At 41.0% G+C, this 132993-nt stretch overlaps 1 protein-coding gene across 2 annotated transcripts; it reads right to left on the reverse strand.

Annotated features, from left to right (window-relative positions):
* Nucleotides 1-34421: 34421 nt before the first annotated feature.
* Nucleotides 34422-121552, reverse strand: LOC121318640 (gamma-aminobutyric acid receptor subunit beta-4-like). Of its 2 annotated transcripts, XM_041255535.1 has the most exons (10): nt 121444-121552; nt 119161-119249; nt 63503-63570; nt 60858-61078; nt 52370-52452; nt 48461-48598; nt 40108-40260; nt 37911-38167; nt 35966-36055; nt 34422-34889 (listed from the first exon to the last, which is right to left on the reverse strand). In XM_041255535.1, exons 1-10 carry the CDS (start codon nt 121524-121526, stop codon nt 34536-34538), a joined length of 1536 nt encoding a protein of 511 aa, XP_041111469.1. In that variant the 5' UTR covers nt 121527-121552; the 3' UTR covers nt 34422-34535. The 2 variants fall into 2 exon arrangements, with proteins under 2 accessions (XP_041111469.1, XP_041111470.1); XM_041255536.1 differs by lacking the exon at nt 35966-36055.
* Between the last annotated feature and the right edge of the window lie 11441 nt (nt 121553-132993).

The following is a 132993-nucleotide window of genomic DNA, read 5'->3' on the forward strand; positions in this document are numbered from 1 at the left end:
CCATTTAAACGGGGGAGGGGATGTGCGTCTGATTCTTATTCGATGTGTTGTTGTGTCAATTATGGCAGAGTCAATTTGACAAAACACTGTTTCTTTATGTAAAATTAAAATAATAAAAACCACCTAAAAATGGACAGTCCACCTACTATCATTCTCTCCTGGAATGGACTGCTCTCCCCGTCTCCCTGTCTGTCTATGAATAGAATGCGTAGATGTCAAATGCTGAAATGGGTGGGGACTCTTTTGCATGTTAGCGGAACACCTGGTAAATATTTGTGTTTTTTTTTACAATTGGCACCCCACATGGGGGGGGGGTGGGGGTCGTATCTGTGGTCAGCTGTGCTTGAAGTGATATTATAGCTGCATGACTGTATTCATCCAACCTTTATGTAGCGCCACTGATGCAAATAATCAAGCAGTTCATTTACCACAAGAGCTCAGACACACAGTTCCTATGTTTGAGAATGCGATGCCGATGGTTTGCACTGGCAGTTATCAGATATAAGTCATAGGGGGGCAGGCGCACTCAGCAGCCAAAGATTTGAAAGCAAACTAATGAGGAGTTGCAGCTCTTCTGGGAGTATGCATTACAGGATTTATCACTATATGAAGTGCATGGAATGAAAATTACTTTCACAAAATGTCACCATTAGTCACCGTTAATGGAACTTGCATTATACATTGCAGTGTACAAAACACTACATGCAGCCTACAAGCATCCCAAGAGATGTGCCTGATACAATAACCTATGCATTCAGCATATTTGAAGTTTTTAAAAAATGACAATGCAGGGATAAAAACAGGCATCCAGCAGTTTATAAAATGAAATCTTATACAGTATTGATCATTTTCACAGTGTGTATACTTTTTAAAGGACTCTAGCTCCTAGTGTACACATCTGGTCGTCTAACCTTCCTTCAGGTATTAATCAGTGTATTATGTAATGATGCCTAAGTAAGATTTGAGCACCGCTGATCTAAAGCATTTTCAGTGTGGTTCTACCATCCCATATAAAAGCTTCCCATATGAAAGCATGGTAAAGCATTGTAAAGAATAGTGAGGTACGGTAAAACATATACAGTAAATAAACAAGGTAAACTATAGCAAATGCATTGCATAACCATTGGAAAAACTGCCAAAAGAATGTGCAAAAGCACAGTGGTAAACCTTTATAAGGGATGTTGGGCACAAGGGTGTAAGAGTGTAGAGTTAAGTGATAACTACAGGAAGCAGCAAGTATACAAGGAGGTGACCATCATCTGAAAGGACAAGATGTTATAGTGAGGGGGACTGTTCATTTCAGGCACCCTACTGTACATGCACCCTGTAGCTATAGCTACAGTATGATAGGACCTGAAGAGATGCATGAGCAATGCATCCAGGTGTCTACTCACCTGCCTAACCGAGGATCTTTGTAAACTGAGCCCTAATGGAAGCAGTAATGGGTGCAGCAGTCAGACATCTCTGTGACCCTGTGAGGATCTAGGATTGGTTCTAGTCACCTGAAGGGACTTCCATCATCTGCAGTTTTACAATATGTGTATATTTCTGCAATAATTTAAAATATGGACTCTGTCTCACCAAGCTCCCTGGTTATCATCTTAGAGATCTGAATGTTTCAAACAGCACCTAACTTAGTCCAATTGCTGGACTCTGTTCTAATGACCGAGATGGGTCTTCCTTTCTCATTAATTCCACTGATGAGTGTGGCGGAGTGTCCCGCCCCTTTGATTATTTTGTTGTTGTCTTATTTACTGTTTGAGACCGGCGAAAAAGCAAGTCTTTCTAATGTGTAGTCGGTGGGGATCGGGATAAAACCCCTTCCCTAATACCCTCAGGAGAATGTGGCTGGAGCCTTAAGGTAATTATTGTATCAAATTAGGTAATTAAGGCTCCAGCCACAGACTATAAAAAGACACACTCCAGGCTCATTAGAGGAGAGGATTGTCAGTGGAGAGACGTAAGACTGTGAAAGAGGTAGTAAAAGGAATATAACAATTGCTAGCATGCTGGTTTAAACACCAGCACAATATTTGTTTTCTTGCTGTTTATTATTTGTTTATTTGTTTGGCCAATGTGCCTTTTGGTTTGTGTCCCCACTGCAAGAAATTCTGTTCACAATGAGCCATTAGCCTCCGAATCACAGGCTCGTTAAGATTGGATCGAAGGGTTGCTGTGATTTATTTTCAACAGTTTTCAATTAAGGACATTAATTTGACAGATGGCTGCGTGATCTAAACCTCCATGGACTCCAGATTTCAGAGGCTGTTTGTGCAGCTGAGCCATGGCAGATTGTGCAGTGTCCCTTCACATGCTGTCTGAGCCTTGGCCCACCAAGCCTCTGCACTGCTGTTTCTGCTATAAGCTTCATTCCTGGATTGCCAACTTCCTTGTGGCTCCAACAGATCCAAAAGGGGATTGAAAAAGAGGGACACCTAACCAGTAATTATACAGTGCCTATAGAAAGTCTACACCTCCTTGAACCTTTTTCACATTTAGTTGTGTCAGTGCCTCAGAGTTTCATGTATTTAAAGGAGGATTTTTTTCTACTTATCTACACACCATACTCCACACTGTTAAAGGGAAAAAAGTTTTTATTGAGAAAAAAATTATATATTAAAAATATAACACTGAAAGATCATAATTGGATAAGTCTCCACCCCCCTGCTTTCTTACTTGGTGGAAGCAAATTTGGCAGCAATTACAGCTGTGAGTCTGTTGGGATAGGTCTCTACCAAATTTGCACACCTAGATTTGGTAATATTTGACCATTCTTCTTGACAAAACTGTCCAAACTCTGTCAAGTTCCTTGGGGAGAGTTGATGGACAGTAATCTTCAGGTCATGCCACAAATTTTCGATTGGATTTAGGTCAGGGCTCTGACTGGGCCACTCAAGGACATTTACCTTTTTGTTCCTATGCCACTTCAGTGTAGCTTTGGCTGTCCCAATTTCAGCTTTCTTGCAGCAGGTTTTCCTCAAGGACTTCTCTGTACTTTGCGCCATTCATTTTCCCTTCTATCCTGATAAGTGCTCCAGTCCCTGCCGATGAGAAACATTCCCATAACATGATGCTGCCACCACCATGCTTCACATTAGGGATGGTGTTCTTTGGGTGATGCGCTGTGTTGGGTTTGCGCCAAACACGACACTTTGCGTTTAGGCCAAAAAGTTGCATTTTAGTTTCGTCAGACCACAAAACTTTTTGCCACATGGCTACAGAATCTCCTGAGCTTTTTTTTGCATACTTCAAATGGGATTCAAGGTGGGCTTTCTTGAGTAAAATACATGGCAGATTTGTGGAGTATTTAGAATATTATTGTCACATGCACATTTTGACAAGTCTTGAACATACAAGTTTGTAGCTCCGGCAAAGTTGCCATTGGCCTCTTGGTAGCCTCTCTGATCAATCTCCTTCTTGCTCGGTCATCCAGTTTGGATGGACGGCCTGATCTAGGCAGGGTCTTGGTGGTGTCATACACCTTTTGCATCTTAATAATCATCTTGATCATGCTACAAGGGATATTCAAGACCTTTGATATTTTTTTTATACCCATCCCCTGATCTGTGCCTTTCAACAACTTTGTTCCTGAGTTCTTTTGAAAGCTCCTTGGTGCTCTTGGTTGAGTCTTTGCTTTGAAATGCACTACCCAGCAGAAGGAACCTACAGGAACTGCTGAATTTAGTCTGAAATCATGTGAGTCACTACAATTTAACACCGGTGGAGGCCACTTAACTTGGTGTGTGATTTTGAAGGCGACTGGTTAGCCCTGAGCTAATTTAGGATTGCTATTAGAAGGGGCGGGGGGGGAACACTTATCCAACTAAGCTATTTCAATTTTTATTTTTAATTAATTTTCTAGAATATTTCTTTCACTTGGAAGTTGTGGGGTAGGATGAGTAGATAAGTGAAAAAAACATATTTTAACGCATTTTAATTCCAGGATATAAGGCAACAAAAGGTGAATATTTTGAAAGAGGGTGTAGACTTTCTATAGGCACTGTGTGTGTGTGTATATATATATATATATATATATATATATATATATATATATATATATATATATATATATATATATATATATATATAAAATAAAATTGTAATATCTTAATTAATTATTAAGCAGGTTTGACTGACTGTAAATGTATTTCCAAAAATGGTAGAGAATGTCCAAAAATATAACACTTGAGATGCCTAAAATAATGTAAACAGGGAGTCTGTTGATAAATGAAATGACAGAGCTGTTTAAAACAGTTTTTAATACACTGCTACTAAGAATGCCCTGGTTTTCATTTACATTTCCACATACCCTGTATTTATACAAAGAGGCATTTCCAGTAATAGTGTTCCATATTTCAGTTCGTCTGTCTTACTGTCTAATCTACCACCTCCATCACGTGACTCCAGCAATACATTTTTTACTTTTCAACAATAATTAGTTTATTATCAGATGCACACAAGCAAATGAAGAATGTTGATTTATAAAAAAAAAACAACAAAAAAAAAAAACATTTTATAGAAGCACACAGCACAAGACGTTCTATAAAAAAGTCTAATTTCCAGTAATAGTGTGTCAGTCCCTGTGGCAAAGTGGCTAGTGGAGGGGAACAGGTATAGCGGTGATGCGATGCAGGAGTGACAGGCAGACAACAGTTTCCAGTGAAAAGGTGCTTTTATTTATAATCCAGGTCTGGTGACCGTTAAATAATAAATCCCCGGCTATACACAACAATGTGTAAAGCACGGGGATAGCAATAATAGGGCACAGTCCCGAACAAAACGAACACACGGTCACCAGTCCTTGGTGAGTGCAGACGTGCTTGTGGTGGGTGAAGACACTGTATTTTGTGACGGTTCCGTGCAGTGGTGATCCGGATTGTGCTGACCCTGGTCGACAGCTCCGGATAGGTGAGTTAACTGTCTGATGGTGCAAAACGCAGACAATTACAAACAAACACAACACGTAATTCTCTGTAACAACGAGAGCTCCTCTCTCGCTCCTTCTCTCTCCGAACATTTACCCAAACGAAGGAGAAGATCAGCGTTACCCTGGCCCCTATATGTAATCCCGCATGATATCGAGATAAACGATTGCAGCTGCCTTATTACTTGCAGCTGCCTCTCATTTACCTTTCAAATCAATACGGTCTTACAACAGAGTCGCGCTTCCCTCCAGGCTGACCCACTTCCCTGACCCGGAAATGAATTGTCAGGCCAGCCCTTCCAGATACTTCTCCTCCCGTTGTTTAGCGCCCTCACAGGTCGGGAGGAAGATTCATCACCAGAACTCATCTTTCTGTCACATATCCCACCACTCAGAGTGGAGCCGAAGGAACACTCGGCTAAATCTACCTTCCCCATTACTCCCCCCTCCCGGGAAAAATAATCCGCATTTTGGTGGTCTTTCCCCGCACGGTGTACCATGTGGTACATGAAGGGCTGCAATGCCAGATACCACCGAGTTATCCGGGCATTGCTGTCCTTCATTGTGCTTAACCACTTGAGTGGGGCGTGGTCTGTGACCAGATCGAATGAGTGTCCCAGCAGGTAGTATCGTAAAGAGTGAGTAGCCCATTTAATGGCCAAACACTCTTTTTCGACTACGGAGTAGTTGCGTTCCCGAGGTAACATTTTTTTACTGAGGTATAATATCGGGTGTTCTACTCCAGCTACTTTTTGGGACAAGACTGCACCCAAACCTACATCCGATGCGTCGGTGTGGAGGATGAATCTCTTGGTGAAATCCGGTGTGATAAGAGTGGGGGCCTGGCAAAGTGTACGCTTAATAGTATCAAACGCTCCCTGACACTCAGCTGACCATTTAATTAAATTTGGAGCACTCTTTTTGGTGAGGTCGACTAACGGGTTAACCACTGTGGCGTACTCGGGGATGAAGCGGCGGTAATAACCGGCTAAGCCCAGTAGTGACCTCACCTGAGTCTTGGTTTTGGGGATCGCTGCATCAACCAAAGCCTGGATTTTGGTGACTACAGGTCTCACCCTTCCATTCCCCATTAAAAATCCCAAATATTGAGTCTCTGTTTTGGCAAACGCACATTTCCTCAAGTTAGCTGTCAGCCGGGCTGCCCTTAGAGACTGAAGAACGGCTGCAACCCTAGCCAAATGCTCTCGCCAGGTGGAGCTGTAAATCACCAGGTCATCAATATACGCTGCTGCATATTCATGATGTGGGCGTAAAATCTGGTCCATCAATCTCTGAAAGGCAGCGGGCGCACCATGTAGCCCAAACGGCATGGTTTTAAAGTGGAACAGCCCTTCTGGTGTTGAAAATGCGGTTTTCTCTCTGGAGCTGCGGGTTAAAGGGATTTGCCAGTATCCCTTTGTCAGGTCCAGAGTGGAAATAAACCTCGCTTTTCCCAGTCTGTCTAAAAGTTCGTCGACCCGAGGCATGGGATATGCATCGAACTTAGCAATAGCGTTCACCTTTCTGAAATCCACACAGAAGCGGTTGGTGCCGTCTTTCTTAGCCACTATGACGATCGGACTGCACCACTCGCTCCTGGAAGGCTCAATCACCCCAAGCTCGAGCATATCCCATACCTCTTTGCGAACGCCACTTCGTTGACTTTCCGGGATCCGGTACGGTCTCTCTCGCACTGTGACACCTGGTGGAGATAATGTCATATTCAACTAAGTTTGTCCTGCCGGGCACGTCAGAAAAAACATCGCTGAACTCCTCAATAAGCTTACGCAGCTCTCTTTGCTGATCCGGAACCAATTGTTCCCCCATAGAAATCGCTCTTGTGCTCGGGGTCTCTGGACAGGGGCCTAAATCATCCTCCATATTGCCTGGGGCTATAAATAAGACCTCCCTTGCCTGCCAGGGCTTTAACAAATTGACATGATAAATTTCACGTTCATTTCGGCGATCGGGCTGTCTAATTTCATAATTTACTTTCCCTATAGCCCGAATCACCTCATACGGCCCCTGCCATTTAGCACACAGTTTCGATTCAGATGAGGGAAGTAGCAGCATTACCTTGTCCCCTGGTCGAAAGGTTCGAATCCGTGCATTTTTGTTGTAATGCTGCTGTTGTCAGTGCTGAGCCGATCTGAGGTTGTCTTGGGCCAAACGACCGACCAAATCCAGGCGATCTCGTAGTAGGAGCACATACTTCACTACATTTTTAGATGAGCCTTTGTGCTCCTCCCACCCCTCTCTCAGCAGGTCGAGAATGCCGCGAGGCTGCCGGCCGTACAGGAGCTCAAAGGGGGAGAACCCCGTTGAACTCTGCGGCACTTCTCTCACCGCAAAAAGGAGGTAGGGAAGAAGCGATGCCCAATGTTTCTGCTCCTGTGTTACAAATCGCCTCAGCATCGACTTTAAGGTCTGATTAAAACGTTCAACCAAACCGTCCGATTGTGGATGATAAACGGACGTCCTGATGGGACGTATTTTTAATATTTTGTACACCTGCTGTAACGTATTGGACAAAAAATTGGTTCCGTGATCAGTCAAAATCTCCTTGGGGATCCCTACTCTAGCCATAATCTGCGCTAACTCGGTGGCTATTGCAGCTGCACTAGTGGACCTCAATGGAACTGCCTCTGGGTATCGCGTTGCATAATCCACCACTACTAATATATGCGTATACCCAGAGTCAGAAGGTAGCAACGGGCCCATTATGTCCATTGCAATGCGCTCGAACGGAGTGGAAATAATCGGCAGTGGGACCAAAGGAGCGGGGCGCACTCGACCTGGCGCTACTCGCTGGCAGTCTGGGCATGTGGCTACATATTTCGACACATCAGTATGAAGACCGAGCCAATAGAATCGAGCCAATATTCGCTCCCTCGTCTTCTCGGCTCCGAGGTGCCCCGCAAAAGGGATATCATGCGCCAGCCTCATGACCTCGGTCCGACAAGACGGGGGAACCAATAATTGTGTTACAGGCTGTCCTGTGCCCGCGGCTAGGTTTACCCTATATAGTAATTGCCCCTTTATACTGAAATGTGGATATACTAGCGGCCCAGCGCCATCAACATCCTTACCTTCAATGGACCGGACCTGCCCCCAAGCGTGCACCAGTGACGGGTCGTTCTTTTGGCCCCACACTAGGTCCGCGCTTGAGTACCACGGGTCCGGTATATTGAGAGGGGCTGGAATAACCTCTGCCCTAGTCGGCCCAGTAACCTCGCTCTCTCGGTCACACTGCGTTCCCACTCCCTTCGACTGGCGTTTGTTACCATTACAGCACTCTCCCACCAGACCCCAGCCTTGTCTCAAAGACGCTCCCTCCCATTTCGCGGTCCGTCTCTCCTTATTTGTTTTTCTAGGACGGAACAGAGGGGAAAACATTTCAGTATGAAAAGGAAACACATCACCAATCCGTTCCTTTTTCCCTTTTTCTGCCACGTTTACGTGTGTGGCTGAGACTGCCATTATTTGCACCAATTCTTTGAATTTTGGCCAGTCTCGGCCCAGAATAACTGGGTGCGGCAACCTTTCCGCCACCCCGACTACAAGGTGACGTTTTATCGGTCCTACCGATAAATATACTTTTAGGGTGGGGTATGCCGCCGTGTCTCCATGGATACAGGAGATGGCCACCTGACCTTGTGGCCGCCACGACATACCGCCCAAGAGAGCTGTCCTGATCAAGGTTTGCTCACACCCTGTGTCCACTAACGCGTGGGTTTTCACATTCCCTAAAACCACGTCAATCAGACAGGGCCCCTCCCAACCGTTTTCCCCCTGCTTACCCGTTCCAGGTGTCCAGTTGCATGCAGCCACGTCACACTCCATAGCAGCGGGGCATGACCTGGCCCTATGTCCTGGCTGGTTACACCTAAAACAGAGTGGAGGGACAGAGGGGGCATAGGTTAAATATCTGTCCCGCTGCTGGTAGGGCAACGGGGCAGGGGCAACACCTCTACCCCAGCTGGGGGCCATCCTCGGTCTCCATGGGGGGGAGGCAAGGGGGCCCAACGGGGTCGGCGGTCTGGGAGGTCTGGGTGCCGGGACCGAGGGTGATGGTGGTGGTGTTGGAGGAGAGGGAGGGAGAGGTTGGTTCCTGAGCAGGGCAGGGGCTGACAGGATCCCGACCCGGGCTGACGTCAAAGAGTCTTCAAAATCTTCGGCCAATTTGACCGCCTCCTCCAGGGTGTCAGGGTTGTGGCGCCGTACCCACGCCTGAGTTTCGGCGCCGACCACATGGCAGAATTGTTCCACCACAATGGCTTCCCCCATTTGTTGAGCGGTCTTCTTCTCTGGGGTCAGCCAATGGACCATGTGGTCGCACAACCGCTGTGCCACCACCCTGGGGCGTGTCTCCGGGGCTCTCCGGTACTCGCAGAACCGCGTCCGGTGGGTCTCCGCGGTGATGTTGAGACGACGGAGGATAGCCTGCTTGACTAGGTCATAGTCAGTGGCGTACTGGTCGCTCAGGGCTTGGTAAGCTGCCTGCGCTTCCCCGATCAGGCAAGGTCCTAGCTGGCTTGCCCAGAACTCCCGAGGCCATCCCGCCGCGGTTGCCAGCCGCTCGAACGCCACCAAAAATGCCTCCGGATCATCCTCCGCCATCATTTTCATGGCCCGTGCCTTCGGGGCCGACATCAATGATGTTCCGGTAGGGGTCGCTCCTGCAGCAACGATCAGCCCTACCCGTTCAATGAGCGCTGTATAGCGCTCCTCCCTCCGTCTCTCCTCTGCATCCCGTCTGGTCTCCAGTGCCTGCAGCAGCTCCGCCAGCGCGTTGCGGTCCATAGTCCCGTGTTCTGACACCACATGTGGCAAAGTGGCTAGTGGAGGGGAACAGGTATAGCGGTGATGCGATGCAGGAGTGACAGGCAGACAACAGTTTTCAGTGAAAAGGTGCTTTTATTTATAATCCAGGTCTGGTGACCGTTAAATAATAAATCCCCGGCTATACACAACAATGTGTAAAGCACGGGGATAGCAATAATAGGGCACAGTCCCGAACAAAACGAACACACGGTCACCAGTCCTGGGTGAGTGCAGACGTGCTCGTGGTGGGTGAAGACACTATATTTTGTGACGGTTCCGTGCAGTGGTGATCCGGATTGTGCTGACCCTGGTCGACAGCTCCGGATAGGTGAGTTAACTGTCTGGTGGTGCAAAACGCAGACAATTACAAACAAACACAACACGTAATTCTCTGTAACAACGAGAGCTCCTCTCTCGCTCCTTCTCTCTCCAAACATTTACCCAAATGAAGGAGAAGATCAGCGTTACCCTGGCCCCTATATGTAATCCTGCATGATATCGAGATAAACGGTTGCAGCTGCCTTATTACTTGCAGCTGCCTCTCGTTTACCTTTCAAATCAATACGGTCTTACAACAGAGTCGCGCTTCCCTCCAGGCTGACCCACTTCCCTGACCCGGAAACGAACTGTCAGGCCAGCCCTTCCAGATACTTCTCCTCCCGTTGTTTAGCGCCCTCACAGGTCGGGAGGAAGATTCATCACCAGAACTCATCTTTCCGTCACAGTCCCGTTTACATATTTCAGCAGTTCCGCTGCATACATGTGACATCGTAATACTAGGAGAATATTTAACACAAAAAAACAACAATAAAACGTGCTCTTTAAAAGATCAGATTTGTACAAAGAATGTGCTTAAATATGTGAAATACAAGCTTGACTCCAACATCATTATTAATACTAAAAGCTACATAAGTGCATTTTCTGGAGTACCAGTTTTCAAACTTTTTAGGTCCCATACCCCTTCTCAAAAAATCTAGTATACTGCACTCCCCCATTTGAGGCAGTGTCATAACATACCTATGAAAACAGATTTTTTTTTTCTTTTTTTTTTTTTTTTAATTACTAGATTAGTACTTGTAAAACCTCTTAACTCTTTGACACCAGAAGCTGCTATAATGGCTTGTTAGATTGAGGACAATTAATTCATAAGCCAATACTGTATTTCGGTTTCAAATTTGTCATGTGTTGCTGGGCAGATTTCAGTAAAACTAAGCCCTGGTTACTAAACAATGCAGCCATACACAGCGGGTATGTAATTGTGTATTAAAAAAAAAAAAAAAAAAAAAAAAAGCTGTATCTATTTCATGCTCAGAAGGCACATAGGGAAGGAGGAGGGGCTAGATTTCAACCAAGTACTGTAAGTACTCTAAATAAAATAAAACGAGTTAACGATAGAGTTGCCACCTGCATACTTGCCAACATTTGGAAACTTCAGTTCAGCGGGACGCTCGTCTCCGGGGTGGGGGGGAGGAGGTGGGCTTTATTGGCGGTTTGGATGTCCAATAATACTTCCTCCAGTCAGAGTGTGGCATACAGTGTGCGATCCTGCCCTCTGACAGAGTGGTGTTGTACAGCACTGGTAAAAAAAAACGCGCGCTGGACGAGAGAAAGAATGTGCAGTACCTACAAAAATACCACGAAATGTTACTATCAATAGAGGAAGTCAGCACCGGTCACTTTTTTTTTTTTTAAAGTAACAATGGTGTTGATAGAGGATTATTCATTGTTTTATTAACAATAATATGATAACCAAATCCGAGTGCAGTTTCCTGACAGGAACATTTGGTGGTACCTTTGCATGGACAGCAAAGAGCATGTGGGATATCAAAGTTAATATACAAGAATGTTAGGTTACCTACCGTAACCCTGGTTCCCTGAAAGAGAAGATGACCACCATCAGATAGGTATAGGATTTTACTGCCCTTCAGGTAGCTATCACTGAGCTTCCAGAGCTGCCGAAAGGCCCCTTCCAGTGATCACACATTCGGTCTCGCCTCCTTAGGGAATAAAACCGTCACTCACAGGAAGATCCTCCTCTTTTTCCATCGAAACCGTGAGGGTGACTGAAGCAACCTCGCGGGTGGTGGACGTCTTCTCTTTCAGGGAACCAGGGTTACGGTAGGTAACCTAACATTCCCTTTCAATTCGAAGACAATCACCACCAGATAGGTATGGGATAACCTATACCAAAGCCATCGCGAAGTTGAAGGAACAGCAGCAACTGAGGACGCACAACACTGTCTAACCCAGGGGATAGCGGTGTGAACTTACACCTTCAAGGACCCTTGTGCCTACAGAAGGCAATGCATGGTCTACCACATTGATACGGTAGAATCTGACAACAGTATGTGGCGTAGCCTTGCTAGCTGAAGTACAAATATCAGACATCAAGGCACCCTTGAAAAGGGCTCAAGATGTAGCCAACCCTCTAGTGGAGTGTGCGGCTACCCTACCCGGAGGGAGCAATCCAGCATCATCATACGCAGTCAAGACTGTGTCCACAATCCAGTGTGACAGACATTGCTTAGGGGCTGTCCTAAGGTCCATGTCCCATGACAGAGAAAGAGCTGGTAAGATTGACGCAGAGCTCTTGTCTTATGCACGTAGCATCTCAATTCCCGCACTTGGCAGAGGAAATTTAATCTCTCATCTTCTGTTGAAGCAAACAGAGGGGGATGAAAAGACTCCAGTTCCACCGATTGGTTGATGTGGAAGCGTCAAAAAGATGGCTGCAGTGGGTGACATCAAACCAGAACCAGGAAGCATGAAATAAACAACAGAGAGGTGGGGTTTGCTGCAGCTGAGTGATTGTTCTCGCTCAGTATTTAATAATGAAACAGACAGAAAATAAAAGGTTGAAAGACAAACAAGACACAGGACACAGTACTCGTAGCCAAAACAAAAAGACAAACAAAACATGGTGAGCTTGTCTTTTAACTATTAACTATTCTTATTACCTCCGTCTCCACTCACCAAACACACAACCCCAAGTGAGTGAAAACATGCTGCTTTTATGCAGCTGTACCGATAACTGTACTCGGTACAACTGCACATGAATTAATAAAAGTGAAATTCCCTGCGCTCACATTATTACATTTTACCTGTGCGTGAAGTGCTGTGCAATCCTTGTGCCTAAATACAAATATATATTTTAAACACTTGTGTTACACAGACCCATTTATATTCCATGTACCAATAACTATACACCAACATTAACACACTACGCGTAATATACAACACAAATAAATAGCCCAGGGGCGGGGAACTTTGCCACATATACCCCCCTGTGGCAGGCTGGCGAGTGGAAAGAGGCCCAGAGACAGACTGCAGTTCAAAAAAATAACTATTTTATTATAAATAAACACAAAAATGAAAGGGCACAGGGGCCAAAACAAAGCAATTTAAACACAAAGAAAGACAAAAAGCAAAACTTACAAAAATAACAATTTACAGGCTGGGCAATGCCTTCACTGGATTCAAACTTTCCAAACAACCAAAAAACCAACCTGCTTCCTCAGCTCCCTCTCCCAAATGAGAAGCAGAGGCCTCCTTTTATGTCAGGTGGCTGGGCGCTGATTGATCGTTAATTAACCTAATCAACTAATCAACCCCAGCCACCTGAACATAATAAAACCAGGCAGGTAAGGAAAGTTAACCCCATCCCTGCCAATTTAAAAAGGGCAGAGCTTTGCTCTGCCACACACCTCCCCCCATGTACAACGTACACCGGCCGCAATCGGCCAACTCCCCCCTTCCCCACACCCTCCCCACCCCCCCCCCCAAGAGTCCAGTTATGTCCCTTGGGTGGGCTGTTATGGTGGGTGGTGGTGGGCGGGGTTGATGTCGGAGCCCCCAAGTCTTCTATGGTTGAGGGGGCCCCGGATCTTCAAGGTAGTACGGCGACGGCGGCCCGGCTCGGTGGCGGACGGCGACGGCGGCCCGGCTTCCTGTGGTGGCGGAGGCGGCGACGGCCCGGCTCCCTGTGGTGGCGGAGGCGGCGACGGCGGCCCGGCTCCCTCTAGTGGCGGAGGCCCGGCTCCCTCTAGTGGCGGAGGGGGCCCGGCTCCCTCTAGTGGAACTCCCTCGGCAAACAAAAAACAAAAAGGAGACAACAGCAGTCCCAAGCGATGCGAAGCAGCAGGCAACCCCAGGCGATCCAAATGTGTCATCCCTGAGCGGAGCAGGCGTGGCTTCCCTGGGCGGTGCAAGGCAGGCATCCTTGGGCCATAGCTCCTCCCCTCTGGGCTCTGGGAGCGGCGGCTCCTCCCTCTCGGGCTCTGGGAGCGGTGGCAGATCCTCCTCCCTCTCTGGGTCTGGGGATGATGGCAGATCCTCCTCCCTCTCGGGCTCTGGGGACGACAACAGATCCTCCTCCCTCTCGGGCTCTGGGGACGACGGCAGATCCTCCTCCCTCTCGGGCTCTGGGGACGATGGCAGATCCTCCTCCCTCTCAGGCTCTGGGGACAGCAGCTCCTCCTCCCTCTCTGGCTCTGGGGACGGCAGCTCCTCACCCCTCTCTGGCTCTGGGGACGACGGCAGCTCCTCACCCCTCTCTGGCTTGGGAGCGACGGCAGCTCCTCACCCCTCTCTGGCTCTGGGAGCGACGGCAGCTCCTCACCCCTCTCTGGCTCTGGGAGCGACGGCAGCTCCTCACCCCTCTCTGGCTCTGGGAGCGACGGCAGATCCTCCTCCCTCTCTGTCTCTGGGGACGACGGCAGCTCCTCCTCCCTCTCTGGCTCTGGGAGCGACGGCAGCTCCTCCTCCCTCTCTGGCTCTCGGGAGCAGCGGCTCCTCCCTCTCTGGCTCTGGGGAAAGCGGGCTCCTCACCCCTCTCTGGCTCTGGGAGCGACGGCAGCTCCTCACCCCTCTCTGGCTCTGGGAGCGACGGCAGCTCCTCACCCCTCTCTGGCTCTGGGGACGACGGCAGCTCCTCGTCCCTCTCTGGCTCTGGGAGCGACGGCAGCTCCTCACCCCTCTCTGGCTCTGGGAGCGACAGCAGCTCCTCGTCCCTCTCTGGCTCTGGGAGCGACGGCTCACCCCTCTTTATTGGAGTGACCGGGGCATCTCCCATGTCTACCGCCAGGTAATTAACCACCATGAGGGCAACCTCTGGGAAGGACGCCGGGTGGTGTTGTTCCTTCCATTGTTCCCACCTCTCCCCATCTCGACGCCACAGTGTGTTGATAACTATGGGGAGATCGTGGACGAGGTCTGCCTCAGGGTGCATCAACCAGTCCCAGATCTCCTGGGACGGTGGTGAAGGTGGTGGTGCTGGAGGTAGTGGGGTAGCCCCTGATGCCCGGGGTGAACACTGCACCTCCTCCTGGGCCTGGTTGTAGGGGCATCCTGCCCAGTTGTGGCCGTCCTCCTCACACCGGCCACACCAGTTTGCCAGTGGCACATCTGGGCAGGACCGCCAACGATGGTCCTCCTTCCCGCACCAGGAACACCAGGGGAAGAGGCTGGCCGGGTCCTCCAGCGGTGGCTGCAGCAGCTTACATTTCTTCAGCTGCTGCTTGTCCTGCCTTTGCCGCTGTCTGCTCTTCTTTCCCATGTTAAAAAAAAAAAAAATCCCAAAAATTAAAAAAATAAATAAATAAAAATACTGCTCTGAGCCTCTAGGTGGCGCTATCCCACCTCTAACACCAAATGTGGCAGGCTGGCGAGTGGAAAGAGGCCCAGAGACAGACTGCAGTTCAAAAAAATAACTATTTTATTATAAATAAACATAAAAATGAAAGGGCACCTTGGCCAAAACAAAGCAATTTAAACAAAAAGACAAAAAGCAAAACTTACAAAAATAATAATTTCCAGGCTGGGCAATGCCTTCACTGGATTCAAACTTTCCAAACAACCAAAAAAACCAACCTGCTTCCTCAGCTCCCTCTCCCAAATGAGAAGCAGAGGCCTCCTTTTATGTCAGGTGGCTGGGCGCTGATTGATCGTTAATTAACCTAATCAACTAATCAACCCCAGCCACCTGAACATAATAAACCCAGGCAGGTAGGGAAAGTTAACCCCATCCCTGCCAATTTAAAAAGGGTAGAGCTTTGCTCTGCCACACCCCCCTTTTGCAAAGCACACCTGGCCTCAATGGACACCTCCCCCCTTACAAACCCAGCATTCCAGGTCAAAGAGTTGGGCCAGGAAGGGAGGCTTCACTGTGCCCATGGCTGAAAATGCTGTCAGCTCCCCTGCTGATAGTGGCACGGCTGACAGCATGGTGGTCCACTCCTGCAGTGGAAAAGCTGCTCTGTCCCATTGCACCTCTGGCAAGGGCAATGCTGTCAGCAGACGAAGCAGAGCCAGCAGCCCCAGGCGAAGGAAGCAGCAAACCCTCAGGAGAAGAACTCGGGAAGGGAGCCCCTGGCCATAGAGGCGGCAGCAGGAGCTCTGCTTCTCCCTCGTACCCTGCCACTGGTGGCTCCATAGGCAATGTGGAGACAGAGGCAGCCCCTGGCGATGCGGAGCAGCAGGCAACCCAAGGCGAAGCCAGGCAGGCATCCTTGGCCGAAGCGCGGCAGGCATTCTTGGGCGAAGCGAGGCTGGCATCCTTGGACGAAGCGAGGCAGGCATCCTTGGGCAAAGCAAGGCAGGCATCCTTTGGTGAAGCGAGGCAGGCATCCTTGGGCGAAGACGTGAAGGAAGTCAGGACAAACTGGGGTGTGGGTTTTGGAGGTGGTGGCGGAGGCAATGGCAGCTTCTACTGCTCCTCTCTCGGCGGTGGAGGTGGCGGAGACAGAGGCAGCTCCTGCTGCTCTGCTCCTGCCGGTGGAGGTGGTGGAGGCAGAGGCAGCTCCTGCTGCTCTGCTCCTGCCGTGGAGGTGCGGAGGCAGAGGCAGCTCCTGCTGCTCTGCTCCTGCCGGTGGAGGTGGTGGAGGCAGAGGCAGCTCCTGCTGCTCTGCTCCTGCTGGTGGAGGTGGCGGAGGCAGAGGCAGCTCCTGCTGCTCTGCTCCTGCCGGTGGAGGTGGTGGAGGCATATGGTCTCCTGGCGACGGAGGTGGGAGCGGCGTGTAGTCTACCCTTGTTACAGGTGACTGGTGCTGCTCTCCCTCACTTGCAGGGGACTGGTGTGGCCCTCCCTTTTGCTCTGGAGACAGCGTTGGGACCTTTCCCTCTGACGCAGGAGACGGCAGCAACAGCTCCTCTTCCTCCGGCTCTGGAGATGGCTCCTCTCCCTCTGGCTCTGGAGGAGAAAACCAACAGGCATTCTTCCTCTGCTGGTGGAGATGGGAGATGCAAGTAGTCTCCCTTCAGCCCAATGAGGATGCAGATAAGCGTTTCTCATCCCACTTGGAATGCAACCTGCTGGGGCAGTCCCATATCGGCAGCCAAGTAGTTGATCACCACAGCTGCCAGGTTCATGAAGGGCACTGGGTAGTAATGTTGTTCCCAGCGTTCCCAACTTTCCCCATCTCTGGCCCACAGCAGGTCAACAACCAGTGGGAGGTCCTCCCCGCTCCACTACGGGTCTGACACCCAGTCCAGCATCTCCTCAGAGGACGGGAAAGGCTGTCTCCTCCCTCCTGGGCTCTAGTTCCTCTTCTTCATAACTTTGGAAGGGACAGCTTGAAAAGCGATGCCCTTGTTCACAGAGGGGACATACCGGTGATGGCTGATTGTGTTCTACACTGGGTTCCTAGCCTTCAGGCGCAACTCCTCTGTGTCCTCCTCCTGCAGCCGCTGCTGCCGCTTTCTTCTCCTGCTTCTTCTCCCCATTTCTTTATTATTATTATTATTATTTTTTGTAATCCAAAAACACACACAAAAAAACCCAACCGTCTTTTTTTTTTCCCCCAAAAAAACTGCGGTCCCTACTCTGGTCTGCGTCTAGGAGGCGCTGGTAATCCCGGTTCTGACACCACATGTCACAAAGACGGCTGGAGTGGGTGACGTCAGATCAGAACCAGGAACCAGGAAATAAACAACAGAGAGGTGGGGTTTGGTGCAGCTGAGCCATTGTTCTCACTCAGTATTTAATAACGAAACAGACAGAAAATAAAAGGTTGAAAGACAAACAAGACACAGGACACGGCACTCGTAGCCAAACAGAACTGACTATACAGACAAAACACGATGACCTTGTATTTTAACTACTAACTATGCTTATTATCTCCGTCTACTATCCTGTTCTCCACTCACCGAACACACAACCCCAAGTGAGTAAAAACATGCTGCTTTTATGAAGGTGTACCGAGACTCGATTGCTAATCAATCATTCAATTGGAGACTCGGTACAACTGCTTGTGAATTAATAAAAGTACAGTTCCCTGTGCTCGCATATTATTACATTTTACCTGCACGTGAAGTGCTGTGCAATCCTTGTGCCTAAATACAAATATCAATTTTAAACACTCGTCTTACACAGACCCGTTTATATCCTGTGTACCAATGACTATACACCAACATTAACACACTAAACGTAACATTCAACACAAATAAATACCCCAGGGGTGGGGCACTTTGCCACAGGATGGCTGTAATCATCTTGGGGAGGAAAGCGGGGTTGCAGGAGTTGTGTACAGACAGTGCCTGCAGTTCACTGATCCACTTAGGGGAGGTAATAGCCAAGAGGAAAGCTGTCTTCATAGACAGATACTTCAGCTCTATGGAGTGTAAGGGCTCAAACAGGGCCTTTGTGATAGCCTCTAGTACAACATTAAGGCTCCATTCGGGGAGAACGGTCCTCCTAGGACGGCGTAATCGCTGTGCACCTTTGAGGAAACGGTAGCCAAAAAATGTGCACCCAGAGACATAGAATCTACGGGTGCATGGCAAGCAGAGATAGCCGCTAAATACATCTTCAAGGTGGAAGGCAATCTTCCAGCATCGAGCAGTTTTTGCAGAAAATGCAAAATAACTGGCATAGGGCAAGTAATGGGGTCATGGTTCCCAGCCAGACACCAAGTTTGAAAATACTTCCACTTGCAGGTATATAATGACCTAGTGGAGTCTGCCCTAGCACTGTGCATCATTTCCACAACCGTGTTTGATAGCCCTAGGGCTATCCAGCGGTCCTTCAGAGGCCAGACCCATAACTGGAACCTGCCTGGTTCCGGGTGCCAAAGAACATTTTGCTTGACTGAGGAGATCCAAATGAAATGAAATCTCCCAAGCATGGCCGTGCAACAGCTGGCACAGGATCCAAAAACCATATTCTCCTGGGCCATTTGGGAGCCATTAGAAGAACTGATGCCCTCTCCAACTGGACTTTTTCTAGAAAAGCCAGGAGCAGCGGTATGGGCGGTGGAGGGAATACCACAGGAGGCAATGTGTCGTCTCTGCCGAAGCAAAGAGATTGACATGCGCCTTCCCAAACCTTTCCCAAATGTGCTCCACCACCTGAGGGTAGAGTCGCCACTCCAACAGATATGGGCCTCCCCTGGAGAGGACGTCCGCTGCCCAATTCACTGTGCCAGGAATGTGTGTCGCCCGTAGGGACTGCAGATTCTTTTGAGCCAATATCAGTAGCTGGAAAGCTATGCGATGCAATCCCAGGGACCGTAGACCATCTTGGTGGTTGACATACGCCACCACTGTTGTGCTGTCCGCCTAGATCAGCACATGTGTGCCGCTCAGCACTGGAAGAAAGTGGTGGAGAGCAAGGGACACCGCTTGCAGCTCCAGCATGTTTATGTGCAGGGATGTCCAACGATCCGACCAGGATCTGGGTACTCCTCTGCCTTCCCATTAGACCCAGTAGTTTCTGGCACAATCTGAGGGTGACCTGCGATCCCTGTTGAAACACGGAGAGGCAACCCTGGATAGCTGCAACTCTGTCGTTGAATGTGCAGCTACCTGCCCAGGCAGGGGTAAGCCAGCACCATCTCATGCAGTCGACATTGTGTCCGCACCTCAATGCGACAGTCGCTGCTTCTAAAGGGACTGTCCCAGGGTCCTTGTTCCATGGCAGACCAAGAGCTGGTCAGACTGATGCAGCGCTCTAATCCTATTCACATAACATCTCAATGCCTGAACTCGGCAGAGAAGGTTCAACTTCCTATCCTCCGCCGAAACATTGATTTACTACAGCGTACTCATCACCAGCTACTTGTCTCAGGTAAGATTAGCCTCTAACCTACCATGATATAGCTAATATTTTTTCTGGCTTGCAAGTTCGATTGCTAGAAATATCAAGAGCACAATACAGTGTACAGGCATGATTATTGATTCTGGTGGTATTGTGTTATACTGTATTACAGTATACTGCAGTTTCGATAGAGCAAGACTGATCGAATAATATGTCCACGTTTGGTCTGTGGAAAATGTGGCAACCCTAGTTAACAACGATGCAAATGCACCAACTGAAAATGCACAATATAAACAATTATTTCAAAACTCAGATTCCAGGTATGTTGACACAAGTCCAAAACAAAACTAAAGTTCCAATTTAAAACAAAATCAGAAAGCAATTCTCACCAAAAGTTATGCATTTCTTCCAAGAAATGCAGCAATGTGAGAGAAAATAGATGGGGCATAAAAACAAGTTAAAAAGTTACAAATACAGGCATTATATTATTATTATTATTATTATTATTATTATTATTATTATTATTATTGTTTTTTTATTAACACATTTTATCATTAAACACTTGAGAAGGGACATTATGAAATGTTATGTGTGTCTTGTACCATAAGCTTTTATTTTAAGTTTAAAAAAAGTCTAAAATTGTGTGTTTTGACAGCTTCCGGAAGAAATTTGGGAGAGAGAGAGAGAGAGAGAGAGAGAGAGAGAGAGAGAGAGAGAGAGAGAGAGAGAGAGAGCTGTGAAGCAGTAAAAATAATCCAAAATTGAGTCTGAGGAACAGAGAAGAAAGTGTCTGTGAAGAAAAAGAGTGTATGTGAAGAAAGAAGATAACAGTGAAAGAGGGAGAGTGAGACAACGACTGTTGAGTGAGAGAATGGGAAACTTTCATTATGTTGGCGTGAACCCTGGCACAAACAGGGATTCATTGTGTTCAATCAGTTTACTTAAAAATAAACTGGTCAAATCTGGAATCACACCTGGTCTCCTGAGTTCTGCTTCACTCAAAAATGTATCATGTATCATGTATCATACAACGAGTGCTCATCAACACGCTTCCGTACAGCTCATTAACATGACTACTGCACTAAACACTTTTGTAAGCATTTTGCTAAAAGTCATTTTTGACTATATGCTATAAATAGCCTCTTTTTATTTTCAACAAATGAGCTTTTGGAAATATTCAGTTCAAAATGTCCTTATCCTGGCTAGATTTGATACTTATTTCGGAAAGAATTTTAAAAGTGATTAAAATATAAATATACCCATTTTATTTATTTTACATTGTGAATTTACCTCCTATATATCATGCAATGGTAAAAGGAAAATGCATTTTTTTTTTTTTTTTATAAATACTTTTTTCCAAAACCTACATATACTTTTTTCATTAACTTTGCCATTATACACTGGAGAAAAAAAAAAAAAAATACAATTACATATACACTTTTTTTTTAAGGACACATTTGTTGATAGTAGGTCTCAAGACAAGCCAATTACAATTGAGATACAGATTGAGGTTCTCAAAGTACACACAAAGTACCCCATGGAACTAAAGCCTTACCTCCCGAGACTGAAGTTTTCCATTAACAGCTAACACCATCAATTTCGTATGGAAGGCATGTCTTGCTAGAAAAATAAAATAACTCCACTACAAAAATCCACGACCCATTTCCAGTTCTTCTGTGGTAGGCAATTCTGTACTTTTCACCTTTCTGAAGAGTTGTTTTTGGGTTTGGAAAAGGTGCCATTTAACAGCAACAGAACAACAGAACTTTTAAGAACATAAGAACATAAGAAAGTTTACAAACTAGAGGAGGCCATTTGGCTCATCTTGCTCGTTTGGTTGTTAGTAGCTTATTGATCCTAAAATCTCATCAAGCAGCTTCTTGAAGGATCCCAGGGTGTCAGCTTCAACAACATTACTGGGGAGTTGATTCCAGACCCTCACAATTCTCTGTGTAAAAAAGTGCCTCCTATTTTCTGTTCTGAATGCCCCTTTGTCTAAACTCCATTTGTGACCCCTGGTCCTTGTTTCTTTTTTCAGGCTGAAAAAGTCCCTAGGGTCGACACTGTCAATACCTTTTAGAATTTTGAATACTTGAATTAGGTCGCCACGTAGTCTTCTTTGTTCAAGACTGAACAGATTCAATTCTTTTAGCCTGTCTGCATATGACATGCCTTTTAAGCCCGGAATAATTCTGGTCGCTCTTCTTTGCACTCTTTCTAGAGCAGCAATATCTTTTTTTATAGCGAGGTGACCAGAACTGCACACAATATTCAAGATGAGGTCTTACTAGTGCATTGTACAGTTTTAACATTACTTCCCTTGATTTAAATTCAACACTTTTCACAATGTATCCGAGCATCTTGTTAGCCTTTTTTATAGCTTCCCCACATTGTCTAGATGAAGACATTTCTGAGTCAACAAAAACTCCTAGGTCTTTTTCATAGATTCCTTCTCCAATTCCAGTATCTCCCATATGATATTTATAATATACATTTTTATTTCCTGCGTGCAGTACCTTACACTTTTCTCTGTTAAATGTCATTTGCCATGTGTCTGCCCAGTTCTGGATCTTGTCACCGTTGTTCTCCCTGGCAAAGTTGGATATGTCTGATGAAATTCCTTTTTTCTAGGAGTATTTTTGAACATTGGATGCAGTGAAAATGAGACGTTTGCCTGTAAGGTAACTGACACTTACAGATTGTATATTCTGAAAAGTCAGGGGGCGAGAACAGAAAATTAATATCATTAACAGTTAACTTATTCAGCTTGGATAAAGGTCATAATTTTGTTATTTCAAACAGATAATAATGTAAATATATAGTAGGCTCCCTTCATTCAATGTAATTAGTTTTAGCTAACGCAATGCAAGTGTACATTTAGTATTTGTTGCATAAATAACTTAACAAGAAATTTCTCAGCATTGGATTTTGAAAAGACATTAGTCCTAAATAATTAAATATTTATCTAAAAAACTAGTTCAAATTAATTCACGATTCACACCCTGTGAATTAAAATGCAGTTATTTTTTTTTACTTTGGGGGGATTAAATCAACATTTACACCCAACCACTAAAACCAAATTAGAAGTATGTACTTAATAGCAGTTTGATTTGTCATAAGTGGACACTTTCTTCTAATAGATACAACCACCATTAAATTCTGACTTTGCAATCAGCTGGTGGGTCAAGTTTTAATTTAATTCCCTCATTTCATATACACTAAATAAAGGGTGTGAATAATTATGGAGCCTACTGTATTTACAAGTGAGTATTCCTGAGCATTCTCTATAAACATTTCAATAAACAATATTGCAATAAGTATAACAATAGTAAACAATAAGTATTAATGACTTTATGCACAATATTTTACTTGAAATCCATATCGTTCACTAAATATATTAAACAACCTTCAACAATGTTACATGTAAAAACCATTAAATAACAAACCATCCAACTGCACTGCACCCTTTAGATGGAAAACCAAGTGCTTTTTCAAATGGTGGTGTTTATTATGTTTATATTTTCTTGGCTGGCACAATGGGCACTGGTACAAATTGCAGCATTGGGTACATTGGTTCATCTCAGTCAACACTCCTCCTTTGACTGCTGTTATATGTAACTGAAATACAAAGAGCAAATTACAAGATGATTAGTAATCTACAATTAATATACATCAGTGTATCTACATTGAGAATGAATGATCTGTAGCTAATGTGAAATTTAAAAAACACTGATGTATATTGGTAAAGTGAGGTATATTGAAGAACTATTGACAATGGCCTCTATAGTCAAAGCATTTTTTGCAAATTTTGTATTAGCATTATTTTTATTTTTTAGAGCTGTAAATGTTGACATAAAATGCACGATTTCCTCATACACAACATCCATACATATTAAGCATATGTGCTGTGACTTCTTATATTTTATTCCTTTTAGAAAAAGTGTCAATAATAGCAAATGTGTGTAAAATCTTTTAAAAAATTTTCATGCCAAAAGATTCCTGTGGATTCATCAAGGTCAGTAGTAATTATGTCTGAAGTTCATCTTTTCGGATCTTCATAGCTTCGCAAAATTTCTTTACACCTTCTGACTCAGCCTGTCTTAAATGTTCATTGGTGTTGGACTGACATATGGCACATCTGGACCAATCCTTGGTGAAACAGTTGCTTTCTGGCTGGAAGAAGCTTCAAGGGACTAACTTCCATAGTTTAGTGTTGCTTTTCCATTAGCTCTCAAGAACACAATACATCTACAACTAACACTCTGCTGCTCACAAAATTCTCACAGTTCAAATACAACATTCCATAGCTGCTGATTCCCAGAATACAGAAATTATTTTTTGTATACATATCTATCAATTTCATTTTGAAAAGACAATTTAATACAATGTCTATCACATGCATTGGCAACCTTAAAACTGACCATTTTTAAAACATTTTCAAAAACAGAACATATAATTAATTACAAACAAAATAATGTATGATTTATGAATTTCTGGCAAGTAGTATTCACAGACCACTGGCAAATATGGTTCTACTCACGCTATTGAATAAGCGGAATTTTGGAAGAAATGTAGGAAGTACTTGTTTCTATTCCTCTCAAGGGCAAAAAAAAATTAAAGTCTTGATATGGGCCCCAGCCTCTCATCACCTGAAACACAACTAAAATGCCACGACAAACTACTTTTCAATGTCTTCAAATCTAGCTTGCTTGCCACTGAATTTGTGTTTCGTTTAGTATTGCCAAGCCTTGGACAGCTAATTAAAAGTTGGCAAGTGTAGAACAGAATGATGAAATAATAAAATTTGAACCATCCCACTGCTCTACACTGAGGGTAATAAACCCTGTGGGATCGAATGACCCATGGTACAAGAACAATCGAACTGGTACAAGCAGTACTTGTAACACATGAAGATGTGTTACAAACTCGAAACACATCACCAGGACAAATGACTAAAATGTGGAATGTGCGGTGGCTTCTTAATAAACAAATGTACCACTTCAGGGTTTGTAGTAGGTTGCTTATACAGTACGACACATCATCCAGTTACTGTGCTTCGCATATTACTTCAATTTCTTATTTCGTATAGAATAATTCAAGGTGTATAGACTTTTCAAACTTCAGAAACTTCAGTTTTTTACTTACTCTACATCCATGGCAGTCAAACGAGTGGAAAATCCTTCCATTGTTGTACAGCAATATGTTCATTAGCAATAACATACAGCTTCGTATGTTGTATTTTTCACAACCAAACCACAACGTTGTGTATTAGTTGATACATAATGTTTCTACAACGTTATCAAGTGTCGTTTTAGCAACGTTGCCACGACATTGTGTGTTAGCTGAGAAGCGACTTACAGACATTAGGAGGTGAACTAAGTGCATCACCAACTGCTTCTGCAGAGTCACTTACAATAAGGTTTCACTAGCATTGGTGGTGGGTGGGGCTACAGGTATCTATGACTTACAATAAGCTGTGTTTGACTTTTTAGCCTTTGTAGTACATTTATTTGTGTATTTTTACCTTTACAGGGAAAAAGGTGTGCAGTCAGTGATAAAGTACATTTACACATAGCTCACACCAATGGTTTAGACAGGCAGAAGACTGGTTTACAGTGGCTTCCTGTCATGCAGGGGAGATACAGGCGAGAAGAGAAGAGAAATATGTGGATCAGATTGTGATGTGATAATTTCAAAATGTTTATTTCCATTACCTGTGTTGTACAAAAATCCATTAGTGAAGTTACTTTTAGCTATCTTCATTTATATAAACATTCTTAGGAAGTACTGCTCTGAAATGCAATACAGTATCAAATTATACAAATTAAATATTTATGCTATTTAAAGATTGTTTGTGGTACATTTTATGGTTACTTTGGAGTAACTGTGGTAATTTGTGGTTACTTTGTGGTCATTTGTGGCAATTAGTAGGACCCTTCAGTTTAACTACGACTTATATCTTCTTAAATTCTTATGCAGTTACAACTCTCCTATTTTTTATGTTGGTCTGTATTTCTTACTCTATGCATAATTTTAAAGCATATCTGTATGGTATATATGGTCGAAAAACTGTACTTACTCTAGCTACAAACTAACTGCGCCATCTCTGTCCTTTTTTCTTTCCAACTCGAATTTAAAGAGTACTTCCTGAACCAGTATTGTTAAATACCAGAATGCCATATTACAAAAAATACATTCTGTCTGCATTAATAAAATAACAGAGGAGGATGAGCCCTCATTGAATATGAGACTTTTTCCTTAGTGCATCTCGGATATCTGTTGCATCTTGTCTAAATCTCCTCCACCGTTATTTTAATAATGTCTTAACTCTAAGAAGTAAAGGCTCTTGTTAGAACCTTGCTTTGCCACTATGTGGAGACCTTTTTAGGTGCTTCTAATGGATTCTATAATCTCTATGTTATCTCTTTGTTATGTATGCTAGGAAAGGTGTATTGAAAATTGGAGTTTGCAAAACAATACACTATTATAAACCACAATTTACAATCTGATTTGATCAGAAGGGTTAAAAAATGAGCTATTTGCAAAATATTATTAAATGTTTCTTTGTCCTCCTTCTTGCTGCAGAGAAGTCTCCCACATCACCTTGCCTTGTATATAGCCTACTGACTGACTGTGGCAAATTAACACATGCTTTTCAGAGTTCTTAAAATAATCAAGCAAATACGAGGCCCATAAATTAGACTGAATATTTAACAGACCTCATTTGCAAAATCCCCTCCCAATTTTAGCAGTGTTGTTCAGTAACACCCCAGAATTACATATGCATATATAGAATTACATATGCATCAAGGGCTAAAGCGCACAGAGACATTGCCCCTGCAAACCACGTCTTAATTGTGCGTTTATGCCATTGCATGTGTTTTATGAATCCCATCCAAGAATTCAGAACCATCAGTGCCTGTTTTATGGTGGTAAAACATGCGCTTTTATAAATTTTATATATCTGGGCCATTGTGTTGAGGCAGGAGAGGAAAGCAAAAAGGTTCAAGAGCAAAACTGGACCAGACTGTTGTCGTTTGAACATAAAGTGTCTTAAAAGCCCCTTTTAAGAGGAAGTATAGTTACTTCAAATGTTATTTTACTTTCTTCATTTTCTTTTTATTTCCCTCACTATTTTATGGTGGTCATAATTCTGAGTGCTTCTAGTTTATATTGCCATGGTTTTGAGACGCCTTGAGTTTGTCTGTAGAATCCTAAATCCCTGCACCGAACAGCCTTCCTCATTTCATTCAGATCATGTGACTGCGTGGCTTTCAAACTCTTCCAGGCACATGTACTTTACCATACATGTTGTATGTAAAGAGTAGCTGGGGCTGGCAGAGTTGAAAAGGGAGGATGGCTGTTTACTCCCAGCACCTAGGATTTTCCAGGCAGGCTCAATTAAGAGATTTAGAGCAACATGTTCATAAAGTTTTGTAGCAACAGAACACAGAACCTCTCAACATAACTGCCAACAGCAGAAACTAAAACAATGTCTCAAGCTACTTTATCTTTGAATATTGTAAAAGAAATACAAAGCCACTGTAAAAGAGACTTTAACTTAACCAGCCAGGGAACATTATGATTCACTTTCCCAGGATTTATTTTGTATATTTATTCAGAGAGAAAATATGAAACAGGGTATTTCCTTCCTCTATGGGAATTTCATAGTTTAAATTAGAAAGCAAATAAAATGGTTTTACTCATGACTAGAACATACTTAAACAAATATCCCCTGGTAATAGCAACAGTTGGATTGTACTTACAGCAGCGAGCAAACCCTGCACTGTGGCTTGAAATGAAAAGATTAAAAAAATGTGTCCCACAGTTTTGTGAAAGACATAGGTATTTACCGTTTGAGGACTAACTAAGTAATTACAATACTAACACAAAGAAGTCCTTCAAATCACTTAAAATATAGGGACAAAAACAGAACGAAACTAATAATTAGTCCACAAAGGGCAAACCAAAGACTGCATTCCCATTTAGTGTGAGCCTTTATTTGTAAAAAGTTTGTTTAATCATAATAACTCTTTCTGTACCACATACATTTTGTAATAGTAAAAAACACAGTTTTGCTTAAACACATAGAAAAGCAGATTTACACATTACATTAATTGGCACTGACATAATTTGTTAACTTTATATAAAAGTTGAATCAATTTCCATGTTCATGAAAAAACAAACAGACAACATAATTGTCTGTTGTATTTTTACTAAAATATAAACTATAAATATCTATAATATATATATATATATATATATATATATATATATATATATATATATATATATATATTCCAGGGGGCCCGTCCTACGTTAACCAATACATCTAAAAAAAAAAGGTTAGTTTTACATTTTGTTTTCTTGTTTGATTAATGTTATAATATCGTTTAATTATTTAATTATTGTGGGGGTATTCAATGACGTTAACTGTTATAAACAAAGATGTACGTTAATACTTTCTACATGTCAATTTAAAATGTTAATTTGTGTAAAGCAAGTTTTTGAATGCAACAGTATATTCATAATACATCAGCACCTGGCAAATGCAATGTATTTATCGGTACACTAATGCTTATAAACTGTCCATAATCACGAATTAGCCACTGGAAAGCAAGGCATCTATGACAAATGCAGACCTGGAACTTGTTGTACATAAATTTGTACATGCTCTAATTAAATGCATATTTATAGTTATATTGTATGCCTTACAATGCTTATCTAATAGGAGGGTGAGCTTCTACCCTGAGTTTGAGCCCACAAAACTGAGTTGAAGTTCATCATAAGACTGCTTGTACAACTCAGTTTATATTGTTGCATATTCTTATTGTTTTTTGCAATGAGCTAAACCCTACACTGTCCTAGCAGGATATATGCAGGAGCTGCTTCATCTATATCAAAGTGAAGGGACTGTAGTGTTACACTAGTGGTGAGATCTCTTTTTCTTTTTGGTTTTTAACTGAGCTTTTGATGTCATTATATTATCGCTATAATAAAATGACCTAACACACATTTGTCTCTTAATTTATTATTCTGCAAAAACAAACACAACGAAAGATTTAAAGTTATGAAAATAAACCTTTTTTTCTAAACTAAAATCATGCAAAAACTGAGCTCTGTTACCAGATTTAATTTGCAGAGATATGCCAGTGCTGCAAAAGCTGTCCATGCCTTAGCAGAAAAGCTAGCTGTCATTACGCACTGCCCTGTTTAATACATGCATTAAGAAATATTAAGTGAAGTTTTCATATTTACAGTACAATTCACATATAGTTACACACATACACAGGAGCCAAGAAAAATCACATTTAAGCAGTTCCACAGCTCTTTGTCATGTGGACATGTCACTGAACAAACATGGTGCAAAGCCAGCCCCACTGCATTCCTGCCTGCAGCCACAGTTCAAAAAACACACTGCTGTCGACTCTATAGCCTGCAGAGGCTGGAGAGGCTGATTTTCTGATATCCTTTTGCTTGAAATATTAATAGCTGTCCGTCATATGTACAGTAGAAGTCAATATACATTAACTTGATTACAAGTCTGGTTTATCTGCATGTAAAAGAAAACATAAATTACAAAGCTTTGAACTGTGCACAATACATGAATCATAAATCACAGCAGAAAAACTCAATAAAAGAGAGGAACAGATACAAGTTTATTACTATGTTTTCATATGGCACACAGGCAAAGCTTCATGTCTTGTGGAGCTGAGAGATGAACTTTTCATCACAACAAATTCCATTTCCAACACAAAGCTTGTTTTTTCATAATTTCACATCACTGGGCATCAGAGTCTTAACGTTACCAATGAGTAACAGGTAAGATGTGATTCCTGAAGTCTTCTCTTATCCCACAAATAGTACAGCACGAATAAAACACAAAACAACAGTAAAAGAATGTGCAGCTTTGGACTAACCCCCTCGTGTCCCATACTGCAGTAGGGTTATACAGTATATCTCTAAACCAATGGCTTGGAGGATTGAGTACTGGGATATTCCTAAAACTGCTGGAATTATATATGTCCAACTGTTTCAATCGGAACGTTAGGAGCAAAGAGTTTGGCTGAGTTTCTGTTTGTTGACATTTCAAAGTGTTTGTTCCATTCACTTTTGCACATAGTAAGAGGATTGACTCTCACATTATAAGACTCCAGGGTCTAGTGCTTTTCATGGATGAGCAAATTGTTTAGCTAAATGCCATACTGCTTTTTTTTATTTAAGGCTGGGTGAACAATTCTTGAATCTGTTAATGGAATACTAACCATTTTAAATATCTTTATTAGTTTTTCCTATTATTACTGTTTGCCACATTTTCACTAGCACCCCTTTTCCTGTGTTCTAGATTTGTATACAATACTTCCTGATATATTAAAAGAAACTGTTTCTTGTGGTTGAACTAAGCTGCATCAAAGGAAGTGATTTCATACCAGGAAGCAGCAAACAAACACACCTCTATAGTGGTATATATATAATCAAAACTGAAGAGGGCAGTGATATAGTAATACCGCTAGTACTAATAAAAGCTACAAAATATACGTAACAAGTGTGGTAAGAACTAATTTAACAGCAGCTTATCTATAAATGTAAACACTTAAGCATTGTTTGTGTGAACTGCAGCTAGAATTAGAATACATTGAGACAAAATATTATATATATATATATATATATATATAATATATATATCATATATATATATAGAAGAGAGGCTATATATTACTATTATATATATCTATAGTTATATAGTGGGGGCAGCTTTGTTGTCATCTGACAACAGTAGACTGAGTCTACTTCTTTTAGGCCGACAGAAGGAAGTCGAGCAAATAATCCACCGAAAAAAAAAAAAAAAAACTTTCAAAGAAATCCTCCTATCCTGCTTCTTCTCAATCTGACAATGCTGCTGTTTGAATCCCTGGTTACCCAGCTGTGCCTGCTGCCATTTCTCTTCGCTGTGCTAAATTGACAAACTTGTGAAAGCCTTTTCAAAAAGGATCGGCCATTGAAGCAGGGTGTGATTGGGTGCGATTTTGTTTCATATGGCAATTCCATATCGGACGATTCTGCCTGTCCTCCTCAAAAGACTCAGCAGAGATCCAAACTAGTCAGTTCATGTGTTGGCCCTGCTACATTGCAAGCTTCTCTCACCTCTGATTCAGCATTTATAACGCCTCGGCTTTCAATTTCATCTGATCCTTCCTTCCATTTGCATTATCAGATTTTTAACGATATCAACTAACTCATTCATCCTCTATCCACCTTCATTCCTATAATATCTGATCACTTGATAACAGGATCTCTTGCTTGGAACCGACAGTCCAGTTTCTCCAAGAAGTCAAGGGGAAACCCCTATTCTGTTACTAAGTCACAAGCACTCTTGTCTTTACTCTAGTAGTCCCTTACGCAGGCCTGGCTCCTGCCTCATATATATATATATATATATATATATATATATATATATATATATATATATATATATATATATATATATATATAACCCACACAAAGCACCAGTTTTAGGGTAGACATTTTATATGGTTTATGCACTTCTACTAAATGTTATCAGTACAAATGCATAGTTACTGTAAAGTTACAATTAAGTTTCTTGATTAGCTGATATAACATATTTAATGAAGAAAGCCAGCAACACTTTTAAATACAGACAAGCAGTTCATCTAATGATACAACCACCATTTTTTAAAAATAAATACTTACTATTATCAAATGCCCATTTTCTTCTTTCTGAATTACCCATTCCTTCTCACACTGAATCTATATTATAATCCCTCTATTGGTAATTATAATCAGAACATGTCTATAACTAGAACATGTCTATCATATTGATTAAATCGTTCTGCACTGTATCCTGGTATTTTAAATGAATAGCTACAGAATGAATGATGCATTCCATCGATGTGTATAAAATCACATGGGCATGCTTCTGTTTGTGTGCAGGTAAACATGCAGATCAACTGCGCCCTTGGGAAATAATTGACAGGAATAAAATAAAACATATTCATTCCTTTCTTAAAGTATTTCTGGTAGTCTGTATTGAGGAATAGTTTTAAGACACTTCACCAAACTCCTCAGAAGAAAAGCTTGTGTTATTTCATCCATGTTGCCTCTTTACACCCTGTAAATATTAACTTTTTTTATTTTTACTTCCTTAATGTAAATCCAGCCTTTTATTTTCAAGTTTTATAAGTCGTTATTCTGATTACAGCTGTAGTTGGCTCCCTGCTTTACTTTAGACAATTGTTTAAAAGTGTTGACCAAACATCCATGGTTATTTTCTATGGGTTTTGCTCAAAATGTTCATCACTCTTCATTTTAACTAATGAACTTCAATTGTATTTAATACGATTCTGGGGAATACCAAGAGCTTCTTGCATCAGTACTTTATATCATTTTTCAAAACAGATACATATTCAGAGAGAGATGAAATTCCTAACTATTTTCATTTTTAGCAATACATTTTTTACCAAAACAAAATATCCAGGATGCATTTGTTCTCAAACCCCCTGCCCTGTAATGGCATGTGGCCATGATGACCAGGGAACCCACACATTCTATGCTGAATTCAGTAGGGAACCCAAGAACCAGGCTGAGGTATTTCCCAGAACATACTATAAAACATGAGAATAAAGAAGCAGACATGATGCAAGAGATTAGTAAGATTTACAGGAAAAATTACAGGACTAAAAACTAACACAATTTACTAAATCCAAATGCAGGGCTCTTTTATTATGCCTGTCTCCATTTTTTTTGGCTTAAACAGAATAGATTAAAGAAAAAAAACTATATTTGCTCAGAGTTTTAAGCTTTGATATTTAGCTTGAAGCTCGGATTCCTGACAGTTCGTGAGAATCACAGTATCCCAAGATTCATAGTCAACACAGTGTTTGAAAATGAAGTCATTGGGGACTCCATCTCCCATTAGCCTTTTAAAGCAATGAACAGTCGCTGTGTCTCCAACAAGCTGTGTGATTACATAATTCCAAAAAACCATATATAAGAGCTGATAGATAATATTCTAAGCTGAAAACACTCATACACTATATATATATATATATATATATATATATATATATATATATATATATATATATATATATATATATATGTGTATGAGTGTTTTCAGCTTAGAATATTACCTTTCAGAGTTTATTTAATGTTTTCTGGAATTATATAATCACACAGCTTGTTGGAGATGTGTACACTCATACACACACACAAATACAGGTTTCCAATGAAGTGGGATTATTTCTTAATTACTGTAATGATTTCATATTTCTAGGAGTTAAGCAAGTACAGTGATATATTGTAATATTATTTAAAGCGACCCTCATGAGTGAGATAAACACAGCAGCTCTCCATGTATGTTCATGGGCTGTTCTGTTCATATAGCAAATAAGTTTCAACCTAAATTAAACAGCTGAATTCTCAGGAAATTCAAGCTCAGCATCATTTTGGCACAGTACAATTCACCCAGCTATTCTGTTGTTGGATTTTAACCAAGGTATATTCTAAAAAGCTGCTCACTATATTTCACCCCTTGTATAATGATATCTCTTTCCCAAATGTAGTTGGTTTAACTCAAATGTTGGTCATGAGTTTCCTCTCCAGTATCTATGAAACAAGATCTACACAGGTGGATTAATCAAAATCACTTCATAATACAGGACTGCACTTGACAAAAAAAAAGAATGAGTTTAGCAATTGAAAGAATATAAATTAGATTTTAAAGTAGTTTTTAGATAAAGCAAGTATGTCTAAATGTGCCACTTTACAAATCCTAGCGCTTGTGAAGGTGACACAAACTCCCAAAACACTGCTTATTTTTAAGGACAAAAGAAAAATACTTCAAGAAGTTGCTCCAACACATTATGATAAGAAAATCAACACATTTAGACTCCTGACACTATTTAACAATAACACACAGTTATTTCTGTTCTTCTGGATTAAATAGAGTCTGACATGTAATAAACTGTTCTAGGATGTGTCTTTGATAACATTCTAGAAAAGTTTGATGCATTCAGAAAACCATGTTATCCAAACAGTAAAACTGACAAGTTCATTCTTGTAATATGGCCTGCTATATCTGGTAGCATTGCTCGAGATGGGTACCAAACGTAGGCCATTCAAAGAGCCACACGTCCAGTGAAGAAAACCAAGGAAAAACACATATTCCAAAAGTTATTACACAGACTAAAAATAGAGGATTCTGTACTTCCATCCATGATAAGAGAAACAATTCATACACTGCTTATCAGACGTATAGCTGATTCCATTGTTTCATGTGCTGCTGCAGATATGCTGACCAGAATATGTAGACATGAGAACCAGTCCAATGAGTTAGCTTGAAATGTCTCTGTTCAAGAACTTTGTATTTCTATTAGCAAAAATACCATGCAGGCTTGTCCAAACTCATCGTAGGATTATTATTATTATTATTATTATTATTATTATTATTATTATTATTATTATTATTTTTTTTTTTTTTTTTTTTTCAACAGAAGAAGGAAAAAATACCAGGCTGGAAATGTTTTCTTTTTTCTTTTTTTCTTCTTTTTTTTTTTAGAGAGAATTCTTTTAAACAATTAAAGTCATTCTTTTTTTAATTTTGTTTTGTTTTGTTTTGTTTTTTTACATCATTGAGGTCTTTACATTTTGTTGTTTTTTTCTTAAATATGTTCAGTAGTCTCAAAGCCAGATTCATGTGCTCTCAAAGTATGGCCCTAGCTTCCTGGGGGAGGCACATCAATTCACATAGTATAACCAATAGACTAAATTGAAAAATCCAAACATTATAGGAAATATGATCCTCGACCACTTGTCAATGGTGCTGACATCGGCCAGGTCGGGGATTTTTAACTTCAGCTTTGACGAGCGTCTTCGCAGACGGCAGTTGGCACGAGTGCGGGCAGCGCTGCGATCAAGGGTGGCCTGTCCAAATCCATCCCGAGCAGCCAGCTGTTTCCTGAACTGGACCCCGGAGCTGTCCACGGACATGACCGAATTCCTGGAGTCACTAACGCTGCTGGCCACTTCGGAGGGCAATGCCTCATTGTTCATTTCCAGGGTAGTAAGAAGAATGTTTCCGTACGGGTCAACCTGAAATACAGACACAGAAAACATCAGCACACTAACCTCTAGTCCAGTGCTGTACTACAGTGTGCTGACTGCTTTAACAATCCAGTGCTGCACTGTGCTGACTGCTTTAACAATCCAGTGCTGCACTGCACTGTGCTGACTGCTTTAACAATCCAGTGCTGCACTGTGCTGACTGCTTTAACAATCCAGTGCTGCATTGCACTGCACTGACTGCTTCAACAATCCAGTGCTGCACTGTGCTGACTGCTTTAACAATCCAGTGCTGCACTGCACTGTACTGACTGCTGTCAACAAAATTATTTCTCTAGTTAAAATAAACTAATATGACCGACCATTTCATTATTAAATAGCTGTTTCGCCATCAAACCTCTTACATAGAGTACTTGTTACTTATAGTTTGTTTTGCAGTTGAGATTCATGACTCATTTTCCCTACAGTGACCCCCCCACCCCCTGCAGTGTTCAGGCCACGGGGGGCCGCATGGGGGCAGAGTCTGCCTGGGCTGTGTAGCGTGATAGAGTCCCTACAGCCCTAAGCAGCTCAGGCATGGGGTGTGGTGAATTAAGCAACATGGGAAATTAAAGCAAGGAGATAATCTTGCCAATTTTATTATAATAGTAGATTTAAAACAAATCTTGTAAGTAACAGGTCCCTGCCCCTAATTAGCTTCAGAACTACTGCCTTCTTAAGAGTTCAACTTTTCATTTCTTTTAAGTTTTCTTTTATCCTCTTTGGATAGTAATAGCCCTAATACTCCCTGACAAGCAGGAAATCTTTACCACAATTTCAGTAGAGCCGGTGCTGTGTAGTGGGCTATTTGTAAAGTAAAACTACAACAAAAAAACACTGGAAAAATGGAAAGTTCAACTATGCAATGATACAGCGAACAACTGAAATGGTACTGAATCTAATAATGGGAAGGGAGATGAATTACACAATGCTGCTTTCAGAACAATATGAAATACATTAAGGACTTATCGACTAACAGACAGGAGCCACTTTTTTACAAGTTGTTGCTGTTTAACTATTTGCTGACTCTCAACCAGAACTACAGAAAGATTTCTTAATGTATATACCCCAACTTTTCTTTGTTCTTCGAGATACAGATTCCTTCGCTGTGAATATGACCTGATGGTGTTGGTTTGATACTGTGCTGAAATGGATTCCTTTCAATTTTGGAAAAAAAAAAAAAATGAAAAAACATCAATATTAATATAAAGAAGCAATGAAAAATGCAATAAAAAATAAGCATACATGAATATCATTACTATTTAAAGATAATTATTACAAGAAATAGTTTCGTAAGCATGTGCACATTTTTTTGTGAAACAGAATCAATAAGAATTAAATACAAAATGCTTGGATTAAACCACAGAACAGGGCTCCCCAAAGCTGTGTCTATGACCACAGGATTGTGCCTGAAAGGGTTCATAAAATAATACAGCAGAATCTCAGAATCACGAACACCAAACTTACGAACCGACCGCTTTACTGAACACCACACACTTAGCAGGAGGTATGCAGTCACTCACCCATGCGTGCAGTGCAAACACAAAGGCAATCCTATAAGTGGTGTGCTGCTCATGGAGAAGACAAAACTACTGTATCCATACAAAGGTGAGGCAGATTTTAAAGCAAGTACAGACAATGTTACTAGAACATTTTAGTTTAAAAAAAAAAAAGTTTTCTTTTTCAAGCCAAAGGAGGCTGAATGAGCAAGCTACATGAATGCATTTTGCTTAAAATAAAATAAAAACAAGCGCTACATTAATGTTTTCATTGACATTTAAATCTGTGTTTTTGCTACAATGATAACTTAAATGTAGCCTTTTTTTCCAGTAATGTTTTAAAGACTTTAGAGCCATAACAATATGTATTGCATTACTATGCTGTATCCTTGTATTAATCTCCAGATAGAGGATGTAGATATAGCAGGTGTACACATTTATTAAAACCACTGAAAACTCATTTCCAGAGTTACGGTCATTTCAGACTTATATTTTTCAGACTTTCAAACAACCTCCATTCCCAAGGGGTTCGTAACTCTGAGGTTCCACTGTACTGCAGTATGTATGTATTAGGAGGGGCACTAAAGTCATTACAATCTACCACTGTACTCTCAATCTCTGCTTCTGTGCCATTTGATATATCTGTAATTTAATTTCCTTTTATTTGAAATAAGCAGTTAGAAGAAGAAAAAAAATCCCCTCAACCTTATGAGAAACACACAAATGTGCCTGTGGTCGAAGAACTGTGAGGATCACTGCTATAGTGATGTCATACAAAATATGACAATAAGGCAAAGCAATGGAGGATGACTTCAAGGGTGCCCATGGTGTGTTAGATATGTACTGCTGGAAACAGATTTAGATCTGCACTTTCACTACCCTTTGCATTAGAACACTGACTAACTCATTTGAAATGACAGATATTATAGATATTTAATATTAAAGCATAGCTAACAAAATAATTCCAATAAACCAGTAAAACGATCTCATCTTTCCTATATGAACCACATTAATAGTAAACTGTTATTGATTTATAACTAACATTTACCAAAGCTCTTGTAAACTTTCACTCTTGCACTTAGAAGTCACGTGATTGGTTATTGAAAGAGTTCTTGTTCTGGGACTGGACCTCAAATGTTGCCGATTTTTCTCAGTTACAAATGACTTCTCTTTCTATGCTTTCAATTTCTCTGTGTTCATTGTAAGTGAATTTACGAGAGCTTTAGGATGATTTTGTTACTGTGAACTCTTTCATATTGGAAAACAAGTTACCAATGAACTGATATTAATTCATATTGGGTTTGAGTTATTGGAGCTATTTTCTATGTTTCATTCAATATGTGGTTTAAACCCCCACAAAATCTGTAAGCTTCACACTTTTTCCTTTTTGAGGGTCCTGCAAAAGTGCAGAATACTTCAGGACAATATTTACTAAGCAGTTCATTTAATCAACACTTAGTGAAAAAATTGAGCTAGTGTAATAAAGCAGCAAACAAAACAGAGGCCTGCAGACCTGCTCTCTCAGGCGCTTCTCTTCATAGCGAGGGCGCTCGTTGTTTGCCTTATTCAGCTTCTCGTTTAGTTTCTTCTGCTGCTGGGGGCCCCGGCCAAAGAAAACGTAGTTGACAAAGGCGTATTCAAGCAGGGCCAGGAATACGAACACGAAGCAGCCCATGAGGTAGACGTCGATGGCTTTCACGTAGGGGATCTTCGGGAGAGTCTCCCGCAGGTGGGTGTTGATGGTTGTCATGGTGAGCACCGTGGTAACACCTGAAATCGTGAATGAAAATGAACTACCCTTTACACATAGCAAAAACACAATCGCTAACACTATAGTTTAACTAAGAATGAAGTCAGAATATTGCTGAAATTCAAGTCATCTATAGAGTATTATATGGACAGTGCTTTGGTCTTTCCAACACTTTAGGGTCTGTTTAATGTTAAAAATCCTGCTGGCGACCTGGCCCTTTACAAATTTTACTCAAGCCCTGTAAGAGACAGCCCTACTGATGATGCACTGTTGGAAAGAGAGAGAGCTTCAAAACAAGGTCCTATTTGTGTATTTCTGGCATTGGACCGTGTCAGGAGAAAGCAGTAAATGAGTGTGTTTTGCAATGTTACTGCTGAGCTGTAAGACAGACCTACCTCAGGGCAGTAAACCAACATTTTCAGACAAAATCTTTACAAAAGAAAAGAAATGGCAACATCGAAGGCACAAGGACCTATTTTCCTATTTGCGTTTGTGGATCAGATGCCTAAGACAAGTCAGCTGTTAAGGTTAGGTTGCCACCTTGCAGGGCTTTTAGCCACAGTAAATAGCTCCATCTTGCACAACATGACCAGGGTGCCCGGGACGAATGTGCTTTTTCCACTTTTTTTCTTTTGCATTTTTCAATTTTTCATTTTTTTGGTTGCTTTTCGTCCCTTTTGTATATATGGCCATAATTCCATTATTTATTATCCAATGTGTTCAATTAGTTCCCCATGTTCCCTACATGCTGAAGTTTCATTGTACACTCAGATTTTAGCTAGTCATGCTAAAAGACATTTTATAAACAATAATAGTTATTTCTAAAAAGTGTGTCTCTTTTTCTGTGATTTTTGTTATCTATACTAAACAGACGGTTTAACTTGTTTTTTTTGTTTTTTTTTTAATGACAGCCTATTGTGTGCACATTCATTTCATGTATGACATGTACTGGTAACCTTTATAGTTAAAGAGTTATAGGCACAAATCTAACAACAGTAAAAAAACAGCTGAAAATAGCTTAGACCCTAAAGTGAGCTATGTGTAGCTTTACCTCTGAGTTTGACCAGCAGAATCTTTCATTTGGTTCGCCAATAGTCTGAGCTTGTCTGGTGTCTGTTTATCCACACACTGTTGTGTTATCACTAAATAACAAGATGTAAAATCTTTAAAGAAAAAAAAGAGATACTTAAATAATCACTACTGTTAAAAATGTTACTTATATTTTACTAGATATGAATTAGGTGGATGGAACTGTAAATATTATACTATTGTAATACAGCAGGGAGGGGGTTAAAATTCTTCCCTGCCTAAAACATGTGAGAATGTATATACGGTTTAATTGTTTAATTATTAGTTATCCCCTGCACTTGGTGTGTATTGTAAATTAGAGCTAGGTGCAGGGTATTTAAAGAGAGAAGCCAGTCTGTTCAGGGCTGTGGTGTGAAGAACCCGGTGTGAGTGTGTGTAACTGTCAAAAGGTACTGTGTAAAAGCCTTTGTTGGTGTGTTTAGTTTTGTTCGTTTTTTAAAACAGGTAAACAGCCTATCTTCCTATATTATTGTTAGGTTCCTGTGTGTTCAGTTAGTATTCGAAAAAGAACTAGGTGTTTTGTTTGTATTTTATTTTGGTGTTTATTAACAATAGTGCGCAAGTGCTGCTTAAAAACTTCCATTTCCGTGTCCTGGTCTACGTTTTTAAAGGGGCAACGAACTGTGTGAGTTGCAGTTCTTTCACACTATTAATTAAATACTTTTACTTATCTGCCATATGTGACATCTTGTTCTACTCTCGGTGTGAAGTTTGAAATATTTGGTTAAACCCTTTATATACAATTTAAGATTTTTTTTAAAGCTGCAAATAAAGAGATTCTGAAGAGATTTATTCATCCATGCCCACTATTCACAGCATGCAGTCCTGAGGTTACAGTGGGCTGTTGAGTGAGATAACCTTTGAGACTCACCCAGGGCCACTCGCGCAGCAGAGGCATCATAGTTTATCCAAAAGGAAACCCAGGACAGGATAGTAATGAGGATAGAAGGCATATATGTCTGCAGAATGAAGTAACCGATATTCCTCTTTATCCTGAAACTAAGAGACAACCTTGGATAGGAACCTGCACCAAGGAGATAAGGCATGGTATTAGCAGGGCAGAGAAACATACAGCATGCACAAGTTTTTCATTTTAATGCTTGCATGTACATTATACAACATGTCACTTAATTATCTTATATCATTTACTGTTGTGTACCTGTGCAAAAGCACAGTATCTATTAAAATAATGAAGGTTTGTAGTTTGTTTAATAAATAAACACTAATGTATACACTTATTGTCAAGTCTTATAGACATTATCTTAAAATAAAAACAATTTGTCATTTTTTTTATTTTTTGTCACAAAAAAAGATGATTCTGTGTCATGAGGGTCCCACTGTAGGTGTGGGTAAATCAACCCTAGCCAGGGCAGTGGTCTGCGATGTGAGTGCATGGGTGTAAGGTTAACTGAGAGCTAACTGCAGACAGCATTGAGTGTACAAGGAGATAACCGGGTTGTGATACGATCCTAGCCATTTTATACCAGTGAAGGAGATTATTGTGTTCAAGTACAGTGCTACCCCATTATAACATGAAAAACTAAGGTTTTCTTGATAAGATTGACTCAAAAAACTGTGTTGTGCTAAAGAGTTAGACAAGCTGCTGTGGGAGTGAAAGACTGTTGTTTTTGGTGTGGCCCAGGCTAACAGGAAATAATCATTCCAATAAAACATGGATTTGAGTACCTGCAAATTGTGTGTGTCTCCTTACTTCATTTTCCACCATACGCTACAATATTAATTTGCCTTGTGGGCATTGTAAATACATTTCGGAAACAAAAATACCAATATTCGTTATCAGGCAAAACACAAATAACTCTGTCTCCTAATTATGGACTCAGACACCAGCATAATAACGGGGTAGCATTGCACGTTCAAAGTGTCCTCTAGTGGTAGCTATTGTCTTGGTCTCTCTGTCTTCTACAGTCCTGTTTAAATGAGTTTAGTGTTGCTTCCACTCTGCATTTCAATCGGATCTGTCTTTCAAATCACTACAGTCTGCTGGTCCTTTGTGATGTTTGTCAATCCACACTGTCCTTGTTTGTCTATCCACAATAGGATTTGGAATCTCATGAGAGACATTCCACTTCGTCCCCCTTGCAACGTTATACAAGAGGAGGACCGTCTGGCAATATTTCCTGTAAAACCATTAAAATAATACAAGCGTATTAAATGAAATATTTGATTCTTATGCCTGTAAATGGTTTATCTTTTGCTTCTTTAAGCTTAAACTGTTCTGGAACACTGACAGTAAAAATCAAACAGACATATACACAATTAGTGAGTCTGTAAGTAATTTTTAATTCTATTTCAAATGTCCATGTGCAGTCTTCAGGAAACCAGAGCTGTCGCTTTACATTTATTTAACTCAAATCTGCCTTCCAAATTACTTTTCCATTCAGGTCCAAAATCTCACATCCTTTTCACAAAGACATACAGGTAGAGAAATTGCTCTAATGCAGGCAGCCTCAGTTCCATTTAAAGTTTGTAAAGATGAAGAGGATATGTCTGTTTTTTATCACTCATAGCAGCTGCTAGTTAAAAAGTTCTGTATGTCTGAACTCAATCAATAGTCACAGTAACTGCTATGATTGGAGAAAAACATTATTAATGAAGTCAACAGACAAATGTGAAATAAGTAAGCGATAACCTGTGACATGGTGTGCAGCAAGACAATTCTTACCACACGCCCTGGTGCCTTGTGAGACACGAGGCTGCAGACCGAGTACGTTCAACCACCCAGGAAGTGCAGTAAGAATTGTCTTGCTGCACACCCTGTTGTGGGTTATTTCGCTTATAAAATGGCTACATTTAAAAAAAAAATAATTACACAAAGTAGCTTTTTTAAGGAAAAAAATAAGACATATATTATGTATCCTTCTACTGAGCATAGATGATAAGTGGACTAAACAACTTCCATGTCAGTTTGCACAGTGCCGCAGTCCTTCCCGTCCGCGGCGAGCACAATAGAATTCTATACTGAACCCAACCTTGTTTAAAAGCCCAACGGTCGTGTCAGCAGAGAGCAAGAGAGATTTTAATTTTGTTTTAAATATATTTCTGAAATTGAAGGGTAGTGATGAGATACTCGCTAGTCAGTTTTATAAGGCGCTATTTAGTTTAACAAGTAGATGCTGCTGCTGCATATACAGTATATTACATGCTAAGTGATTTCTCAGATGGCTTTTGAATAGTGTTACTGCTATTGCTTGCCTCAGGGTTTTCTTTGTTCTGTTCTGTGACTAAATAAATACCACAGTATATTTGCTAATTTTTCTGTAATTCTTAGTGACAGAGATGAAAAAACAGACTGTTGAGTGATTTAAATGCTGTTTCAGTTGTATGTTGACATTTTTACCTACAGAAACACTGTTTAGATCATTGTTTCTATTAAGGCATAGTAATAATAATAATAGATCAGTAATAAGTTGTTCTATGAAGGCACAGTCATGTGATCTTGTTCAGCCAATCACAGCACTTTTATAATCTATAAGACAACACACCAACCATCTCCACTTTGATTAGAGTTTGAAGCAAACAAGATGAGGCACCTGGCTAGTAAGGGTGCGAAGGCCAAGGTGTTTGACTGCAGTGCAGATACAGGGACATTATCAGGCACTGCCCCAAAAAGCGCAATCAAAGGGGTGGGATTAATCGACACTTGTAAAGTCTGAGAGACGGACTCAAACACAGAAGTCCAGAAAGGAGTCGACCTGGGACATGTCTTACTTAACTTTGCACAAGTGGAGACGGAGTAGAATCTTGAATTGAATCAGCGCATGATGAGCACTGACTGTGGAGGAATGCACACGAGACAGAATTTTCTCCCAAATCTTGTTCCCACAAGAATTTTAGCGTGGATGAGAGGGGCAATGTAGAGACAACATAGTATTATTATTTTAGATCTAACTCCTCTACCATCTGGACAGATCTCCAGTATGGAATCAATAGTTGACCCAGGTTGTCGCAGAGGAAATTAAGTCAATTTATTGCAAACAAAGTTACGAATTTGCAAGTAACGAAAAAAGTGTGTTTGTGGTAAATTGAATTTTTGGATGAATTGATAAAATGAAGTTACCAAGGGGGCATCGATGGGTGGCTGTATTGATAGGGAAAAGTTCACTCTTATGTAAATTGAGTTTATAACCCGAAAAACAACGAAATTGCTTGAATATAGCTAATGTCTGGGGGAGAGAGGGCATAGGATCTGAAATATATAAAAGTAGGTCATCTGCATATAGAGATACAGTGGCTCTCAAAAGTATTCACCCTGCTTGGACTTTTCCACATTTTATTGTGTTACAACATGGAATCAAAATGGATTTAATAGGAGTTTTTGCCACTGATCAACACAAAAAAAGTCCATAATGTCACAGTGAAAAATAAAATCTACAAATTGTTCTAAATTAATACCAAATACAAAACAGAAAATAATTGATTGCATAAGTATTCACCCCCTTGAGTCAATATTTGGTAGAGGCACCTTTGGCAGCAATTTCAGCCATGAGTCTATTTGGATAATTCTCTACCAGCTTTGCACATCTGGACACTGCAATTCTTGCCCATTCTTCTTTGCAAAATTGCTCAAACTCTGTCAACTTGGATGGGGATCATTGGTGAACAGCATTTTTCAACTCTTTCCACATATTCTCAATTGGATTGAGGTCCGGGCTTTGACTGGGCCACTCCAGTTTTTTATACAGGTAGCCACCTTCTGCATGGGTTTTTAATGTGGATGGGGCTTCCCATCCACGCTGCAAAACATATACAAAAACAATAACAAAACACATGGCGCTTCGCCGTCATATACAAATATACAACAATACATAAATCATAATTAACAAATCACATGGCTTTCGCCATCAATTAAAAAAAATATATATATATATATATATACAATACTATACAATACTGTGCAAAAGTTTTAGGCAGGTGTGAAAAAATGCTGTAAAGTAAGAATAATTTCAACAATAGACATGTTAATAGATTATATTTATCAATTAACTAAATGCAAAGTGAGTGAACAGAAGAAAAATCTACATCAAATCCATATTTGGTGTGACCACCCTTTGCCTTCAAAACAGCATCTATTCTTCCAGGTACACTTGCACAAAGTCAGGGATTTAGTAGGCATATAGTCAGGTGTATGATTAAACAATTATACCAAACAGGTGCTAATGATCATCAATTCCATAAGTAGATTGAAACACAATCATTAACTGAAACAGAAACAGCTGTGTAGGAGGAATAAAACTGAGTGAGGAACAGCCAAACTCAGCTAACAAGGTGAGGTTGCTGAAGACAGTTAACTGTCAAAAGTCCAACACCATGGCAAGACTGAGCACAGCAACAAGACACAAGGTAGTTATACTGCATCAGCAAGGTCTCTCCCAGGCAGAAATTTCAAGGCAGACAGAGGTTTCCAGATGTGCTGTCCAAGCTCTTTTGAAGAACCACAAAGAAACGGGCAACGCTGAGGACTGTAGACACAGTGGTCGGCCAAGGAAACTTACTGCAGCAGATGAAAGACACATCACGCTTACTTCCCTTCACAATCGGAAGATGTCCAGCAATTCCATCAACTCAGAATTGGCAGAAAACAGTGGGACCCTGGTACACCCATCTACTGTCTGGAGAAGTCTGGTCAGAAGTGGTCTTGCGGCCAAAAAGCCATACCTCCGATGTGGAAAGAAGGCCAAATGACTCAGCTATGCATGAAAACACAGGAACTGGGGTGCAGAAAAATGGCAGCAGGTGCTCTGGACTGATGAGTCAAAATTTGAAATATTTGGCTGCAGCAGAAGGCAGTTTGCTCGCCGAAGGGCTGGAGAGCGGTACATGAATGAGTGTCTGCAGCCAACAGTGAAGCATGGTGGAGGTTCTTTGCAAGTTTGGGGCAGCATTTCTGCAAATGGAGTTGGGGATTTGGTCAGAATGAATGGTCTCCTCAATGCTGAGAAGTACAGGCAGATACTTATCCATCATGCAATACCATCAGGGAGGCATCTGATTGGCCCCAAATTTATTCTGCAGCATGACAACGACCCCAAACATACAGTGAAAGTAATTAAGAACTATCTTCAGTGTAAAGAAGAACAAGGAGTCCTGGAAGTGATGGTGTGGCCCCCACATAGCCCTGATCTCAACATCATCGAGTCTGTCTGGGATTACATGAAGAGAGAGAACATAAGAACATAAGAAAGTTTACAAACGAGAGGAGGCCATTCGGCCCATCTTGCTCGTTTGGTTGTTAGTAGCTTATTGATCCCAAAATCTCATCAAGCAGCTTCTTGAAGGATCCCAGGGTGTCAGCTTCAACAACATTACTGGGGAGTTGATTCCAGACCCTCACAATTCTCTGTGTAAAAAAGTGTCTCCTATTTTCTGTTTTGAATGCCCCTTTTTCTAAACTCCATTTGTGATCCCTGGTCCTTGTTTCTTTTTTCAGGCTGAAAAAGTCCCTTGGGTCGACACTGTCAATACCTTTTAGAATTTTGAATGCTTGAATTAGGTCGCCACGTAGTCTTCTTTGTTCAAGACTGAACAGATTCAATTCTTTTAGCCTGTCTGCATATGACATGCCTTTTAAGCCCGGAATAATTCTGGTCGCTCTTCTTTGCACTCTTTCTAGAGCAGCAATATCTTTTTTATAGCGAGAGAAGCAAGTGAGGCTGCCTAAATCCACAGAAGAACTGTGGTTAGTTCTCCAAGATGTTTGGGCCAACCTACCTGTCGAGTTCCTTCAAAAACTGTGTACCAGAAGAATTGATGCTGTTTTGAAGGCAAAGGGTGGTCACACCAAATATTGATTTGATGTAGATTTTTCTTCTGTTCACTCACTTAGCATTTTGTTAATTGATAAATATAAACTATTAACATGCCTATTTTTTTTCACACCTGCCTAAAACTTTAGCACAGTACTGTATATATATATATATATATATATATATATATATATATATATATATATATATATATATATATATATATATATATATATATAAATAAACAAACACAAAATAACTCAGGGGCAGAGTGGTAGACCCTGTTCTAAAAATAACTGAACAGGGCTGCTTGCCATGTTACAGGGAGGAAATAAACTGGACAAAATTTTGATATGACAGCAGGAAGGGGTTAAACCTTCACGAGCGACAGGGTTTTGCTTGATTGGGAAACATTAACTTCAAAGTCAAGGAGGCATGATTTGAAATTACAATGAAATGGTAAGTACACGAATGGACTGTGGAAAGAACATTTTTGTAGTGCCGAGATGATTGAAAAAGAAAGCGCTATGGGTCAGAGATTCCATAGGTTTCAAGAAATGAATGAATAGTCAAGGCTGACATAGAGGGCGGATTTGGATTTGTGGAAGAGCAATCTAGTCTAGGGTGTAATGCAGAGTTCATATCTCCCAGAGTAAAAGGTGGCATGAGTACATCTCAGGTAGATAAGATAGAAATGTGGTGAAAAACTGTCATCCCAGTTGGGAGCATAAACATTGGCTAAAATTAATGGGTGGTCAAAAAGAGTAACAACAGTATAATGGCCATTTGGGTCTGCAGTCTCGTGTGAGGCCTTAATCCATCCTTGATAACTATAGGCAGGGATGGACATTCTCAGAAATGTTTTAACTTTTTTTTAAAAAACTCTGTTTCTTGCAGACACAGCTGTGTTCAAGTACACCCCCAGTGTCCATAGCTACAGAGCACCACCTACTATCCCCTGATTGGCCTATCTGCCGCGGTTATTTCAAAGTGTTTCAAGAGTGTTGAATAGAGTAAACAAAACAAAAAAAAATAGTACTAACACGTGTACTCTGAACACAAGCAACAAACCCACACAATATACATAATATGCATACTGTACATATCCCCAGCCATAGACATAGAAACGTATATCCTGTATTTCATATCTATATCCCCAGCAATATTCAGAGCATGCAAAACAGTCACCCCAAGATCGCATCCATTCAAGTATCATCCGTACACATACACACACACAATCCATAACAACAGCATTGTAGCATATAGTAATAATAAACCGCTGATATTATGAATAATGGAGTATTCTCAGTGACCGATACAAATTACCACAATAAGTACTGTACTCGAACACTCCCAACAAAACTTTATGAATCCATCTAGGGAAACAACAACAAACCCGATGGAGATAAGATAGAGACAACAACAATAATAATAAAGGCATAATATTGACCCTTAAACTGTAGCTCATTTTGAGAAACAACGATTAAAAAAACAAAACAAAAAACAAACAATGAAATATTTTATATATGTGAAAGTGAAGGATGTAAAAGTCTGCATTTATGTTACATTTTTGTTCAGCCCTTGCAATGTCAAGTGTCTTCTTTGAATAAAAATCTACTGTTGCTTGTTGAGTGTCAAAGATCTTATCAGTGCTGTTGTATGAAACAACGAGCTGGGCCAGATGCAAAAGGCCGTATCTCACCTTCGCATCACGAAGAAGAGACTTAACTTCATTAAATGAGGGTCTGGACCAGCACTCTGGACCAGCACTTATTCTTTATTGTCTGTTCTGCTTTGGCCAACGTACCTTTTGTTTTGTTTGTGTTGTTTTGTTTTGTGCAAACCTTTTATTTAAAATAAACACGTGCATCAGCGGTTCATACCCGTAGTACAGAGTCTGACTATTTCCAGGTCTGATGTCACCACCAAGCCACCCGTGACAATTGCTATTGGTTTCTATAGCACTTTCATGAAAGGGTGGCATGTTATTTTCAGTCAGATTTAAAACCCTTGGAAACTTGTAGTTGAAATAGACAAACTGAGAAACTGGCAGGGAGGCAGTTCAACTGCCAACCCCCCTGGCGAGGCCGAAAGGAAAGAAAGGAAACTCAGAAACAAAAGCATAGATTGCACAATGTGGTAGGTTTAATATGACCTGGCTAGTTGTTGATAACTATTAACTGAGTGAAAGTTTGCAGGTACGTGAGAGTAACCCTTTCTGATATGACATTAGTTAACGGTTGTTAGGATTGAAAAAGTTCCTGAGTTGTTTATGTCTTTACTAACAAATCACCTCACTTATAATGATACATTTAATTCATTATTTTTGTTTTACATATTAAACATGTCCATTGCTATGGGGGGGTCTGAGTTCAAAGGCTGGCAAAGCTTTAGTTCTGACATTGTTACAAGCTGGTCATTGAAATATGAAATATCAGATCTACTTTCAGCAGTTCTTACCTGTGGCAAACACCACTTCTTTGGAGACCAGCCTCAGCTCCATGATTGAGAACTGAGGTAGCTCCAGCCGGTCCACCCCAGTCACAGCACTGTCCCCCCCCTGCCAGAAGAACACAATGTCGTCTGTTGTGTAGCCATCTGCAAGGGGCACAAATGAAAACAAGAGCTTTATCCAAACTCACACTTACATCAAACAAACAGTATATAATGAAAATGCTACCAGCTTTATTTATTTGTACTAATAGCATGGACAAGTCCTATAAACAAATGCAAACATAGTCATTTTTGCACCACATACATTTCAATAAGTGTTTGAATATTTGCCTCATCGCTATGGGTTATAAATCTCCAATTAGAGTAATTAGTGCAAATCCTACCTAACACAAATTGAACTGTAATATATTCATAATTACTTATGTATACCACAGGTGGATTTGTACTTTGTGTTCTATATTTGTTCAATGCAAAAAAAAAAAAAAACAGAAGTAAAATACTAAAGTAACATATTGTGCATCAAAGGGCTGCTCAACAAAAGCCATGCCCTGCTGAGAAGTGCCATAAATACTTCTGACCCGGGGCAAGAAAAACATGTTTGCATTTAAATAAAACTGCCTGTTAGATCTGCAGACTTTACTGTAGACTCATTAACCAATCAGCTAAACACGGGCTATAATCAACAAGCATCTCTGTGAATCTGTCTCTTACTAGACATCATTATCAGAGATCCAATTGATGTTTTCACAGCACCTCTGTCCAGCTGAGGCAGAGCTGACTCATCACAATGCATCTTGTAATGGATGACTGGCTGATTCAATCTCAGGCGCGCATTTGCTAGTCCTATGATGTACTAGTCTCATTATGTTTTTAGGAGTTGTGTCTTCCCTGAATCACTGAAATATTCTTTTGTATAGTTTTATTTTTCATTGAAAGGTGTAGTGCCCTAGATGTTTTTTTACTGTATAAGTTATTATTCCCTATAAAACAATAATATTTTAATAGGTGCTCGCCTATTCGACTCAATCAAGTTTGCATCCCTGCAGAATTGTTGTGTGTAACTTGAATTTATTACGCATTTCCAAACAATATTGAGGCAGCATCTTCGTATTGAGCCCCAGAGAGACCAACAAACTACCGTTGCTGCTAAAAAAGCCTGGTTCTGTTTACGGAGCTGACAGACACACACTCTTCACCTGGAGAGAGTATTACACCCCAAACTTGAACAAAAGTTGTCCCTCTTATCACACACACTTATCAATGCTCCATCCATATGGAAAGACAAAACACAGCACAGGAATCATGCATTAAATTCATTTGCAAGTACTGTAATACCCATCAGGACTAGACCTTCAGTGACTGGACACAACAGCCTGTGAGTAATTCCTGGAGAGGTAAGCCGCCGTCCTTTACACAGCATAGAGCAGTGAGTGAGGATCGAACCCTGCTCACAACAGTGTTATATTAATGAATGCAGTGAAGTAGCATTGCTTGCACTAAACCCAGACATACAGTACATATGAATGACTGGACCAGGGAACTGCTCACAGCTGCTGCCAGCCAGCGAGAGTTACTGTTATGAAAGACCACACAGAACGTGCAGCACAGGAGACACTTCACCCCCCACCCCCCCACCTTCCCCTGCCTTTGGGACACGCCACGCTACAGGAATCCATCATCACCTTCCTCATTGGAAGCACTATTCCAATTTACAGAAGTTCTCTGTTCACCTTGACTTATCTCTTTAGCTAATATTTCTTCTTGTCAGCCTCTGGGGATGGCTTGCTGTGTGGTTTATATTGTACTGTCATGAAAATATGAATCATTTTCCCAAAGCCAGCTGGCTGACTGTACTTACCGGAGGCATTGTGATACACCTGGAAACTCCAGCTACAGCATATTAAAGCCCATTGAAACATCCTGACTCACGTAACCAACAACCCCAACTGGAATTCACTGCAAATATCAGACTGGGTGACAGAGAGAAGGAATCTGATCTGCAGGTCTCCCTCCTGACCAGAAGGGGCACTCTGTTGTAAGGTTGGTGATATGCTTTCCCATAGATGGGGCGAGTTGATGGTAGGTGGGAACCGGAAGTCAGACATTTTGGAGAAAGAGTGTAGCTGTGAGTTTGCTAAACAAGTCAATTTTGATCAGCTGCGGGCAATGGTACTGGAACAATTTTTAAAGTGGGGTTGCTGAAAGCCATTGAGCAAAATAACCCCTGTGCATGATGGAGGCCGCGCACCCCCAGCACCCCTAGTTCCAGCGACCCTGGCTGCGGGGCATGCACGGATGGCCGGAGTGCTGTTTTTTATTGTTTTTGTTTTGCCATGTTTTTGGAGTTGAGCAGGAGCAAGGGAGCTGCAGCCAGACAGCCAGCACTACCATCCCATGCACTGACCGCACTGTACTGCACAGAGAGCACCACATGGACAGCACTACCACCCTGTGCACTGACCGCACTGCACTGCACTGCACAGCGAGCACCACAGAGACAGCACTACCAACCCATGCACCGACCACACTGCACTGCACAGCACAGCACAGCACTACAGGGACTGCACTACCACCGTGCACCACCCACACTGCACTGCACTGCACAGAATGCACCACAGGGACAGCACTACCACCCTGTACACTGCACTGCACTGCACAGCACAGCAAAGTGAGCACCACAGGGACAGCACTACCACCCTGCACCAACTGCACTGCACTACACAACACAGCGAGCACCACAGGGACAGCACTACCACCCCGTGCACCAACCACACTGCACTGCAGTGCACAGCACAACCAGCACCACCGGGACAGCACTACCACCCAGTGCACCGACCACACTGCACAACACAGCACAGCGAGCACCACCGGGACAGCACTACCACCCCGTGCACCGACCACACTACACTGCAGTGCACCGCACAGCGAGCACCACCGGGACAGCACTACCACCCAGTGCACCGACCACACTGCACTGCAGTGCACCACACAGTGAGCACCACCGGGACAGCACTACCACCCAGTGCACCGACCACACTGCACTGCAGTGCACAGCACAGCAAGCACCACCGAGACAGCACTACCACCGTGCACCAACCACACTGCACTGCAGTGCACAGCACAGCAAGCACCACCGGGACAGTACTACCACCCCGTGCACCGACCACACTGCACTGCAGTGCACCGCACAGCGAGCACCACCGGGACAGCACTACCACCGTGCACCAACCACACTGCACTGCAGTGCACAGCACAGCAAGCACCACCGGGACAGTACTACCACCCCGTGCACCGACCACACTGCACTGCAGTGCACCGCACAGCAAGCACCACCGGGACAGCACTACCACCGTGCACCAACCACACTGCACTGCAGTGCACAGCACAGCGAGCACCACCGGGACAGCACTACCACCGTGCACCAACCACACTGCACTGCAGTGCACAGCACAGCAAGCACCACCGAGACAGCACTACCACCGTGCACCAACCACACTGCACTGAAGTGCACCGCACAGCAAGCACCACCGGGACAGCACTACGTTTGCTTCCTGATTCCACATCCTATACTGTCAGTCAGTCACATTCACATACTATGGGCTGCCTATCCCACATTCAATAAAAACATTGAAAAAATACCATATTTGTTGGTATGCTTGCAGTTTTCCCATACTTATCCTGTCATTATATTATGTATTTATCACCATGGTTTCCCATGCTTTTTAATATGCTTTGCCTGACCTCTCCAGGCTTTTCAATGCTTAGCTATGCTTTACCATGCTTTCACTGTACTGATTTAGACATTGCTGTGCTTTTACAATGGTACACTTTTCTAGGTAGACCTGCGTGTTGGTATAGGATGAAAGCAATACACAATGCTCTATCCCCAGGTACCCCAGATGTCTGTCTACCTACAGCTCTCTATTTCAAGGGTGCAGTTCTGCTGATCCAGAGGGTATCTCCGCAGATCCATCATGCAGGCAGCTGTTGTAGTTATTCTGAAAGACAAGAAACAGAAAGAACTGTAGTTACCATGGTAACCTTTGGAGATTGCAGCTTAGCTTTGACAACAACACTTGGCTTTTCATTTATTTATTTATTTATCTTCAGGGTCTACACTGAAATCATTGTTATTTATTTACAGTATGGGAGACACACCTAGTACATTGGGTCACATCAATTTGTGAATTTTTCATTAAGTAATTCAATGTTTATCAAAATAATCAGACTAGACAACATTTCTAGTGAATGCAAAGGAACAGTTTTATTAGAAATAAAACTAAATAAAGGAAAAATTAAAGATGCAACAACTAAACTAAAATAATACAGAAAGAAGAATTAACTAAACTAAACAGTACAGAAAAGAAAGTTTAAACAATGACACCCCACCCCCGCTGGTTGATCAGCGATCAAACACAATCTATGGGAGATTCCCTTAAAGGTTACAACTGCATTCCAGACAGCTATTTAAGATGAAGGTTAGTTTTAACAGCGGTATCGTTAGTAACACAAATATTTACTTTCGTTAATATTTGATCATCAAAGCATCATTAAATCAGTCTCTATGACAGAAAGACAATGACTGTTGGTGGTAAATATCCCTCCCGACTTGTGAGGGCACTAAGTAACGGGAACAGAATACTGACTACTTGACCTGACACTTCGTTCCGAAGGTTAAAAGGAAGTCGGTCATGTGAAAAGGAGACGATCCTGGAGGGCAAATGATGTGGCAGCTGCAGATCATAAAAACAGCTGCTATCGTTTCCCAAGGGGTCATGAGTGACGGCATAAATAGGGGTCAAAGCAATGTATCTGTTCCTTCACTTGGTTTACAAACTACTGAACCATAAGGACTGTGTGAGAGACCCTATGAGAAATAATAAACAGACGTTCATAAGTGTTTTGTTTTGTTTGTCTGTAATTGTCTTGTTGTGTATTACTAGACGGCTAAACACAATTCCGGAGCTGTCGCCAAGGGCCAGCACTAACCTGGAACAGTTATAAATTAACTGTGTCACCCACCACAAGCACTACTGCATGCACCCAGGTCTGGTGACCGTGTTAGTATTATTGTGAAGCGGATATTTGTGTTTATTATTTGGGACTGCAACCCGTTGTTATGCATGCTGCGCAGTACACACTGCTGTGTATTGCTGAAGTCTTATTATTTGGTTGCCAGACCTGGACACAATAAAATACCTTTCCAGCTGGATTATAGACAGCAACATTTGGATTGTAGCTTCTAGTTCAGAATGACAATTGCCTTGTAAAACGCCTATAAATCACATACAAACAAATACTATAGTGTTCATTAACTCAAAGCATGAATTGAAAGCAATAATACTTTTCTTACATTCCACTTGAAACAAAACATTAATTTTACTTTAAGGTCTGCTTATTCCCAAGTTCATAAGAGGATTAAAACACTACTCATTGAATACTTGAGGTTTTTTTCTGTCTTCTGCACACGCTTGATTATTACGAGTACAGCGTACAAACAAGCTGAAAGGTATATGATACTGATGAACTACAGACAAAAGAGAAATTTATTGATTACAATTAATTAAATAACTATTTACACACATCACATAGACAGATACGTTTGTAAGTAGGCTTATTAGCAGTTTATTTACATTGCTATGAAAAGATGTAAACAAATAATTTTTGCTGTAAATAAATATCAAATAAATATTGATTTTTATTTTGTTATAGGGAAAGGTTTTTACTAAAAAAAACAACCGGTAGTCAATAAACAATAAACAACAGGGTGAAACAACCACAAGAACACGTCCTAACAGTGCGAGAGAGATAGAGAGAGAAATAGAGAGAGAGAGAGAGAGAGACATGAATAAATCATATCCGGATAAACAGGTGGTGGGGGCGGAGGGAGTGAGAGTGTCAATAATGCTTCAGCGTATGATACTCCTTGAAGCATGGAGCAACGCACAGAGCTATGTTGCACTCCATACACATAAATCACATGTCCTTCCTTGGGCCTACGAGTAGTGTGGCTACAGATGTGACACCTGCGCTGTGTACGACTGCCCTTTGCTGTTTTGAGTACAGGACGTGGAAAATGACGGCCGGTGATCCTCGTGGGGTTGTCTTAACTTGGGCATCTTCCACTAGATGACTTCAGCAGTGTGTGGTACTTTTTCTACCAGCTGCGAGATGAGGAAGTGCCTGAACTTGCTGAAAGTGACTGTTGTTTTTGATACAGTTTTGTGGAGGATGAAGGTGTTCAACACGGCCATGTCTGAGAGACTTCATTGCACAATTGACAAAACTAATGTACATGTATGATTTGTCCACCGAGCCCGTTTTCTGGTTGTACTCCAGCACGCACTCTGGTTTCACATCGTTATCCCCAGTGGCGTGATCGACTTTGTCTGTCACTTTCATCGCAGGCCTATGCACAGAGGTGAGGATATATACATCTCTTTTGTCATGCCACTTTGCAGCCAGCAACTTGTCCGTGTGTAAAAACTGGACTTTTCTAATTGTGTCTGAACTGAGGCATTTTTTTTCTGTTGGATCACACAGTGTCACACACACACCAGTGTCTTGGCTGTATAGACACTCAAATAGGGCTGGGCTGTTATACCAATTATCAGTGTAGACAATGTGGCCTTTGTCCAGGTAAGGCTTCACAAGGCTAAGGACAACAGAGCCGGACACACCAAGATCTGTGTCATGAAGAATATCAGTATTGCCACCAGTATAAACAATAACATTCAAAATGTACCTTGTCTTCACATCACAGCTGATGAACAATTTGATGCCGAAACGATGCCACTTTGAGGGAATATACTGCTTGAATGAGTCTTTCCTTCCACAGCATAAGCGACTCATCAATGTACACATCTTGGAAAGGGGAAAAAACTCGGGTAAACTTTTCTTGGAGGACACTTACTATTTTTCTAATTTTCCTCAGGGGGTCCGCGATCTCACCGGAGCTGTTATCAGAGAAATGTACAGCCCTCAGGAGCAGAACGAAGCGATCGAGAGAGAAGAGGGTAGAGAAGAAAGGAGTTGCAATAACAGGATCAGTGGACCAGTACTCTTTCAAGGATTTCTTTTTGATCAAGCCCATGAGCAGAATGGTAGCCAGAAAGATGTACATTTCAGGCATAGTCATGTCCACCCACTTACGCAGTTTTGAACTGACTCCTGAGTTTCCCTCAGTTTCCCGGCAAACATATTCATTTTACCTGCAATATGTGACACGATCTCTTCGTCAAAAAACATTTTGAAGAAATCTGCCTTACTTGGGTCATCAGGCAGAGAACAATCTTTGTTCAGGCCCGACTATGACAGATCAAACCTGAATTTCTTCAGAGTGAAGTCCCCAGGATTCCAGGTGCCCTGAGCGTCAATATCTGGCAGAGGGCGCAAGACACAAATAAAAGGTGTTACAATATTATGTAATCAGGGGATTTGTAGGCTCAGTAATTCAAGTTTGAAGTTGCAGAATGTACCGGTACGTTCATACTCCCTGGGGACCAGAGAGCAGTGAATGTACCAGTACGTTTGTACTGCTCAAAGGTTTAACGGAGGTGTGCTGCCTCCTCCGGCTGTTCCATGTCTTCAACAATACAGGCACTCAAAGGCTCTCCTACTGGTAAGGACAGATCTAGGTTCTGGGGTCTGCCTTCCTTGCGTTTCATCTCCACTTCATGGTACGAAAGAAATGTATTTGCAAAGAACTAGAGTCCTTAACTATTTAGGTATTCCACTGAAACAGCAATTCCACCACCAACATGTGCACTCTTTGTCCGGTTATGTCTAGTATATTCCAACGCAAACTCCGGCACTGCTGGCTTAATGAATTGTATATACTTCAATTTATGTTGACTTCAAATGTTCATCCAACTCTTTCTCCGGTGATAAATTGGGGCTAAGTAGAGATTTGATTACAAGTACTTTAAGGATTTCAGACAATTTACGCTGCGGACTCCTACACCGAGGCAAACACTAAAATAGTTATCTCATATTAGATTGTCCAAAAACAGTATCTCTGTTCTGGCTGTTCGCAGGCTGGCTCTCCCGATTGTCACAGTTCAAAGACTGGTTTGTGCATCAGAACCTTAGATTTCATGTTAGGAGCTCTGTTTGAGTGTCGCGCTCATACTTTTGTAATGTTCTCTTTACCCCTGTGATTGGGTAGTTTGGTTATTTTGGGCGATGCCTATGTCCACATGGAGTGTTTTTCATTGGTTGAGGTGCCAATGGAGTCATTCAGCGATCGTGAAGACTAGCCATTTGTTCAGCAGTTTATGACTCTTTTTAAAAAAAACCCTTCGTATATTTAAATTCTGTTACTTTCATACACAGAATAATATTATGACCCACTCTGATGCTACAGCTATATAATAATAATAATAATAATAATAATAATAATAATAATAATAATAATAATAATAATAATAATAATAAACAATCCTGATTATGTACAGGAGACAGAAACTTTAAGTAATCAGCCTATTTAAAACACCACATCAGGTTCTGCAACACTTATGGCTCTATTTAATGATTAATACAGTGGAGGATCTTAATTTATGATGTAAGGGGTTTTGTTTGGGCAAGAAGGCTGTCACTTTAAAAACCTACAGGATTGATTTGGATTCTGTTTTTACCTTGAAAACCCTCATCTGACATGCCTGAAAATACTGTGGTGTTTGCTTAGTAAGAAATAAGACACGACAGGGTGCGGGATATTCTCTAATATCCACACGCCCCTGGTGCATTATAAGTCACAAGGTGAAGTCAAGTGGCTTTAACCAATCGGGGCATGTGGATATTAGAGTATATGCCACACCCTGAAGTGCCTTATTGCGCTTATAATATGGATCAACAAACATTACAAAAATAAATAAATAAATAAATAAAAACATGTTTTAATTAACAAAAAAATGTAATTTTTATTAAATATCCTTCCACCTCTGCCTGAACTTAAAAAATCATTTCAGATGTTGAATTGAACATTACCATTGAAAGTGCAGTTTTGATTCGTTACATTTCTTGTAATTCTTGGTTTATTCATTACATTTTAAAGTAAAATATTACTGCCCACTTTCATCATGACACAGCACGAATGAGTCTGCCTTTAAATCACACAGCACAAATAAGAATCACGCAGACCCTTCCTCACAAGACCTGCAATAGTATCAGGTGAGAGTGTGCTTTTTATTTATTTATTTATTTATTTATTTTTAATGGTCCTTTGTTATCCGGGGTAGTAACAAGAGGTATCCTAACAGATTTGTGCTACAGCTTCAGTGGCGAGAAAGACGTTATTTGCATGGAATACCCGGTTACTTATCAAACTGACTTTGCAATTTACAGCTTGGTAACGTGGAGAACTACTGGGCCAGTGTGAAGAAACAATTTTAAACAATGCAGGGCACAGCAGAAGACATGATACCCCTGTACCTGGACACATTTAAAAGGTATGGCAGGAACTGTCGAGATGAATTTATAAATTTTCAGCTTCATATCACAGAGCTGCACAGGGGGTGGGTCCAGTGGCAGCAGGCAGGCAGACTGAAGAACGGACAGTGGGAGCAACGGCAAAAAAACATCTTTTACCCCAAAGTCTCTTTTAAGAGGGACCCAAACATTTTGTGAAAAGCTGAAAGTTTAAGAGATATTTGTTAAACTATTTATTTTCAAAATGGGATAGGGAAACGCTGTAGTTCAGGGAGTTCAGAATGGCGAGTGTTATTGAGTTATTTGAATACTTAAGTTTGCTTTTTTTCACTACTTTAATTAATGATTGGTGTCGGATTCAGATTCATTCAATATCTCACGTACACTTCGGTTTCCCAAAAGTTCAACATTTACATAAATCTCGTTGGTCATGTTTATAAATTCCAATATGTCTGCCATTTTTGTTTTTAAATTCTAGGTGTATGGATATCTGCCAGTGATTTGCTCGTTTTTTTTTTAAAAAGTGCCGACACATGGTGATAAGCTGTAATATCAACACCCATGTGACCTATTTTGACCAATCAGGATAGAGTATTTAAAATACCCATTTTCTAATATTTAAATAATCTCCTCCATGTTAAACACCTGTTGGCTACCCGTGACTGGGTATAGAGATGTAACTAACAGACGGGCTGCAATAACCACCTAAATAAATTAAATGCTTCTTACAACTGACAAGCTAGATTTATTATTCACTGCAATTATAATACACATCACTGAGATATCTAATTAAAAATCGATTGGATGCAATAAAAGAAAGGACAAGGAATACATCGGCTATCACATGTCGTTCATTTGATGCTTTGTCCTTTCAGTTATAACGAGAGCTCTAGCTCAGCACAGACTTGTTATTGTTGCCAAAAAATATAAATAAAATTTGGGAAAGCTATTCCAATAGGATAAGTCTGCATATAATATTGATCAATCATTCCATTACTGCAATTCAAGAGCCAAAATGTAGAAAAGTGATGAAACCAGTATGATCCCAGGGGCTGAACATGTATTTAACTGTTTTAGAAAACCGTCCTTAACAATTCCCTACTAAAACAATAGGCTATGAGCCCCAGAGCTTTAGTCAGTTATTGAATATTTATATTTATTTATGAACAAATAATGAATTAAGACTCTAGCCATAGGTGTATAAATAGTGAGATCGTGGGTGTCAGATAGAATGATTAATGTTAATGTTGGTGAAGGGATGTGTTCTGTGTTTTTGTGTTCCATTCTGCGTTTACGCTTTTGTGAGTGTTTTGTATAGATCTTTTGTTTTGGTCCTTGTGCCGTTTTATTTTGTTAATGTGTTTTGTCCATTGGTTGTCCATGTATATAAAACAGACTTTGAAAAATAAACATAGGTATTATCATGTCACATGCAAGTTTTCCATAATAATAATAATAATAATAATAATAATAATAATAATAATAATAATAACAACAGGCAGTGTTAGAGATTCTGTCCTGTCCCCTGTCAGTGAGATGAGGCTAAAAGCTCTAAATCCATGGATGCTCTTTTGCATTGTGGTTTAGATACTCACTTATGCTGCAGAGGGTTGCCAGCTCAAGCACAGCATCCACCCCGTTACATATACTTACCCCAGAACCAGGGACTCTACCTCTGAACCACAAAAAACAGCATCCAAACAGGGAGCAAAGAAACTAAATGGGGTTGCTGCTGTTCAAAATCAACTTTAACTGCGTAACATTACTACTGAAAATACATGAATAGTGTGTCTACTACTGATGAGAAACACAGCAGGTTTATCAATTGCTCATATGCTCAGTTCATTGTGTGCAGTTGCACTCAACCCCTTCATACATGCAGCCTCTTCAACTGAAGCCCCTTTCACATCAGCATACTCTACTCGGGTCGGCTACACGATTCACTGCTTTTGAAGAAGCAGGGTCCACCTGGATGACAGAAGCAAGTACACAGCGTGTGTATCAATGCCCCGGGAGCAGCTTGTTATGGATGCTTCCACCCAAGCTTCTCTGGATTGAATTGTATGCCCAAATGCTGAGTAGAGCAAATGTTTCTTCAAGCCTGCTGCAATCTGGCTCGTGGTGTGTCTCAATCAACACACTACTAAACAGAGTAAATAGAAATGTTCCTTGTGGAAGTGAAACCTTCATGCAGACGTGGCTGTTTGTTATTTTTTTGGCTTGCAAAAGCGTCCGTCATGCATTTAGTCTCACTCGACCCAGGTCAAAGCGTGTCGACCCGTATCCTGAGGTGGGTTGCTCCCGACCCAGGTAGGAGTGCCAGTGTGAAAGGAGCTTTAGACAGGGCTATGCAGTGAAATCAAAACAACAACAAAAAAAAAAGTGTGACAGAGAGAAAGGGTCAGCATCCTCTTTTTATTACACCATTCTGGCCACCTGGTGTCGCCAATTATCCATATCAGTGGCAGCATTGTTTCTTCTACGGAAGCAAACTGCTTAAAGTAAAGTTGAATTCCAACCCTTAAGGGCTGATTTGGAATTACCTGAATAGAGGATAGGTCATGAATATCCATGCTGTACGCTATTCCTGTCAGGTGCGGCGAACAGCAATAACAAAAAGTCTGCTATCTGTCCGCCATACACCACCTAAGATAAGAAATACATCATGGCTCTTGTCTATGCCACAAATATTGATATTTTCTATAAGACATTAGAACAAATAGAATGTAGCTACCCCAGCTTGTATGTCTGAAGACTAGAGTTCGTCCCTTCCGACAGGTGAGCTGGGTTTAAAGAAGTGTAATCTTTATACACTGTTTTTTGGAAAGTCTATTTGAAATTTCTCTAAGAATATCCTCATATATGTTCAATGTAAAATATGTGGTGTTTTGCTTCTGTAAACAGTCTGGTATGTCGCAGTGATGCTTCCTAATAGAATGTATGCATTGCAGTGTCACAGTAGATCATGTGATACCTCAGACCATACAGGACAGTTCCATCCGGGTGGAGCCGGATCATGCGGTTCTTCACTGTCACTCCATGGAGGAAGGATTTTTTGTCGTTTAGAAAGTAGGTGTCCGGGAGCCACAGCTGATCAGCCACGCGGTTGTCCAGGGTGAGGTTGAGGGACAGTGCCGTGTACGCTAAACGCTTGTCTCTCCAGCTCTGTTGGAAATACATTGTAATCGTGTAATCCTGGGGGAAGAAGAACAAAGAGAGAATGTTGGGGGGAAGGGGGCAAAGCAAAACCACTTACCATCACACAATTCCCCAAACAGATTTGTTTTAAGATAAATAGTAGCCAGTATTTAAAACAGACCCTAATGGTGTATTTTAATGAAGTTCAAGTATTAGTGATTGGGGGTGGAGGTAGGGAGTGAGCATAATAGTGGATGACAATAAAGTGAGGGAGCGGTGGGGGTCAAAGCTCACATAAGGGTGATAATCACAAATCACAGGGGTGTTGTAGTTTTAATGTTTTGGATCGATGATGTAATGGCAGATGGGGGGTATGTTAGTTTATGAACAGGAGAGTTGCAGGGTCATTCTAGCATCTACGGTATTGTGACTAGATATCTTTTGCACTTGAAGAATAAATAATTAAACTCTGCACATAGTTATTCAGACATTATGATCTAGTTTAAATAGGGGAAACTGCCCTTAAAAATCACAATTCAGAAGATAATTTAACCAAATCAAGACAACAAGATTTAATAAAATAAAAGAACATTGTGTAGCTATTTCACATTTCACGAATAAATTGATAGGAATCATTTATCAAATTAAAACTGAGTAAAAAGTAAATTAGAATAATATACTTCAATGAAACTAATTATATTAGTTTGAAAAATATCCATTTTATCAGCCTACATTTTGAGACAGAATGACTCACTTATATTTCCGGTACTATCTCGACCTGCTATGCTTCAGCTTATGATTCCTCTTGAAGCATGGAGCAACGCACAGAGCTTGGTGCCACTTCTTCGCGGTCACTTGATGTTGATGGTAAATAATCTTTGCTTATGTCTTCACTGACACACTCAATGACATATGATTCAGTGGAAGAATTGTATGTATTTGAATTTAAATTGGAATCTGAATTCAGTATTACTACAATACTTATTTCTCACTGAGTGATTTTCACCGATTTACAAACACTGTTGACATTTTAGTGACTGGGATAATTACATGTAATTCAGTCAATATCTGGCAGACGGTGCAAGGGACCAATAAAAGGTGTTACAGAAACCTAGTGTTAAAATATCATGTGATCAGGGGATTTGTAGGCTTAGTAATTCAAGTTTAAAGTTGCAGAACACACTGGTACATTTGTACTCCTTGGGGACCAGAGAGCAGCGAACGTATCGGTCAGTATGTTCCTACTACTCAAAGGATTAAGCATCATTCACCCAGGTTTTTCAGAAAGGAAAAACACACCTAGTAAAGTTACCAAATCATAAATAAACAATTTATCAGTTTATTTTTGGGGCTTATAAGTCTATTGTCTATTGTTTCTTATTTGGTTTTAAATCAGTGTTTTGTGCTTTGAGAATAAGTACAGTATCTCTTTGAGAATTTAGCTCTCTGTGTTTCTTAGTATAAATAGTATCTTTAGTCTGTTTTTATTAATAAAATACAGTTTGATTATCATGTATTGGACTGTCCTTGAGAAATCTAGAACAGTTGTATGTCTATGAACTGCATCTATTTCTTTAAATGACTTTGAATAACTAGATTATGCATAGCTTTTGCAGGAAAACAAAGAAGACGCACAGTTATTTACACAGCAAAATGTGTTTTTAAAGCTCAAATGAAATGACTGTATTAGTTTGAGAAGGGTATTATTAGAAAATACTGACTCAACTCTAACATCGTTCTTTGTTGGGACCTTAGTGTCATGTCTTTACTATCACTAATGCTATTTGACTTAAACAAGGCATGTCTGACACAAAACAGCTGGCGCAAAGCACAATTGTCTGGGAGCAGCGATTATAAAAAATGAAACTAGCTAATTAATTGTTCTATGCACATTCACAAACGCAGATGTTGCTGAAAAACATCCTGTTTTTTTTTTTTTTTTTACAGCAGCAGTAAATCCGACTGAGGGACTTCTTTATCACTGTGTTAATATAACTTTCATTGCCACTGACTGCACTATCCCTGCTGTGTGGATAGAGAGGAACCATGGTATTATCCCTCACCATGATTGTGGACAGCTCGTGATGTACAACAATGTCTCTGAAACTCATTTGGCTGGCAATGAAAATTAGTTCAGCACGGTTTGGCAATGGTGCCATATACCAAACATGTCTGGTAATGGTTTACCATGGTATATAAAGATGCCTATAGGTTTAAAGCAGTGCTAACAAAGATATAATCAATGTATGACCTTTTAATAGTCTGAGCAACATTATCACTGGTCTCCTATTTACATATGTAACAATTACAACTTCAAGTAAAGTATTGATAAAAAGTGAACACTGGCATTTTGTACGCATGTTAGTACAATATGTGTGTGGAACTTGCTGAACCCAACCATTAACATTTGAAGATAAAAGCAAGCAAGTTTGCAGATTTCAGGAGCCCCATACTCACTGCAGTCATGCCTATTGCACTTACCATGTTAACTTCCGATATTGCATCGATGCTGGCGATGTTAATGCTCATTCCCACAGTTACAGGAGCACCTAATGGAAAAAAAAACAGTGTCCTTTATAAATGACTGGGATTGTTTTAGACATTTCAATACTGTACTCATGACATTGATTTTTTAAATTGAGTTGTCATAAAGATTATTGCTGTCTGCTGACTCTCTGGAAGCTGCACAGAAGAGCCCCTGCATACTACTGTACCTACAGTGCTGTACAGTATCTACATACACTTCCCATGTTACATGACCTGAATATAAAGAACACTCATCAGTAACCACCACTGGTAGGGTTAACTGAACATGGAGTGTCTGTGGTTCTGTATACTAGGCATGGTCTTGCAATGGGTAACCACAGGAAATCATGAGTCCCCATGATCCTTGTATATTAACCTGATACATATATATGGGTATGGAGTCATAGAATCACCTGACATAGATAATGAGGCAATCACTTAAAGGTCCACAGATAACGTTAGCATACTGTACTATAGCTGGAGTAACAGCCATTCACATTGATTACACAGTACTCTCATACAACCTGCAAGCTATAGAAGAGGAAAAAAAAACATTCATATGATCCACAATCAGATAGAATTACGTACCTACAGTAAATACATTTTCTTAGTGAGTGCTTGTCATAAAGACGAATGGAGTGGGGGACGTCAGAACAGAAACAGGAACCAGGAAATAAACAACAGAGAGGTGGAGTTGGGTGGAGCTGAGCGATTAGTACCACTCAGCATTTAATAATTAAACAAGCAGAAAATAAAAGGTTGCAAAGACAAACAAAACACAGCACACGGCAATCGTCACCAAAACAAAAAGACAAACAAAACGGACTACACAGACAAAACACCGTGAGCTTCTATTTAACTATTATTATTATTATTACAACCACCGTCTCCAATCCCGTTCTCCACTCACCGAACACACAACCCAGAGTGAGTGAAAACATGCAGCTTTTATGCAGCTGTACCGAGACTCAATTGTTAATCAATCATTCAATTGGCGTCTCGGTACAACTGCACGTGAATTAATAAAAGTGCAATGAAGTACATGAAGTGCTGTACAATCCTCGTGCTAAATACAAAATATACATTTTAAACACTTGTGCTCGCAACCCATATTTATATCCTGTGTATTTTGTACATAAACACCAACATTAAACACACTACATGCAACAGAAAACACTTACAAACAAAAAGGGGTGGGACACCCTGCCACAGTGCAGTGCTACCCAAATGTGTCCATTTATTGACATAAATCCCATTTGAGAAATCATCCATCACTAGGTCATCCTATCCTGTGTACAGATGTCATCATGTGCATAGGACATAGGGCTCAATATCAACAGTAAAACAGTAGTTCCTAGTATGGTGTATGAACTTATCATAACTTATTATAAAATCTTCCCTAACCCTAATGTAACTCAAACCCAATTTCTAAAGTAAGAGGACATGTGACCCGCACTACAGTGCTGTGCACAGCTCTTCTGGCATGCTTCACATTGCAGGGCAGCCCCACAAGCCTGTGTTCCTCCTTTCTTTTGTAATTTTTGTTGAATAGCCAAGAATAACCCTTCTCCACTTTCTCTCTTTCCTGCTCTCTGTTTTTCTCTCTTTGCCCTTCTTGGCTCATCCTTACTTCTGGAAACACTAACAGTAAGTCTAATTTCTATAATCAGCATTCCACTTCAGAATTCAAAATCCCTTGTCATTGTTTGCCTTGAACCTCTCCACTACTTTTATAGTGGCCGATCACAACCAGGAAACACAGAAAGAAACAGGCAATCAAAATGCGCTTCCTAAAACCCTGGACTAGGTGCACTGGCACTGAAATGCCCAGTTTCCATTGCATGGAGGCTGCTGCAGAAGTCATTCTAATGAAATGTAATGCAGTGTTTAGTGAAGTGAAATGGAAAGGAGAATGCCAGATGGAGTCCGGCAAGGACAGTTTATACATTAGGGGAAAACGTACGAAGTGTAAAGCTTTACACACCCAGAAAAAAAGCTGCTGATGGGCTTGGAAACTGGGTCACCCACATTGAAGGGAAACAATCAAATGCTTGTATTTGCTGCCAGGATCAACAATGACTTCCAGAAAGGTCTCGAATTGCTTTTAGCTGTCATAAAAAAGCTGATTCTGGTTCTGCATCAGCAAATTAAATGAAACAAGTAAACAATGTGGCAAGTGACCTTGAATATGTATGCTGGGAAAAGCATGTGAAGACCTTGCACAAAGCAAACCAAACTAAGGGGGAGATTCAAAGACATAAAACAGCAGTGCCTTATGACCCACATTATTGACCTGTTCTACGGCGCTATTCAATCAAACTGCCAGATTAGGAGGCTAGCCCTATATTTGTAAAACTGCCAAGCTCATCTACTGACATACACAAAACCCATAATTTAAAAGACATATAAGGTGTTGTGCCTTTTAAAAACACTAATGTAACATACAGAACTTTGGCAATTCCCTGTCATCATAGACTGATGGAGATTTGTTGACCAATCAATCATTGCAGCAGTTTTGTTTGCAATATGCTACGACACATCTCAAAGAAACCCATCCATGACACTAACTGTACCATACTGAATTTCTGCTGTGATATGTATGCTCTCAGGCTCGCAAAAGCCAACGTCACCTGCTGTAAGAAAAAATTCAATGGAGCACCTCTTGGTATTCTCTTCAACTGTGAAACCAATTCAACGGGGACATCACAATCAGCCATGTAACTCATCCATCCTTAATAAATAGAGATGTGTTATGCAAACAGGACAGTTGGATTGTTTAACTTGTTTATGAAAAGTAAAGCCCCAACAAAGTTCCAGGACGGCAGGTGTCTGTGTGTGGGTTAGGTTTCTGTGTGTAAGATTCCCTCTTACATAGATGAACAGCATCCTATAACCCTATAGGATTTTACATATTTCTGTTATTTAACCTTGATCCTCCCTGTTATCTTGTTGTGCTTTGTATGTCCCACCTCACAGCTGGCTCTCCTTTCTAGGTGAGTTGCTTCACTCACTCCCAGGCTCAGGCTGCCTCGTAGCGGCTGCAGGCAGTTGCGTGCTGGCCCAGAGCAGAGAGACAATTTCATTTACATTTCTGAAGCACTGCAGGCAGTTCTGAAACCAATAAATCATTTTGAGCCCTTGTGATGGGGTGTACTGGCCACACAGCAAACTAAGGGTTTTTGGACCCTGGGGAACATGAAGGTGGTAAGGGGAATTCTGGCTTCAGGTTGAGGGCAGTTAGAAATTCTGGCTTAGCTAATTAGTTAATTACTTTGGTTTGGTTATTAGCGCTGCCAATCATCTCTGTCTGTCTTCAATAAACCAATTAAGTCAGCTCTATAAAAGAGAGGTGACAACACTTACAGGAAAGACTACCAGGGAATATGAACAGCTGTGCTGTGCTGTGCTGTATCATCTTGATGGTATACAGGTCAGTTACAAGGTTTAAATATGCGTTGGGGGTAAAAGGATGTAGCCTTCCCCCACAATATGTATAAATTGGAGTTGAGGAGAATTTACCTCCTTAGAAGTTTAGATTAGTTCTCTCAGAAGGAGAGTTTTGTTTTGTAAAGGGCTGGAAGCCTGCTGTAAAGTTTTTTTTTTTTTTTTTTTTTTTTTTTTAAATATAATTGCACAGCCAGCATTTGAACTCTGATACAGTATGTGTGTGACTATTTTCCACTTGACCTACAAGGCACTACCTCACAGCCCTATCTTATATTTTTTGCTGATTTTGTTATTTATTTGGATTAGTAAACATTAATTTTAAATCAATTACCAAAACAACCTTCAAAGCTCTGCCACTTGGCTCCAATTGCAGCTTACTGCTCTACTTTATGAGTGCCTAGTTTGTAACTATTAATCCCTCCGGACCCCACTGAGATATTTACTCTGGGTTCTTCTCATGAGGTAAATGGCAATGACATAGGAATAGGCAGATCGGCTTTGAAACGTGAAACTGTTCAGCCTTTGTCAGGTACTTCAGCGGAAAACAAATTGCTAAATCAGTACATTATTAGCGAAACACCTTTATATAAAAGACAAGCACTCAAAGCCCAGGGACTGAGCATTTCCTCTTACTGATATGCTTGATTAAGGTTTACTTCTGCATTTCTAAAAAGCACTGTAGCTGCATCTTGGAAATTGTCAAGAACAATGTACAAAAGATGAACCTGTAATTGGTGAACGCACAACCACTTCATACTGAATTCCAATGACTCTCCCATTGATCCCTTGATAAACTGATCACACCATGCAGACATTAGGTAAACCTTGTCCCACTGCTGATTGGCATTGTTCCAGATCACAAGGTAACTGTGATGTTCAACCAAGGACTGATAATGTAAATCTCTACAGTTTATTACATGGTCTGCAATGGTGAATCATGGCAAAACAGTCCATGTTAATAGTTCATGGTTTAACTGTACAGTACATGTGTTTGCGGGCTCTGTATCATGACAACTCTGCAATAATCCCCCCACCCCAAAAAAACAAAAAAACAATTGTGTTGCCATTGCTGGAGATGTAGATGGATATGTGATTGTACCTGAAATGTTGGCAATGAATTGTCTGACTGTACAACCCCGCCCAGATCCCTTTCCCCCAAATCAATAAGTGTCTAGAACACCAACCCCTCTGCTCAATTGCAAAAGCACAATCCAAGTTGTTCAGGCGTAATCACATGACAAAGAAAGCATTACGTCGAGAAGAAGATTGACACAAGAAAATGACCTTGAAATGCTAGACATAAACAAATGAGAAAGGAGAGGAAAGGTGCTATTGAAGCACAGGCAGCAAACTAAACCATTCAAAGATTAATGAGAACCGGTCATGTAATACAACTATATTTGCAGCATTAATCCTGTGAGTGGACAGGAATTGTGAAGCTTCTGAATGAATGTAACACTTCTATAACCCAGAGTAGCAGAGATCAGTACGGAAACATCTATTTTACTGATTGTGCTCCTGATTAATTAACACAAATACTCAATACAAGATTCATTGTTGATAAGGCACAGAAGCTCACAGTGTAGAAATTATATCTATGTGCACCATAAGGTCAGCAAAGGAAAATAAATCTGTTTAAAAAAACTTCCTAACTGTACAGCTCTGGTTGCATCATCCTCTATATAGAAATGAACTAATTTTGCTTCATAAAGTCAAACGATACCTGTTGGATAATGTTAGGCTAACAAATTGAAAAATGTGACATTTCAAAATCTGCTAGGCAAATGTAACCCCTGAAATGTATTTTGAAATACATACAGTAAAAGCTGTATTTCAGTCATGTTAGGCAAAACAGCTGACCTGACTTTCACATGGGACTGCTAGCAGGTTCAAAACTGAGGAGCCATTCTAAAGACCTTGCTGCAGACCCCCTGCTGGAATCAAAGTCTCTTCACCCTATTGACAGTGTGCACACACCTTGCTGGAATCAGACTCTCTTCCCTATTGACAGTGTGCGCACACCCTACTGGATTCAGAGTCTCTTCGCCCTATTGACAGTGTGCGCACACCCTACTGGAATCAGAGTCTCTTCACCCTATTGACAGTGTGTACACACCTTGCTGGAATCAGAGACTCTTCACCCTATTGACAGTGTGCACACACCCTACTGGAATCAGAGTCTCTTCACCCTATTGACAGTGTGCACACACCCTGCTGGAATCAAAGACTCTTCACCCTATTAACAGTGTGCACACACCCTGCTAGAATCAGACTCTCTTCCCTATTGACAGTGTACGCACACCCTACTGGAGTCAGAGTCTCTTCGCCCTATTGACAGTGTGCGCACACCCTACTGGAATCAGAGTCTCTTCACCCTATTGACAGTGTGCACACACCCTGCTGGAATCAGAGACTCTTCACCATATTGACAGTGTGCACACACCCTGCTGGAATCAGACTCTCTTCCCTATTGACAGTGTGCGCACACCCTACTGGAATCAGAGTCTCTTTGCCCTATTGACAGTGTGCACACACCCTGCTGGAATCAGAGACTCTTCCCTATTGACAGTGTGCGCACACCCTGCTGGAATCAAAGACTCTTCACCCTATTGACAGTGTGCACACACCCTGCTGGAATCAAAGACTCTTCACCCTATTGACAGTGTGCACACACCCTGCTGGAATCAGAGTCTCTTCGCCCTATTGACAGTGTGCACACACCCTGCTGGAATCAGACTCTCTTCCCTATTGACAGTGTGCGCACACCCTACTGGAATCAGAGTCTCTTCACCCTATTGACAGTGTGCACACACCCTGCTGGAATCAGACTCTCTTCCCTATTGACAGTGTGCGCACACCCTACTGGAATCAGACTCTCTTCCCTATTGACAGTGTGCGCACACCCTACTGGAATCAGAGTCTCTTCACCCTATTGACAGTGTGCACACACCCTGCCGGAATCAGAGTCTCTTCCCTATTGACAGTGTGCACACACCCTGCTGGAATCAGAGTCTCTTCACCCTGTCTTCTGACAGCAGTCTCTGTCCAGCCCGCAACATTATAAGGCATACAGTACACACACCAAACATTACAAATCTCATTCCCAGATGTGACCTGACCAAGCATTGTTCAACTGTCTGCGTTGGGTATTATATTGTTCACCAGCCCTTATGTAATGTATTGTGTCCAGAGCGATGCTGAAACACAAATAAATCAAAATGTCTTGATATGGAAAGTTTGCTACAGTACGGCCTCAAAGTGGCTTTTAGCCAAAACACCCGAGAACTGAGTAAAAATCCTGGCAGTGTCAGCATATGAGAAAAACTGCAGCAACAGCAGAGAATAGAAAGTGTGGCCACATGCTGCAGCTGCATACTTAATAGTAGCAGGTGTGTAGGAGAGAAAATGGGCAGTGAAACAAGGACCAGAATTAACAGCACAGGGAACACGCAAGCGAGCATCACGGCTTTCCATGGTAGTACAACGAAGACACCAGCCTGTTTTGCACTGTAAGTTTATAAAAAAATAAAATAAAATAATAATCTTTTAGAAAAAACCAACATACATAAGATACAAAACAAATATATACAGTGTGAATTTTGGATGCACGTGTTTCAAAATGAATTTGATATGTTTGGCACTATGATGTGTTTAATGCTGTAAGTAAGTGCAGTGCAGATCAGATCAGGTTAAAGGCTTCCCTTATAAAGGTTTACCACAGCATAGTACATTATAATAGCACAATACAAGCATGGTAAAGCATTGTAAACTATGTTAAATGCATTGTATAACCATGAGGAAGAACATGGAAAAACTGCAAAATTATTGCAGATTTGATGTGGTAAACTTTTATAAGGAATAATTATAGTCAATCTACTTGATTTATTTCCCTGGTGGGATTGCAACTCCCCAGAGGTGCAGACTAGAGTCACCCAAGAAAGGACATGCTCTCCACTTTGCCATTTCAGCTGCTGACACAGTTACTTTCTGGCACTGGGGAATTCTGTTTCACTTGTTGTTCTGGACTTGTCCTTCAGAGCTGTACTGTGTTAAAACACTGTACCATCACTGACCATGATTGCTTCCTGGTCACTCATGGTATTGGAATGACTGGTTGTGATGTATGACCATGCTGAATCTCCATGGTCTAACAATTAAAATGTATGTAAAAGTGTAGGCTGGCAATGGTTAACCATAGTCAGTGTTAGACTCAAGGGTGGGCATGGGTGGACGCTGTCCACTCACTATTTTGGAAAGGTGGACACAGTCCACCCACTATTTATGGTGAAACGTCATTTTTAACACTCCATCTTCACTGATATGCCAGTTGTCAGAAATCAAGTCTAGCCACACACGCTGTTTATTTCACATGCGCTGTTTATTTTACACACGCTGTTTATTTTACACACGCTGTTTATTTTACACACGCTGTTTAAAATATTTTTTTTCAGAGTAAAACAGGTTTAAAAGGCATTGAATCAAAAAAGGACACTCAGTAGTGTATCTCCAGCCAAGCCCCACCCCTTGTTCACTGTATTTTTCACATACCACTTTAAAGACGTGCATACTGATAAATCCTCTACTGATCACTCATTTTATCGCCAAACTCCTTAGTAATGTGATCCAAGTCATTATTTTATTACTATAACATCTTGAAAAGCTCTGCAAATGTCTGTGATATTCTTTGAGTGCTGGATGCAGAAGCAGTTCAGTTTCATTTCGGTCTCACACGGCCATTGAAAGGTTTTCTCTGCTTTTTCTGAAGAAAAAACAACTAGAGACCTGTGCTTTATGTCTTTTTGATGATGTCGGACAGGGTCCGACATTGGGCAGGAAAGGGAAAATTGTAATTCCTGACCTGGTCCAACATAGGACTGCAAAGGGTTAATCAAGACCGGTTATTACCCTTCGGCCGCTTCAATTCCGCAATTCCCATTATTCCCAAGGAAGAACATTCATGTTGCGCCTTCTCGCTCTCGCCTCAACTGCAAAAAACCTGTCAACTTCAAAAACTTGGATTCTCACATAAATATCTATCAGAAGCAACAAACTCTCCTCCAGAGCTTCCAACGTTCCAGCTTTCCTCCAACACTCGGATCATGGCAGCTGTGGTATGACACTGGAAATCTGTCTTGATTATGAGTTAAGGAGTTCCACTATTAGGAGAATGACCGGAGTTGTGAAACCCAAAACTTTTCCATTCCAAGTAGCCATGATAGTAGCAAACCGCTGATCGATCCTGTATTAACTAACACATAGGATGATCGGCATCTCATCTTTGTAGACATCAGAATGTGGTACACCTTGCTCCAACACTGGAACAATCAACGAATGAAGTTCCAGCAGCTCATCGCCAATACAGATCACCAAGTCGCTTCAGCTGGAACATCAACTGCCACTGCAGTTTTTTTTTAGCATCTGCCCCTCTGTCCCCCTCAAACATTTCAGTCCCCCCCCCCCGCCATAGCAACCCAGCCAGCCCCTGCTTCAACTCCAATTCCAACTGACAACATCCCAGAATTCAACCTCGCTTCAGCTTCTCAGTCTGTAGCAGCTATTCGCCACCACGCTCCTTCCCCTCAATTTCACTGTCAAATAATTGAAGATCACAAAGTTTCCCAGTCTGGTCCCTTCAGCAGCTTTAATCCCTCTTCAGGTTTCCCAGTTCCATCATCATTCAACTAAATGCATCGCTCTCCAATCTAGTCATCTGCAAGAAAATACATGTCATCAGTCCTCTCTCCATCTACCATGTCCTCCTACGCTACAGCAGCAAAAGCCAATCTTAGTCATTACCTTATAAACTAACTAATGGGGGGGGGGGGCCATCCTGCCAGGACCAGCAGAGGTTTCCTCCTAACAGAGGGTTTTTTTCCTTCCCACCGACCGGAGGGTTGCACATGGCCTGTCTTACTAACCATCTCTCTCTTTGTTCTTATTTGTCCTTCTCTGTTTTTTGTTGTGCATTGGCCGGTGGTCCATCCTTTTGGGGGGGGGTAGTGAGTGTCACTTCCCCGGCCTCGAGTCAGTAGCAACTACTCACGCCTTTGTTAAAAAGGGGGGTCCTCGCCTCAGCGAATTTAGAGGGGACCACCGGCCACACTGTTCTTTTGCAGCTCATGTGCTATTTCTTGTCTCACCCAGAGATGCTATCGTTTCTTTAACAGTTCAAAACAAGCACTCCTGGCCCCCAGGCCATCATAACTCCCTTGAGGCTAAGCCTCTAAATCGCGCATTGTTGCTTCACATTGGGTAACCCTATAGAGTCTACTCGCTATTTTCTGTAACTCTGACCATAGTAAATCAATGCTGACCATGTTAATAGTGCATTTACAGAGCTTTTTGAGATGTTATAGTAATAAAATAATGACTTGGATCACATTACTAAGGAGTTTGGCGATAAAACGAGTGATCAGTAGAGGATTTATCAGTATGCACGTCTATAAAGAGGTATGTGAAAAATACAGCAAAAAAGGGGTGGGGCTTGGCTGGAGATACAGTCCCTGCGATTCAATGCCTTTTAAACCTGTTTTACTCTGAAAAAAAAAATTTAAACAGCGTGTGTAAAATAAACAGCACATGTGAAAATAATTTGGACCTGATGCGTCTGACAAGCGCTGAAAAAATAGACTGCAAAGGGTTAAGGTTAATGGTGCACAGCATCAATGCTGAGTCTCTGTCCTATACTTTCCTATGTCTTCACCCGATAAGTTCTAATGCTTATTTTTTTACGCTTAAAAAAAATAATAAAAAAAAATATTGCTCTGTACAGGACAAATTATTTCCCTTGTGTAAAGGTGGAAATTGAAAAAGTAATGAATGTCTTTACTCGTATGCGAATCCCTGCTGCCTTGTCAGGTATTACATATGGCTTATTGTGTGTATACGCACTCTCCTTTATTAAAAAAAAAGAACTTGGCATACAGCCAAAAACAGCACGCTTATTTTCTTCTTCGTAATTTAAATAAAGGGGAAGAAATTGTGCCAAGTATGCACTTTCAGTACTTTATCGATAACTTGAAAACATTAGATATCTAATGAAAAACTATATTCAGGATGGAGAATCTGCAATGTGAATGAATTGAATTGCAATTGAACAGGCAAATTAGTGACGGTGATGAATTTGGCTGGAGACCTTGTCCTTGGGTGCTTGACAGATACCCGCAATGCTGGACGACTAGTGCATACATAAATGATATCATATAGGCTAGAGCTGCAGATTGAAGTAGCACATGGACCACCTCCCCCCAAAAGACAAAGCTGCCAAACCATGACTGGATAATGAATATGATGAATGGTTACGCAAAACCTACAGTGGCACATTGCTACCTACCCCCAAAAGATAGGAAAGGATGATGGCTAGATAAAATAGAAATGATAAATGGTATACACAACAGCTTAACAAGTCCGCTCCCCAGAGCATGACTGCACTGACAGAGAGCCCAACCATCCAGCCTGCCACACACCCTGTGGAAACTAAATACAAACCACTAGGCTAACCCTACTAACTGCTAGGAGGAAACCTTAGAGAATCCATGGCTGAGGGTAGCCCTTCCTCCAAGCCCTAAAGATGTCAGTCTCCCTGTTCAGCCTTGCTGCGCGTGATGGAGAGGGCAAACAAAAGAAACGACATGAACGAACGCCCCACTAAGCCTTTATGTGCTTGGAGATGACATGTTGATTGGTGGGCGAATTCACCTTCCAGAAATACAACTGAGTTTCCCATTAAAAAAGTAGGCAAACTTTCTGCTAGTACCTTGGCTAGTACACCAAACTATCTGAAACATTTGTCTTCTTCACTTAGTTTCTTAGAGTATCTTTTTTTTTTACTTAGTTTACTAAGTATACTTAGTTTTTCATTCAATTTGCTGAAATGCTTCTAGTCACAAAGGGCTGGATTAGCTCAAACAGAAAGGAGGTTTGCATCGATTGTTGCAACTTTGTCTCCTGCACTGGGATTTCTTCAAAGCCTTGTACAATAAGAAAACGCTTGGGCTTTCATATAGCTTTTATCGAGACATTTTTAGAGATGCGTCAGTTACGTTGCTTACAATGTGAAAACTAGAATGTATAGGACATTTATTAAACTATTTAAGTGGCTTCTGTAGCATTTTAATATCTGATTTTATACGACAGATGATCTCAATATTAAAATAATTAAATTTACACCAAAAAAGAAAATGAGCTAAACATTAAAAAGTAAGATCCCATATTAAACCAAACCTTTGGAAACTATGAGACATTAGAAAGAGAACACAAACACGGGGCTTGCTTTTAACCATTAAACAATCTGTTGCTTTCTGACTGCTTTGACACAGACACGCCCTGAGCTCAGGCTTACTGCGATCTCTTATGTGTGGTTATGTTTAGCAGCCTATAAATGAAGGCAAGTTTAGAGCAATGTATGCTGGACATATTGCAAATTACAAATCTATAAGAAACCCCACTGATACTTCTAATTTCTCTTTACCGCATGCTCGCATGCATGCTTCCATGAGCTTGTCATTTTCTTCCAGCCACCTCACTGCTGCATCGACTTCCCTCTGTATTTATTTACTGACCCATCTTTCTAAAAGCAAATTGAAAGCTATTTTCTGAGACACTCAGGAACGCAACAGCAGCGATTTCCCCAGAGAATTCAGAATACATTCGTGGCCTCCTATTGATAGAAGTCACTGCAGATATGTTTTAAAATACTGTTCCTGTGATTCCCAAAAGAAACAATATTAGAAACACCAATAGGTTTCATCGATTGGCTTTTAACGCTTTTATTCAGGTGTGCACCCCTCAAACTGTCTGCGTCTCTATGATACTTACTTTGGGTTCCTTTGGGGCAGTGGTTTGCTCCTCAGGTAAAGCAAACTTCAAATCATCTTTTAATAAACTAGAGCAATAGAGAGAATAAATACATGGCCTTTATAGTACTCATGAAGAACTAGAAGGAGCAGCTTATGAAAGCTGTGAGACGTAAGCTAAATTATCAAGTTAAAAAAAAAAATATTTTTAAAAGCAAATAAAGGACTATTTAACAGCTATATACACACATGGGAATGCTTTATCCCCTCTGAAATCTACCACAACAAATTCCATTGAGGTTCACTTTATTTGGCTGTCAGGTTTTAGTGAAATGCAAGTGGAGAGTAGAGCGGTTAGGGTTTAGTTTAATATAATGTCAATTTGCTTAAACACATCCTTCGTTTCTTCTCTGAAATTAAACTCTGTGGCCTGGATTTTCCACTTGCTCTTATTAAGTTATGTTGAAATGACCCTTCATTTAAGTGAATTATTTGTCATGATATGAAAATAAATGTCATTTAATAGTAACAGAAAAAATATGGAGCAGTTATTAGCATGTTACAAATACTGTACACCCTCACTATAACGCCTTTCATTATAATGAACCTACAGCTATAATGATCCTGGCCTCTGGACCCCAAATAAAAAACTAAAAAACAACAGAAAAAGATAATATAAACACACACTCAACATCCCGGTCTGTATGCGCGGGATGCCACCTCTGCAGTGAAGTAAGCTCTTTTATCTTAATAAAAAGTGTGTGCTGTGTAACTGCCTCCAAAACGAAAATAATTTTATGCTGCAACAAAGTTGGAAACTATATTGACCATTTGAAAAAAGGAGTAATGCAGGCATATCTCTGTTATGAATATAGGTTGTAAAAAAGCATTTTGGCATTTTCAGCAACCATGGGGCAAAGCAAAGTTGATTTAAAGAAAAAACAACGAAAAAACTTGAGATCGGATTAACTTTTCACATCAGGTTGATTTGGAATAAAAACTCAGTTTGGGATACTTACATGTTGGATTAAGATTTGGTGCACCTTGAAACGATTCATGTCAGATTGATTTTGAATAAAAGTTCAGCTTCAATTCGGGATTTGTTAATGAATAGGATAAAGCAAAGGCAGAATACTGCATACATGAGATGAACATGTACATGTAATTCTACTTGTATTCCTAACCTCATCTCATTAATGTACTTTAACAGTTTGTCTTTAATTTTAATTGTCCTTTTGCTACAATGAAACCCTCGATATAACGAACAAAAGGCTTGGACCCCAACAGGTTCATTATAGCGAGGGTGTACTGTATACAATTTACAGCTATGGCCAAAAGTTTTGCATCACCCTGTAGAATTAACTATTTTTTCTTCATAAAGTAGAATTAGACCTGCTGAATAATGTTACATTAACATATTGAATTACGTACCACTTTGTAGTTTTCCATATACTTAGAAAATTAGAAAAATGGGACATTTAGAAATCTAACATGAAATACTGTACTACTATAATGGCTTCGTATCATAGGATGGCTTGAGCGGTGACATCAGACCCGGAAGAACACAAGACACAGACAGGACTGGTGAAACTGCGCTGATGCGCTGGTTTATTGTAAAATAAAAAGGTTTAACAAAACACTGAACAAAACAAACACTGTGGTGGCCAAGACAAATAGATGGACAAACAGACGAAATGACGAAGTACCATGCTGGAGCTTCCAACGCTAATAGCAATTGTTATTTAGTTTATAAATACTCTCCTGTCTCTGTCCCATTCTCCACTCTCGAGCACACAACCCCGAGTGAGTGCTTTGTGCCTCTATATATAAACTTGAGCAGGGATTCAATTACTAATTCATTATTCACTTGAATTCCAGCACGTAAACTAATTTGTGCACTCCCCATGCTCACATATTAATATACATTTTATCTGCGCGTGAAGTGATTGTGTAATCCCTGTGTATAAATACTAAAAAAAACTACTATAAAACTATAAAACTACAGTATATAATTTAAAACACTCGTGCTACATAACCCCACATTATATCCTGTGCACTTATACATACACCAGCAATAACACACTACATACAACAGATAAACATAAAATATACACAGGGGCGGGGCACACTGCCACACTTCCGTTAGACTTTTGCTGTATCATTTTGTAATTTCTTTGATTACATGATGTTAAATAAAATATCTAAATTATGTTCATGTATTTAGTTTTTTAAATTATGTCCAATTCTAAAATTCTGTGATACAATTCTGTCCACACACAGAAATACACATTTCAAAAACTTTTCTGGATGTATTATATGTGTACACAATGGGTTGATAGTCATTCCCCTACACATATATGAACATGTATGTTGGAACCTCCCCTTGTGATGGTATGGGCTCAGGGGCTCTATTAGTGTGCTATGCTCACGTCTCTAACTTGGCGGTGCCCACATACAGTCAGTGGCACTTTATCAGGACGTCTCGGGAGATGTAGAAATATCCTGAGTAAGTGGCTGTTCCAATTAAGTGAGAGGCATTTGAGACGACCTTAGGCACACTTATATTCACAATGTAACGTCGTGGGGGGTGGTTAGGGTTAGGGTTGGGGTGGGGGGCAGTGTTTATAGAGAACCCAACGGGGCTGTTTGGTGCTTGAAACGCTTTGCTGGTTCATTTCAATCAGATCTGTACACATAACTGAACAAGAAGAACAGTCACCATTTTCTTTATTCCCGTTGTCTCTCACATGCATGGCAAGTCAAATGTCACTCACAACTCCCCAAACATTTCCTATAACAATTCTTACAATAATTTACAAGATCAAGTATTTCTATTTTTTTTAAAATTTCTAAATTAAATGCAGAATGAAATCACATCACACTATGAATAAATGTTAAATAAAGCACTTAAAATATGTCAATATTTTTCTTCTGAATCAAAATTAATCAGTTTTTTATTTATAAATTAAATGAATTAAATCATATCATATAGCAATGCGAGACACCTGTGATAACTGACACGCCAACTTTCTATGTCACAGCAGCCTTAGAAAGCACAGGAGACTCCAGCTCCTTCAAGAGTTCAACATGGTTTACGCAAGTCACAGGATAATCACATACTCACATACCACGCACTGCACTACGCAAACCTGTCTTGCTCTGAAAAGTGATCTCTATTCATCATTTGAAAATACTGTATCCAATTAAATGAAGTGACACAAACAGCATTGGGAACAGCTGTCTCCAAGAGTTCTGACCCATTTAAGCAGAAATCCCGATTATCACTATCCCGATTATCACTATCCCGATTAGGCGGCAAACAGTCTCACTTGAGGCAACTTGTTTATTATATTTGAACATTATGATTACTTTTCTTTAATTTGAAAACTGTTATCCCGACAGCAATGTCACTCTCACTGTCTTAAAACTGAATAGCGACAGAACACAATGTCCTTTTTTCCCAACAAGTGTGCAATCACTGATCCAGACTGCTATATCACAAAGATTAAACTTGCATTGTCTTTTACAGGAGACCAAGAACCCGACAACCATCACTCCACCAGGTCAGTGCAATATTTTTATATTCTACATATTTGCATTAGCACATGATATCTGTCTACACAGGTCATGTCAAAGCAGTTTATAATTGGTAATGATGGACTATTCCTCCATCACACCCGCAAAGAACTGGCATTATCCAAACCCAGAGATCAGAGATCAGTGTGGGTTCTTGCACAGCAATGATGAGAGCCATTAAAGGAGGAGCGAGCATGTCTATAATATAGGCTCCACAATTCAGGTTTTTTTCATTAAAAAAATGGGTAATATTTCATTGACCAGCCATTACGTGTTGCTCCACTTTCTGTGCTCTTTTTAAACAATCCTGTGACCTGCTTGTTCGGTAATTGTTTAGCCTGAACTTCAAGTTTGACTTTCTTGTTTTTGTGCACTGCGCTGTTAAGATGCTTGTCAATAGTACCTTTTCTTAGATGATCCAAAGACACTTTACAAGTTGAGCAAAACAGAATCTGCATGCAATACCGCCATTTCTTAGCTCTGAAAACAATCTTCTGTGGAAATGAATTTAGCTTTTTTTGATTTGTCAGCTGTCTGCATTTGTCTAGTAACCAAATGCACGGCATTGACGCCAGACCGTGTACTGCTACTGTAGAGTTGCAGAAGTGAACGGGGTAGGTGAAGAGGAATGTAAAATACTGAAAGAAAATAAAATGCATATTTTTCATGGTAGGCAGTGAAATACACGATTTCTGTGAAATTCGTGATATCGTGAATTTTCTGGGGCCTTATATATAAGGCTAGTATAACCTGTGCTCAGTCTGTATCTAATTATTACCGCCTCCCACACAGCCCAAGTAACATCTGCCTGGTCCGAAATACTCTCTCCCTGACTCTTCTTCTCGCTCTCCTGTGCAGCTCTGCTGGTTCTGTGACACCGTCCTGTTTCAATAAGCGGTACTTTTAACACACACTGAGGCACCTAATTAAGTTAGTGCCCTTAAGTTAATATGGTTTGCATATCAAATGCCTCCCTTGCCGTGTTTTGTTACATGATTTGCATACATTTCCACACATTAACATTGTTCATTATATTGACTCAGATGCAGTACTTTTTCCACACGCTTTTTTCCATGCACTAGGTTACCTGCCACTGGTTAGTGAATACAACAGCTATACAAAGCATGCAGAAAAGGGGCTTACTGTGTGCAAAACACGTTACTGCTGTTTAGTGAATGAGGCCCATAGAGAGGGTCCAGCTCCTGTGAGCTACTGTACATAAGTTGAAAATAAATAAATAAATAAATAAACTGTGCGTGTGTGAAAGAAGCTTAAGGTGCCAATGCATAATTCACATTGGGAATTTCATAGCAGCAATGATTTCACAAATATTAAAAAAGAAATGTGTTTTGTTTACCCAGCTTCTGAGGGATCTTATTAACATGCATTCAGTTTCTCAAGCGTTAAGGCTGAGTCTACTGGCAGTGAGCTACCATGTTACAGATTCCATCTCTTCATGTGATTTACACCAGGCACTGGGAGACAATATCATCCGCGTACATATTTAGAGGTGGAGTCACTAGAGGGCACTCACCACAATGGATGAATGTACCCTGGAGTTTTCTGTTGCACTAGACAGAAAAAGTAGCTAACATTATATCACCCAAATTATTCATTTTTCACATCCAATGATTGTTATTGGCTTCTAGAATAATATCATGAATATATTTATTTTGTTCATAAAAGCAGTATATTCACCATGTCTCCACCACCTAGATGTCTTTAGCCTTCAAATAAATCAATATGTTTTCAGAGTGCAAGGAAGGTAGACGTTTTATCATGTTTAAATCATGATTAAACTATGAGCCAGTAACATGGACAGCCCTGATTTACCCTGGTTAGTCCTTTAGTGCAAGGCCACTACTGGTATACACCAGGGGTGAAATTCTCAACAAAAAAGTGCAACGACTCATATGCACAGCTGGGTGTAAACATTCAGAAATTGAAACAATTTGAGTGCCAATGAATAAATACTTCTAAAATGTATACATATCGGTACATGATACATTTATAAATACAAAATAAGCCTGAAATACCTGATCAATTATAACCAATTCACCATAAACAAGGAAGCTGGAAATAATGAAAGCTTTGTATCCTCTGCATGTATCACTTAGTCATGCACTCTAATATAACACTTAAGCTAAACCTTAAACGACAAGCATTCAGAAATGTTACACTATGCAGTAACTGCAGTAGAGAGGGAGTTTTGTTTCAAGATATCCTAAAAAGGGATGATGTTATAAAAAATGGTATAAAAAAAACAACTGTGCTATGAAAAAAATGATACAAAAAGGTCTAAGTCAAACAATGCGCAATAGCGGCTAAAATACCCCTCTGATTTGTTATGTAACAAGCACTACTACTACTAATGATGTACTTGACTTGGCCATTTTAATCTCCTTAGTACTGTCTGAAATCATCCCCATACTTTCCAGACCCTGGGTACTCACCTGCAACAGGACCTGGGGCCTGTTTCACGAACGTGGTTTAATAAAGCCAGTCTTTATTTAAGTTATCTAGTTTGAGTTAACTCGATATAACTTAACCGGCTAACTTGGTTTCAAGAATGTAGATCGAGTTTAATTTGATCTAGACAACTCAAGCTGGGTTAACTTTCTGTCAATGAACGTGGAACCTACCGTTAACATGCATTCTATTGCAACATCGAGTGTGTTGCCATGGCAATCTTTATTAAATTGTCATCTAAAAATGGAGAAGTTAAGAAGAGCAACTTTCTTTACCTCCACCAAGCAACACGTTTTAATAATGACGTATGATCAAGTAAAAGATGTATTCATTGCAGTCAATGCTTAAGAAGACTATAGTATCCAACAAAGATAGAAATCAGTTTTTTTACTCTTCTGTCAATTAAGTAAGTAAACGCAGTGGCATACATAGACGGTAGTAAAAAAAATAATCTAATATGTTAATTTCACTCATAATATCAATTTACCGGCCCTACTTAATTGCGTTACAGATCAAAACTTATGAAAATACTGTAGCCGTGTCTGCAAGAGTCCCTTAAGTACCGATAGCCTATGAGAAGCTTGGAATTTGTATGTGTGCCAAAATGAAATTGCTGGAAACTTGTTTTGTGAAACCGAATAAGCCTGAATTTCAAATCTAAACCTGATGTTATTGTAATAAAATAATTACTTGGATCGCATTATTGAGGAGTTTGGTGATAAAACAAGTGATCAGGAGAGGATTTATCAGTATGCATGACTACTAAGAGGTACAGTGCCGTGAAAAAGTATTTGCCTTCTGTCTGATTTTTTTGTACATTCAATTTTTCACATTGAATTTGGTCAGATCTTTTTGTGGGTTGTAGTAGTATATAGAGGGAGTCTGAGAGAAAAAATGACACAAAAGTTTGGTGCTTCTTTCATTTGTTTGGTGTGCAAGGTAATCAAACATGCAATCTTCAGGTGTGAAAAAGTTATTGCCCCCCCCTAGTTAACTCAACCCAATTAAAGGGATAATTAGGGTCAGCTGTTTGAATACTTTGGTTAACAATCAGGCCTGATTTGGGTCAACCCTGCCCAATATAAATCTGACTAACTTTGGCCCTTACCATCAGAATGAAGTTGTCAGCACACAGATTCTATTGGCACATCATGCCACGATTAAAAGAAATTCCTGAAAACCTCCAGAAAAAAAAAAATTGTTGATGACTATCAGTCTAGAAAGGGTTACAAAATAATTTCTAAGGCGCTGGAGCTCCACCAAACCACAGTCATATTGTCCAAATGGAGAAAGTTTGGGACAGTAGCGAATCTTCCCAGGAGTGGAAGTCATGCAAAAATCTCTCCAAGAACAAGGCATAAAATCGTCCAGGAAGTCATAAAGTACCCTAGAACAACATCAAGGGATCTGCAGGCCTCTCTCACCTTGGCTAAGGTCAGTGTTCATGACTAAACCATCAGAAAGACACTGTGCAAAAATGGGATTCATGGCAGAGTAGTAAGGCGGAAACCACTGCTCACTAAGAAGAACATGAATGCTCAAAGTTTGCCAAAAAGCACCTGGATGATCCTCAAGAGTTCTGAAACAATGTTGTATGGCCAGATGAGTCAAAAGTGGAACTTTTTGGCCAGCAAGGGCCCCATTGTGCCTGGCAAAAATCTCAAACACTGCATTCCAAAGTAAGAACGGTCAAACATGGTGGTGGTAGTGTCATGACTTGGGGATGCTTTGCTGCATCAGGACATGAACAACTTGCCATCATTGAAGGAACCATGAATTCTGCTCTGTATCCGAGAATTCTACGGGAGAATATCAAGCCATCCGTCCGTGAGCTGAAGTTGAAAAGTAATGTAATTTAGGAAAAACAGAATCCAGCATGCCTAGTTGTGGTACTGCAACAGATTACTGGTGTGTATTGGCTCATATTGTGATCACTGTATTTCACAATATCAATGTGTCACACTGTTGTAGCTGCCTTTGTGCTATCGATGTCCTTTACTACAAAAAAAGTGGATATGCTTCTGACTAGAATGCAAAACAAACAGCAATGTGCTTGGTGGTTGAAACTCTTTCTGCAATAAAGATGCTATGAATAAAAGGCGGGTAATTGAGCAAATTACTTATTAGAGTAAGTCATTATGCAGCCTTGTGCAATGGTACAAAGGAAACTAAATAAGATTATCCCCGTCCAATAAATACAGATTGGGAGTGTTTCCTCGACAGCAGAAGACTGTGTTATTGATTAAATGGTGGAGGAGGTTAGGGAGCAAGCAAAGACACTGAAGGAGAGTATCCAAGGACATGACCCACCCCGCCCCCCGAAACAACCATCACAAACAAGATGTGAGATTTAATGGATTCTGTGGCTTGTTCTGGGACCATCAGTCTTGCATGCTATTTATTACATTTTACAGGTTTTATTCACTTAACATTTCAGTACCCGCATCCTCTCCTTGCTAGTTATCACATCCCTCATTTTCAAGGACGTCTTTTTTTTTTTTTTTTTTTTTTTGGATTTTGATAGACATAAATTGCAGCCCAGTGTTTTAATACAATTATACGATTAACATCATTGACTCCTCACATCCATTCTGAGTGAAAAACTGGATTACTGCCTGCACACAATGGATTTGCTCATGGCCTATGCTATACCTTGTTCTATATTTCCATTTCTTGCTGTGCTAGTATTTTATTTGATCCCATTTTCCATCACCAGTAATTTAAAGCCACTGGGCTGCATTTATTAGGTGTATTTTTATATCTAATAAGTGTATGTATAACATTCACTTACTTAAGCCTTTGGTTATTTTTTTTAACCCATATTCATAAATTGTCATCCAATATACAATGGAATATATTGAGTGGGGGCAGGGCTAAGTTTTTCAGCTCTTCCAATCACACGGATGCACTGCACATGCTTGTATTTGCTTAAGGAGTATTTGAATACGACTTTTGTTGTAAGCCCTGAATCCAGACGTGCCCAACTCAATCTAAAGATAACATTGATAACATTTTTTCTATGGATTCTAAATAAATAGGTTTCTTTGCTTTACAAGGTAACCTTACTTGGATGTAAACAAGAAAAAACAAGACGAACTAGAAAAAAGTCACATATATTCAGTCTTTTCTCAAATTACTTTGTTTAATGCCTATAGTAGGAGAACACTGTAGGATTGCATAACTGAATACTGCACTATTCTCCCACTGTAGGCATTAAACAAATGCATTAATTCAATTAGTGAAGTGCTTCCCTCATTTTCCATGTGTTCTTCCACAGCAATATGTAAGAATCTGAAAAATCAATAGCTGTCTGATTTAATCATACCAATATGCCTTGCAGGATATTATAAACATCCGGTAAAGACTTATATAAACTATATAAAGTGCACTTACAAACTGTATTGTGAACACAAATGAACTCTGTCCTGAAAAAAATGGAAAAGGACCAAAAAAAACAACTTTAGCTCGGACCCTTTGTTTCCAGACAAGTGTGAACAGCAAGCATATTGATTGCATTCTTTGAAATGAAACAAGGCAAGCTGAGTCTGTTTTGAAACAAAGCCAGTGTGAATGCAGCCTTTGTTTCCCTTTCCCATCAACGATCCTGCTAAATGTATTCCTTGATTCATCAAGTAATGCAGCCATGTTTACATTGAGCACACTAAGTAACACCAAGCTTACACCGAAGTAAAATAAATCTTATACTTTGGGCGACAGTAATAAACATTTGGACATTTAATAAATGTTGTGTCTTTATTTTAATGTTTAAACAACTATCAACAGAATGGTATGCAGTGCCATAATACAGTCACATTTTACACTAAAATATACTACTATATAAACGAGAGAGAGAGAGAGAGAGAGGGGGGGGGGGGGGGGGGGGGGGGGTATATAAACGAGAGAGAGAGAGAGAGAGGGAGGGGGGGGGGGGGGGTATACATCACATCCAGTTAAACACATGGTGAGGCTGAATGAAGGCAGTGAGGAAAAAGTAGGTCAGTGATCCTTATCACGTTGTCTGTGGTTGGGCCACTCGATGTTGAAGGTAAATATTCTTCACTGATATTTTCACTAATACCTGATTAAGTAGAAGAATTTAAATCGGAATCAGAATTCAATAAAATTTCTAGTACTTCTTTCCCACAGAGCATTTCTCGCCATTTTCTAGACATTGTTGACATTTTGTGATTGGGTTTGTCGTGTGTAATTCCGTAAATATCTGGCAGATGGTGAAAGAGACCACTACAAGGTGTTACAGATACCTAGAGTTGCTATATGAGATTGTAAGCAGTTTTGTAGACTCAGTAATTCAAGTTCAAAGTTCAAGTTCAAAGCTCAAAAAGTGTAGAACGTACAGGTACATTCGTACTCCCTGGGGACCATTAATTCAATGACGTACTGGTACGTTTGTATTACTCAAAGGGTTATTCACTCATGTCATGGCTTAAGTGTGGAGAAGGGTGGCTTCCGGCCCACATGCCACTGCGAAAGAGAACCAGACCTCCTCCTCCTACACTGAGAATAACCAATTCACATTCGAGAACCAGACCTCCTCCTCCACAGTGAGAATAACCCATTCACATTCGAGAACCAGACCTTCTCTTCCATACAGAGAATAACACATTCACATTCACGAACCAGACCTCCTCCTCCACACTGAGAATAACCCATTCACATTCGAGAACCAGACCTCCACAATGAGAATAACCCAATCACATTAGAGAACCAGACCTCCTCCTCCACACTGAGAATAACCCATTCACATTCGAGAACCAGACCTCCACAATGAGAATAACCCAATCACATTAGAGAACCAGACCTCCTCCTCCACACTGAGAATAACCCATTCACATTCGAGAACCAGACCTCCACAATGAGAATAACCCATTCACATTAGAGAACGAGACCTCCTCCTCCACACTGAGAATAACCCATTCACACTCGAGAACCAGACCTCCACAATGAGAATAACCCATTCACATTAGAGAACGAGACCTCCTCCTCCACACTGAGAATAACCCATTCACATTCGATTGTAATCAGTACACCCAGGGGTTCTCCGTCTAATATTTCATTTCCAATGCTATAGCCTGTAGTATCACCATGACCGCCACATGCTTACCTACCTCCCCTCCCCAGCCAAGGAGGGCCAGGAGGAGGAAGGGACTGCTTTAATTATACCTATAAATGGCAGAGTCTTTGACAGGCTAGAAAAGGCAGTTGTTATTCTGCTTTTATTGAGTTATGACAATCCATCAAGAAACAAGATGCATGTTTTGGTTCATTTTAAATGTTAGCCTGCATAGCTCAGGGGGCATGCAGCAGGGGGCTTCCAATTTCCTGTCAATTAGTACCTATTTTCTATTTAAGCCCTGATCACTTGCACCTTTGCTGTCTAGCGTTTCATTTTTGTAGCACATGCTCAGACACCGTCTTTCTTGTTTCCCCGCTAATCTACACTTCGTTGCCTTTCACTGGAGGTCAATTCTCTGCACAGCGCTCCCAAGATATTATAAAATATTTTCCTACCTGCTCAGGTGCTGCTTCTCGTCATTCAGATTCTCCATTCGGCTGCAGGAGCTCCAGCGTTAGTCTTTCCTGCTCTTTCCAGCCTCCAGCCCAGCAAAGACACCGTCCAAACCGCAGCTTCATTTCTCAACTCTTCCACGTCTTTATTAGACAGACTGGCCCTCCACTAAAATCTTTAAAGCTCCTTCAACAAGACATCGACATTCCCGTCGTCAGCGTTTGCCTTACCATAATTCCTCTTTTTAATCCACCAAAAAGATCTGTCAGCTGAACATTCCTTTACTCTTCACATGCAATCAAGTGCCCCTCCTCTGCTCTCAGAGCCAGCACAAATTACCGTTCCTTCAGAGAAGTACTGCAATCTTCTGGCTTGCTGCTGCTGCACTTTCACAATCTGAGAGGGCTCATTCGACTCGCCAAATGGTGACATCTAAATACTGTGTTAATGTATTTATATACATGACTAACTGTCCTAAAACATGTAATGAAGATATTCAAATCTAAAAGAATACGCAATTTTCACTCAAACCAATGGTTAATTCTAATCATAACCGCTAGATGGCAGTATAACACCACAAATTTTATACAGTCTCTAAGCTGGTTTTCTATCACTGTGAAGCTTGCACGCTCCAGCTTTTCTACATTCCTGCAGTTTGTTGTCACTCCGAGAGATTCGCAGGGGTCCCCCTCCTCCTCAATCTTTTGTAGCAACTGACGTTCTCCAATTTCAAATCTTCCCCTCTTCAAGGACCTGGTCATGAAGCAACCTTAATCAGCTGTTTATGAGATGCTTATCTACCATCATAGTAACCTCCTGCTTCCATGCATCACACATCCATTCCTGTGACTTATTCCTGTTCCCAGATTCGTGTTTCATCATCTGGCGCTGCTCCTCTAATCTGACCAGCTTCAAAGTCATCATTTCATCAATGCGAGCTGCTAGTCAGTCATGGAACCATGTCCTACGATTTATCAACGTTCCAGTCAATGTCCTCCTATCCCCAATAGACAATAAACTGCTGCCGACCAATCAATAGGTTTTGCAGACGCCTTGGAGCAACACATTCTTCATCCTCTCTGGTTCTGCAGCGGTCTCAGATCTCTTCAATCTTCATCCTGCCCAAAAGCAGCCCCATCTAAATCTGCCTTAACACTGAAAGACCAATATCCTCTGTTCTCTATTGCAGATCTCTGCTTCAGCAGATCTCTGCTCTCATAACTGGGCCTCTGCACACTACTGACAGCGCTCCATTGTTTTCTTCCTCAGACCTCTGCTCTGTTCATCGAATCCCGCACTCTAATGTTAATCGCTCCTCACTAACGCAGATCTCCACTCCCTCTTCAGATCAGCTCACTACTGCAGCCGCAAAAGTCGCTCTAGTTTACTGTTTAAATCTGCAACTGCACTTCTCCAGAGCCTACAATGCTCCAGCCTTCCTCCAATATGCAGATCGTGGCAGCATTCCCACAATCAAGGCTAACGCTAATCCCAATGTAATCAAAATACGGGGCACTTCCTCAACAATCTTATTCATATCTCCGCTCATCCTCCCAAATGTTACAGCATCTATACTTGGTTTGAGACGTGGTATGAGACTGGAAATCTGTCTTGATTATGAGCTAAGGATTTCCACTATTAAGAGAATAACTGGTGTTGCGAAACCCAAATCTCTGAATGTGAGTTTAACTTTTCCATTTCAAGCAGACATGATAGTAGCAAACCGCTGATTGATCCTGTATTAACTAACACATAGAAAGTTGGCATCTCATCTCTGCCCTCATTTCTAGAATATGGGGCGCAAAGGCGCCGTGCTTCCCCAGTAGCCGATTCATATGTTCGTTCAGTCCAGCTGCCACCTCAGCCCTCAGTTCCAGCTCTCCTTCTGCCTCTACTTTCGGTATCCAAGTTCAGTCAGTTGGTCGCATTTGCTTCCACAACCCCCATTCAGAATCCTCAGCTTCTCCAGATGCTATTTGACTGAAACCTACACCTTGTTCAAGAGCTCCTATTCTATAGCCTGCTCAGTGTCTTCAACCCTCCGCGCCCAGATTCGAATAATCATAGCCCTTCAATCAAAACCTGGCTCTCATCATCCATGCTAGGGATTCTCTCCATCTTCCTCCAGTCTCTCCATTCCAGCATTCTGCCTGACCCTCTGTGGGATTCTTAACAGCTTTCCCCCTGCCTCACCTTCCTGTCTGTCTATATCAACATACATTCTCCATTTGCTAATTTCTACTCTTCTGAAAAGCCGCTTCTCCCCCTACAATGATTTACCCATGGAGATCAGCTGCCTCTCGGCTGTCTTCCATGCTTACTCCATCATTTGGCTGCATACCTCAAGACGGATCAATTCAGCGTGGTCGGTCCACTCACCCATCAAGTATCAAGTCCCTTATCCCCCTTTTCAAGGTATCTCCCCAGCAGGAACCCCCCCGCACCCCCTCTTCAGACCATCTGTTCATTGATTCCTCTCACTCCTATCATCACTCATCTCGCCTTCGAGCAGACCTGCCTCCATTCCTCCACCCTTGCCTCCAAGCAGGCCTCCCTCCTTGACTCCACCCTCACCTCCGAGCAAGCCTCCTGCCTCCACCCCTCCCTCTCCTCCAGAGCAGGCCTCCCTCATCTCCTCCAGCCTCGCCTCCGAGCAGACCTCCCTCCTCTCCCCCCCTCGCCTCTGAGCAGGCCTCCCTGCTCGACTCCACCCTTGCCTCCGAGCAGACCTTTTCCTCTCCAACCTCGCCTCCAGCAGGCCTCTGTCCTTTCCACCCTCTCCTCCAGAGCAGCCTTCACTCCTCGACTCCTCCCATGGCTCCCTCCTCTCCACCCTCACCTCCAGATCAGGCCTCCCTCCTCGCCTCCTCGCATGGCTCCATCCTCTCCACCCTCGCCTCCAAGCAGGCCTCACTCCTCGACTCCACCCTTACCTCCGAGCAGACCTCCCTCCTCTCCACCCTCGCCTCCTCGCAAGCCTCCCTCCTCTCCACCCTCACCTCCAGAGCAGGCCTCCCTCCTCGACTCTCCCCTTCCCCCCAGCCTGATCACGAATGTGGGGGAGCTGGTCTTTCTCTGCAGTGGATTCCTACATTCATTCATCCATCCCTGATATAGTTGCTGCTCCTTCTAAAAATGCTAGCATGCCCAGAGTGGGGGCTACCTGTCTGCTGGGGCCACTAGAGGTTTTCCCCTAATCAGTCTCAAGGGGTTTTTTCCTCTCCACTGAGCAGCAGGTATACAAATAGTCATATCCCACTAAATTACTAACCATCCCCCTGTTTGTCCCATTTGTCCTTCTAGTCTTTTGTTTGTTATGCGCTGGCATGTGCTGTCTTTTGTTTGTCTCATGGTGTGGGAGATTTGGTGAGGAGCCAGGGGTCCATCCTTTTGGGGGGCAAGTGATCTCACTTCCCCGACCTCAGGGCAGGCGTCAGCCTCCCTTGACCTTCAGGGGGGTTCTCACCATGTGAGTCAGAGCGGACCCTCGGCCACACTCTGTTCTTTCGCAGCTCCTGCGCTTATCTTGCCTTACTCAAGGCTCTGTTCTATACTCTGTCTCAGTTCGGGATGTAGCTATTCATGCTCGAGTCCCATACTAACCTCTATGCCTTGTTCTTATCTCAGGTCCCAGGCAGTGTGAAGTCTCGGACAATTGGGGGTCTAACGAGCGCCCCTTTACAGAAGTCTCAGACGTGGGTGCCTCTCCCTATCTCCTTTCATGTCCTGGTCTTCCGGGACCATCTTCCTCTGAGGGGCGGCTCCCCGAGTCATAACCCTCATATGTGTTTTCAGTTGGTAGGTCCTTCGGCCCTGGGACGTGTCGGCATCGCCGCCCTCAGTCAGTGACCACTTTCTGTATCCTGTCTTCGTTTGCTGGGTCCTTCGCCCCTGGGTTGTGTAAGCATCGCCGCCCTCAGTTAGTGACCACCTTATATCCTAGCTTCCATGTCCAGCTTCACTGATCTGCTACTAGAGTGGGCCTCGCTTGCTCTTCAATTCTAGGTCCGGTTCTTTCTAGCCGGCACTCTGTCCTACTTACCGCTCCCTTCTGCTTCTTCTGCCCTATCCCTACCCCTCAGCTCACGCCCCGTGAAACACAACAGAAAGGTGACCAAATTTACAAGCAAGGTGTTATCTTTCTGAAGTGTCCATAATGCACAGAATCCAGCAACAGTATGCTCAGCTTTTGATATTATGATGCATTAACAAAAAGGACATTGTTCACATTCACTCCTCATAGTTAATAAAACACATTCTTTAGTATTATTATTATTTTTGTAGGTATAAGTATACAACAATTATCATTGCTTTGATTTCAAAATGGATGATGATTAATTACCTAAAGTTCAAACTGTGGTTGTGAATGAAGTGAGCGGCACTGCTGTGGTTTCAGTGTGTGCATTATTTAGGGAATGTGAATGAGGTTTAATTCACCTCACGTTAACAAGCCTTATCAGAGGCATAAGAATTACTTAAACAAAGGAGGCATAACAGCAATAAATCAATCCACCTGTTAGCTGTAGCCACATGAAGCACATCTTTCAAAATCATCAGCAGAGCAATCATTTGGTGCAAGATGAGTACTTCTCTCCATGATATCAGGGGACCTGTGTCCTGCAACCACAGCAGTCTTTAGCAATCTCATCACATCTACTGTGTTAACTAGCAAGATAAGGCTTGATCTAGTGAAGCCTTAAGTTTCTCTCAAAACTACCCACACCAGCTAAACAATGAGCCATCAACACATGTTAAACCGAGTGATTGCCATTCCCATTTACAAAATGGGAGGGTTGTACATTATTTAGATAGTGTGATTCATTACAGTGTACATATTTACTGTATGTTTGAACCCAGGTACCAGAAAGGGGATGAACAGCCCAATGTAAAGTCTATTGCAGTTGCTGAGAATGAGTTTTTGGACAAAGCCATCTTTTCCTTACATTCTCGTTCCAAGCTGTCAGGCTGTGAGGAAACAGAGGAGACATAGACATGGGGAGACTGCAATCCAGAGACTTGGTAATATGTCACACTATTGTTATTCATGTTTGTGTCCCTATTTTTGGTCTGACGTCACCCACTACAACTGTCTTTGTGACAATGGTTTATATGTCATTGCTGTTAACTATTTTTAAACTCTGAAGAGACATTAATAGACATAGGGCCCGATCTTAGAAAGGTTTGCGCACCGCGCAGAGGGGCGAAATTGTGTTAAGTTGCCATATTCGAAATGTCCTTTTGTGCATCACAATCCATTCTGCATTGTGCAGAAATAAAATGTATGCATCACGCAGTATGGGGGGAGTGGCAGGCAATATGCGTGATCCTGGTATATTCGAAGGTATGTGTCAAGCACAAAACCAATTTTGCGAGGCACAAAATAATGCTTTTAAAAAGCAAGCCTTAACTCGACGCACATCCCTCCAGCACTCACGCAAGCATTGAACTGCAGGAGCTTTCCAAGGTACCACTATGAGAAACACCCAGCGGTGACACAAAACTCCATCCACATCTACAATAGACCTATTATATAATGATTATAGGAGAGGAATTCAAAATAAGGATTGTGATAGCTGCTTCACTATTTTAAAATACATGTTTAAAAAATAAAAGCTGCAGGAAGCTGCTATCTCGACCATTCTTTCAGACCTTAACATTAGGTTACTATTTATTTTCTGATGAAAAAGTAGTATCTCCGTTCTAAAGACAGATATGTAGTTCAGTCCCGATCAAAAAAGTAGCATCTCCCGTTATTGCATTGCTATTTGCATTACAAGAGCCTGCCAGTAGCAGGGTACTCACACATCCAGAAACACTGAAAACAGCTGGTATTTGTAAGTATTCTTGTCCTCCAATCCGCCAGGCAACTCCACAAGCCGGATCCGGACAGGTCACTGATCCTCTTGAATGAAGTGTCTATGTTTTATTTTCCAGTAAAAACACAGTTTGAAGAGCTGGTGGGTCTCAATATGATAATAAACAGCTAACTATTCTCCAAGTAGTAGCCTAGTTGTTTAGTTTTCTTTATTGTTAAACAGTAAACCACTAAGTCAAAGGCTATGTTAATACTATTTAATGTAGCTTTCTCTCAATCTCTTTCCCATCCTCTCTGTTCCTCGTTCCTCTGTTCCTCGTTCTCCTCTCCCTCTCCTCACACTCTCAGACAGCACCGATTCAACACGTCCCACTCTGTCAAAGGGTGGTCTGACAACACACACTGTTCACCCCAGCATCACATGAACATTTTGCGGTGAACATTCTAAGAAGTTCAACTGTTTAATTACTTGCAGAAAGTATACTGGGTAGAAGGCTTTAACGTTACTGTCCAGTGCTTGTGTCAGTTTGAGCCTATGGTAAATCAGGCTTAAATAGCCGAGCTATACCCTCTCCTCAGCAGGTACATTCTTGGTGCAGAATGAGGAGTAGGCCTACAGTAGTACGGTATAGTACGGTATGTAATATAGACCGGGCTGGCAGATACTAAACAACTATCAGTATAATTAAATCAACAACAATAAAAATAGACCCTTACACAGTAGTATAAAACCCCTCCCTACACATTTCCTTACCTTGATATTTACATTGATTTTAATATCAGGCATACAGCAGGCTATAATGATTACTGATTGGGAATTTTTCGATGTTTTGAATGAAAAGGTATTGTTCGAGAGGGGCTATTGAATTGTGTTTATATATATATATATATATATATATATATATATATATATATATATATATATATATATATATATATATATATATATAGGGCTGTCAATTGATTAAAATTTTTGATTGGTTAATTTATGGGCATTAGTTGACTAATTGGTAGATTACTCCCGAGGTGAATCCGTGCACATTTTTATAAACAATCTTATCCTGCATAGTAATACAAAAAAAATCAATACAATATAAAAAAAAGAAAAGCCCAATGGGGATTTGTTCTTTTCAAAAGCAGTTTTATTATTATTATTATTATTATTATTATTATTATTATTATTTATTATTATTATAGTCAGAGAACAACCGTTCTTTCTGGACACTGTCAGTCAAGTACTTGAAAACACAAGACAGCTGAGCTGCGTTTCCATTACAGCTACATACTTGGCTTCCTGTAGTTCTGCTTTTATTTGTTCTGAATCTTGTTAGAGGTACCCCAGAATACTGTGGATACTGACAAGTGACTGCTTAACATGCTGTCGTAGTTGGAAATCAGAGGAAGTGATTCCACATTATTACCTCTATTTGAGTAATTGGTGTCTTCACGGTGCCCTCTGAATGCCAGTTCTTGCTTGCAAGGTAAACAACAGAATCAATCAAGCGTTTAAGAACCTCATGATTTTTTCTTATTTGCTCATTATAATGTATTGTATTTCTACGATTCTGCTCCTCGAGTTGAACATCAATCCGGGTTTTGAGTCTTACAGTGGCACGCAAGTGACTTTGGGAATGCTCATGTTATTGTGCTGACTTCGACAGACATCCTAGATTGCTGTAGCCAGTGCTGTTCCATATCTCATTTTCTGTACTGAAAAGACAGTTCCAGCAGTATACTTTTTTTTTAATTGACAGCTACCGGTAAGCCACGGATACCTTTCATAACTTGAATGTTGGACATGGCAAGTATATCCCTTCCCTTCCTGTGTCAGTTTGGGTATTTGTGGTGTATGCCTCCCATTTTTAACACTCCAATTTTTCTGAGAAAGTTCTTCCTGAACATTGATTCATACAATGATGTTTCCATTGTCTGATTACATTTTTTTATTTGTAAAACACTATTCTAAATATTACTTTGAAGTTGTCAATATAATTCTCAATAACAGCCTCCATAATCATGTGAAATTCAGCTATTCTTATAGCACGCAGCCTAGCATATTTATGTCCCACCTCTGCTCACTAAGGATTGGACAGCTGCAAAACCAGGTCAGATCTTTGACTTTCCTATTGGTTAAACTCCCAAGACCTTCAGCTGAATCAGAAAATACCTTCTATGGTTTATGCCCCGCCTCTGCTCACTCGTAACTGGACACCTGCATAACAAGGGCCAGATCTTTGACGCTCTCATTGGTTAAACCTACTAAGATTGGACTGCCACGGAGAAAATGCAGGATCTTCTATTGGTTGATTTTATTTTATCTAAAAAAGTACAATTCTGCACAATTAAACTGTATATTTTCATCTACGATAAACTTTTTAGTTGATTAATCAATCAGATTAATCTGTTAATACTTCGTCCCATATATATATTATATATATATAATATATATATATATATATTATATATATTATATAAGTATCCATATAGTTTAAGTATGTAATTAGATGTTTATGCAATGAGATGTATTTTTTCAGTTGAAAACAATCTGCTTCTAATTATCATTGATTCCTTTCTGTTGCATGGTCTGTTTAGCGTTTGGAGCAGCATTTTAATTTTTTTTAAAATAAACAAACAAAAAAACCTGATTTAGTTTTGATTATTCCACTGGATAACATGACACCCAGTATACAGCATCACATTTTACACCACACCAGAGGGACAGTCTGATAACTAGCTAGCATGAGGCAGGAATGACGTAAACAGGTCTTTTTGTGTCATTAGTATTCTTGGAATGCTGTATGAATTCCCTGAATCAGGTTGAGTCCGAATACCCTGATGACAACTCAAAGGGGTCAGGTGGGATGTTTACAACACTCCTTATGAGTGGAATAAACACTCAAGCAGCACCATTTACACATTACAGCATTATCTGCAAATACAATATGGTAGCACACTGGTATAGATTGTTAAACTTGAACCAAGAGTTGCACAGAACTACCAGGAAGACTGGCAGACTTCTTGTAATAACTCAAAACTATACACCATCTCTCTGGCTTGACTTTGTATTGTCTTTATTCTTCAAGCTTCGATAATTGCAAATGAAATATGAAAATATGGAATCTCACTGTGAATGGCTTTTAAATACTGCCAAATGGACATGATCCAAACTCAGGTTTACTGTGCACTTTCACGAGTGGGTCAGGTAATGTTTAACAGCCTATACTAACTCAATATCATATAGCTGCCCATAAACCCCTATTATACTGCTAAGCATTTTCAGCCAATCAGAGCACACTTTTCATGTGCTGTACGCCACAACACATGACAAAGAATACTGATTGTCTACCATGCTTTATTCTCTATATTGATACGGTTTCTTTCTTTAAAAAATCTCATGGCGGTGTTGACATCACAGTTGGCCACATATCTCAGCCACTTAAAATTATTCTCTTTAGCAACCTTTACCCATTTTCCAATCAAACTGCCAGTGGACTAAATAAAGGTCATGAATAGTATGTTATAGTCACAATGTTAACAATAAAGCAGTATATAATATAGTTATAGCAAAGTAGGTGTCCACACATACATAACCCTACAGTACAGAACTATTGTAGTGTCACTGCACTGCCCATTTGATAAGGACAGCTGTGATTGTTGTCTCTTTGTGAAATGCAGCAGATCTGTTGATAATGCAACCTACACACTGAGACACCACATAGCTGCTCTCAGATGTGTAAGCTGCTCTGGCTTTTCCAGGGAAAGACGCATGAAGAGCAATGTCTATCCCTGTGAGAGGTGTGACTGTCCACAAGCATTACTCATCATTCCCTGTGTGCTGTTCCTGAACTCTGTAATGTACTTGCTTCAATGAGAGCCTGTTCAATCTTGTTACACTGAAGGAAATCATCTCTTTAAGGGAATCAAGTGAGCTTGCTTAGGAAGTGAATCCAGAAGCACAACGTACGATTCTTAAGGATTTGAGAGTGACTGAGGAGAATGGTCTAGTGGTTAAACCATGACTTTGACATTGGCTCTCGTCTAAAGTAAATCTGGATGTCACATTTAGAAATCATCTTTCTAAGAATGCAGTTTTGCCTTTATCACCTCTGTCCTTTGGCTCATTTGAAATTGCTCAGGCTACCATCAGCCAGAAAGCCCTCGGGTATGGACGTTCAGAATTTTAGAGTCCCAAATAGTGGTTTTTGTGTAATGCAAATAATGCATTTCACAGCCAAATTTGCTCTTCCAAACCTGGTCTCAGGACCAAGGAGGATATACTCATTTGTATCTGTTTGGAATTTACCAGTACTGTTTGTGAGACTGAAGGAAAACTGCAGTCAAAAATGATCCTGTGAGACGGTATGGAGAATTCACTAAACACAAGAGTCAAAAAGTTTAATTGAAACACCAATGGGGTGCATGGATTTATTATTCTCAGCAGAGGGCGCTCTTATGCCATGGCCCAAATACCAATAACGGTAATTAGGTATTACATGGGGGTTACCAACAATGGTAGGGGTGAACACAGTCTGAGTTGCACTCACAGATGCAGAAAATAATATTCCAAAAACAAAAGGCGAAAGCAAAAAGGAAAATAAAACACAGTAACAACTACAAACAAAAGGTGCTGCTTCTTGCAGCATCCTGCAGCCTCCGCTATCTGGTGCGTCTTGGTCTTCAGTTATGCTTTGCTAGTCCCTCACTATCACTCACGGGGTTGCCCAAACTCCCTGAGCTAAGCTAATAACGTTCCACTAGGGGTACGTGGTGAAACACTCATTTCTCGTAACGACTGTCTTCCTCAGCCGGGCTTACTTCTCTCTTTCTCTCGCTGCAGTTTCTTCTAGAAGGGCAAGACCGAAGGAACAGCAAAGCAAATTTTTTATTGGTCGATCGACCCCCCAAGACCTGCCTTCTGACCACTCAGAGAGAGAGATGCGACACACCCTCACCTAACCTCTCTGTCACTGCCATGAATGGCAGGCGGATCTCATCGGGCTCCCGACCTCCCCCTGCAGGATCATGCATGCATGCGCCTGATAGCCAGCACAGATCTCCCCTATCACAGATTCACATTGTGTCTTTTTTGCACTGCAGTGTTCTCTGTGTTGAAAAAGCTAAAGTGCAGAGTGCCACACAATAACAGCTCAGAAAACCAAAACGGAAAATGAAAGAGAGTGGTGATAAGGTGTTTTTTGTTGATACAACAGTTTCCACATTTAAGCAGATATTTTAAAATCAGATTTAAAATACAATACAATGGCTTAGTGGGCAATGCAAATATAATGTAGTAAACTACAGTAGAACAGGAAATGTTATTCAGGATTGTCATAACTGTAGTGTATAAATGACTATGACAGGGTGCAGCCTGTCTTTGTGTGTTTGTATGGTGTTTAGAGTGGATGTCTGCTGTGTGGATCTGAGTTTATGTGTTTGTGAAGAATGTGTAAAAGGTGCTGCAGCTGATGAGGTGCGAATTGCCCAATTAGCTGTAGCACCTGTATAAAAGGGAGTGTTAGTTGGTGAGTGTTTGTGAGATTGAGAAGACCTGTGTGAGAGAGTGACTGGTTTATTGTAATGTATTTTCTGTTTAGAATTTGTTGTTAATAGTGTTTTGTGTTTGTTCTTTTTATTTGGCCATCGTGCCTTTTGTTTTGTGTATTTTGTTTAATTAAAGGTCTTTATTTTCCCTGCACTTCCTGATTCTGAGCCTCCTTACCCTGACCAGCCTGTCACAATGACTTAGTAGAATTAACGAACATGCTGGGAAAGGTCAGCTGAAACTGCACACTAAAGAAAAGGATGCAACACTGAAGACAGCTGAACACAGTCCAGGTGCAGTATGATCATGTAGTGATCACAGAAACAGACATGCAACAATGATGACTTTTGTTCTACAGGTTGTGGCTCTAAACGTGTTACAAAACCAAACATCGCTGCTATAGCTGTAACAAATGGAGGGGCAGAACCTGTATTAATTGTGTTATTGTACTGGATACAGAACACTGTAGGAACATCTTAGTGCAGGAACACAGGAAAACCACAAAAAGAAGACTCTTACCGGACACATATGAATAGGTATTGTTTACTGGGTACATGGGATGATATAGTTTAGAAAATCCATTCAATCTAAATAAACACTGAGCAGCTGACACTTTTCAATCATTAATTTCCCTTATTTGTGTTCAGTTACATTTATTACTTTTAATGTTTCAGTCACATAATTAAAGTTTCAAAACAAGCCAACCCAACTCTGCTACACTTGTAGCCTGATGGCATTGGTATGTTCAAGATAAAAGAGCTCCTACCCTCATGTCTGACCCCAGCAGCGAATGTCAACTTTGCACAGCCAGGGCAAGAACCTGCGCTCCCCTGTCTGTATGACTGTGACAGAGATCGAATGATTCTTGGTGTTAGATCTCCCTCCTAACCTGTGAGGCACTATGTAAAAGGAACAGAGTACCCTTAACTAAATGGCATGACAATTTATGAGCAAGGGTATAAATAGGGGGGTAGTGTAAGTGATCTGTTCCTTGGTAAATGTTTAGTGTTTGAACCTACAAGGAGTCTATGTTTCCATATTGTGAACTGTGAGTTTTGTTTTGTGTTTGTTAGTGCTGTTAACTGTTGTCTGTTTTTTAATAGACTACCAGTAGCATGATCCAGAGCTGTAGCGGAAGCCAGCATAAACCTGGATATCACTTTCACCCCTGCATTTTCATGGAGAACTGTAATACACCACTAGCACTTATTCACTGTCACTAAGAACTGTGTTTGTGTTTTGTGCTTAGTGTTGGTGTGTTAACCTGGACTACTGGTTGTGTGTCAAACCCATAGGATTTTTACAAATGAAGTGATACACGCCACTGTATTCACTTCCATCATTTATTATTTGCAGGTGTTTGCCATAAGGTTCTGGAGATTGCATTACCTTCAATAAACACGCTTGCACCTGTTCGTAATTTTCTGTGTGACTGTTACCTGCACTGCACTCACCTGTACTCATTCACTACTTTGCCACATGTGGTGCTAGGGGTGTGTCACAGAGACGGCCAAAGTGGGCAGTGTCAGAACCAGGAAAAGGAATGAAATACACAAAACACAGGACGGATGAAATTAAATGATGATGGAGCTGGCTGGCGCCGGTTTATTGTAAAATAAAAGGGTTTAACAAACAAAAGACATGACACGGCACTTTGTGCCAAAATAAACAGACAAACAAAACGAATAGGCACGGACAAAACACAGAGTGGACGAACGCTACACAAACAATTGAAATCTATATTTACACCTCTCTCTCTCTCTCTCTCTCTCTCCCTCCCTCTCCCGTTCTCCACTCCCGAACACCCAACTGCCAGTATGTGACAACGTGCATCTATATATACTGTTGTGCTGGGATTCAATTACCAATTAATTATTCACTTGAATCCCAGCATGTGAATTAATAAAGTGCAATTCCCCGTGCTCACATATTACTACATTTTACTTGCACGTGAAGTGCTGTGCAATCCTCGTGCCTAAATACACATATACATTTTAAACACTCGTGTTACACAGACCCGTTTATATCCCGTGTGCCAATGTCTATACACCAACATTTAAACACACCACATGCAACACATAACAGATAATACACACAGGGGTGGGCACTTTGTCACAGGACAGGATGGACTATGCAGCACTGTCAGTGCTGCTGGAGCAGCTGGACAACAGTCAGGAGTCTGAGGAGAGACAGAGAGGTACACAGCGCTGATCGAGAGGGTCGGGCTGGCGATACTGCCCAAAGCATCAGCGGGACCTATAATGGTGGCCCCGAAGGCGAGGACGCACAAGGTGACTGTTGGAGGATGACCCAGAAGCGTACTTGCTGGCATTTGAGTGGTTGGCTAACACCACGTCATGTCCCCAAGAATTCTGGGCAAGCCAATTAGGACCCTGCCTAGCTTACCAGGCTATGTCGGATGACAATGTCACTCAGTATGACCTGGTAAAGCTAGCCATCCTCTACTGTCTTAACATCATGGAGGGAAGCCACCGTGTAAGGCTCAGGGAGTACAAGAGGTCCTCGAATACACGCCCCAGGGTGGTGGCACAACAGCCCTGTGACCACATGGTACACTGACTCACCCAGGCACTGAAAACAAGTTGCAGATGGGTGAGGCAATTGTTACCGAACAGTTTTGCCATGTGGTTGGCGCCAAGACTCAGATGTAGATACGACGCCACAACCAAAACACCCTGGACCAGGCAGTGAAACTCGTGGAGGATTTTCAAGGACTCCCTGGTGTCAGCCCAGTCCGGACTACTCACCGCTCCAACACAGCAGAGGGACCGGGTCAATGACCTAGATCGCTGGCCCCAATGGGCGACCTTGCCTCCCCTCCATGGAAACCAAGGTTGGTCCCCAGTTGGGGAAGAGGTGCTACCCCCACCCTGTTGCCATACCAGCAACGGGACAAATACCCAACCTCTGTACCCTCCTTCCCCACTACCTGTTTTAGCTGCCACCAGCCGGGTCATCAGGCTAGCTCGTGCCCATCTGCGATGGAGTGTGACGTGGCCATATGCAATCTGGCATCCGAAGCAGGTAAGCGATGGGAAAATGGTCAGGAAGGGCCTTGTATTGTTAATGTGATTTTGGGAAATGTGAAAACCCATGCATGGTGGTTATCTCTTGTATCCAAGGAGACACAGCAACATACCCTACAGTCACAGTATATTTATTGGTCAGTCCGATAAAATGTCACCTGGTAGTTGGGGTGGAGAATGGCTACCACATCCAGTAATTCTGGGTCGAGACTGGCCAAACTACAAAGAATTGGTGAAATTAATAGCAGTCCCGATCACACAAGTAAATGTGGCAGAAAAAGCCAAAAGGGAAATGATTAGTAATGTTTTTCCCTTTCAAACTGAAAAGTTTTCTCCTGTGTTCCACCCAAGAAAAACAAATAAAGAGAGGATGAGGAAAATGGAGTGAGCATTAATGAGACAAGGCTGGGGGCTGGTGGGAGCCTGCTATAATGGTAACAAACGGCAGTCAAAGGGGGTCGGAACGCAATGTGACCAAGAGGGCGAGGTTACTGGGCCATCAAGGGCAGATGTTACTCCTGCCCCTCAATATACCGGGCATGTGGCACTCAGATGTGGACATAGTGTGGTGCAAAAATAACAACCTCTCACTAGTGCACACTTGGGGACAGGTCTGGTTTAATGAAGGTAAGGATGTTGAAGGCACTGGGGCGCTAGTATTTCCACATTTCATTATCAACGGGCAATTACTGTACAGGGTAAACACTGCCACAGGCACAGGACAGCCTGTAACACAATTATTGGTTCTCCCATCTTGTCGGCTGGAGGTCATGAGGCTGGCGCATGATACCTCTTTTGCGGGGCACTTCGGAGCTGACAAGACAAGGGAGCAAATATTGTCTCGATTTTATTGTGTAGGACTTCATAACGATGTGTTTAAATATGTATCCACTGCCCAGACTGCCAGCGAGTAGCGCCGGGTCGGGACAATGGACAGTCAGCCCTTTGCTACCTTCTGACTAAGGGTATATGCATACATTAGTGGTGGTAGATTACGCAAATCGATACCTGGAGGCAGTTCCATTGAGGTCCACTAGTGCTGCAGCGATAGCTAAAGAACTAGTGCAGATTGTGGCTAGAGTAGGGATCCCCAAGGAGATCTTGACTGATCATGGAATTAATTTCTTGTCTAATACATTGCAGCAACTAAAAATACGTCCCATCAGGACGTCTGTTTATTATCCTCAGACGGACGGTTTGGTGGAATGCTTTAATCAGACCTTGAAGCCGATGCTGAGACGGTTTGTAAATCAGGAGCAAAAACATTGGGCATTGCTTCTTTCTGACCTCCTTTTTGCAGTGAGAGGTGCCATAGAGTTCGACAGGGTTCTCCCCCTTCAAGCTCTTGTACAGCCAACAGCCTTGCAGCATTCTCGATCTGTTGAGAGACGGGTGGGAGGAGCACAAAGGCTCATCCAAAAATGTAGTGCAGCATGTGCTCCTATTTAGAGAGCGCCTAGATTTGGTCGGTCGTTTGGCCCAGGACAATCTGAAATTGGCTCAGCACCGACAACAGTAGCACAGACACAATCAAATTGCATTCATTTGAACCTTTCAACCTGGATACAAGGTAATGCTGCTGCTTACCTCATCAGAATCAAAACTATGTGCTAAATGGCAGGGGCCATATGAAGTGGTTCAGGCTGTAGGAAAGGTGAATTATAAAATCAGATAGCCCGATTGCCATAATGAAAAATAAGTTTATCACGTAAATTTATTAAAGCCCTGGCAGGCAAGGGGGAGTCTTATTTATAGCCCAGGCAATGCAGAGGATGATTTGGGCCCTGATCTAGAGACCTCTACCACATTGAACATTTCGATGGGGGAACAATTACTTCCTGATAAGGAACATGACCCGCGCATGTTCATTGAGGAATTCAATGATGTTTTTTCTGACTTGCTGTGACGGAAACATGAGTTCTGGTGATGACTCTTCCTCCCGACCTGTGAGGGGACTAAAGAACGAGAGGAGAAGTATCTGGAAGGGCTGGCCTGACAGTTCGTTTCCGGGTCAGGGAAGTGGGTCAGCCTGGAAAGAAGCGCGACTCTGTTGTAAGACCGTATTGATTTGAAAGGTAAACGAGAGGCAGCTGCAAGTAATAAGGCAGCTGCAACTGTTTACCTAGATATCATGCGGGATTACATATAGGGGCCAGGGTAACGCCGATCTTTTCCTTCATTTGGGTAGAACGTTCGGAGGAAGAAGGAGCGAGAGTGGAACTCGCAGTGTTTTTGTGATTACGTGTTGTGTTTGTTTATTAACTGTCTGTGTTTGTTTCACTGTAGACAGAGCACTACTCCAGAGCTGTCGCAAAGGGTCAGCACTGTCCGGAGCACCCTTGCACACCACCTTGATGTTGCAAACTGAGTGAGGCCCTCCCTGGGCTCTAGGGTGTTGCAGGCGGCATGCCCTTAGGCGTCATGAGGGCCCTGAGGCTATAGCCGTGGGGCTGTACTGTCGGTAATCTGGAGCCACGACAGCTTTGGTACAGCTTCCCATTCAGTAATGGTTGTTATTCCACTTGAAAGGGAACGTTAGGTTATTACCATAACCCTGGTTCCCTGAAAAGAATGACAACCATTACCCTTCGAGGTCGTGTCCCCAGCTAACCTTCGATTTAGAAAATGGCGATATGCTACTGTGAGGTCGTCCCTCTTCAGCTGGAGGTGGGAGCGACATCCCCCTCACAGCAGGGCCCTGACAGGGCAGCTTTTTTATATGTGCTTGACGGGTCAGACAGAATCTTCCCATTCGGTAATGGTTGTCATTCTTTTCAAAGAACCAGGGTTATAGTAATAACCTAACGTTTTGTCTTGTGTTTGTTAGTGCTTGGTAACTGTTGTCTGTTTTTTAATAGACAACCAGTAGCACGATCCAGAGCTGTAGAGAAAGCCAGCCTAAACCTGGACATCATTTTCACCCCTGCATTTTTGCGGAGAACTGTAATATACCACTAGCCCTTATTTCACTGTCACTAAGAACTGTGTTTGTGTTTTGTGTTTAGTGCTGGTGTGTTAAACTGGGATTTTTACAAACAAAGTGATAAACGCAGCTGTATTCACTCCAATCATTTATTATTTACTGGTGTTTGCCATAAGGCTCTGGTAGTTGCATTAACTTCAATAAACACCCTTGTACCTGTTTGTAATTGTTTGTGGGATTCTTACCTGCACTGCACTGCACTCACCTGTACCCATTCACCACTTTGCCACAATGACTCACCCTGCACATCATGTGGTCATGCGAGAGGAGAGCCTTCGGTCTGCTTTACATTTCTGAAGGAGATAGCTTTTCTATCTTAGTGTTCATATTTTACAATCAAAACTGCAGTTTCTTTTTGTCCTTTTTTAAATTCTAATTTTATTTAATTTTTGTTTTCTGTCAAACTAGCTTTTTTACAATGAAACCCCATTTTTTATCTTATTTTTTTATATATTTGATCAAATTCTGTATTATACTGTTTTTAATGTACTGGTTTACATGTTCTTGAATTATTCATTGACGCGCTTTGGGATCCTTGCGATGAAAGGCGCTATAGGAACGTGAATTGTTGTTACTGCTGTTATAACTTAAACAGGGTTCTTTGACTCGGTTCAGGCAGGGCCAAAGTCCACAGGGAGACAGTGCTGTTCACAGTGTGGTAAACTGTTGCCACTACTTCAGGCTTTGTCAACAGGATAAGCAGAGAGCAGAATGTCATTTCGCTTGTGATGACAGCTAGATTTAGACACAGGTCTCCAGGGCTGACACTCACTGTATCAGTACCCAGGGAGCCTCTCTACTTCTCATACTTCTCCACACACTGCCCTTGTGACGAGAGGAACCCCTGAACTGTGCAGTGAGTAACATGCTGCCTGGTTCCGCTTGCTTGTCCCTCATTCTCTTCCCTTTCCCCTGGGTATTAAGAACATAGCAGTGCCCTTCCTGCCACCTTCTGCTGTCTCACTATCAACTTCTCTCATAATTACACACTTGGATGCAGTGCAGGAGCCTCAGCATGCACTTGCACCATTTTTGTGAAAGTAAGAACTCAGAAGGGTCATTCTGCACACTCCCAATTAAACAGCAAGTCGCTCCACATGTTGTCTGAATTATTTCCTCACTTTTCCCTTGTCTTTTATGATGTGTCTGTTTCTCCAACATTGAGTCATGTTTCTGTATACGGTGTCTGTCTTTACCTGGCTTTCAACTTGTCTGGAGATTCTAACCAACCACAGGACAGCCTTCCTCATTCCATTAAAACTGTATGACTCTGATAGGCCAGCCTACTCCTCTCCCAGACAAAGACAACAAAGATTACACACACTCGAGATTGAATCAACAGCACCTAGGATCACTCAACATAATGGCAAACATCATAAAAAGGTAAGTGAAATGTGATATAAGATCTTAACTAAGATTTTAACATTAGTGTTGTCACCTCCAATCCGCACTAGCAATTTTATAATGGAATACTGTAGCAGGGGAGATCTGTGCTGACTCTGCTGGCGTGTTCACAGTACTGCAGGAAGAGGGCGGCAGTCGTCCAACAGCCGCCTGTGAGTCATAGCAGTGACACGGGGAGGTGGGAAAGTGGGTGTGTGGACTTTCCCCCTCTCTGAATGGCTGAGAGGCGAGTCTTGGGAGATTGCTAGCCCTATAAAAAAATGCTCTGCTGTTTCCTCAGGTCTGCCCTTTTAAACGTGCCGAGAGTGCGGAAGCGCTGGTCCACGACCGAGAACCAGTCGGAGAGAACAGAACGGAGATTCAGAGCGAGACAGTGAGGGCGGGGAACCCTTGGGCAGACCCCTTAAAAGTATAGCTGAACAGACTAGTTAGCCGGCAGCGTAGGATGGTGATCCGGGTCGCACAGGCAGCGGTGACCGGGATATTGCTGCAGAGTGCAGCACCTTTATAGTTTTGTTACTGTTTTATTTTCCCTGTTTCTTTGTGCCTTCTGTTTTGAATTATTGTTTCGAAGCACCTGCAAGGGCGCCAGTATTGTGTACCCTCGCTTGGTATGCCCGTGGTTCTGTTTACCATCGTTGGTAAATCAGACCACGGACCCACAGCGCCATCTGCGGGCTAAAAAGAAACCAAAACCCTTGAAATAAAACTGGGCACCTGTGTGATGTTTTCAACTACACCTGTCTGTCTCCTGGTCAGTGAATTACCCACAACCCTTCCACAAATACCTAATACCTACAATGTTTAATTTCATTTTGGCTCCTAAATAATATAGCATGCTATGGACCCTGTTCACAAAGCTTCACTTAAAGACGTTACTGTTCTGAGGAAAAAAAAAGAAAAACATAATTTTCAACTAAAATGAATAAGGAACCTCTTGGGACTATGTACAAGCCCCTAAATGAGATGGTTTATTTCTGGTTTGCTAACTTTATTTTATTTATTTTTTTCACTAATGATGATTTGAGGTAAACAGCTTTGAGAATATAGCCCTCAGTTTTGATTAAGTAAATAATATTTCAAAATAACAGTTTTCAAAAGAATCTTAGGGTAGCAAATAAAAAAAAAATACACAATGAAACAATTGCCACTGCAGAATCCCAAATCAAAACAAGTGGCTTGAATTAGTGTTCAGTCAGCATGCGAGAATAACAGCTTTTTCAGAGTTTAAAGATTTGCCTGACAACCTCAACAACAACAATGCTGACAAATAACTCGAACACGCTTTAATGCAAAGCAAAACCCAGCATTCCCAGCTCAAACAATACAACCACAGGCTATTGTGACATTTAGAGCACAAAACTGAACCACATGTGGGAATGGTTCTACCTCATTTGTTACAAAATCTTATCATGCCAATGCAGCGTTTGAGCTCACAATGTAAATCAAACCTCCATATTCAAGAGCAGTGCAATACAGCAAAAGGTTCTCCTTTAGTCTGGAAAGCGACTCACATTCCAGTACAGAAGATTTCATTTTATCTGTGCCTTCTTAATTACTCTGTCAATATGCAGGTCGTAGATAAATGAGGATTAAGCCACAAGCCTTGGTACTTAAAGATATTTAGTAAGTACTTCAAATACCTACTTTTTTTATTGAAAACAACAACATGAAAATCATTTACATCACACTGGAGGCTAAGTGCAAAAACAAAAATCTTGACATGCACAAATCTATTTTAAACTATTTTTTTCTAGGTAACATATTTCATAATGTGCTGTGGGTTCAGTCTTTACACATGTGAATGATGTCAATGCATTTTAACAGTATCATTATTCACTATCTAAAGCCACCGCAAAGTTGTAAATATCAGGTAGATGTTTGTAATCTGTATAAAAATAACAGTTTATCAGATTATACCAGAATGCAATCCGAAAGGTCTACAGAAGGCTAATATTTAATGTAGAATCATAGACAAAGTATATTTTACTATTACCATACATAATGTGCATACCCAGAAAGTGTGCTTCCCTCTACAGGCTGATTGACTGAAATGAATGTGCACTGCAGTGCTGTGTCAGAATGTGGATACAGATCATTGTGCAATGAACACATTATCCATTAATTCAAAACACTATGATTTCCAGGCACGCTCAAAGCCAGGCAGTGCACAGAATCCACAGTTAAAATTCAGTGCCTGAAACTCTGTCTACTTGACTTAGTTGCTTATACTTTTACCATAAAACAAACATAGTAATCCACAGTTTAGGGAAGTGTGCTGCCTTGTAGCACTCCTTGTATGCTTATACATTTCCAAATAATATACATATTAGATTTCAAAAAAGCACAAAGGAATTAGCTGTTTGGCCCCTCTGTGATTAAATACCTCTGGAGGCGGTACTGTTTTAGCAACTGTGACACCTTCAAATCTTCATTTAGAAAGTGACTCTGCTGCAGTACCAAACTGACAGCCACAGGCTAAAGCAGCAGAAAGACATCCCAGCACTTCCACTTAAGAAAATTCTGTTACACTTAGTCAGGTAATGTATACCCTGTGAAAGTCTTCAAAGTACAAGGTAGATATCTATTTAAGCGATACAGCCCGTCGATGCAGGATCTTCCTCGTGGTAGATGACCGCGACTGGAGTTATGCGTCCCGAGCAGCAGGCGAGGGTGCTAACGAAAGTCAAAGTCATATACCACACAGTAAAGCACGCATCGAGAGGGTTCTGTCGCTATTAGAAAACCATTTATTTCTTTATTCTTTTAAAAAAAAAAACAATATTTACCTTGAACTTCTGATATTTCATCGTGTAACCACCTGCTGAGGAAAATAGTCCTTAACATAAAGTATCAATGTTTATGTAGCTTTTATGTTATCAGATTAGTTATAGATTAGAATGTTAAGGGGAAAAAACGGTATTTATGTGCGGATTGATTTAAAATTAAATTCACAGTTAGGCACTTCAACATTCCAGCGGGCAACTATACAAAATAGAAGCCCGCTAGATCTGGAAGCTGATTGGCTGTTTACACTCAATCGGTTTATAATTAATTAAATTACATTAATATAGATATGCTGATATGTGCGATATTGCTGACAAAACCATACTGGGTCAAAACACCATATGGGATATTACTGATGCATAGATGTAATTTACATGGGGAACATGTCCTTACACAGGAGAAGTGGGGGACATGTCCCCCTCACTTATTCAATGATGTCCCCCTCACATTGCAGGCGTACTAAAACTTTTATTTTGCAATCATTTATTGATATAATCTTGAGTTAGTATAGAAGTTAATAGGAAGTAAAATGGGATCGGAGCCAGGATCACTGGAGCTGGATCATGAGATTGTTTTACTACGAGGATCTGGATCAGGCTCCACTGATCTGTAATGTTGATTCGATCCTCTAGCTGCACACACCTTAACTGGGAAACTGACCAATGAGAAGTGAACATACACGGGGCGAAAGGGCAATAAATTTGGAGTTAGCGCACACGTAGTGAGCCTAACGTGTGTGATAAATCTAAATTTAGCGCCCCATTTACTAACAGAGAACGCTTTAAATTACATGCACAGTATTTGGCTAATTGACATACCATACCATGCACACTACATGTATTGTAAGCGATAGTTTAATGTGCATGATATTGCCAGATACTGAACCGTGGCCACTGTGATATCAAAAGCCCCAGCAGTCCAGGTGTATCTTTTGGTCAGTGGCTTATTGGAAAAGGTGGAGGTGGCTAACATTGCCCGAAAATGAGCAATCAACAGAAACAGCACTCAGCAGCAGGGGTAAGGTGACCAGACGTCCCGATAAAATAGGGATATTCCCAATATTAGAGGCTTTGTCACGTGTCCCGATTAAGGTACTGTCGGGACACCATTTGTCCTGATTTTGAGTAAACGTTTAAAACACAGGCCTAAAATATGAATTTTTTAATTTTCTCGTTAGAAAATGTCATATATGCGGCTGCTGCACTGTCTCGCGGTGCAACAGCATACTGGTTTAGGATGTGCTGTTTGAGTGAGTGTTTTGCATTGCATCTATGCGGCTATCCAATCATGTTAACCTGCAATCATATGATGCGGTATGCATCATGTGTTTTACTTGGTGCGTCTGGTTTTATTAGCAAAGTGTCATGGCGGCTGGTGTTGTTGACGAGTCTGTCACTGAAAAGCAAAAAAAAAAAAACTGGATTCAATAATATGACCGTGTTAGAAAAGCATTTTGTAAATTGTGTAAAATAAGAGCACGGCATCACACAGCGGCAAGTTGGATGTGAAGCATCACGCCGGTGTGATACAACATTATTATTATTATTATTGGAATTATAATTAAGATTTCACTGACATTTCGCAGACCTGTTTAAACACTAAATACACCTAGATAATATTGCATAGCACTATAAAAGCCGAAAAATTGTGGTACTTGCTCACTTACTAAAACAGAATGCTGTCATTTGTTAAAAGGCAAGCATGAAGCATCCCCCAACAGTTGCTGCTAACAGTCTGGTGTGGATTTGCCCATACACTGAGACTGCACGTCTGCATCCACTGAATTGGTTGGAAGTGTAAGGCAAAGCTTTGCCAAGTTGTACAGCTGTGGAAATCAATTAGAAACTCGGCTACCCAGAAGTATCTGGCACTCTTTAATAAAGTCCATATATGCAGCACATTCATTGTCATGTAATTTGTCCTATTCACAAATTTATTTTATCTGTACCGAGTCAAAACAAGAAAACATGCTTATTCAGGTCTACAATTCTAACTGCATTTAAAAAGTAAACAGCAGGTTGTTTGAACTGAGGTAGCTGTGCTTGATTGTACCTGTAGTGCTGATTTAACTTGGCTACAACCGACAGAGGAATACTTTTTTGTCTGTGCTGACTTTCCAGTTTGTTCTCTGAAAACTGTTGTTTGTTTTATGTTCTGTTCAGCAGCCTCTGTAGTAGCCTTTTGTTAAATGTGTGATTCTGAAGCTAAGTAGCGATCGATCATATTTTCTTTAAGTCACAAGATAGGCAAAATAATTACCTCCATCTGCATGTACCGTTTCTTTGGGAAATGTTTTGATCCTCAGCTGAAATATACTTTGTTTGTTTTACTTTGTTGTCCATTTTTGGTATTTTACATCCAATGCTGAAAACTAGATTTTAGCAACCTAAATCAAAACAATGCAGCACTGTCTGTCTCACCTGCTACATACAGTACAGCAGGTCACAGAAAAAACCAGTGCAGACTGATAGGCTGATTAAAACACCACTGTCATCTGAACAGTAAACAAAAAAAAGTTAACTGCTTTTTTTTAAAAATTATATTTCTCTATGTTTTTGTTTTTGCCTAAGTGCAATGCACACAGGAAGGCGATGGAATAAAAAAAGGCCTATCTACAAAAGAAAGATACGTAGTTTGCGTCACAGAGACAACGAAAAGTGAAACTGCACTGCTTACCTTTTAATTTTAACATCCATTCCTTGTCTGATGTAAAACAAAAAAATAAAAAAAATAAAAAATGTTCCTTTCTCCTTTAATGCATATACAGTAATGTTGTGCAAATGGCAATTTTTCTTTTTGTTCTGCTTACTCGAGAAATATTGACTGATGAGATGCAACCTAATTTTCCTCTTTGTCGCCACTCTGCAGCGCAGCCTCCAAGGATGTGAGTACAATCAATAGCACATGTCCTGTAAACCTGTCCTCTGTGGGAAATTTAATATTATTCCCTGTGAGCTTTAGCAGGGCTTTTTTTGGTGTAAATCGCAGTTTATTAAATAGGTTGCAGTAAAAGCTGAATTACATAGTTTAAAATAAATTGTTAATGCTCTAAAGCAGGGGTGTCAAACATATGGCCCATGGAGCAATTTTTTGCGTTCCACCCATTATTTTATAAAATTGCATTGATGTAAATGATGAACAAAAATTCAATGGGCATAATAATAATAGCATGCTATAGACCGCCAAATTGAATTGCAAACGCAAGTCAAAAAGGAAGTTAGAAAGGCCAAGAGAGAGAGATAGAAATTAACACTGCTAAAGGGGCTGTGAAGGAGTGTCCCGCCCCTTTGTGTTTACTAGTGTTTTATGTTGTCTGTAGTGTGTTAATGTTGATGTTTATGTATAAAATACACTGGATATAAATATGAGCATGAGTTACGAGCACAAGTGTTTAAAATACATATTTGTATTTAGGCACAAGCATTGCACAGCACTTCACGTGCAGGTAAAATGTAATATGTGAGCACGGGAAATTGCACTTAATTCATGTGCAGTTGTACCAAGACTGTTTAGCAATCGAGTCTCGGTACAGCTGGATAAAAGCAGCATATTTTCACTCATTCGGGGTTGTGTGTTCAGTGAGTGGAGAACGGGTGTGGAGAGGAGGTAAAACAAAGCATATAATCAATTGCTACAACGTGCTGGAAACTGTTTGTCTGTCTTTTATTTTCAGTGTTGTGTGTTTTGTTTAAATCTTTTGTTTGTTTCTTATTTAATAAATATACTACTGTCATAGCGTCTCGGTTTTCATCTGCCAGTCCTTGTTGTGGAGTGTGTCTCTGGTCTGACGTCACCCCTGCAAAGCCATCCTGTTCACAGTTGGTGTCCAAAAGTGGGACCAGGAATACGGCGGGTGAACCTTTTTATTTTTTCACAACAGTTTTTTTTTTTTGTTTGGGGAAAAAAAAAAGAAATTGATAAAGTGGAGGAGTACATGGATAGGTGGCATAAGCATTAGAGGGAGTTAAAGGAAGGAGGGGCTAAATGGTGCCTCATCCGTCTGGAATATGGGCACCTCCCTGACATGTGCCCAAATGAAGACCTCCTTTTTGTGCAGGCCTTCGATCGGGGTGAGGTGGAGAATGCGGAGGAGTTGATCTGCCTGAAGGCCGTACCATTGTCGCAGGTGGATCAGGAAACCTGCCTCACCTGCCTAAAAGGGGAGGAGTGGTGCTTTGCTGTCGGCGAGGTCGGGCACAAATCACCCAACCAACCCCCTCCATGGCAAGAGATGGAACTGCCAGTCCCGAAGAAGGGAAGGAGGGGCGGTGCCAAGAAGGCGAAGAAGCCGGTGCGTCCACAGCCCAAGAGGGAAGAGGCAGAGCGTCCACAGCCCAAGAAAGGGAAACCCAAGAGATGGCTACTTTTGCATGGTCGAGGGCTTGAGTTGGTGCCCTTCCTGCGGGAAGTAGGGCCACTCCATCATCAACTGCCCCTGCCCCGGAGAGGAGGAGGAAGGATGACCGAAGGGCAGCTGAGAAGCTTACCTCCGCGCTCTTGGGGCCATAAACTGGTGCGCTGCCTGTGGAGAGTGGGGCCACTTTGTGGTCAACTGCCCCATTTTCCAGGAAGAAGAGGAGGAGCCGCACCAGTCCCCTGCAAGTGAGGGAGAGCTGCACCAGTCCCCTGCAAGTGAGGGAGAGCCGCACCAGTCCCCTGCAAGTGAGGGAGAGCTGCACCAGTCCCCTGCAAGTGAGGGAGAGCCGCACCAGTCCCCTGCAAGTGAGGGAGAGCTGCACCAGTCCCCTGCAAGTGAGGGAGAGCCGCACCAGTCCCCTGCAGCTCTCCCTCACTTGTAGGGGACTGGTGCGGCTCTCCCTTACTTGCAGAGACTACACGCTGCTCCCACCCCCGTTGCCAGGAGACAACACACTGCTCCCACCCCCGTAGCCGGGAGACTACACGCTGCTCCCACCTTCATCGCCAGGAGACAGCTTACAGCTCCCACCTCCACCAGGGTGAATTCCTGCTGGTTCCCCCTCCACCGCCATGGGAGGACTGCTTGCAGCTCCCACCTCCACCAGCTGAGGGTGAGTACCTGCTTCCACCCAAAGATGCCTGCCTCACTCTGCCCAAGGATGTGTGCTGCGCACGGGGGGGGGGGGGCAGAGTGTCCCGCCCCTTTATTTTCAGTGTTGTGTGTTTTGTTTAAATCTTTTGTTTGTTTCTTACTTAATAAATATACTGACCACCACAGCGTCTCAGTTTTCATCTGCAAGTCCTTGTTGTGGAGTGTGTTTCTGGTCTGAAGTCACCCCTGCAAAGCCATCCTGTTCACAGGGGCTAAAACCAATTCCAAAATGTTTTTGCAATATTATAATAGCAAGAGAACATTCAAAGAGGAAGTTAAATATCTAAAAGATACAAATGGCAAAGTCATAGACAAAGAAAAAAAAAAAAATATATATATATATATATATATATATATATATATATATATATATATATATATATATATATATATATATTAAATTATTACTTTTCACAAGTTTTTAAAAAGAAGGATACGGATAACATACCCCACATGTCAACCTGTTCCTATCCTGTTTTAAATAACTTTAGCATAACTGAGGCAGAAGTGTTAAAGAGATTAGGAGCTCTTAAAATAAAAAAAAATCCCCATGGGCCTGATGAGATCCTCCCAATAGTACTCAAAGAAATTAAAGAAGTTATTTACAAACCGCTAACCAAGATCATGCAACAATCTCTTGACACAGGGGTTGTAGAGACAGACTGGAGAATTGAAAACGTAATACCAATCAACAAAAAGGGGAACAAAACCGAACTAGGTAACTACAGACCAAAAAGTTTGACTTCTATTATATGTAAACTTATATCCTGGGAGACAGTCAGCATGGTTTTAGGAAAGGGAGATCGTGTCTAACTAACCTGATTAATTTTTTTGAGGATGCAACATCGACAATGGATAATTGCAAAGCATCTGACATGATTTATTTAGATTTCCAGAAAGCTTCTGACAAAGTCCAGCATAAAAGATTAATTCTCAAACTGAACACAGTAGGGACTGAAGGAAATGCATGCACATGGATTGGGGAGCGATTAACATGGAGAAAACAGAAAGTACTGATAAGAGGAGAAACCTCAAAATGGAGCGAGGTAACCAGTGGTGTACCACAGGGATCAGTATTCCTAATCTACATTAATGACTTAGATTCTGGTATAGTAACCAAACTTGTTAAATTTGCAGACGACACAAAAAGAGGAGTGGCAAACACTGATGCAGCAGCAAAGGTCATCCGAAATGATCTAGACATCATTCAGAACTGGGCAGACACATGGCAAATGACATTTCATAGAAAAAAGTGTATGGTACTGCATGCAGGCAATAAAAATGTGCATTATAAATAACATATAGGAGATACTGAAATTGAAGGCCAACAAGATGCTCGGATATTTAGTGAAAAGTGTTGAATTTAAATAAAGGGAAGTAATGTTAAAACTTTGCAATGCATTAGTGAGTAGGTGTGGTCACCTCGCTACAAAAAGGATATTGCTGCTCTAGAAAGAGTGCAAAAAAGAGCGACCAGAATTATTCTGGGTCATATGCAGACAGGCTAAAAGAATCGAATCTATACAGTCTTGAACAAAGAAGATGACGTGGCAATCTGACTCAAGCATTCAAAATTCTAAAAGGTATTGACAACGTCGAACCAAGAGATTTTTTCAACGTGAAAAAAGAAACAAGGACCAGAGGTCGCAAGGGGCGATTAGATAAAAGGGCATACCTAACAGAAAATAGGAGGCACTTTTTTACACAGAGAATCGCGGGAATCTGGAGCCAACACCCCAGTAATGTTGTTGAAGCCGACATCCTGGGATCCTTCAATGATTGATGAGATTCTGGGATCAATAAGCTACTAACAACCAAACGAGCAAGATGGGCTCTCATTTGTTACCTTTCTTTTGTTTTTATGTTCTTACGTATTTTGAGTTTACTGGAAATTAAAGAAGCTATGGAGTCTCCATGAAAGGAAAAAAAAAATTTTACTTCAAGAAGGCATGCAGAATTACCTTGGAAGAACTAAGTGGTGGGATATAAGAGGGTGCATGCACTATATATGATTGAGCAAAAGAGTTGATTGGCAGCTAGCAGAGTGCTGGAAAAAATTAAAGAAATGCAGAAGTACCCATTTTCTTAAACTGGAGTTTGGTGATTTGTGAAAACATTGCAGAATTCTAACATACAATGAGCATTGTTATCAAGTGAATGAGAAAAGACGTGCCAAGTGTCCTGACAGATGTCATAAAAAGGTACCTTTCATAATGGTACTGTTTACTATTTCACATTTTCACAGCGTCAGTATCTTTTTTTCAGTGCTGTTAAAAATATTTTAGTTTGGGATATAAGTTAAATATTGAGACTGAGCATTATATGCTCTGATATCTTTTTTTTTTTTTTTTTTACTGTTTGACATTTCCACTGAAATAAAATACTCTTCTATTTCCTCCATTATATTACATTTGTGTGTTGTGGTGACGTCAGGCCAGAAACAGGAACAAAAATAACAAATGCAGTTCTGCAGACACGGCATGCACAGTTTATTTAAATAACAAAAATAAAATAAATATTTAAATAAATAAAAAAACAACACATTTGCTCAAAGAGCAAAAATACAAACAAAATCTCGAACGCAAAAACCATATAGGTCAGGCTGGGCAGATCGCTTTCACTGATCCTATGTTTGTTTGTTTTTTCTTTTTCTCCTCGCTCTCTTTCGTTCACTCCTCTGAACACCCAACCAGACTACAGGACACTGCCAGCTTTTATGCAGATGACCATCTCCCGATTAGCAACAAATGAATCATTTAATTAATTTGGGAGATGGCCACCTTCTGCACTAGGTTTTTAATTACTCCTGGCAGAGGATGAGCTGCTGACCATTTAAATAAAAATGGCAAAACAAACGCACGGCTATGCCGTCATTTATACATACATAAATTATAACAATAATAATAAACAAATAAAAAATAATACAACTGAACAGGGGCAGGGAGTACCCAGTTCTAAAATAAACAATACAAAAACAAGACACATTTTATGGCAGGGCTTTGCCCTGCCCCCTTTTCATGTACAGGGCTCCTGGCCCTATTGCCCCCCCCCCCCCCCCCCCCCCCCCACACATTTGGGGTGTTGCCGGACCTCCCCCCTTAGTCTCAAAGTCTCAGAAGAGGGGAAGCAAGTGGTCCGTGGGGGCAGCCATGGTGGGAGGTCCTCCTTCTCCCATTTCTGAGGGAGGGTCAGTCCATAGACCAGCGCCCTCCTGGCAGGACCGTGGCCTGGCGATAGGGGACCCAGGTGTAGTGGACAGGGCGTCAGGAGTGCAGACAGGCAATGCAGCCTAGGTGTCTGGGATCTCCGGTTGAGGGAACCAACCCCTAGGCACCGGGCTATGGCAAAAACTACACTTGCTCTGAGAGCAAAAATAAAAGTCATACAAAACTAAATCTCAAACACAAAAAACATATAGGTCAGCTGCTTCTAGTTAATGTGTTTTGTGTAAACTAATATATTTGAGTATATTGGCCTACATACAATTTATACAGACATTTTCACGTAAGATGTACAGTATATTGTGGCAAAGTGCTTTGCCCCTGGGCTATTTATTTGTTTATATGTTACGTTTAGTGTGTTAATATTGGTGTATAGTCATTGGTACATGGGATATAAACGGGTCTGTGTAACACGAGTGTTTAAAATGTATATTTGTATTTAGGCACTTCACGTCCAAGTAAAATGTAATAATATGTGAGCACAGGGAATTGCACTTTATTAATTCATGTGCAGTTGTACCGCGACTCCAATGGAATGACTGATTAGCAATCGAGTCTCGGTACAGCTGCATAAAAGCAGCATGTTTTCACTCACCCGGGGTTGTGTGTTCAGGAGTGGAGAATGGGAGAGAGAGAGAAAGACAGGAGAAGCGTAACTAGAAATATCAATTGCTACGAGTGCTGGAAGCACCAGCACCGTACTTGTTTTGTGCAGCGTTCGTCCATCCTGTTTTGTTAGTGTCTACTCATTTTGTTTGTCTATTTATTTTGGCCTCACGTGCCATGTGAAGTTTTTGTTACAAACCTTTTATTTTCTGTCTGTTTAATTATTAAACTGCGCATCAGCGCCTTCACCATTCCAAAACCTGTGTTCTGAGTCGGTTTCTGTTTCTGGTCTGACGTGAAAGGTCCGCTGCTTTCTTAATTTTTTTCTACACACTCGCAGTGGTTTGGAATTAGCAGTATGTCCTTAACAAAAGAATATGGAACTACCTGTGTTTATGTTTTTGTTAATTTGTTGGCTGGACAGCAGTATTGAAAAGCAAATCAAATAAGTTAACTCAGGGAGTATGGTAAACCTGCAATGTAGTCCCAGAGAGTGTGTGGCGGCGGTAGACAAACAAACATGAGAAATCCATATGAGCGCCCCCTTGTGCATAAAATCAGATAGCGGTGCAAAAACAGCAAATGCAGTTCCTTAAAGCAGGTCTGTCACTCATATGTCAGATGGTCCTCCTCTTTCTGAGCAATCAGCTAGTTTCACCTTTAATTTCAAAAGAACTTGGATTTTCTGATTTTCTGTCGGAGATTAAATGGTAACATCATCAAATGTCCAAAAGGCAGTTAGTATACTTATTAGCAGCCGGGAATGATAAACCCCATCGTAGGGGGTCGGTAACATGAGAATACGTGCACCCATTCAGAAGCATGTGTAATAGAACTGTATTTCCAATTACATCATCTATAGTTATCAATAGCTCCACCAATCAGGTAGCAGGTGTCCCTATGACACTTCTGGAAATAAATGTCCATGCAAGTGTACATCAGATTACCCAGTGTTTCCCAAGACATAGCTTTCAATAGCCTAGCTAGCCAAACAAGTATCAGTGAAGAAAGCCTTTCTTAGCCAGGATAATTGAAAAATAGAATTCCTGGCATGCAACCGAGACATAGATTCCGATTCCCTTATGTGTCCGAAGGACTGAACATAACAAGTTAGATCACAATTTTATGAGAAAATAGAACCTGAAAGATTCTTCATTATTGCATGGATCTCCAGGGTTTAAGTAAGCAAATATTTAGTGTCCATTTAGAAGGCTTTACAGTTCTGTCAAACAAAGTACATTGGAAGAACTTACCTATCATGGAGAACTGTGAAGAAAGAATCAATAAAGTAATAATGTCCTAAAACAAAGAAATTGGACATACTTCCAAAATCTGGTCGCAGGCGGATGTCATATCCCTCCAGCAGCTTGTCCACCGTGTTTTTCACCACAGATATGTTCCCATTGGATGAGCTAGTGAAAATAATATGATTAGCAGCTGACATGTCCATACTATTGTATTAAAAGTGCATTATTTGTCTTGACTATTCAGCAGTATGACTGATTTGATGCAGTTGGTAAAATGAAAGACAGCATGGTCAGATGCTGCTGTAACTACATTGTAAAATATTGGCAGTAACTCTCAAACACAAACCCAGTTACTTTTTAACCTGACCCTTTGAAAAGAATGGTTCAAATCAAATCTATTATGCTGTCACAATTCAGAACGAGGCATTCTATATGTAAGCACAGGAGTGCCCGGTTTCAAGAATAATGTCACTTCATAAAGGGTTTATGATTGACAAGTAAAGCAGCAGCATGTATAGTATATTTAAACATACAGGCTCTAGGCATATAAAAGGTTTTTTGTTTTTTTTTCTCCAGAAGGCCAACCTTTGAAATCAGCCCAAACAACCAGTGTATTGTTTACATTATGTGAAGCTGCAAATCAATCAGTACAATGAATTCATTAGAGAAATTGACAAGGCAATGATGTTTTATGACATGTGGAGAAACCCTTGTTGAATGAATAATGTGTAAGGTGCAATATATTTAAATATCGGGGAAGGAAGACAGACAAGCATCTATTGGTTTCAAATACTTAAAAAAAAATCTGTTATGGCTATTTATGCTGTGGCCTTTCTAAACGGCTCCTTATAATTACAGTATTTATATAATCATAATTAAACAACACCAACAAGCGCTTGACATGGTATTCTCATATATCTAACTGAAATGTAATAGAAGCTTGTTTTTTTTTTTTTTTGTTTTGCTTTTTTTTTTTTTTTTTTTTTTTTTTTTTTTTTTTTTTTTTTTTTTTTTTGTTTTTTTTGTAAATAGTAAAACATCAAATGGAAGACATATTGTTCCCGTTTTGAATGTATTCTGTTGATACTGCTCTTGGTGCGCTGTATTTAGGATAATAGCCACTGGATTCAAGTAATAAAGTACTAATCCGATACCCACCACCCCAATTCACATTGATAATGTGGTTGTTTGATATTCAGGTTCTTTCATTTTATTTATTTATTTATTTTTTTATTGTATTGTTACCCTTGCTGGCTCACACTCAGAACACTGCACCGTGTCGCCTCAATTCTGAATAATATTTTATAACGACGGCATCTTCTGCGTTTAATCCAATGAGAAGCGTATTGTTGTAGTAATAACCAGGTGTAAAGTTAAAGGTGTCAATTAAATAATAATAATAATAATAATAATAATAATAATAATAATAATAATAATAATAATAATAATAATAAAAACTTCCCACGGAGGCCTTCAACAGGGACTTATATTTAATCCCTTAATGTACAAATTGTTTTTGTTGTTGTAATATAAACGAGTTGAAACCGAATAATCTTTATCGGTGTCATAGCTAACTAATATTACTAATTCAATGAGCTAAAATGAAATAGAACAATTAATATGATGAGAGCGAAGCGATGCCCGTCGCCTCATACTGTATCATTCACTCTTAAGCCTCCAAAGTCTTTCAGAACAGCATCGGTATTCTATAAATACATATTGCTAAATTTATACACGCGTTTAATGTGCATCACCTCCTCTTTGTAAACATGTTAAACACCTTCTTGTAACTAAATGTAACACCCCCACGACCTACTACCCCCCCTAAATTCTGATTTAAGATACAGCATCTAATCTTGGTATCGGAGATCTGGCTGTCACGCACACTCGTATGCCTGTCAATTTCCATTTCTGTGAATAGCAGTCTTAGCATCTGCTTTTTTATTTATGTACAATTTTATAGATATATATATATATATATATATATATATATATATATATATATATATATATATATATATTTAGATATATATATATATATTTTTATTGGTTTACATTGAAAAAAAAACAAAAAAATCTTTTCACTATGCTAACTTGTTCTTTATACGTAAACACACACTCTCCATTACCCCTTTTGGATATCTAGGTAATATGTTACTCTTGGATCCATATACATATTATATATGTATATAATCTATATATAATATTATATATCTATACATATTATAATATGTGTGTGTGTGTGTGTGTGTGTGTGTGTGTGTGTGTGTGTGTGTGTGTGTGTGTGTGTGTGTGTCTGATTTTTCATTTGTTTTGCATTATGTAGGCTATGTATCACAGTGTTATGTTATGTTCTTACCTTTGACTAGCACAGCAGACACAACACAAAGCTGCCAAAGCAGAAACAAATCCACAGAGTGTGTCTTCCTGAAGACCCAACATTTCCAACAGTCCTTTAGTTCCAGTAATCCAACTGCCTTTGGACCAAAAAAAAAAAAAAAAGAAAGAAAGAAAAAAAAAAACACAAAAAAAAAAAACACAGCAAAGGCATAAATAAATAAATAAATTAATGAATAAATAAATAAACCAAAATAGTCAAAGATTTCTCCTCAAGGAAAACCGTGCAAGTCACAGACCTTTTTTGCCAATACCAAAAGACAACCAGACATCCTCTATTAGCACAAATAAAATGTAAAAAAAAAATACACAGAAATGGCTTAAAAATTAATTAATTAAATAAATAAATAAGAAACTGCAGCAGCAGTTGGTTGTTCGTTATATTTGCTGCTGCGATGTTTCAGTCCAGGTCTGTAGATGAAGACGCATTGTTCCTGGTCCTCTCCTTCCTGAGGTGGTAATCACCTCAATCTGTTTGGCGTTTTAAGGGTTTGTTTTTATTCTGATGCAAGTTGGAAAAAAAAAAAAAAAAGAATCTGCACCCCTTGTTATTGCTGGTGATGCTGTAGATTTGCTTCTCTCTCATTGCAAAGTCACTAAGGGAAAAAAAAAATTGCACATTGCAAAAAAAAAAAAGAAAAAAAATGCAATGGGCAAATTGTGAGTCTGACGTCACAGCAGCGTCTATTATCCCTTTACAGAGCTTGGGTGCCTTTTGTTTTAAAACATACCGAATTCCACCATGGAAACTAGCTTTGAAAATGTCATTTGAAAAAATATTTTTTACCAGAGTATTTTGAAGACCATCTGACTACAATCGATGTTATCCTACCTCTCACCTAATTCAGCCACCCCCCATGGATTACAAACTAGCAGCCATGGTACAATGTTAATACAGTACAGTACTACATTGAATTAATACAATACAAGCCGATTTCCGTCACAAAATAACAAGCTATATCCTGATTTTAAAACCTTGAAAATGAAATAGAATAGCAAAATAAATAAATAAATATTCTGTAGAAAATATACGTTAAGAACTAAATTATTGATAACAATTAACGCAGGCGATGATGTCCATTATAAATACACTGTGTCGCGAGATGAATGTTTGATGTTTTTCAGAGACGGGTCTTCGTGCAATGCATTGAAAGTAGAAAATGTGTTCCTGTGCATTTTTATTCTGCCCACTTTTGGGACTCTTTAATGTCACTGAGGGGGAAAAAAATACTAACTGCTTATCCCTAAACACATAACCAAAAATAGCAAGGCACGTTTCAAAATGAGATAAAGAAAAGCGGGATATGGGAAAGGAAACACAATTCTAAACAATTACAGCGTGGTCTTTCCGTTTTATAGGTTTTTTAAAAATTATTATTATTATTATTTTTTTTTTTGAATAAGAGAATTTCTGCAGGGATCTGTCCGCTGCCTAGTTGCCTAGCAACACACTGAGCAGTGATGCAGAGCTGCAAAACTAATGTTTCCAAGGATATGTGCAAAGAACGATTAAAGGAACAAGGAGCTTCTGCGAGACAGCAACTAGCAACAATCTAGCTGTACAATGGCCACTAATCGACAAGCAAAATAGATACATATTGCACATACATACCTCAATATAATATACAGTAAAGTTGCACATTTTTTTAATGACTAGAACATATATTTTAACGGAGTAACTTGAACCAGTAGACAATCTATTGGCAGTATCCCTTTGTGGAGGTAAGAAACCCCAAACAGACTGCCCCAGTCATAGTTTAACAGTAAAAGAGGAATACTTATTAAACACAGTTCATTTGAAGCTAAATAATAATTACAATAACAAAAATGAAACCCATATAGAAATAATGCCCACACACTCTAATGTGTTGTATGGTTACAATGTCTTCCTAACGCCACTATATTTAGTGTTCTATTTTTTGTGTTCTCATTTTTGGTACCAGCAGGGAATAACAAGGCTCTTCTCAGGGCTAAGAAACAGACTGTCACTGCAAAGAACTGGGGTTTAATTTCAGGTGAAAGCTTTTCCGCTCCTCTGTTAAGACAGAACCCCCCCCCCCCCCCCCCCCCCCCCCCCAGGTGTTTGTTACTGGCTGCCCGTAACAATACAAGAATAGTGTGGAATTGTGTGTGGAACATTTTATGGGTGGGGAACTTTAAATATGCTCATCAGAGCATGCATTGATACAAAGCATGTTGAGCTCTATTTAATGCATTGTAGGCTGGGAACATGTGATCATCATTAAACTAATTTATATTCTGTAGTAATCTGCATAATACTAGAAAGCAGCATGAGGAAAGGCTATCACAATACATAATGGTTATCAAGTGTCCAGGTCTATTTTCACTGATGCTATGAAATAATACATGTCTATCTAAAATATAAGTTACCTTCCACCAAGAATGATTATGTGGCTGTATGTAAATGCTACATCTTGCAGTGGACCCTAAAACCACTTTATTTAAAGGAAGTCCTTATGGCAGATGAGGCCTTTTCTATTAAAGCTCCTAAATTATGTCAGGGAAGCTGGGACTCTTACTGTTTATAAGTCAAGATTGAAAACATTTCATAAAATAGCTTTTCTATCTTAGTGTTCCTAAACTGCATTTTCTTTTTGTCCTTTTTTAAATTCAAAATGTATAACATTTTTATTTTAAACATTTTTCATTGTTTTATTGATACAAACTATTTGTTTTTTTACTATTTTTTTTTTTTTTAAATCTCTTTAATTGTTGTTTTCAACATATACTTTATTAGACTGGTTTTGAATATAATGGTCTAATTGAATTGCTTTGCTTTGTTTTTTATAGTGCTTTGAGATTAAATGAAATATATAAATACAATTTGATTTGATTTGATTTGAGTTTAGCACAGAAAACAATAACCTATAGTATAGTTGCTGACTGTGTTCATATTTGTTTTTAATTTACAGGCTGACAAACTGCAGTTACTGCTATTGCTATCAAAGACAAGAAAATAAAAACTGATGCCCAGCTGGTTTTGTAATTGGTGGATTTATTTAGGTGGTGTTATTTTGTCCCATAAGCAAATTCAGATTTACATGCTCAATTGTTAACTGTAAGTGTGGTTAACCAATATTCAATAGAATAGGAGAAGGGCTTGTTTAGTCTTGATCTTCAGCAAATGCATAACAAAAATGAAATATTATAATTATAAAGTTTATCAGGGGGACAAAACATCATTTAGGTTTTTCCACTTTTGATTGAGGCTTTGAGACACAGATTCCAGATATCACAGACATCCAGATCTCTCTCTGATAAGCTATGTGGCCTTAATCACAAGACATTTACTAATGAGGTTTTTTTTTTTTTTTTTTTTTTTTTAAGTTGTTTTTGATGGACTAAGCTATTCTAGACTAGCTCAGTTTAACCCCAAACCTTTAGCTTAGTCTTCACCTTAAAATCTAAATCAGACCACATTTGATATTACCTTCTCCACAGAAATGACTGAAACAACAGTCTCCATACAACATATACGGTTACAATTGAGCATCTAGTACTGGACAAATGGACAGCCTGCCCCATGCAGGTGTGTGTTATATATTGTGTGTGTTCCTGCTAGATACTCACGTACTACAACAGCCGCCTTTAATATTCAGGATTTTTTAGCACCCTTGCCATCATTTCAATAAGATACTTTTAGGCACAGAGAAAAACTCAGATTTAATATGGCATCCACATTACCCAAATAAGATATGATAATGAAAGTGTTTTCTGTAAAAGTGTAAAAAACAGTCAATCCATAGCTGTAAAGCTGCAATTGTCAGATGTGTCAATACCAGCCTGGCCTCTTCATCAGTGGGGACAAGTTACTGCACGTTAATTCACTGCAATATATCCAAGTCCACATTAATGAACTAAAATGCTTAACTTGTTCATTTTTAAATCAGTTGTACTATTATGTTCATTTAAATGATTCTAGCTTTAAAAGCACGGTAATCATGAAGTTATCAGTGTGTTGAAGTGGCTCTGATTTAGGCCTATTTGTCTGCCTATTTATGTTTATTTACCTTCCCCGTTATTGAACAAAACTAAAAGCACACAGAGCTAGTAAAAACATTGCAGTCATCAATACTACTAGAGGAAGCCCATCAGGCTCACCCCCTCTTATCCCACTGAGGGGATGCAATTTAATAGGGCAGAATGGAATTGTTTGTTGACAGATCACAGTGTTTTGATGGTACTGCTTCCATGCATTTATAGCTCAGACCACCTGTTCTGAACAAACTTGTTCTTGTATTCTCGTCCTTCTCTCTGTGCTTCACTTTCACTTGTGTTAACTACAGCATATCTACAATATAGCTATACCATTTAGCATTTTATAAACTTCAATTAAATCCCATTTTCCTGTCTTTTTTTCTAGATTGAAGATGTTTAATTATTTTAATTGGCTCCACTACTACCCCCGAGTCTGGTGACATCTGCAAATGTAACATCTATTAGTTTGTATCGTGATACAGTTATATACATTGGCTGTATCATCCTCAAAAAGACAAGTAGGTTAGTTGCAGGACCTTTTTTTCTGTGTCTCCTATCATAATGTTTCTTTACAAAAAACACATCACAAAAATAGCAGCGGTAGGTTAGTGAGAAGGAGAGCCAAAGCATGAAGACTGCAACTCCCAGAATCCAACTCCTCCACACTTGGGCTGTTCTCAGTAACCGATCACTGCTTTTGCTATGAACTGCATGCTTTCATTGGAATTATTCGTTCCTTGTGTTTTAACTCTCTAAAGGCATAGATAAGATAGATGGTATTAAAGTGAGTAGAGCACTTTGCAATGCAGCTGTGTATGCTGTACCATTCACAATGATTCTTTTCAGGTGGTGGAGGTTCTAAATCAAGCTACATGATTACAGGACCACCACCAATACACCTGAGATTTCATTATCTATCTTCAACACAACACTGTACTTGTTTTTTGTTTTTTTTTCCACAGCTGTATTGAAAGTAATATATTCATATACTCCATATACAGGTGATTAATACACAATCAATATATGAAAAAAAACAGAACATATTTCACCTTCGCAGCCCTCCATCTGTCAGATAGAGTACCCAGGGACCAAGGGAAGACTCTCCTGTCTGTCACAGAGAGTACCAGGGGACCAAAGGAAGACTCTCCTGTCTGTCACAAAGAGTACCAGGGGACCAAGAAGGTTCTCCTGGGCTCTCCCCCCACTGTATCTATGTTGCCTGATGCACAAGCAAAGGGCTGTTCCTCTTTCATAAGTTAATGTCTACAGTTGACCCTATCTCTTAATGTATTAGACTGCTAATTGAGCGACACTATCAGTGGGAAAGAGAGCTGTACCAACTGAGTGGTTCTGCAGTCTGAGCCCTGGCACATTACTGGAGATGAGTCAAATAATACGTATATGATCACACCTAACAAATCAACAAATCACCGTTCAAGATTTATCAAAGCAAATCGTTTCCGGTGTATAGATGACAAGTTAGTTCTAAACAACAACAACACATTTTGTGTTTAATAGTAGTTGATGAGTACAATATTTGTTTTTGTGATTTATAACAAGTCAATACATTGTGTGTCTCTTAATATAACAGCAGACTTTTGCACAGTGAGCAGACAGAACCCAGACAGAACCCAGACTACATCTCTTCTAATAGTAAGAGGCACCTGACACACAGCATGATAACTGATACTGTGATTCAACATTTTGAGTGTCAAGGATTGGGACTTGTGCCTCATTTCCACTGACGTGCATCAAAGGTCACTACGGGATAGTGGGATGGTATTGTATTTTGTTTTAAAGGAACCAGTGGTAACACTGCATTTAGAAAGAAGCAGTCTAAGCAATGGAAGCTGAAATTGAAAGAGTATCCGTTGTTGTTTTCACTATGGCACTACATATAATTTTTCTTTTAGCCTTCAGTTTGTGTGGGTAATCTTTTAAAAATGAAAGCTTCACACTGCTAACCGTAAAACCAAAATGCTTCATATAGAAATACCTCAATAGCCGATGCAGCTATTGACGTGTAGGAAAAGATGACTTTTTTTGCTAACGCTGCTTAGTTTTTATAATAATAATATAATGTCTTTATATAGTGCCTTTCATAGTGGGGCACCATCACAAAGCACTTTACAGAGGTAGGCTGTGAACTGTACATTATATACAAAGTCACTTACAATAGGACATTGATATAACATTTCATCTGCAGGATGGAGCACAAGGAAATTAAGTGAACTGGTGACCTTCTGGTTATAAGCCCTGGACTTTAACCACTGAACCACACTACCTCCTTATGTATCAAGTTCCACATGCTTCATCGTGACCATAAACAAGAGCTTAAACATCTGGCTATGTGACAACAATCTTCCTTTTTAGTCGGTTTGGCTCCATCCAGTATGAGATAACAAAAACCTGAGCAGATAGCTTTAGGGGTGACTGTCATGGTGAAATTCATGGGGGTTCCATTGGACTATAATTGAGGAAGAGCCTTTGCTAAATCATCCATGTTGTTTGTTTTAGTGGGTTGTTCTGGGTTCAGTCATAATTGTACTGGTTTAGGAAGCGATGTTTAGGATGGGACTTTGGTCATTAACTTCCATAGTAAATATATTTTTCATTAAAAATATTTTCCATATTTTCCTACTTTATATTGGAAAAAAATGGCATCCTCATATGAAGTCATCATTGATTTGCAACTTCCATATGTCCCCAGAGAGAGTTTTTATTTCTATCTGTCCTCATAGGAGGTCGACATGCATGAAAAGGTTCAGGGGTAGAGATAGGAGAATATAAGTTAGTGAGCCAAGCAGAAGCCATGTCAGAATTCAAAATGGGCTGTAAAGAGGATCAACGTGAGCAGAACAAAAACTATAGCATTAACTAAGTCTTGAGCTCTTGAGTCTTGAGTTATGTGGCTCGACTAAGCTACACTCTAGTGATAGAGTAGGAAACTAGGCTTGTGCTCTGGTGTTGGCATATCCTTCCTGATATTAGTTTTAAATAGAAGCATCTGAGCTGAGATGCTGAGGTGCTAGCAGGTTTACAAGGTATGCCCCGATCATAAAGCAACAGCTGCTCCACTGGATCCCTAGCTGAACAAACACCCCGCTCCATTAACAGTTGTCACTAGATGAGGTTTCCTAAATATTACATGTATCATGAATATGAAACCTCCTTTTATTCATTAAAACAGACTTGTATTAATAGGGTGAAGGGTCACCATGGAACATATTTGATGTGACACGCCTGGGGACCTTAAGGTTTTCCACTAAAAAAAATCCAACATTAATCATTTGGATCTGTCTGCCTGTCAGTTGTTGCCAGCTAAGCTCAATCATTGCTAATTGCAATCAATGAGGTTCTTTCCATCTTGGGCACCTTCTGGCCCCTGTGTGACTGTTAGAAGCACAGTTCATGTGATAAAGTCCCCAGATTTGCACTTTGCAGGAGCCTGTGCATACGCTGATGTTTCTTTATTAAACATGTTGTGTAACACATGTGAGTTTTCTTACTCGATCATCCTTGTATGTTAAAAATAGTATCAGATGCCTAATTCATCACTGTACTATAGGTCTCTCACTTTGTCTCTCCAAAATCTATGTCTGTGAAGTGTACATGCAATTCAGGTAGCATGCTTATTTTTAAATAACACATGGCTCTTATCAGTGTATGAGATAAGTGTGATATTAAGCTACTGACTTTAAAGTGAAAATCCTTTATACAGCTGGCTTCCTATGTCGTCTAATGTGGTTGACAAGCACAGTAGCCATTTTTTCAGCTTTGTTATGGACATTTCTGCATTCCTTTGTAGGAAAATGTGGTAGAGCAAAGCTCTGCCCTTTTAAATTGGCAGGGATGGGGTCCCCTATCTACCTGGGTTTATTATGTTGAGGTGGCTGGGGTTGATTAGGTTAATTAACGATCAATCAGCGCCCAGCCACCTGACATAAAAGGAGGCCTCTGCTACTCATTTTGAAGGAGGGAGTTGAGGAAGTAGGTTGGTAGTTTTTGGTTTGTGTGTATTTTTGAGATTTGTGAATCCAGTGAAGGCATTGCCCAGCCTGGAAACCTTTATTTTGTACATTTTGCTTTTTTGTCTTTCTTTTTGTGTTTAAATCACTTTTATTTTGTGTTATTTATAATAAAATTAGTATTTTTTTGAACTGCACTGGGCCTCTATCCACTCACCAGCCTGCCACATTTGGTGTCAGAAGCGGGATAGCGCCACCTAGAGGCTCAGAGCAGTATATTTTTTGTTTGTTTGTTTTGTGGAATTTTTGGGATATTTAAAAAAAAAAAAAACATGGGAAAGAAGAGCAGACAGCGGCAAAGGCAGGACAAGCAGCAGCTGAAGAAATGTAAGCTGCTGCAGCCACCGCTGGAGGACCCGGCCAGCCTCTTCCCCTGGTGTTCCTGGTGCGGGAAGGAGGACCATCTTTGGCGGTCCTGCCCAGATGTGCCACCGGCAAACTGGTGTGGCCGGTGTGAGGAGGACGGCCACAACTGGGCAAGATGCCCCTACAACCAGGCCCAGGAAGAGGTGCAGTATTCACCCCGGGTATCAGGGGCCACCCCACTACCTCCAGCACCACCACCTTCACCACCGTCCCAGGAGATCTGGGACTGGGGGATGCACCCTGAGGCAGACCTCGTCCACAATCTCCCCATAGTTATCAACACGCTGTGGCGTTGAGATGGGGAGAGGTGGGAACAGTGGGAGGAACAACACCACTCGGCGTCCTTCCCAGAGGTTGCCCTCATGGTGGTTAATTACCTGGCGGTAGACATGGGAGATGCCCCAGTCACTCCAATAAAGAGGGTGGAGATGCCTTCCCGAGAGCCAGAGAGGGGTGAGCCGCCTTCCCGAGAGCCAGAGAGGAGTGAGCCACCTTCCCGAGAGCCAGAGAGGGGTAAGGAGCCGCCGTCCCTAGAGCCAGAGAGGGAGGAGGAGCCGACGCTCCCAGAGCCAGAGAGGGAGGAGGAGCTGCTGTCGTCCCCAGAGCCAGAGAGGGAGGAGCTGCTGTTGTCCCCAGAGCCAGAGAGGGAGGAGCTGCAGTCGTCCCCAGAGCCAGAGAGGGAGGAGCTGCCGTTGTCCCCAGAGCCAGAGAGGGAGGAGGAGCTGCCATCGTCCCCAGAGCCAGAGAGGGAGGAGGAGCTGCCGTCGCTCCCAGAGCCCGAGTGGGAGGAGCTGCAGTCGTTCCCAGAGCCCGAGAGGGAGGAGCTGCAGTTCCCAGAGCCCGAGAGGGAGGAGCCGCCGCTCTCAGAGCCCAGAGGGGAGGAGCCGCCGCTCTCAGAGCCCAGAGGGGAGGAGCCGCCGCTCTCAGAGCCCAGAGAGGGAGGAGCCGCCGCTCTCAGAGCCCAGAGGGGAGGAGCCGCCGCTCTCAGAGCCCAGAGGGGAGCAGCTATTGCCCAAGGATGCCTGCCTTGCACAGCCCCGGGATGCCACGCCCGCTCCGCTCAGGGATGACTCATTTGGATCGCCTGGGGTTGCCTGCTGCTCCGCATCGCCACCTCCACCACCAGAGGGAGCCGGGCTGCCGTCGCCGCCTCCGCCACCAGAGGAAGCCGGGCCGCCGTCGCCGTACTACCTTGGAGATCCGGGGCCCCCTCAACCAAAGAAGGCTTGGGGGCTCCGACATCAACCCCGCCCACCACCACCCACCATAACAGCCCACCCAAGGGACATAAGTGGACTCTTGGGGGGGTGGGGGGAAGGGAGGAGTTGACCGATTGCGGCCAGTGTACGTTATACATGGGGGGAGGTGTGTGGCAGAGCAAAGCTCTGCCCTTTTAAATTGGCAGGGATGGTGTTAATTTCCCCTACCTGCCTGGGTTTATCATGTTCAGGTGGCTGGGGTTGATTAGTTGATTAGGTTGATTAACGATCAATCAGCGCCCAGCCACCTGATATAAAAGGAGGCCTCTGCTTCTCATTTGGGAGGAGGGAGTTGAAGAAGTAGGTTGGTAGTTTTTGGTTTGTGTGTATTTTTGAGATTTGTGAATCCAGTAAAGGCATTGCCCAGCCTGGAAACCTTTATTTTGTACATTTTGCTTTTTTGTCTTTCTTTTTGTGTTTAAATCCCTTTATTTTGCCCTTGTGCACTTTTATTTTGTGTTATTTATAATAAAATTAGTATTTTTTTGGAACTGCAGACTGTCTCTGGGCCTCTATCCACTCACCAGCCTGCCACAGAACAATTAAAAAATTGATCATTTATTGTTTATCTGGGGTGATTAGTTCTCTTACTAACAATATTTAAATTGACGTGTTTCAAAGATTGAGGATTTACTATGAACAGACATTCATGTGCAGACACAAGGAATGGTTAATCAAAAGTAGTATTTTATTAAGTACACAAATAATAAACAGAAATCAGAAAAGTCATAAAGTAAATCTCTTAGTCTCTAAGCACAAACACAATTCAAAACTATCACTGCCTTAACATGACTAGCAGCCAATTGAAATATGACAGTGCCTGTCTCCTCACACACCAGCAGCAGCAAGCAAGCAAGCAGGCTGTGACATAGGAGCTTGCTCACACACACACATCCACATAATAGCACACAGCCTCAACTAAGATGAGTTTCTTTAAGTGCCTTGTGTATGATTATTATTGCAAGACAGACCCCCTTCTTAAAGGGTTAATATATTCTCCTCACAGATATTGCCATGGAAACAGCGATGTGACTACTTCAGCCATTCAGTACACACAGAGAAAAACCAATAGATTTCAGAGAGCAGCTTTACATCACATATCTTCCGTAAAGAATCTGCAGAACACAGCCGCACCTAACCAGCCCAAACAACAGGTGATCGTCTTCCAACACATCATCTGAGCAGTGAGCAATAGAGGAAAGACTGTAAATGTCTGATATTGTATCATCAATTCAGGACAAACATTGTTATAGAACAACAGAGGTATTCTTGTGCCAAGCATAATGCACATGCAGTAATGCTGCGTATTAGAATATTTAAAAATATATTATACCTCTTACAACATGGATGTTAGAAAACTGTATAAATGAGTGATAAATAAATACAACTGAAATGTATTGCTAATATATTACATTATATTGCTGAACCAGCTGCAGTACACTTGAAATGTAGTTATACTGTGTCTGTAGGGGATACATCATGTTCATGGAGTGTTCTACTTTTATAACACTGTATGTAAATGAAAGTATGTTCAAATCTAAATTAAACAGCTAAATTCGAGATTTCTTTTAGATCAAGCTTGCTGAGCAAAGCGGCAACATGTGGAAGAGTGAGACTCTCCCAGTCATTTTGAAATTGGATTTGAGTGAATGCAAGACGGATTCGAAAAAGAGATCCCATAAAAAAAATGAACCAATTATGTTTACTCTGTAGTAGGGGTAGAACGAGTCAAATAGCTGAGGTAAACATATGAATAAATCATGTGTTTAATAATGTCTGATGCGCTATGTGTAAACATACTGTTTTGTAATAGGTTGCTGTTTGTGTACTGCATTTTAAATCTACTTAGAATTTACTTCA

Source organism: Polyodon spathula, chromosome 7, assembly GCF_017654505.1.
Source record: "Polyodon spathula isolate WHYD16114869_AA chromosome 7, ASM1765450v1, whole genome shotgun sequence".
In the NCBI taxonomy this organism is placed as follows: domain Eukaryota; kingdom Metazoa; phylum Chordata; class Actinopteri; order Acipenseriformes; family Polyodontidae; genus Polyodon; species Polyodon spathula.

Excerpts from the sequence above, each read along its gene's own strand:
- LOC121318640 (XM_041255535.1), bottom strand. The coding sequence starts at position 121,526 with ATGTTGGGTCTTCAGGAAGACACACTCTGTGGATTTGTTTCTGCTTTG. Across the intron at positions 48,599-52,369 it reads CACCCTTGAAATAGAGAGCT|ATGGCTACACAACAGACGAC; the intron begins GTAGGTAGACAG and ends TGCCCCTTGCAG. Across the intron at positions 38,168-40,107 it reads TGCTGCGCGAGTGGCCCTGG|GTGTTACCACGGTGCTCACC; the intron begins GTGAGTCTCAAA and ends TCACGATTTCAG.